At 37.7% G+C, this 133,580-nt stretch overlaps 1 protein-coding gene across 12 annotated transcripts; it reads left to right on the forward strand.

The window, feature by feature from the left end:
- Positions 1-6,780: 6,780 nt before the first annotated feature.
- On the forward strand, positions 6,781-111,687 carry RNF38 (ring finger protein 38). 12 transcript variants are annotated; one of them, XM_016130298.2, is made up of 13 exons: positions 6,781-6,912; positions 48,946-49,016; positions 74,074-74,223; positions 78,312-78,505; positions 84,930-85,143; positions 93,567-93,734; positions 94,975-95,145; positions 97,455-97,616; positions 97,922-98,028; positions 99,305-99,389; positions 102,917-103,038; positions 106,144-106,243; positions 107,687-111,687. In XM_016130298.2, exons 4-13 carry the CDS (start codon positions 78,399-78,401, stop codon positions 107,747-107,749), a joined length of 1,299 nt encoding a protein of 432 aa, XP_015985784.1. In that variant the 5' UTR covers positions 6,781-6,912; positions 48,946-49,016; positions 74,074-74,223; positions 78,312-78,398; the 3' UTR covers positions 107,750-111,687. The 12 variants fall into 12 exon arrangements, with proteins under 12 accessions (XP_015985784.1, XP_036094281.1, XP_036094282.1 ...); XM_036238388.1 differs by having other exon boundaries at positions 74,074-74,136; XM_036238389.1 differs by having other exon boundaries at positions 74,074-74,121.
- The last annotated feature ends 21,893 nt before the right edge of the window (positions 111,688-133,580 follow it).

Genomic DNA, 133,580 nt, shown 5'->3' on the forward strand with positions numbered 1-133,580 from the left:
CCCTAAACTTTGGGTTATAGGAGCTAATAAATTATACATTTCTTAAAGTGACCTGTGTTATGTCCAATTCAAAACGTTTAGTAAAAGATATATTAGAAACTCTTTAACTGATTAACCAAAGCTTTCCATTCTCTAAGTAAAATATATAGCTTTATACCTTCCTATACTGAACAGTCACAGTTAATAGGTTGCTTTTTGGTACTTTGTTCCCCAACCTTTTTATGTTAGCTGTATTTATTACTATAATTACATTATTTTATGAATTAAATAAACCATAGAAGCACAAGTACAAAAGAAAAGATAGTTCCTGTTTTATAAAAACTAAGTTAAATGCTTTTGAAAGATTTGATAAAACATGAGTATTTCAAAATTGCTCTTGGGTGAAATATGGATACATAACAAAGTTAAAAACGAAGCAATGAAAACATGGGTGGATTTTATACTCAGCTTTGGTAGGGTCTTTAATTTTTTTCCTCTCTAAAGAAACCAGTGCTAGAAATAGTGGTTGATGCACATTGGATGAGAAAGAGACCATTGTCTCATAAGAAGTCTTGTAGCTTCTACCTGGGACACCTGGAACATTTATTTGCTCTGGAGGAAGCTGGACAATATGTAAAAAGTCTATCTATCCTGAGACTATCATGCTTTTAGGAAGCCAAAGCTGGCTGCACTGAGAGAAATAACTCCTAGCTATTCCAGCCATCTCAGCTTAGGTACCAGACAAGTAAGTGAGGAAGCCCTGTTGGATATCTAGCCCAGATGAGCTTTTCAGAGGACTCCAGCCACCATTGGACTGGCTGCATTATAAGAGATTCTGAGTGAAGAACACCCAAGTGAGCCCAGCCTACCCATGGAATCATGAGAAATAATAATAAATGATTGTTCAAAGCCACTTAATAATAGGTTGGTTTGCTATACCACAAAAGATAAACCAGTCTTTTATGGATGAGAGGAGAGTTACAGGAAAAGGGAGGTGGCCTCTAATGTCAAATATCATAAAGAGATCATGGAAGATGAGAAAAAGCTATTATTTTTTTGCAATTGAGAAGTCACCATTGTTCTTCAAACATTGCAGTTTCAATAGAATAGTGGGAGCAGAAGGCAAATTGGAAGTGTTCTTAGGGCAAGTGAGTGGTAGGAAATAGATACAATGGTAGATTGGTCTTTTTTCTTTCTTTCTAAATAATTTAATATTCAGTGATAATCCTTGCTTGAATCAATTATCTCATTGGAGATTGCAAAATGGTGATTTTCTATCAGTCCTTCTACATTTATTAGCTGACATTCTTCTATAAAGAAGAGTTCCCTCTTATCAATTGGGGATAAACCTAATTTCTTCCTAAAATGGCAGGTTTAAATGCTTCATTCTTTCTCTTTAATAACCAATCTCCTGACAAAGGAGTTAGTGTCATAGTATTTCCATTGCTGGCAAATGAGTTTTTTCCTCCTTTCTCTCTCTCTCTTTCTTTGAGTATCATTATGGACTCATGTGTGGACTCATGTATCATTTTTATTCAACGTGTTACAATCAATTACAGGCTAAAGTAGTCATTAAAGAAGCAGTGCAGGACAGGGCTAAGGATGTGATCAGAAAATTACTGGAAGAATACAGTGGTTAAATAAATACAAGCACACATACATATTTATCCTTATCAGTAATCAAAAAATGGAAATCAAAACTATCTAAAAGAGGAAAAAAACTTTAAAACACCCAATTCTGCTACTGGATATATAACCCAAAGTAAGTCTCACACAGGTCCCCTAAGGGGCGAGTATGAAGATATTCACAGCAGTGTTGTTTTTGGTTGAGGGAGTTGGAGATAATTTGGGTATCCATAATTGAAGAAGTCCTCAGGCAAAATGTGGTAGATGGAGTACTATGCAGTAGTTAGAAACAATGGACCAAATCTTAAAAACATTTTGCTGCAAGGAAGAAAAAAAGTTATGTATCTTACAGTACTATTCACATAAGAAAAAATACACGCATCTAAAACAATAATAGGTATTTAAAATGAATACCTACAAACAAAAGGATATACACTAAACACACTGGAATGATTTCCTATGGTGGGAGAGGGAAATAAGATTTGAGAATGTGAATAAAAGAGAACGGTAAATAAATAAACAAACAAACAAATAAAACCGAAGTGACGAATAGGACAAAGTCAATCACATATATTTAAATAAAAGTAAACACATGATTAAATAAATAAATTATTATAATCTTTCTGGAAAGTAAAAATATTAACCTAGAAATTTTACTTTCAGGAATCTAGCCTAAGGAAAGAGAAACTCGTGTTTATTAGCATTACAACCGCACTACAACAGTGAGAAAAATGGTCAGCATGTGCTCTTTTGCACTCATGTTCCCTGCAATACATGTTCCCAGTTGTTCCAGGGAAACCTCAGAGGTGTTTCACAGGTGTTTGTGATGTGCTTGTGAACGAGTGTAGTCACGTGGTATTATTGGTGGTTAAATTCAGCATCTGCTGCTCTACTCCCTTCTATTTGGCATTGCTATTTCCACTGCCTTTGCTGGGCATGGTTACGGCTGTCATTGAGTTACACCTCATCTGGAGTCCTTCAGTTGCTAAGGCTGCAGAGTGTTATTCTGTGGTATAGCCAAGACTATCTTGTTCTTCTTTTGGTTTTACATTCTATTATAAGTCTATTATGTTACAGTTTTTCTGGAAATAACTGTTTCAGTATTTTTAAAAAATAATCTTCCTCCTCTACTCACTCTTCTCTTCTACCTCCCCCTACCAAAAAAATTGCAAACCAAACTGTAAGACAAATACAAGTAATAGATATTGCAGGGCTTGAAAGTGAAATGGGAAATGCAAATCAAAACCACAATGCAATACCACTTCACATCCATTAGGATGGTTAATATAAAAAAAGAAAGAAAGAAGTTGATGAGGATGTGGAGAAATTGGAACCTTTGTACATTCATTGCTGGTGGGAATGCAAAACGGTGTAGCCGGTATGGAAAATGTTTGGTGTTTCCTCTAAGAGTTAAGCACAGAATTACCATATGATACAGCAATTCCACTCGTAGGTGGAATTCAAAAGAATTGAAAGCAGGGACTCAAGCAGATACTTGCACATCAATGTTCATAGCAATATTATACACAATAGCCAAAATGTGGAAGCAACATCAAAATCCATTGATGGATGGATAACCAAAATGTGGTGTGTATAATACACACACACACACACACACACACACACACACACACAGAGGAATGTTATTCAGCTTTAAAAAGGACTGAAATTCTGATACATGCTACAACATAGTTAGGCCTTGAAAATATTACACTCAATAAAATAAGCCAGGCACAAAGAGACAAATATTTCATAATTCCATTTATAGGAGGTACCTATAACAGGTAAATTCACAGAGACAGAAAGTAAGATATAGGTACCAGGGACTTGGGGGAGGGGAGAATGGGAGAGTTATTATTTAATAGGTACAGTGCGTTTTTGTTTGGGATGATGAAAAATTTCTGGAAATAAATGGTGGTGATGATCGAATAACATTGTGAATGTAATTGCTATAGACTGAATTCTGTGCTCCCCCAACCATTTCATATGTTGAAGCCCTAATCTCCAGTGTGATAATATTTGGAGATGGAGCCCTTGTGGGAAAATTAGGTTTTGAGGTCATGAATGTGGGGTCCTTAGGATGAGATTAGTGCCCTTATAACAAGAGACACCAGAGAGTTTGCTCTTTTTCTCCCTACCACGTAAGGACACAGTGAGAAATCAGCCATCCTACAAGCCAGGAAGAGAGCTCTCAGCAGAAACAGACTATATTGGCACCTTGAACTTGAACTTCTAGCCTCTAGAACTGTGAGAAAATACATTTCTGTCACTTAAGCCACCAGCCTATGATATTTTGCTATGACAGCCTGAGCTAACACAGTAGTTAATGTCACTGAATTATATACTTGCCAATGATTAAAATGATAAAATTATATTATGTATGTTTTACTGCAATTAAAAAAAAAGGAAACAAATGTTAAATTGGCAGTTCTGCTATCTTGCCTCTCACTTGCAAATCTCTAGGTGCCAATCTCAGAAGGACATTAGTCATTGTATATTAGTGACTCTAGTCCAGCTCCCTCAACTCATCTGTTTTATATGGATGAGTGTGAGGGTCATAGAAATGAACTGATTTAAACAGGGTCATAGTTCTCTGTTCCTCCTCAGGAATGATACTACTATCACCCAGTTGCCCTAGCCAAAAATGTTTTCATCCTTGATTCTGTCATCTTCCTCAATAGCTATGTCTTGGTGGGAAAGGAAAATGAGATTGGAGTTAGATATTTTGGGTTAGATATGGATGCATAAAGAGTTAAAAATTAAGTAGCTAAAAAACATGGCTCTCTCTCTATTCTTACCATCTCTACCTCAATTCCTTGCCTAATAGCTTTTTAGCTGGTTTTATTATTTCTCTTCTTGTTCGCCTCCAATCTATTTTCAATATAGCAGCCAGAGTCTTTCCAAAAAGCCAATCTGATCATGTCATTCTCTCACTAAACCCTTCAATAGCTTCCTTTAGTGACTCAGGTTAAGTTCAAATGCCTCAGTATGGCATTCAAGACTCTTCATGGTCTTCTGCTCTCCTCTCTACTCTTCAGTCTGATCTCTTCTATCACCCAGGCTGTGCTCCAGCTCTACTAAACTTGTGGTTTCCTAAACACATCATGTTCACCTCTTCCTGATCATTGCTAGAGGATGGATATTTAGAGATAAAGGTCATAGCACACATAGATATGATCTTTTCTTTTGTACCCCTTAACTGGTAAGGTGAGGTGGCCCAGGGGCTGGCCTGGCTCTCTCTCTTGTTTCTTCCTGGCCTACAAGGCAACCTCAGTGGGCTCCTTTGGTTATTGAGTTAAACTGTGTGCTTGGAGTTATAAAAGCTGAGACTAGGGTTTGGGCTTTGGGGTAGAAATAGAATCAATTATGTTCAAGGCTGCTGAGACTATCAAAGGAGAGAAAAAAATACCATAGTTTGTGGGCATTCTACAGTGGATATTGGGACCAAAGCCCCTGCTAGTAATATGTTGCTTCCTCCTTTGTGACCAGAAAGTCAAGGGTGGGTTTCAGGAGATATTAGGTCTCTTGGCCAATTATTATTTTAATGTCTTACCAATCCATTTCTCCCCAACCTGTTCTAGCTCAGAAAGTCTTACTCATCCTTAAGTTCTTAACTTCTAAGAATATATCTCACCATCCTTCAAGGAGATTGTAAACTCTTTGAAAGCCTTGACTGTATCTTCATCATTGTATTCCCAGTGCCTAGCATTGCTGAGGACTGTAAGATCATGCACCTACTGTCAGGGTAGAATTTGAAATGTCTGTTGCCGAAGATTCATCCACACTTCTCTCTCATGGGGCCAGCCTACCACTGTAGCACACTGTGCCTTGTCAACTGGTAGCTTTTCTCTCTTCCTGCTCAGGCCCCAGCTGGTGGCTGCATGTAGAGAGAGGCTGAGGATAATACTTTATTGAAACGATCTAGTCAGCAGTTTAGCTGCACCCTTACACACGTGGCTATACTTAGAGGCACTTCTAGCACATGGTTGAGGGGTTAGGGTTTTTTGCTCTAGGGCTTTGATATGAATCAGAAAAACATGAAAAGGAAATGGGTTCGGTGACCAACATCACATCTAAGGAGAGGAGGGAGGCCAAGGGGGTCATGAATCTGCAGAATTCTCTCATAGGAAAACTGTCAGCACAGCTCAAAAGCTTTTCCTCACCCCACAGCCTCTCTCTCTTTTGAGAGTAGGCCCAGCTGGATTCGATAGTTTCCTGTAAGTCTTTTAACAACAAGGGCGTTTAAAGTAAGAAAGAGGAAGAGAAAGAGAAAGGGGCGAGGGACCAGGGCTGAGCCAGGCTGGCCTCTGTTCATAATTCAGGATGGGTTTCTAGACTCAGAAGGCAGAATATCTCCATTCGTTCGGTTTTCCTCAGCTATCCTCTCTGGGTCCGCAAGGACTGATTTATATTGAGACACAGACTAAGAGGGAAAGAGAGTTTCTCTTCTAAGAACCTGAAAGGGAAAAACTTTGAGGAAACAGCCAAGTGACGGAGAAAAGACTGTGCCTATAGTGTGGGGCGGAGGAGAGGCCGAGGCGGCACAGTGCGTGGAATGGGAGGCCGGGGGGCGGGCGCGCAACTACCCGTGCCGAGTCCCTGGTAAACTCACGGGCGCGAACACCGGTCCTGGGGCAGCATCGCAGCGGAGCCGCAGGCACAGCCGGGCCTGGGTCGCGCGACGCCTGGCCCGGGAGAGCCGCTATCCCGGGGCGGATAGGAGGCGTAGCAGCCCCGGAGCCAGGATCTCGCAGCCGACTGCCCTCAGCTTCCCCGCCTCCGCGAGCGGCCGCAGCAAGGATGCCCCACGGCGCCGCCCGCCCAGCCCGGGAGCCACTGCGGAGGAGCCCGCCACCCATTGGCGGCGGCTGCGCGGCGTCCCCGCCCCCTCCGTGTCCCCGCCCCCTCCGCCGCCGCTTCCCGGCTCCGCCTCCTCCTCCTCCGGGAGCCGCCTCCGTCGCCGCCACCGTCGCTGCTGCTGCCGGCCCGGGCCCAGCCAGCGCCCGCCGCGCCGGAGTCGAGTCGCAGCCGGAGCCGCTGCCCGCGGCCCCGCCATGAGCGGAAGCGCCGCTGCCGCGGTCGCCGCTGCCGCAGCCTCAGCAGCCGCGGCCGCCGCGCACTTCCAGCCTCAGTCGTCGTCCCCCAGGCCGGGCCCCACGGAGCTCGGGCCCCCGCGCCGCCCGCGCCCCCCACCGCCGCCGCCCCGGCCCGAGCCCGCCGCCGCCGGCCGCCTCAGCCCTCCGGGCCACGGGCCTCTCCGGGCGGGCGCTCAGGGTGGCGGCGCCTGCGGCCGAGCGCCAGGAGCAGGTACGGGGTCCAGCAGCGGGCCAGGCGGGAGGGGCGTGGGTTGGTCCCGGGGGCGAGGGCCCCAAAGGCGTGTGGTCCAGCCGCGGAGTGGGTGGAGCGTGGTCCGAGTCAGCTTTGTCCGGCCGCGGAACCCCTGTGAGCCCTGCGTCCCTGCCGCGCCGAGCGGCTCACAAAGCATTTTCCCACCCGGTGTGGAGCCCCCACCCCTAGTGTGGCCAAGGCAGCACCTCTCCAAGTCTCCGCTTGGCGGAGGAGGAAACTGAGGCTTACAGAGGGAAGTGACTTGCCCAAGGTCACATAGCTGCTGAGAGTCGTAGTCTGGCTGGGTCACAGGGCCACCCTGGGCCGCCGCGGGCCCCAAGCGGGGGGTGGGGGGCGGCCTGGGAGGAGGAAGAGCTCCCAGCTACAGAGAACCGAGAGAGATTGATCCGGGAGGTGGGGGCGCTAGGCCCTGTCCCAGGCACGCCCACCCAACGCTTATGGGGCTGGCTTAGGAAAACCGATCTCTTGCGAGGTGGGACGGAGAAACAGGGGCCGCTTTGGGGGCTTGGTGGTTCCCTGGGGAGCTGCTTTGGGGAGCCACAGGAGGAGAGACTCCTGCGAGTGGTGTGCTCGCGGAGAAGAGGGCTTCTTGAGTGAGTGGGTCAGAGCTTAGCAAACTTCTTATCACAGGGACCGTTTGGTCTCTGCCAGGCCACCTTCCCTACCACTGCACGGACTAAACCAATCCAGCTGGAATTAATAGGAGGGAGGCCTGCCTGCTTTTGTGGAGACTCCCGTAAGGTGTCTTTTCCGCGAAATGGTCCGAGTTTCGTTCATGTTCCAAGCAGAAGTGCACATATAGCCCTAATAAAGGCATTTCTGCCACAAAGGCCGAATGAGTTTTTCCCCGGTGGTCTAGACCTGTCAAACTTGGAGAATCCCCCTGAGAAAGAACAGCTATCTCAGGCCCGAAGGGGGAAGGAAGCTGGGAGGATTGGGACCAGTCACCCGCTTGCCTGGCATGTAACACAGGGCCGTGTACTGCATGGGATTCCCGTTTTCTTTGGGGTAGGTGATTGGGTGGATTGTTTTTACTGTGGGTGTATCTTGGAAAGTGAAGGAGAGGACTTGGAGTTCTGGAGGAGAGGGGGAGAGAGCGCGCAATGAAGAGGGTCCTGTGGAGCTAGGAAATAGAAGCTGTAGAATGAGGGAAAAGGAGACGAAATCTAGTCGTTATGGGGGAAGGGAAATGAAAGAGTTGCTGAAGGGAGGAGACAGTGTCTAGTCTAGAGGAAAATATTGGGATGTTTCAAATAGGGAGCCAAACCTGATGAGTTTGAAAGGTGTCTGTTAGAGGTGGATGGTATTTTACAAGGTCGAGTAATAGGTACTGTCTGTAATCACATCATTTTCTTTGAGTTAAGACAGTTGTAGTACTTTTATATAAATGTTTTGGCAAAACATTTTGCCATCCTCTCTCCTGTTTTAAGGCTGCAGGCCCATAGTAGTGTCTTGGAAGACTTGACAAAAGGGGGAGGGGAGGACTAATTAGCAAATGCATTAATTAGGGTCCTTTGTCCGAGATGATTCCTTGTTTAAGTCAGCTGTTTTCTTGCTGCCCTACTGCACCTCAGCTTTCCAGCTGTGGTGGCTGTTTTCAGGGTGCTTTGGAAAGAACTGCCTCGATCCAGACAAGATGAGTTAGATTTTTCTAAAAAAACTCTGAGAAACATATTTGACAGATGTATATAAAAGCATGAAAATTTACTTGTCAAAGACTTATAGGGAAATACAAATTGAAATACAAATTGATGCCATTTCAGATTGGCAAAAATGAAGCACTGTGGTAACCAAGTGTTAGTAGGATTGTGAGGAAATCAACTTTTTATACTGCTAGTGGGAATGAAAATGGACACAACCACCTTGGAAAGTAGTGTAGTGAAGTCTAGCCAAAGGTGGGCAAACATACTTATATACCCAAAATATCCATTTCTGAGAAATCCTTGCACACTTACTTGTCCAAGAAAATAAGTACAAAAGTACAGGAATCCTCATTGCAGGTTAAAGATCTACCAACAGTGGAACACAAATTGTTAGTCTCACACAATTGAATGTTATAGCACTGTGAAAAATAAACTAGCCACATGCATGAAAATGGTTGAATCTCATGAACATAATATGGGGTAAGGGAGCAAGTAACAAGAATTCTTACAGAATATTTCCACTTGCATAAAGTCTGAAAACATGCAAAACAATATTTGTGGCTATGTACATTTGTAGTAAAAATATAAAAACATTCATGTTTACAACTACCACCAAATTCAGAGTAGTGATTATCTCTTGGAAGAGAAGATGAGAAATGGGGTACAGGGGTACAGCTTTATATCTGTAATCCGCAAATTAAGTTTTGTTTTTCTTGTGAGTACAGATATTCATTAATATTATTTTAAATACTTTCAGATATTTGAAATACTTCTCACATGCAAAAAATATTATTTATAGAGCACAAGGTTTTTACCTCATAATAATGAAACTAGCTACAGGCTTCAGTCTTGCACAGCCTATTAGAATGCAGGCAGGTAATCCTTTTCTCACCCCTTTCTGACCTGTAAAACCTAGTTTGGCGATGGATGGCTTTTATTTTGGAACTGCTGATAGGCGTGGAGGATTTCCCAGTGTTTCTGAACTTTCTATTGGACCTAGGTCAGCAGTTTGAGCTTTGTCAAAATATAAGTGCTCTAGGACATCCTGATTTACCAGATTGGTGGCTGGGGGGCTGGGAGGGTGGCAGAAAAAGTTTGCCAGTAGATTTTGATGCCCACTAAAGTTTGAGTCACTGCCTTAGGCTCCTTTCGATCCTGGGTTGTGCTTCTCAGCTTTGCCCCAGCCTAGCCCCCGGGCTGCCTTCTGCTGCTCCTATTGCATAGACTGGGACTAATTTGCACTCATGTGATACTTAGCTCTTTTGTAGGGCAGAAAAGAATGATAGAGTTGAAAGCCATTGAATGTTAAGCCCTTCATAATCCAGGTTGTCTATTCCTCTTATTTTCATGCAGGTAGCTAAGGGGCCCACCACCCACCAGCACTATTAAAGCAGGTTTTACAAACTTTAACCACGTGTGTCACAACATGTGGTTTTATAGTTAGGAGTAAAAAAGGGTTTAACAGAAGGAAAACTAGCAGATTTGGCAAAAGGAAAATTTTTACCCCCAGAGGTAAATGTATGAGATCGTGACTTTCTCTGCAGATGACAGTAATGGTTTGAGTGTTTTGTTTTAGTTCATGACATGCACTCGAAGTTCAGTTATTTGAACCTGCAGTCAAAAATTAGGGGCTTTAGGACACAGCTGATTATCCCTCAAGATGAAAGAGTTTCCTTTCTCCCAAATTTGCTAGTTTTTCTTCTCTGCTAGACCCTTTTTGCTCTAGTCCCGATATGTTTAGGAATTAATTTATTTAACAAACGCGAGGATTTCTGGTAATGAAATTTGCGAAATACCCATTTGATGAGGTTCTTCTTTCTGGAAACCTCCTTTGGAGGTGCAGCATTGCGTACACTTTTGCAGGGCTGCTGCGCAGGCTTATGTAGATTGTGCCTAGCCCAAGGGCACCTGTTTCGGTGGCAGGTGGGATAGTAAATCACCAATATGAGCACCTCCTGTGGAACTGTGTTCCCTCAGAGAGGGGGCACCCTTTTCTAAATCTCACAAAGGTGCTTTATGACCTGGCATGGCCCTGCAACTTTGGAACTGGTGATGGAGCAGTTACTGTGCCATCCATGCTTATCATGCATGGGCTTTGCAAAGGGACCTGGTCAATGCTGGGTCTGAGGCTCCAAGTTTTCTCCAGGCAAAGTTTTCATGAGAAGGGACCCACAGGATCCTGGCTTTTCATCACCATGCTCAGCTGAACCAAAGTTTAATGTAACGTTGTAAAATTTGTTACTTGGCTGGAGAAATATGTACAGAATAAACTATTTAAAAAATACCATAAATTATAGAAAAGAATGAGAGAAAAAAAAAGAATGAAAAAGAAATCATTAAAAAGATAAAAATATCTGGTAAGTGAAGGAAAGTAGCTATGGACAACTTTTGCTCTTGCATTCTTCCAGTGCTCACTTAGAGAAGGAAATACAATTTTATTTTTCTCTTCCTATTCCCCGTACACTAGCATTTCTGAATTTCTTAAGACCTGAGGCTTGTTAGCCAATTTTGAAAATATTTACCCATTTGTATTTTCCATTAGCGATTGTTTATGCTTCCTGCTGTTTCATTTTTTCTTGGAGAGAGGAGGGGGGAGTGCTGAACCAAGGACAAGACTGGACTGCCTACTGCTTTTGCAAATAATGGCAGTGTGTTTTTCAGAACAGTTGTCATGGAAGAGTGCTGTTCTGCGGGCTCAAGGGAGAGGTATATTTGAAGTGGTTTCTGTTGTCTTTTTTATTATTATTTTAAAACATGATTGAGGGTGATGGATCGAGAGTTCCATTGTGCTTTTCCTGCTGTCTTAAAGAAACTTTTATAAAGAAAATGTATGTAAATGAAACAAAAAAGGTTTAACAAAAATAGTCTTATGCCTACACAAGGAGGATAAATAGTTTTCACCTATAGGCCTTACCTAAAGCAGTTTCATTTTCTTTTTTTCCTGTTCTACTTAAATGGATATTAGTGCTATTCTAGGGACTGCTTAGGATAGTTAACTGGAGCAATGTTGGCAGGTGGAGAGGGAGAATGATGGGGTTATGTTAGGGTTTGTTAGCAGTTCCCTCCAGTAATGATATGGATGAAAAGCTGTCACTGCTTTGTCTGCTTTTGTGATAAAATATGTGTCGAAATAAGAGATTGTGAGTTTTGACATATATATATATATGAATATATATAACATTTATGTATATGGTTATACACACACACATAAAATCATTTGACCCTTTTGAAAGAAAAAAAGAGGGAAGAAGTAGTAAGAGGAAGTAGTACAAATAAGAGAATAGCAAGCAATTAAGCAGTAGATGTTTTGTCGTGCTTTTGAGATGAAAGTTCCCTGTCTGTATCCGTTCTGATTCAGTGTCTGCTGATGGTGCTCATTGGTCTTCAGTTGAACCCTGTTTTATTGTCACAGAGCTAGAAAGTGAGCATTTTTGAAGACTAGACCGAAGTAGTAGGGTAAGCTAAAACAAGTATTCATTTCATAATCCCTTTTGCAAATGGGAATTGGTGCTCTCATAATTAAAGTATTTTTCATTTGGGTTTGAGGCTATCTTATTTGAAACATTTTTTGATTGAATTGTCTTTCTTTGTAGATTTTTGTTGCCACCTCAACATATTTGAGCACCTACTGGGTGCTAGTAATACTGATAGGAACCACTGATTCACTGGGGTGATAGCCTTCATTGTCAGAGACTTCATTACCTGAGGTACTGAGGACGAGCACTGATGCGAGAGCTTCAGCTGCTGCTCTTTCTCCCTATTTCATGCTTCCTTCTCCTTGGCCTTCTGGGCTTGGTGATGATATACCCATCTGTCAGGACAGGCCCCATCCCCTGCTCCCCCTCATTGGGAGGAATACAGAAATTTCACAAAGCATTTTGGCTGGACACCACAAGTAAAAACCCCCAATATGGTTCCAGCTCCTCTTCCTTCATTGCTGCCTGTGTTGCCACCACTCACCCTTTGCTGTGGAGCCTGAAAGGCACCCCCCTCACCCCCAATCATACAAAGAGGCTTTGTGCTCTGAGGATGTTCTAAAGGCAGGATCACTGTAATTATAATTCCCTAAGCACAACCAAGTAATGGGGGCAGGCAGGGTAAAGATGGTATCCAAGTACTTGTTGGTAGGGAGAAGTCAGGCGGGGATTAAAAATCATCTGGAGACAGTACCAAAATGGATAATAGAGTGTTGTTGATAATGCTGACGGAAATGTGTTTAAGTGAATACATTTCAGGGTTTTAAATTCTAATACTTCCAAGATACTTGAATCTTTAAAAAGCACAAGACAGCCAAAACTTTTTTTTTTTTTTTAATCTTAAATTGTGTAGTTACTTCCAGAAGTACTATAGAAGAAGGGACGTAGAAATCTGGGCCTGTTTTGCTTTATGTTTGTGTTGCCAGAATGATTGATTACCCAAGAAAGCCACATATATAACTTATTATCCAGAGGTGCTCTTACTAATCCTTTTTTTTTTTTTTTTTTTTTTTAAGTTTCTAAAAGTAAGCACTAACTGACATTTTTGGGAAGCTAATTTCCTCTAACTACCACTAGGAAAAAATTAATCTAGGGATATGTGCTTAAGAAACTCTTATATCAATCATCCTATATCATGTTATGCTTCCAAGGTCTGTTGGCAGTCTTTTAGTGAACACTGTTTTTCTTACTATGCTAAAGTTAACTATTAGTATATTACTTTTACTGGTGTCTCAAACAAATATTTTTTTGTGAAGAAGTGCACCAAAAAATTGACTGCTAAAGTTATCTTTAGATGTTAGGTTAGTGGAATTCAGTTGTCCTTACTCAAGGTGAGAGTAAAGGGGTCCTTTTTGTAGGAATTAGCAGTGACGTCCGTGGTGAGTGAAGCAGCCATGAAGTATACTTCACAGAAATCTATAGCTACTGTGAGCTGGCCCTTCCTCTGATTCCTCTGATTACTTGCTGGAATCAAGTCAGGGGTTGGACTTTTATTTTTATTGTCTAGCATGATTTTGAGGAAATATACCTGATGATTTGAGATACACACACACACACACACACACACACACACACACACACATTGTGAAATGATTACTACCATCAGGGTAATACATCCATCACCTTACATAGTTATCTTTTTTTTGGTGAGAATGCTTAAGATCTACTTTTACCAAATTTAACATGTACAGTACAATATTATTAAACTGTAGTCACCAAGCTGTATATTAGATCATCATAACTTTTTCATCTTATAACTGAAAGCTTGTGCCCTTTGACCAACATCTCCCCATTTCCTCCTGGTAACCACCATTCTCTTCTCTGTTTCTATGAGTTTGACATTTTACCTTAAAAAATTTTTTTTGAGATTCCACATATAAGTGAGATCATACATTATTTGTCTTTCTCTGGCTTATTTCACTTAGCATAATGTCCTTCAGTTTCATTCATGTCACAAATGGCAGGATTTTCTTTTCTCATGGATGAATAATATTTCATTGTATGTTTATACACCTTCATCCATTCATCAGTCAGACACTTAAGTTGTTTCCTTGTCTTAGCTATTATGAATAATGCTGTTAACGTGGGAATATAAATATCTTGAGATGCTTTAAATTTATCTTCATATAAGGCTACTGGGCAGTCCATTCCAAAGCTTTACCCAAATAATCTTTTGAAAAGATTACCAATTTGAGAGCTAATTTTTATGAGATTTAAAAATACACAAGGATCCATTTTATCTGCTTCTAATGAAAAGTAATGTTGATCCCCACCCACCCACCTCACTGTATTAAGCAGGTATATTCATCAGCAGTGACTTCTATTTTAGCTTAATTATAAATTGTTATTTGGCTTCTTCTTTGCTTCATATATATCTCCTTTGGGAAGATTAACCTCTGTTTACTTCACCGCTCTCTAGTGGCCATTGAAAGTAATGATAAAACATTTATTGAATGCCTGCTATGTACCAGGCACAGTGAGGATTTCAGATATGATTCAGATATGCAGCAGTTAAGCAATAGATTCTGACAGTGTGTTAGCAGAACAAATGTACTTTGGGGCCTGCCAACCCTTAATAAGAGGGCAAACAATGTCAAAATTGCATTAATAGTAGTGATATGATTTGACCTTCATAATTAACATTGCTAAAGCACAGATCTAATCAGATCCAAAATTTAAGTGGCTGCCTTCTAAGTAAAAGAAATATTATTTGGTCTGGCATTCAAGGCCAGCACTATTCGGTCTTCATTATTTCAGTCTCTACTATTCTTTCTCATGAATATTATTCTCCAGGGAAATGGAATGATCTGTCGTCCAACTACATGCCACTTTTTCACCTCCTTTCCTTTGCTTGTTAATTCAGCTCGGAATTCCTGTCCTTCAGTTTTTCCAAATCCTACTTATTTTTTAAATATCTCAATTAATTGTAGTCACTTATTATGTGCTTATTGTGCACAAGGTTCTTTTCTAAGTGCTTTACCTGGATTTATTTAATTTTCACCACAGTCCTCTAAGGTTAATGCTATTATTATTCTTATTGTGCAGATGAAGCAACTGGAGCATAAGGAGGCTAAATAAGTTGCTAGAGATAATGTAGCTCTTAAGAGTGTTATCTGGGATATGAACTCAAGCTATCTTGTTCCAGAATCTGTATTTTTAGCCATCATGCTTTACCACATCTCACTTTTATAGATAGCCTAAGCAAATTTAGCAGTTACGTTTGGTAACAAAAGATTGAATATAAGCAAAGGCAATCACTGTTTTAGCCATTAAAGAGAATTTTATTTCTTTTTTAAATTTATTTTTTATTAAGTTTATTAAAGAGAATTTTCAATCTGTAATTTTCCCTTTCCTTCTCCTGAGAAATATGCTCCTCCCTCCCCCTTTTTAAAAAAGTTCTGAATTATCGTGTTAGGATTATTTAGTTGATTTGTGTTGTGTGTGTGTTTGTGTATCATTCACTACTTTTTCACATAATAGGAGTACCTGTATTAGATCAGATATATTTAAATTGCTTCTTAGAAAATCTCCCATGTTCTGTTATTCTGAACATTAGGGTCTTAACTGAGTGCTTGTTTGAGCACTTAAGCAGATACAAAACTTTATAACAAAAAATTTGATCCTACCCAGAGGAACTTCTGAATCACACTTTGTTCGAATATGGGTGGGCACCTCTCCCTTGCCAAAATCAGCCCTAGAGTAGACAGCAGACTTCTTTTTAGCTTTAATTTGTACAATAAACTCTAATTTGTCACAATTTAAAACATAAACATATCTCTTTATTCAGTAGCATAGAATATGGTATTTTAAGCAGCAATTGGAGAGCCTGATATTAGGTTGATGCTGTCTGAGACAGTGGATTATTTGAGAAAGATAATGTAGCATAGTAGTTCCTAAATAAAGTGCTTCAAAATTGGTTGGCATGCTTGTTAAAAATTCTCTATCTTTAGGTGGCCCAAAGTTGGAATCATGCAATCGAGTAAATTGTTCCATAAGCAATTATAGATGGTGTTTCTAATATTATTTCATCTATATTGTGGTCTTAATAGGCATTGATGGGTCATCCATTTAGAAAATGTTCTATGGCAAAATGAGATTCTAAGGTCAAAACAGTATTTATAGACTTTTGGAACATGGCCTGTTTTTGAGTCGAGCCTGCCAATTCAGTCTCTTTCTCCTGCTTTGCTTATGGATACCTAGAAAGGAAAAAGGAATTCTCCGCCTTTCAAATTACTAAGCAACATGGAATCAATTCATAGGTAGTAGATATTCTTTTGTTTAGATAGGATAAAGATGTTTAGATACTTGAGGAATTTCTGCCCGTTTACTGGTTTGAGTTTCTTTAAGAACCTTGGGCCTCAGAACATATCTAAAGTTATAGTATGCTTTTGGGCTCCAATGGAAGACATTGTTGACTGTCTTCCCTATATATCAACAATATGAGTTATGAACTCTTTGATCTAATTATTTAATGTTTCTATTAAAAAGTGCGCATATTGTTGAAAACAAATTACTATTTCATGTTTTTGAGCTTTAACTGTAAATAAAAGCTACCATTGCTGCTTTAAGAAAATTAACCCCCCAAAACAACAAAGGCAACAAATCAAAAGATTTGCCTTAAAATGAATTTGTGTGCAACTCATGAAGTTAATTTCTATGTTGAGATCAAAACTAAAGTCAGAATTTGACTCTAGAAGGCTTAAATAATACTGTACATATTTTGAGCCTAATTTTTGGTAGAACAGAATCTTTTAAAAAAAGAACTGTCTCCATTGACAAGTAATTTTAACATAAATAATTCTATGAGGGCGGGGATAGAAATCAAATGAGTTTTACCTTACCAAAAATTTTTTATAGCACATTTGAGATGCAGACATATTTCCTTTCAAAATAAAATTGTTTGATAGGATAGTTAAATTACTTTTCCTGATGCTATGTAATTAAAAATCCAGGGCCCCAATTTTTTTCGACTTGATTAAAACCCTTTGTTTCTATGGGAAAAGAAGTTATCAGATTGAAAAAGGCCTTTAGAAATTTCAATTCCAAGATTGCTTTAAGAGGGGAGAGGCAAGTTAAATTGCGTATGAGCCCCCATGGACTTGACCTTGCTACTTCCTGGGTCTGGAAAGCTCAGAGACGGGGGCTGTGTTGCATTGGGGCGGGGCATAAGCCTGGTAGGAACTAGAAGTGAAACTGGAAGTGCCTTAAAAAAGCAGATCGTTGTATTAGGCCGAGTCAGGCTGGGTTGAGCAGTGAGACTGTATGATCCTCAGGCACAGATGTGTATGTCGTTCCCATGGCAAGCTTCCTGAGAAAGTCAACATATTTGCAGTTGGCTCAGGACAGACCTGAGACTCAGTGGAAGAAAATGAAAGAGCAAAAGGGAGAGGCTGAGGCAGTTGCCTTAGGGTGCAGGTTTTGAAAGAAAATTTCTGAGCCTTTGAGGGAGGGAACAGGAAGTTAAAGGTGAAATTCTTGGGGACATTTCCCCTCCCCACAAGCTGTGGGGAGGTGGGAGCTGCCACGTGGAAGTGGAAGGTAGACACACTTGTAGATATTGGTAAAGATGTCCTTGTTAGAACAAAAACGGTATAATATCCCTGTAGTTTGTTTTAAAATGATGAGTTCTCACTATAATAGTGATGCAAACGAAGGTTAGCTAGTCATAAGTAATTTTATTATATCTTGGGTAAAGTGGAAATTCATTTATTTTAAAAGAAAAATGAGAACACTGACACCTAAAAGTAAAAAATTTTCAGAGTGGTTTAATGGTAGTTATGTGCTATCTGTCACGCACCAAAGATAACACTGTTAACATACTTTGCCTAACTAGGTCATGCAGTGCTGAAGTTTTTCCCACAGGAGTGATAGATTCAAATTCAAAGATTAAAAACCACTGGCCTTACTGCTGGTCTCCTCTCTTCCCAGCCCCAGAAACCACTCATAGGTACTGTGTGTGGATGGGTGCTGGTAATATGGATTGGAGTTAGGTTTACCTGCTCACACTTTGATTTACTTATGCATCACCTGGGGATCTTGTTAAAATGCAGATTTCTAGCTGGGCACTGGTGGTGGTGGAGTAGTGGTTCTCATAATAGTCAGGTCTTGAGGACTACTTAAAAGGAAGATTACTGGGCCACCTGCTGAGCTTTTGATTTATTTCACTAGGGTGGGGCCTGATATTTGGTATTTTAAACAAATTCCTAGGTGATGCTAATGCAGCAGGCGGGGCTGGAGAGGCATATTTTAAGAGCTACTGAACTATGGTATAAATAACCCAGAGGAGAATCAAACCAGCCATATTGGCTTCTTGAGCAGTATTTTACAACTGAACTGAAAATACGTTGAAAAAAAGTTTGCAGAAAGTAATAGAGTAGTGCTATTCATGTTAAGCAAATAAAATAACACCTCATAAAACAATTCTACGTGTTTTATTGTGGTATGTGTCTCTTCGTGTAGAAGAAAATCAACAACAAACCCCACCAAAATGATGATAAGAAAAATGATTACTTCAGGAGAAAAGATCCAGGATTATGGAGGGTAGAATTTTAGTTTTCTGTGTAAAGTTTTAATTTTTAATGAAGAGGTTGTACTCCTACTTACATAATTGATTTTATAGAAAGGTAAAAGAAATCTGGGTTAGATATTCTTCATTTACTTCTCCAAATCTATCCAACCTTTTCTACCCGACTCTGCCCCAGGGAAAGTGTTCCCAGCGCCTTTGGCTTCTTGTGGTGTTCAGCCTTAAGAGGAGATTGAAGGGCAGGAGGAGAATGTCAGAATATTTATCCCTTTTTCTCTCAGGGGAGCCTGGATTCTATTACCTGGGTTCTGGTAACCTCTGTCTCCTGTCTTTTGGGGAGGCCAGAGTGATAACTGTTTTGCTATTTCTAGTCCTAGTTTATTTTCCATCTCTTTTAGCATCTGTAGATAGACCTCACCTTCCAATTTTGTAATTTCTTTTATAAATAAACCCTCCTTCAGATTATTCTAATATGAGTTCGCCATTATTGGGACCCTGACTGATGGACTGTCTATTCTTATTTCTCTCTATTGTAATCCCAGGGATACTGACAATACTATTTTGATATGGTGTATCCTTCCAGACATTTTCTATACATAGAGTGGCTCTCAAATAAATGTATATAATTAATATACAAGGGGTCATAATTTTTAACATCATTCTGTATAGTGACCATCTCTACATCAATGTAATCTACCTTATTCTTAATAGCTGTGCAGTGTTCCATGGTATTTGATATGGATGTACCAAAATTTACTTCCTTATGTAGTTAATATGGCATTTTAAATCATATACTGAATTTCTAGTAATACTTAGATCTATTTCTATACTCTGTTCTGTTCATCTTTCTATTCTTGCACCATTACATGTTTTACTTACTGTAGTTTTATACAGACAATTGCTTGGTAGGGCAAATCCTTATTATTCTTATTGGGAAAAGACATGGCTTTTATTACATACTTTTTTTTCCCCCTCTAGATATTTTTTTTTAAATTTTTGTCAGGATTACCAAAAAATGCATTAAATTTGTTGAGTTGGAAATAATCCCTTCACACTGAGTCTTTTCATGTATTAACTCTTTTTGTGTGCCATAGTATGTGCCTTAGTGAAGTTTGTGGTTTAATTCAAATTTGCCAATTCTGTAGTATTTTACATTCTCTTAATTTTGACAATGGATTTTTAAAGTCATACTTTCTGAGTTTTGCTGATGCTAGGAAAAGTCGTTGATTTTTACATATTTAATTTACAAACCTGCCCATTTCCTGAGCGCTTTTAGTCATTTAAATAATTTTTCATAGGTTTTTCTTGAGTATTCCAATTGGACAACTTTATTATTGCCAAGTTTTGTTAGTATATACTCCTTTTCAGCACTTTCCTCTGATATTTTTCTTACTTCATTGGCTAGACTATGACATCCAGAAAAATATCATATACTTGATTTCAGTCTAATGAAGCTGCCTCAGTTCACTGTTCATTGTGGGGTTGACTGGGTCTGAAACTTAACAAGTTAAATAAGTATTTTTGTTTCTTAAGCATTTTCTTAGAACAAGTAAGTTTGTCCTATGTCTTTCAACTAGGTTATCTACCCTTAAAGATTGGTTTTTTTGTTTTTGTTTTTTTTTAACCTATTTATATGCTGAATTATATGAATCCGTTTTCAGTATGGAATTATCCCTAATTTCTGGAATAAATCTCATAGTCCTGGATTGATTTGTTAGTATTGTTAGGGCTTTGGTATATATTCATAAGAGGGAAGGCTTGTAATTTTACTTCCTTTTGCCATCCTTAATATCAGGATTTTGGTAGCATGGAAAAATAGTATTTTGGGGAGATGGGGCAGTAACCATTTCTATTTTGTTTTTTACTTTATTCTGTATCATTTTCTTCATCTTTTTGGGGGGAAGAGTGAGTAGTCAACTTTGGTGAATTAGATTTTTTTTTTTTTAAAAAAAAACCTTTTCTATTTTTTAAAATGTATGAGTGAATTCACTGTTTGTGTTCTTTTACTTTTTAAGTTTTTCTCTGTAAATATAATATTATCAGCCTTCCTAATTTTAATAAGCTGTAGTTTGTTTTATTTTAATTAGAGTAAAATCTGTCCTTGCCTATTTCCTCTTTGTAAAATAGGTGTGACAAAAATGAGTCGATGGATGTGCTTACTACATAGTAAGCAATTAAATGGTAGTTACTATAATTTTTTTAAATGATCGTCTTTTATTCTTGGATTTATTATTTCCCTCTTTCTGTATACCGGTCCAAGAATTTCTTCTCTCATCTTTATTAAATTCTTTCTATGTGGTGCCATAAAAGCTTTTAAAGAACGTGTACAATTATTGTGTTCTCATTACAAAAATACACATTGCAAAAAAATCTCCACATTACAGCGATATATATTACAGAAAATGAAAGTCCCTTTATTTAAATTTGTACGAAATCATTGAGAACAGGTTGGTGTGTATACTTGTGTGTGTCTTTTTTATTATGCACATATGTATGTGTATAAATTTATAAAAAGTGGGACCATACTATATGTTGTTTTGAAACTTGCTTTTTCCCCACTGTACATCTTGGATCTCTTCCCAAGTCAGTATTTATAGATCTAGTAATTCTTTCTTAAAACCTTTATTTGACATGTGATATACGTATAGAAACATGCACATCTTGTAAGTTTGCAGCTCAGTGAATTATCACAGTGTGAACATACTTGTGTAACCAATAGTCAAGTCAAGAAATATAATATTACAAGTACCCTAGAAGCCTCCTATTGTGACCCCTACCTCATTAAAAAAAATTTTAACAACTTTATTGAAATATAACTCATATCATACAGTTCACTCATACAAAATGTTTAGTTCAGTGGCTTTTGGTATTTTGGTATATTCACAGTTGTGCAACTGTCACAACTACCTAATTCCTTCCAGAGTCTTTTCATCACCCCCAAAAGAAACATTGTACCCATTGATAGTGACTCTTCATTTTCTCCCACCCCAACCCTAAGCAACATGATTTACTTTCTGTCACTATGGATTTGCATATTCTGGACCTTTTATGTAAGTACAATCTTATACAGTCTTTTATGATTGGCTTCTTTCACTTAGCAAAATGTTTTCAGGTTCATCCATGTTGTAACAAATATTAGTACTTCTTTCCTTTTTATGGTCAAATAATATCGTATGGATATACTGCATTTTATTTATCCATCAATTAATGGACAGTTGTGTCGCATCCACTTTTTGACTATTAAGAATAATGCTGCTATGAACATTTGTGTGCTAGATTTTATGTGGATGTATATTTACATTTTTTCATAGGTGTGCGTGTACACACACACACACACACACACACACACGAATTATTGAGGAACTGCCAAACTGTTTTCTAAGGTGGTTGTACCATTTCAGTTTACATTTCCACCAGCAGTGAACAGAGTCCTAATTTCTTTACATTCTCATTACTACTTGTTATCTGTCTTTTTGATTATAGCTATTCTATTGGGGGTGCACTGGTAGTTAATTATGGTTTCGATGTGCATTGTGCTAATGTTATTGAGCATCTTTTCATCTGTTATTAGTTCATGTAGATTTTAAAAAGACTTAAAGTTTCTCTAATTGTCAGAGGCAGAGCTAAATAGTATCTTTTGTGTACTCTTTGAATACATCTATATTTCTTCACTTTCTTTACTTTTTTCTTCATAAATATAATCTGGAGTTTTATTTATGTTATTTTTATGTATTATATATCTTCTTTTGAGAATGATTTTTTAAAACATCATGCAGTTATGTAGATGTATTTGTATTTCATATTGTTTTGCTGAGTACTGCAGTTTCCAAGATCTATGTTTCCACAGGTTCTGTATAGGAGGACATGAGAAGATGATCTGTATGACTGATAAACATGACTCAGACATTTCAAAGGTATGATTAAGGTTTGCATTTCATTGACATAATCCAGAGCTTTGTTTGCTCTTAACTCCTCAGGAGTTTCGAGGTAATATTTTTTAGTCTCTTACCCTTCTAAGGAGAACAGCCTAAGGTAGGGAGTTTGCAGAGAAAAATGACGTAGCCTGTTTCGTGGTGATCAGAGGATGAATAGGAAAACCAGATGGACAGACTGGAGAGTATGGTTCCATTATTTGGAAGAATCACTTAATCCCAGAGCATTGTACCTACTTGCCTTTGTTCAAATATTATAGGTACATATCTTCATATTTTTGTGATTCATCAGTACCACTGTTACTTCCATGATTCCTTCTCTGAATTATTACAGATAATTTTTGTCCAGTGTACTTTGCTTTACCCAAAAGGTAAATAGTTCTTATTGAAAGCTGAATGGAAATACTCCTTGAGTCTACAGGGGATGACCTACAGGATATTATTGTGAGTTTTGCAAAGCCTAGGAGCTAGTACTTAATTTCATGGGCCCAGAAACTGGGCTTTTATTGCATGTCTACATGCAAGGTAATCATATTCGAAAAAACAGAAGACTTGTATCCAAACTGAAAGTACCCGTTTAGTAATTTATAATGAGAAGAGCCTTTTTAATGACTTAAATGCAACAAATAAATGAGTATCTGCTGTGTACCAGGCCTACTTGGTAAGCAGTAATAACAAAAACAGGTAAAAACCTGCTTTCATGAAGCAGGTAATGTGAGACAGACAATAACTAATAAATCCGTAATATGTATAAAGATAATAAGTGCAAAGTAGATAAATAGGGTAGGGTAAAGAAGGATAAGCAAAGAATGAAAGGAGTGGATGCTGTTAAATTCATTGGCTAAAGAAGGCCTTTTTGGTGTGGTGATGTTTGAGCTGAGACCTGTGCAAGTACAAAAAGCCCCAAGGCTGTATTCAAGAAGAAGGAGGGAATTCCAAGTGGCTAGTGAGGTCATGTAGAGTGGCAGGATGTAGGAGGATGGTGACCTTCTAGGCCATTATAAAGACTTTTTTTTGACTCTTGATCTGAGATGATGTCACTGAGCAGAGGAGTGATGATACGGTGTGATTCCCCTTCCCACAGTAGGATCATGATGGCTTCTGTGTTGAGAATGGGTTGTGGAAGGCTAAAGGTCGAAGTAGGAAAAGTGGTTAGGAGGCTGTTTGGATAGAGCAGGAGATGAAAAGAAAGAAAAGAAAAGGTTAGAAGCTAAGTCAGAAACAGGTTGTTTGGTGTACAGTCATCCACCAGCCCTGGTCAGCTTGACCCTTCTACTTCCCGAGACTACTCTTGCCAAGATCATCAATGATAGTGAGTTGCCAAACCAATGGATACTCAGGCCACATCTCACTGCATATCTTACCATAATTCTCCATAGAATTCACCCTCTTTCTTGAATCCTTGTCTCTTGACTTCTGTAATCTCATAATCCCGGTTTCCTCTCACCTTTGTACATTTTGTTTGTTAGCCCCTTCTCCCAGTCACTATAGTTCTGAGTTGCTCAGGGCTTGGTACTGTACTCTTATCGTTTTTACGTGTTCTCTTGTTGATGTCAATTTCCCCAAGGATTTTAAATATCATTTATATGCTGAGAATTCTCAGATTGATGTTCTACATATCAAAAACTAAAATTATCCAGCCAAAACTGGGAGTAACTCCCCCATTTTTCCCATCAGATAATGACATCCGATTATCTGATGCTTAATCCTGGAACCTAGGAGTCATTTTTGTTACCTTCATTTTTTTCTCCCACATCTCTTCCCCAACATCCTTCACCAAGTCCTTTCCAACTCAGCTCTGGAATGTACCTTGTATCCTTCTATTTCATTGCATTGAAGCCATCTTGTCTCTCCCCCTGAGTTATCACTATAGCCTTTCAGCTGGTCCTCACACTTCTCTGGTGTCCCTCCCATTTTCTCTGCATAGCAGTGAGAGGCCTTTTAAGAGAATGGGTCACCAAAAACTCCTCCAAAACATTCATTGGCTTTTTAAAACCATTCATTAACTTCCTGTGGCACTTGAACTTACCTAGTTTTTCCATTCTCTCTCAAAGCTGTTGTCTTTGCATGGACTACTCACTCTCCCCTTTTAGTGCTTAGCTCCTACTCATCCATTAACTCTCAGCTTTCCTCTAAGGCTTTTCTTGGCTACCCTGTCTAAAGGAGGTTCTGTCTCTCTGCTTCCTCATTGTACTCTGTTTTTTCCTATGTAGCACTTAACCACAATTTATAGTTATTCATGAATTTACATATGTGGTCCAGACACTTGTCCCTCTAGGTCTGAAAGGACAGATGAGTTTACCTTTTGCCAGAAAAGCTTGGTTTTGATTGTAACTGATCACAAAGAAAGTGCATTCAGAGAGACTGCAAATAATTTTTCACTTTGTCTTGGGTGAGTTCCCAGAAGCCCATTCTCCTTCGATCTTTTTTCTTCTTTTTCTTTATTCCTTCCCTTTCTATTATGATAACCTTCCTTTTGCCCAAGACTGGGAACATCTTTGACAACTTGTGTTCAAGCTTGGGTTGACTTGTACCTGGCTCCATCCAGTAAGGTAGTTTTGGATCATCATATTCTTCAAACCGAATATTTACAGGACATATCAAAACCTCTCTCTTACTTGGCTGTCTCTCCTAATATAATTTTGGTGTTATCCTAACATACCTTCTTCTGACCATGAATTTGGCACTTGGAAGAACAGAGGGAATGAAGGGGACTGAAGATCCCCTGTCCTACTCTCCCTTTGAAACTGTTTTCTCTACTAGACTATAAGTATCATGAGGTGATAATCTGTTTCCTGTGTTTGTCATCATGATTTGCCTGGCACTTAGTAGCTGCTCAGTACATATGCATGAAATGGAATTGGAGCAAAAAAAGCAGGTAGGTCTCCTGAGAATTTCATCTAGGTCATGCTGGGGGAAGGGCTGGATGACAAAGCTCTTTCTCTCAGCTGTAAAGGCCTCTAATATCCAGATATTTGTGTGACTTACCCTCCCACCTCCACCCCACTGTCTTTCTTCTGGGCAGAGCTAGACGTGACCAAAGTTTGATCTCAAAACCTGTTGCTCATTACTGATCGCCCCCTTCAGGTGGCCCTTTATATGTGTTTATGTCACTGGTAAGTTAGCAGCTTCTTCCAGTCCAGTAAGTAAGTGTTCCTGGGCTTGGGGAAAACCTTTTTCCTACCACTGTGTTTCGATTTACTTCACTCTCTGGATCAACCCTGTTCTTGTTGTTTAAATTTTGGATTAGGTCAGTTTCCTCCTTTTAATGGCCACTTACACTAGAGAAGTAAACCATCAGTTTTGTAAACTGAGAAAACCCTATTTTTAATACTCTACAACCTTTTTTGTTTGGTAGACACCTATGTGAAGTTGCGAAGGCGTGTGGATAATTAACTCTGTGTACTTTTATCAAATAGTTATACTGTACCTTTAAATGCGAGAATTGGAATTTTAGTATATTTATGGGTCATTACTGTTTTTAATCTTTAGCATCATCTCATAGATATTTGATTATGATTTTAAGAAACCACAAAAAATGTTTTTTTAATAACATTTGTGATCTCTAATTGGAAGTGCTGATTTTGGTCCTAAGTATCGTTTTCAGATATTAAGAAGTGTAGTTTCGGTGAATGGATTTAATTCTCTGCCTTTCGAGATAAAATTTTTTTTGTTTTTCATTAAGTTAAAAAATTTCCCCTAAAGTGTTGGATAGCAATAGCTTGAAAATACATAGGTGTAAAACAGCATTTGTGCCAGTGTTACCAATCACTGTGAAGAATCTCGTGTTCACAGATTTCCTGACTGAATAATCCTCCATTTTCTTTTGGAAAAATGCTAAAATCTGTTCAAATTTATTCTTAGCATTGTACATCGCAGAAGATGAATATGAATAAAAATTTCTAAAATCCAAAAATCTCTAATGCGAGCAGTTAATAGTAAATGGTGGTAGAAGAAAAGGATTTCCGCGTAAGCAGCATCCAGTATTTAGAGTCAATGTTTCATGTGATCTGTATGTGATGGGTGGTATACAACACACGCACAGTCTCACTTTCTTTTTCTTTCTCATGCATCCATGGTGTTAAATATAAGAATTTTTTTTTTCTCAGAAAACATTAAGGGGATTTGTGATCAAAAGTTATAAAGCCATGGTAATGGATTTATTATAAAAATATTAAATACTCAAAGTACCAAAATGAGGGCAATACTGATACTGCATCTCTGATGTTTGACAGAGAGGTTTTCTTTTTGGTTACATAAAAAGAGTTAATGCCTTAACACAAGTTAGTAACGTTTAACCTTAAGAGAGGGTGTAGTGCTAATAGAGATAAAGTATTTTTATGGAGGGTGTTGCTAGTTCACAGATGCTGGAAGGCCCTTCACCTCAGGGACTACCTCATCACATCTCTTCTCTTCCCCGCTATCTTTTTAATGTGTGGCCATGGAGGGCAATCTTGCTTTCTTATAAAATATCTTGATGCTTTATTGTTAGAAGAACAAGTGTGAAGATATGTTGGTTGGAAGATATAGTGGACTTAGTACATATAATAGACTTGTCTCCCAGTCTTGTGACCAGGGAGGGAACTTAACGGTCTTTCGGGATTACGACTGTATTGAGGTTCTGCATCCCAGAGGGTTTGGTGTGTGTGAAGAGAGTAAACCCATGACCTTTGTTGTTAAGCATACTGCAGCGAGCAATGAATTGCCTTGTTTCCACAGCCTGAAAACTGTTTTACTGAAAGCAGTGATTCTGATCTGGTAAAGCTGTAGGCCTTCTCTTCTAACATATGCATGTATGCACATACATGCAGAATTCTGTGTAATTTTAGTGAGTTCACAGGCCTCCTAAAGTTCATTGGTAAACTTTTTTAGTGCTTACAGTCTTCAGTTTGAAAACCTGTGTCTTAAAGATTGACATCATTAACTTGTACATAAGGGCTTTGAAGTTATTTTGAACAAGGACTTTAAAATTATTTAGGTAACTTCATGTCTGTGCCCATTTGCAGACTTTCAAAATCTCATAGTGTGAGCAGAGTTCTTTTAATAGTATGGATGCATGTCATTCTCTTATAACTCAGTAGAAAAGAGTTAAAAATTAATAGATCAATTGCCAATTAAATGGTTTAAATTCAGTCAGAGAGAGTCTGTTTAAATCATGTCCTGTTTTAAACTGTTACCTGCATGCTATGTGTGGTTTTGCAGGATAGTTTTAGGTTTGATTTAAATGCGATTGATTCCTATGAGTTCAGTGCCTCCATGTTCTGGAAGAAAGCAAGCACCTGTAATAAACTAATCCTACCTTAATACAAGTTCATCTAAGAGAAATTAGATTTTAGGGTTTCATTGTCTTATTCCTGGAAGGATCAGTGTCCATGAATTTAAAGAATTTGGGTAAAAATTGGCTCTCAGTGGTTTTATCAGCTTGTATGATAATCTGTATGATAATCTTGCAGGATGTGAGTGTTGATATAAGTAATGCAAAAAGCATTTGGATTAGAAATCAGCAGTTCTGACTATTAATATCTTTTCTGCCTGTAATCTTGAATGGGTCACTTAATCTTCCTAGAACAGTTGTCAATACAATGTACTGTGTTGGTCTTCATACCTGGCACAATGTAGGACACAGCAATTCTAGAACCAAAGAAGGTGGGGTATTTGAGCTAGCTAAGAACAGAGAAGCAGTGGGCATTCGTTAGAATCAGTGAGTCCAGTAGTCAGAGAACTGAATTGCAGGAAGAGGCCAAGAGAAACTCCCAGCCCAGGAGGGGAGGCAATTTCACTGCCAAAGCCAAAGCCTAGGGTAGATCATTAAAGAGAAAAATCAAGAACCTGGCATTCTAGAAAGCAAACATCTCTATCTTCTTGATTCTATAGCAGCAAGCATCAGGTTCGATAATTGATGTTAATGATGATTACGTATCATGAAAATTATTAAATTACGTTGGATTTAATGTTTTGTGAAGCATCGAAGTGCATATTATATTTTGGAATAATATCAGTAAAGGTGGTTGAAATAAAACGTTTGTCAGATCGGCTGTTATCAAGAAAATTCATCTGGGTGAACCTTCTTACTGATGCTAGGAGAATTTTAAATTACTGTGCTAACTTTCCTGCAGTCTTGTCAATGGCAATTTATGAAAGGAAAAAGAAAGGATTAAAGAAAACAAGGGCAGTTTTAAAGTGACTTATTTGCCCCTTAGCTTCCTTCTACTGGAAATAGTTGAGAGTTGACTCCTTTGTATAGTCGTGCTTACTATTAAAGAAACAAAACCTTCTTAGATAAAGTACAATACTTCATTTGTAGTTACTGTATGAATTTATTTCTGCATACATGTGGGAGTTGAATACTGATAAATTCGATTCTTCACATTTGTTACGAATGAGGTTTTGTTGGATACAACACAAAGTTTTTAAGTAGCATACATATGTGTTCTTGAAAATCCACCCAGTTTCAGGGTTTAAAATTAATGTATAATTGATACTTTTATTAGGCATAAAATGTTTTCTCATGTTTTAAAAAAAGCCTGAAGAAATACAGGATTTGTGCAGTAACATATTTTGTTTTCTAGAGTTTAAAAGTGTATAAACTCTATATATGGTATTTATAATGTAGGCACACTTTCAATATTTGTTATGGAGAATTTCAAATGTACAGATGTAGAGGGACCAGTATAATGAACCCCTATACCTGTCACCCAGGTTCTTCAGTTAGCAGACTATGACAATTTTTATTTCATCTGTACTTCCACTTCCCCCATACCTACCTTGGTTTATTTTGAAACAGTTCCCAGTCTTGGGCAGTCATGACACGCTCTTGCCACCTGGTGGCAGCATACTATAGTTCGAAAGTTACTAAGTCCTTTGAGAATGTAATTATAAAAAATAAAAGACTGGAGGAATAGGGAGTTATTGCTTAATGGTTACAGAGTTTCTGTTTGGGGTAATGTAAAAGTTTTAGAAAGTAGTCATGATGGTTGCAGAACATTGTGAATGTAGTTAATGCCACTGAGTTACACACTTAAAAATAGTTAAAATGATGAGTTTTATGTCATGTATAGTTTACTGCAATAAAAAAAAATACACACACAAAAAGGACAACCTCTTGACAGTATTTGGTAGCATATAAATACATGAGGAGATTTAGTAGTATGGTTTTTGTGAAAAGAACAAATATATATTTGTCATACTGTCTTTTGGAGGGAGGATGAAAGACGTAGACCAGCCTTTAAATCAGTGAGCTTCCAAAATTAATTTTGAACAGAAAAACCATGATAAATAAAACATTAAATTGGAACTTGATGGATGTAGCCGTGGATCTAGAAAGTGTCTTCTAGTTGAAGAACCTCTCCTACTTCCAGCCTCTTGTAGGGGCCCTAAATGTTTTAAACCATGACGAATCTCTGAGCAGTTCCTTCCTAACCAAAAAAGGCATTAGTTATCAGAGTTATAAATTGTTTTAGAAGAGATCCAGGTATCAGTTGGGTATTATAACTGGTTTATTGTTCAGGTATGTTTCATATACTCAGACCTTTTTTAGGGGGGAAATATAGGCATTTTCTGGAGAACATTACAAATTATAAGAAAGACTGCTTGGTATTCTAGATGCTCTGTGAGTTTCATTACTTAGTTCCACATCTTTTGAGTTCCAGAGAGGTTACTTGAATGACACCACACAGCTAGTCAGTGGTAGAGCTGGGCTCTTTGTGCTGTGCCACCTATAGCAAAGGTCTATCAAAAAGAAAATGGCTTTCTGTGTATATCTGGGGATAGGACTGGTATTCATTCTGCTTTTTCCCTCTTTCATGTTCTTTTACCTTATGATTGTGAGGTTCAGTTATCAAAACCAACCTTTGGCAACCAGAAAATGAAATCAACTAGAATATGCAGTTCTGAGAAAAGCACTTTAGGAAAGTTTTGATCTTTTTAATTTGCATTCACACTTGGATAATACTTTGATATAGTTGATTACAATGAACACACATTTAGTAGCTGCAGGGAGATGGTTTGGAGTAGTGGATCACTGGCCTCGGTCTTTAGACCTGTTTTGCCCATGTTCCGCCCTTAACTTTCTGTAGGCCCTGGGACAGATCACTTCCTCTTAGTCGACCTCAATTTTATGCTCAGTATAAACTGACGTAGATTTGATGAGTGTTAGAGGTTCCTTTCAGCACTGCTATCCTGAGCTGAAAAGCTGTGTGGAGGCTTCAGTATTCCAGTGAAGAATCACTGTCTTCCATTCTTGTAGTTAAAAAGAATTCACTGGGCAGAAGCTGCTGTTTTGGGTTGCCCGTGACAGTAGTTAAGCACATAGCGAAAACCTAATTTACAGAGTTCTTGTGAGTGAATTTTTATTTAGGTTTTCTTAATACAGTTAATAAATTTTTTGAGTGTTGAAATCTCAGGCTTCCTCTTGGCCTGGATCCTAAGGTCATTGGATTTGAAAAGAAAATAGAAAGCAAATGGTAGTTGGCAAGGCCTTTCCTTTCTGTTTATTTCAGTAGTTTTTTTGAAGACTTAAGTATGCTGAGAAGGCTCAAGAATTCAGAGTCTGTAAAAAAATCTGTGTTTTCTTTGCATCTTTAGGGGCTTGTTCCTTTCTTCCATTATCTCTTTTAGCAGGTTATTTGTTACTAGCATCACATTAACAAATATTCAGACATCTAGACTTGAGAAGTATACCTCTTTGTTGTTAATTTGGAATCCTTAAGAGATAGAAGAATTTTACTTAAAAATTTGTCTCCTGAATTCATAAATATCATAACTTTACATTTAGAAATATTAATTATTTAGTACCCACTGTATTCTCAGTGCTGTGCTGGGCTTGGTATATCAAAACATGTAAGTCATGGCTTCTGCTCTCAAGCAACGCTTATTCTAGGAAAAGCAAAGCATTGTGTGATGTGACATGTTACACAGAGGGCTATGGCAGCACATCATGCTGTTTAGTCACAGGGATGAGACTCGAGTTGAAATTTCTATCTACACTTAACAAGAGCTTAATCAGTCTTACTTGACATGTATTTAAACTTAGTAAACAGTCCATTTTTAGATTTCATTTTTATTTTAATACAAAGAAATAAACAATTGTTTCTAAACCGTTTTCTTATCCCAGATTTCTTTCTGTGACTCACAGGGGAGAAAAAAAGCATTTTGTGTAAATTGTTTTATTCATATTGTCTTCAACTCTTAGAGATTGTTGGGGAAATCCTCACTGTGTATATGAACTCTTTATATTAACCCCTTTCCCTCAAACTCCAGGAACAGAAAATAACCCTCCATGTGATAAAAATCAATGTGACATTGCCAGAGTTTGTACTTGAAGGCCCAGAAGTCCTGCCTGGAGGCTGTTAGCAGTTAGGACTTTGGCAGGGGTAGCCCACAAAGTCCCTGTCGCGAGCAGAGGTCCAGTTGTGCATGTGGACCACACTGAACAGCATGAGAGTTCCTAGCACCACAAAGATTGGTAGGCTTTCCTGTGCAAGAGCCAAAACTTTGCGGGGAAGGGAAGAAGGAAGACAAGGACTAGATTAGAGCAAACTTTAAGTCCTAAATGTTGCATTATGTGGGCTGCTTTTTGTGTTCCTCCTCAAGGTGAAGTGTTTCAAGTCTGGATAAGAGTTGAAAAGGAAAATTTCAGTACATCTTTTCCTAGGCTGTCATTTCAAGTGACGTGTCGAAGCTGAGAGTTGTTTTTGTAAAGGGAAGTGTTCACTGGCTTTTTTCGTTTTTGACACTCCTTGAGATCAGCTGGCACTGTGAAGTACTAAGTTGAACCTGGATTAAGGAGTTGTAGCCTAGCTTTCAGAGAGCCATGGCCTCCTTAAGGAAAGTCATCAGCTAATTGTCTGTCTCTCACCCTCCGCCTCTCATCCCAACTCCATAATTTACTTGTAAGTGTCTCTGTACCAGTGTTTTAGGTTCTGTTGCTTTGATACATATGTCAACCAGTTTATCTAATCTCAAATTGTGTGCAAAGTCTGACAAAGGATTTTTTTTTTAACTTGTATAACTATTAATATGAAAAAGAGTAGAACAAATGATAATTAAGTCTGTTTAATATGTAGTTAACAAATACCCACTATTAAAAGGAAAAAAAATTACATGAAAACATATTGTCTCAAAACTGGGGACACATGGCCATGAAATCTCCTTCGTATGTCTAGTGTCTGTATCCCTAACCATGTTCAATTTCTCTACCATGTTCAAATTTTCTCAGCGTTTCATGATCAACTTCTTCCCACCAGAAATTTTTTCTATTCCTAGTTTCTGGTACTTGATATTTCTTGTCAATAAGTTGTCTTTAAGTGTTCGCTAAGTCATATCCTTTGCGTGTACCCTCTTTGTCATTCTAGGGTGAAAGCATCATGTCATAACATGCTGTTGCATGGTAAGAAAGAGTGAGGTGGTCCACTCTTGTGGATGCTGATTACTAGTGGGGCACCATGTGTCTTGAGTTTGCTGGTGTATGCAGAATTTCCTGGAGTCTGGGGGTAATGGATTAACCAGAGTGTATCCAGAGATGGCTGTGAAAAGAAAGGAAAATGGTTATTAAAATGCAGCATGAAATTATGCTAAGTTTCATAAGGATTCATAAAGACCACTAACAGCATTGGTAGGTGGGATGTTCCTCTGTTTATTCAGATTTTACTCTCTAACTTTTTTCTTCTGAAAACCTGAACTTTTCAGAATTTATATTTTTAAAGCTAGGGCTATATAGATAATTTTATTAGTTTAGCAAGATTTTGTGAACTACAGGTTCCTTGAGCTCTCAGAAATGGCAGTTTACTTAAATATTTTGCCTAAGTAGCTGCCTGCTTACTGTCCCTTTATTCCGTTTGGGCACTTTTCAGTCTTGAATTTTAGTTGAACTTCCCGTTTATCACTGTTGATGAAATCCTTTACCCTTGGCTGCAGTGACCTGTTCTGTCTTGATCATTCATTATCTTTTTTATATTCTTTTTCAGGTGCTTTGTTCATGTGTTAAATTAGCAATGGCACATTAGCAACGTGTGTGTCAAACCTGGTTTGCGGACATTTTTGACCCTCAAAGTGTTTGAAAATGTTTATAGCAATTGCCAGTATGTTAAGAATCTGAATGTATGCCTTTTTTGGGGAAAAAAGGGCCTGACTGCACTGAGTGGCTGTTCCTCTGTGGCAGTGATCCTTGGAACTGCTCCTCTGGGAGAGGTACATGCCTACTTCAGTTGGCTTGGGGCCATCCAGTGTGCTTCGCTCATTCGTTAATCACCTAGGCTCTGTACGTTGAGTTTGTAATCCCTGTCTTCCATGTTATATTCTTTAGGTTCTTATCTGTGATCTCTTCTTTTCTCTCCACATACTCTGAGAACCACTGCCCCCATTAGTTGTGGAAGCTAGATGGATGAGTCTGTTTGCCATCTTAATTTTTTTCAGCTCAGTGGTCAAATACTTGCCTTTCAGTGTTTGAGTTCATTTCCTCATTGCATTTTAATCACATTTCTTTTGTTGCTTTCTGGTCTGTAAGGTTTGATAGCTTGATATAATTTTCCAGCAATGTATATTAAGACTTTTTATCTGCTCATAGTGAGTCCCAATTATTATTTGAGTCTTCTGCTTCCTAACAACTGAGTGGTGGTTGTATTATGTATATGAATGACATAAAGATTGAATTGCTTTGTTTTCACTTTTTAATGTAAGTATATGTAGCAACATTGGCAGTTTTCTCACTCTTGCAACTTTCATACCTTTGCCTATCACCTTTGTGTTAAAACCTGTCTTTGAGGTTTATTACCATACTACCCATTACCCCTCTTTATGGTCATCTACTAAAACTAATGCACAGACACTTCTCTTATCCTGCTCTCCTCAATTCATGGGAGATTTTGTCATCTGGTTCATAGTGTTGGTGTCCTCACTGTAAGTCTTGCCACTACTATGCCTGTGGATAAGTCATTTAATATGCCACCTTCTAGCTTAAAATCTACTTGGAGATAACATAGTAAAAACCATAAGAGACTTAAATAAAAATAACATTTTAAGGCATCTGTAGATAAAGTGGCATAGGCCTATGTTTGATAAATTGCTAATCAAATTATATATGTAGTTATTTGAAGGGTGGTAACCTCTGTTAGCCTAGATTTATATTTCCATACAGAGGGACATTAATTAATTCCCTTGGCCTCTCTTTGTCTTAGGGGAGGAGTGACTGATCTTATTAAAGAATTTGGGCAAAGAATTAGTCAAGGCCTACTACTCAGTTCCTTTCTTACCTGGGGAGTCAGCCCCATGTAGCCCGTTTCCCCAAGCTTTGAGTTTTCCAGAGCAGACCTCCATGTGGGGAGACCTGTGGTTTCCATCTGTGACTACGATTGGGTGCGTGATTTGTCTCAGTTCTACGATGAGGTTTTAGGAAGCCCAGTGTTGCTATGCCTTTAAGTTACATTTTTAAAATATAGGCTTGATCTGTAATAAAGCTGACAGTTTAATCTACACCTATTTGATTTTTTGTCAGATTTCTTAGTTATTCCAGAAGTGGGTAGGTATGTAGCTGGGAGAGGGAGGGATTTTATACAGTGATCCCCTAAACCCCAGGAGTAATCATTGCTAAAAACATCATAGGGAGATGATCCTTTCTAGCTTTTTTGAAATTCGAGTTGGGTATTGAGATATGGCAGAATTTCAGGAGGATTTTAAAGGTGTATTGACTCAAGAAAATCTGGGCAGATAAAGGTGAGTTCAAAGAACAAGAAGTCAGTAGCTAGCTTGAGCAAAGGCTTTGGTAAATGTTGGTAGTGATGAGCCAGAAGATTGGCCAACAGTTCCTATGTAGGGGAACAAGTGATGTATTAGGAAAGAGTTTTATGAATTGATTTTTTAATATAGTAAATACATAAAAAAATGTTATCGTTAGTGTCTAAGGACAGGCTACAATTCAATGGTAACAGCTAATAGACTATAATCTAATGTTCACTGTAAGTCAGTTTGGAAGTACAGTAATTTAATATACTAGGAAATAATCTTTCTTAAAAGTAGTCAGTCCTTAAGTAGCTGATTTCTTTGAACAGAAGGCTGCTTTCCAGGCTAAGTTAGATGGACTTGCAGTCATCCTTGAGAAGCATGGGTTTTAACATACTAAAGCAAGCCTTTTTGAAGGAGGTGCACAAGTTTCTTATTGAAGAGTGTGTTTATAAATGTATATTAGACTCTTTGTAGTATCTGGCAAAATAAAATAGGAAGAAAAAAATGGTTTTTGAATCCATCCTAGGCAATGTTGTCCAATATTAAGAAAGATTTGGCAAAGTAACTTAGTAACCCTGAACAGGTAAAAAGCCTGCAAAATGAAATTATGTAAATTTTATTTTTACTTATCAGCTGACATTCATGGAGAGGTTGGCTGTAGTGCATATATATTGCTGAGACACAATAGATGCCTACCAGTATGGGCAAAGACCATTTTGTAACCTCAGTAGTACAGTGCAAAATAGAGAAAAGTGCTCTATTCTTTCACTGAACCTTCCTTTTTTCATCATTTCTTCTACCACCTTCTCATATCCACACCAGTACTGTTCCCCACCTTTGAGCCACTCTTGTGGTTAAAGGAGCCATGCCCAGCTTTGCCTTGGCTGGGTTAGATTGACTGGCAGATGAAACTAAAAATAAGTCTGCTCGTGGCATTTTTCAGACTGTCAGGCCAAGAGCTACTTCAGGGGAAAAAAAAGGAGTTTTGGATAGGAAAGTTAAATCAGTAGCTAATGTTATCTAAGTGCTTTGTATGAGTAATTTAATTTGAATTGTACAAGTAATACCTTTTTCCTTTGGTTATTAGTTTTTAATTATACACTTTAGTGCTTGTAATTATAGAAGAGGCAAACAGTACAAAATGTATAAACATATCTCTAGTGCCATTGTCCTCAAGGATAATTACTGTTAACAGTATATTTCCAGATAAACTGGACCTTATTGTATTTATTTATTGTTATGCAGCTGACTTTTTTTCACATAACAGTATCCTTGGTAGCCGTCTCATGTCATTAACTTTCAGGAGGGCTGCATAATACGTAGATCATAGGAAGGAATAACAATTTAACCACTTTCCTATAGATGGGTATCAATAAGATTTTCCCAGTTACACTCTATGCCAGACAATGTTTGGAGGTCTGGAGAAAGGTTAGTAAGTACTGTTAATTTTAATTTTTTTTTCCTTTAAAAAATTTTTTTTCAATTACAGTTGACATCCAATTTTATATTAGTTTCAGGTATACATTATAGTAGTTAGACATTCATGTAACTTACAAAGTGATCCCTCCCAGTAAGTCTAGTACCCACCTGACACCATACATAGATATGGCAATGTTATTGACTCTATTCCCTATGCCATTCTGTTAACTTTTTCTATTGTCATGTTATAAGAATAAGCACTTATAGTGCTAAATTCTTTACCTACATCAGATATACTTGGCAACAACCTATGTCATAGGTCTTATACTCCTTCCCAGGTAAGGAAAAAATTGAGTCTCGCTTGCTGAAGGTCTCACAGCTCGTGTGGAAGAACAAGGATTGAAACTCATGCCTGTCTTATCACAAAATCTTATTTCTTTTCTTATCTCTAAGTCTAAATATATTATAAGCAAGTAAATGTTTTTTCTATCAGTGTTGTTGTTAGAATTAGCTTGAATATAATTTTCGTGTTCTATTTAAAATTCAGTCCTTGTCGATTGGTAGTCTGTGGTAGTCATTGTCTGTCCTGTCTCCCCCACTTTGCTTTACATGCATAGTTCTCTTTGAGTAGGTTTGACATATGGCAGTTTGAAGTGCCCCTGTGGCTCATTTTACCTCCTATTTCTTCTAGTGTGTGGGTTAGAGAGTATTTGAAATAAATGTCTGTGTAGCTATGTTCAAGACTGAGAAAAATGTCTGATAATAATTCATAAGCTTCTATTGGCTGTGTTGTAAAAGTTTTTACCTCGTGTATTGCTTTGCTCTCCTTCAAGCCTATGGCACTCTAAGGTAGTAACAGCAGGAGAGAGGGCATCTCCACTCAGTCAGGGGAAGATGCCAGGCCTCTTACCTAGCCTGTTGGGTGAGGGGGAGATTTTATTCTTCCACTTGGGAGTGGCTTTCCATACCCTGCCCCTTATTTACCTCTTTGGCTTCCTGGAAGTAAATGTATCCAAGAATGAGTGTGCTTTCCCTCTAGGCCTTTTGCTCAGCTCAGTGAAAGCTCTACTCTGGACTGAAACTTCCTGAATGTTCTGAAACTCTTCTTGCTTTGTAAGTGTGTATCGAAATGAGATATGGAGGAAGGAATCTCGAACATTTTGTTGGAAAGTATTGAATTTTAACTTTTTAAGAATCCTGGACTACTTCCAGGATCTGTTAAAAACCATTCATCTGGATTGCCTTTACACTTAGAGTCTGAAGTAAGCCATCTTGACATGTTATTTCAGGGTTCTCTGATAGTTAGGCTTTGTTTCCTTCCATAGGTTGAAAGCTCCCTAAAGATTGGGACCATGTTTTTGCTGCTTTTGTCCTTCTAACACCTAGCCCAGTCTGTCAGCCAGTAGAATTGATTGGCTTATCACTCATCAGGTGATAAGTGAACACTGGTTTTTAGAGTGTTTCCCTTAGAAAGCTTTGAGCTTAAGTGGAAAGGATTGTTACCTAGATGGAGCATAAACATCTAGCAACTAAGGATGTGTGAATAATTTTAGGCAAGATACCATCATCACAGCAACTGACCACGCTTAGGTATTTATACTGGTATTTATATTTGGTATTTATACTGGTATTTATATTTGCATATAGATAACCAAGAGTTGATAAAATAATATATTTTAATTGTAAGATTTGTTGAGAAAAAAATATATACATATATATCTCCATCTGATGCTGGCTGAGGAGTGGTGCATGAAGTCTCTCACTTTTCCTGCCTTGCTCAGTTGAAATGCCAGGAGAGGAAGGGGGGAAGGGCTGGCCACCTGCCACTGCAGCCTGAGTGGCCTTGCTAAGTAGCCAGTCCTGTCCTATCTGCTTCCTCAAATGTTTTATCTTTGAGCCGGGAGTAGTGGGGCATGGGGAGCGGAGAGCGTTTTGCTTCTCTGATGGTAGAAAACTGCTTTCTCAGAACTAGCAAGAAAGAAACTTCAGAGATTACTGGCCCAGGTTACCATGGCAGGACTAAAAGATGGATGATTATCCATGTTATATTATTTATTCATAAGTTCCCGTTCTTTAGTGCTAATCTTATTGTGACTGTTTCCTGCTATTGATTATGTTTCTGTAAATTAGAGTATTTTCCACATAGAAGGAAAAAAATGGATATAAATGAATCCAGTGATAATCCAGAATATGCTATGTAGGTCTGTCATTACTATTTTAATAATGAGCAGTCATCTTTCAGAAAAGGAACTAAGTGGTTTAGGGCTTTCCAAATTGCATTGTGATCTCTTTTCCTTTGGATTATCAGTTTAATGTCAGCTTTCCCATCGAGATCATTTGCTTCCTCAGGTGCTTTACAATGTAATTTACCAATATTCTCCTTTTTTACCTACTCTTCACATTTTTGACACCTCATTAAAACAAAACAAAACATCCTGCCACCACTTAGGAGTGATAAAAGCCTAATTTCAATGGAAGACTTGTCTACAAAGCTTTATTACACAATTATGAATGTACACGCAAAGGCTATCCTTAGCATTAGAAGCTGACAACATCATGCAGGATGCTTAACATTAAAACGAATTGTTTTGCTGTTTTAAAACAAATGGATAGTTTTTAGGAAATAAAAATCTACGAGTCTTGGTAGATAAGAAAACAGAATTGCAAAGAACTAGGTTATATTTGCTACCTAGGAAACTCCTCTCAGAAAGGCTAAGGCATCAACAATTGTCTTTGAACATTTAAGAACCAGAACTGAGCTTTAATTATTGTTTATCATTCAAATTCAGTTTCTCCCTCTACATGATGGTCTGTTATCAAAGTAAACTACATAGACTTCACAGAATAATATAAATCGTTAGATTTTATTCCACTCCTTACTTTTGTTTTGGAAAACAAACAATTCTTAGGTACAAGTCACATCCCACTTAAAAATTATGACTTTGGTATTTGCCTCACTCTTTTAACTTGCTAACCTAAAGTGTGTTTTAAAAGTCTGCCTCATTTTACAGCCACTATAGAGTAGCACTGATCTCTTTCTAAAATTTATTTTTTTGAATAGGTAATATATTCACATGGTTCAAAACTCAAAAAATTTTAAAAAGCATATAGTGAAAAGCCTTCGAAACCTGTCCTCCAGCCTCCTATTTCTTTCTACACCTAGAGACAGTCAGTATCATCAGTTTCTATACATCTATACCACCCCAGCCCCATCATTTTTACACAGTAGTGGCCCACTGCACTGTTCACACAGTGTGTTTCTCCCTGAAGAGTATATAGCGTAGCTCATTCTTTATCAGTACACACAAAAAAAGTCCTCTTTTTCCTCTTACAGTTACAGTGTTCCTTTATTGATGGACATTTAAACTCTTAAAATCTTGGCTTTTACTCCTTCTGTTGACCAACTGTTTATTGAGTACCTGCTATATGCCAGACATTGTTCTTTCCACCCAGGATAACAGTGTCTAAAGCAGAGGGAATTTCTTACCCTTATGGAGCCAGTTCTAACCTTGGGGACATGCAGTAAAATATGACACATAATTTGTACACTTATCAATTTGTCTGAGTGCCAGTATGCTTGTAAAATGAACTCAGAATTGGAATATGTGATTTAAAGGGTATGTATTTTTTCATTGGGATAGTTAACCGCCAAATTGCTCTTTGATGTACTAGTTTACATATCTACTACTAGCAATGTTTGAATGCCCGTTTTTTCATACCGTTCCAACATAATGTGTTATCATACTTTTTTATTTTTACCAATATGATAGGTCAGAAGGGTATGTCAGTGTAATGTTCATTTGTGTGTTTTTTTTTTTTTTTTAAAAAAAGCTTACCATTTGTATGTTTTGAAAACCATTTATATTTTCTGAGACTGCTCTTATTCTTTGCTTTTTTTGTTGAGTTTTTCATTTCTTATTTTTAGAGGTTCTTTAAAGGTTACTGATCCTTAAATATTTTTATTAAATAATTCATTCATTTTAGACCCTGGAAATGTGAGCATTTTTCTCTTATCAAGCCTTTTCATATCGTTGAATGTAATGTTACACGTGAATATCATTGTTGTGTCTTTACTAGAAATTACAACAGTAATTTAACTTCTCGTTTATCATTTAGGGAAGATGTTACAGATTTTTAAGTACTTTAGCCTAAAGATTTGAATTTATAAGAACTAAAGTATAAAATAAGTATATTATGTTTCTATGTTTGGTTATCATAAATAGTAGTTAGATGATCACCCATGCTTAACATATAGGTGTACCTGACATTTTCTCCTGAATTGCTGAAATAGCATTTGTCAGTTTTCATCTTTATCCCTTGTAAAATTGGAGGTAATGAATGGATGAGAAAATCAATACTTAGACTAATTTAAAGCTGAGGGGGAAGAACACCTAGAAATCACCAGTTAGGTTACTTATTTTAAAACTCAAGAAATGGATCCCATTCAGGGCATATTTTTGTTTGGATTCAATTTCTGCCTTCTCTTTATCTCTCCTCACCGAGAATAAGGAGAGGCTCTGGAAATTGCCCTCCCCCCATCAGAGTCCTCATATTTCCACTCAAAGAAAAGAGTACAGCCATTCCCTTTACCACTAGCCTCTTGTTACTACTCAGCAAAATCGATCAAATTAGTCACTTCCTCATTGCTTCTCCCAGTCTCCAAACATATTACCTTGTCTTTATTATCTTTTGTCTCCTTCTCTTTCTTTATCTCCTTTATTAACTACTTGCCCCCATTCCCTAAAACTAAAGCTCAGAACATTGAGGCCATCTGCTTTACTCGGGCTGTAACTTCTCCTTAGGAGATCTTATTCGTTTCTGAAATTTCAGTGGCCATCATTTCGATACAAACATAAAATGTGACATAATTATGTTGAAGGACTAGATGAGAAGTAAAACAGGGATGGAAGAGTTTAGTCCTCTGATTAGAGAAGTAAAATAGAGATGGAAGAGTTTAGTCCTCTGATTAAGTAGCATAGCAGAAATGTAGTAAATCATAAAATTTGATAACCAAGAAATAGTCATATAAGCATGTTACTTTAAAAAATTGAGGCCAGTACTGGAGGAAATGCCTAGAAGATTTGAGGATACTTAATGCCTCTGGAAAGGTAGACTGGAGATAGGGAGGGGAATAGTGGAATTCTTTTTTCATCTGAAACAATTTCATTCTCTTACTTTTTAAACTTATGTACACATTATACTTTTACATGCTGGTATTTTACAGAATTATGGACTGGGAAATGCATCTTTGTAGAATTGGTTAAAATGTAAGATAAATGAAGGACAGACACCTTGTCTTATTTATTTGCGTGTTCCTAGTGCCTAGGATAGACCTGGTATATAGTAGGGATTTGATAAATATTTACTAAATGAATGAAGCAGTTGCAGAGATGAAATTTCTGGAGAAGGAGTGAGATTTAGAACCTTTGGGATAGAAGGCAAACTGTTCATACACTAGAGTATTATTTAGTTGTAAAAAGGAATGAATGGATACATGCTATAACCTTGCAGATATTATCCTAGGTGAAAGAAGTTAGTTACAAAGACCACATATTTTATGATTCCATTTGTCCAAAATGTCCAGTATAGGCAAATATTCAAATTAGATTAGCAATCGTCAGGAGCTCATGAAAGGAGAAAACGAGGTAATGGCCTCAGGATTTCTTTTTAGGGTAATGACAACGTACAACTTTGTGAATATACTTAAAACTTTTAATTTTATACTTTAAATGGATGAATTATATGGTATGTGTATTGTATCTTAATTAAATTTTTTTAAAAACAAAACAACCCAAGTCTCTGAAATGAAATTTTCTTTTCTAAGCTAGAAGTATCATTAAGATCTGTTGTAACAATAAATAAGTAACTGATCCTTACTTATAAAGTAAGATTGGCTTTTTCCTCACATGTTACTTACCAACATATACCTAACATTAATAATGTCTTAAAGTGTATGATCTAATAAAGCCAGTAGCTTGCCTTGTAAATTTCAAGTAAGATTTCTGAAAACAGTGTAGCCTATTTTGTTGTAAGTTCATTTGGAGAAAGCTTAAAACATGAAGACTGGATGGGTAAATAAAGTTGGATTTTACCGATTGGATGATAACTTGAATCTTTAGAGCAAAAATATGGAAATTGTTAGTTGGTTAAGTCTCAGAACTTTCTTATTAGCATATTTTTTTGCAGCTGTACCATAGACTCTGGTATCCCGGGAGCGGTTTTAGAGGCTGCTACTGCAAGTGATGTGATTAAAACCCAAAGAGGTCATGTTCAAGAATTTTGCAACCTGTGGGTCAAGTATTAGATAAGGCTCAATATGTTTTCATGTCTTGCTGTAAAGTCAAGCACTTAAAAACTCTTTCTGCTAGAGTGAGAGGAATAGAGCCCTGAAAGGACAGTAAATGGGAGCAGAACCAAGTAGGTTTAAGTGTCGAGTGTCTCTTAGACAGTAATTGCAGTGACGGTTACTTAAAGAGTACAGGTAAGGTTTCTGGGACTGGATTTTTTTTAAAAAACTACCTGTTGCTCTTAGTGTAGAATAAAAAATGTAGCTGTTTAGTTTTTTTATGTTATTGAGTTCAAATACTATTTAGCATCTGTATCCATTATTCTTCTATACCTTCTTTTTAAAGGTAACATTTCATTTTAGTAAATTTTTATCTAATTTTATCTTATTCAAATTTCTCCAATTTTCTCCCAAATATCCTTTTCAACTGGTTTATTGAAATGAGTATACACTCTGGTGTGTGCGTTATATTTGATTTATTTATTTAAATCAAATTTACTGGTGTAGCATTGGTTAATAACGTTATATAAGACATTGTATGTGATTATTTTCTTTTAAGTCTCTCTTAATCTAGCATAGTTCCTATCTTTTTTCATTTGAAAGAATAATAACACTGACTTATTGAGAACCTGAGCCAGTTATTCCTCAGAACAACTTTTGGATGAGGTGATTGTTTCCTTGTGATGTCATTTATTCAGCTATTTCCTATATTTCCTATAAGCTAGAAATAGTATTCAGTAGTTTGATGTATCCAAGTGAAGTATTTTTTGCTTGAATGCCAAACAGGTTATGTCTGAATTTCATAATGTATCAATCACATCAGAAATCATATCTGGACCACTGTTGATAATGTTAAGATTGTTCATTGGATTAAGATGATGGGAGTATATAAGATGCAGTTAGATTCTCCCTGCACCTTATGAATATCCTATGTAATGTCGCTTTGGCACTTTACAAATCACCATCAGCCATTCAACTAGTGATTTTAACTTAATTGATAACTCTTACCTGAATCCACAGTTTTATGGGGTTTTCAAAATGATATTTTCTAATTCTGAAATTCCTTCTACATGTATTAGCTAGCATTCTTCTGTAATGAAAAACTAGGTAGAACTAGGGCTATTTGGTTACTCTAAAAAGTAAAATAAATGCATAATTTTTTGGTTTTAATTGCCAATTTTTTGAAGTTTGAAGTTGTTTTAATAGACACCTAACTTCCCAGGATGTCGTACGCCTGTTTTCCCTTACAATGCTTATGATTTAGTTTGTTCCTCTGGTCCCAGCATCTTCTGCTAGCTAAAGTGATTTTGTAACCATTTGTGGTGTGTGTCATAGACTCCACTGTTACTCAGATGAAGTTTATAGGCCCCCTTTCCAGGAGAATATTTTTAATTGCATTAAATAAAATACAAGAGATTACAAAGGAAATCAATTATACTGGAATGTAGTTATCAAAATATTAAAAACTAATTTGTGATAAAATATATTTGCATCTTTATTAATGCATTAAATAACACATTCTAGCAGGCCTAATAACTATTATAAATTCATAGTAGTGATAAGTGTAAATGATATTTCATTATACCTGCAACAACTGTATTACATGAAAATATATGGTTTTTATTAGTAACAAAGTCACAGGTACTGTCAGTACTACTGTATTTCCATAACAGTATGTTTTTACATTTTAGTTTTAAGTTAATGAAAATAAAGATACAATTTTATTCCCATGTAAATCTTGGGTTCCAGGTTAAGAACCTAGAGTGAGAACTGTGATGCTGGTATAACAGACCACTGAACGCTGGTCTCCAGGTAGAAGAACAAACCTTGTCTACATGGAAGCGTGCTGCCACTTTGGCCCCTTGGCACTTACCAGGCAGCATTCATCATGGGGAAAGGATTCAGACATGAATTTTATGCCTTTAGTAGAGTGCCATTTAGGTTCTTGACCAGGAACAGTAACTTTATAAAATGTATCTGGAAAAAAATCAGAAAACTTGTAAATACTGTCATTTAATGTAATATTTTTGGCTGTCCTCTACTAGATTCAAGTTTCAAAAATTGGCCCCTCTGTCTAGTATAGGTTTCTTCTTTTGTTGCGGGTGCTTCATTCTCTAATTAGCTTATCCAAAACTGCCTTAAGACCTGTGTTTCATTCTTCAGGAGTTCTGTTTGAGCAATCTCTCTATATGCTTTGTTCTATGGGGCAAGGACCAATAGAGAGGGAGGCTGGCGCTTGTGTGCATTCATTCATTCACCTCTAGGATACTTCTGCATTGTTTTCCAGGAAGGGGCCCTTCACTTAGCAAAGGAGTGAGTTCAGATACTCAGGGCAAAAGGTCAGAGAAAAACCTTCCCCATTTTAAAATTATATTATGTTGTTTTCTTTCCGTTGAATTTTAAGAGTTTTTTCAATATTTTTGGATACAGTTCTTTATCAAATATACATTTTACAAATATTTTCTACCAATCTGTGGCTTTGTCTTTTCATTAACAGGGTCTTTCACAGAGCAGAAGTTTTAAATTTTAACGAAGTCCATTTTACCAATTTTCTTTCTTTCATAGGTTATGTTTTTGGTGTTGCATCTGAAAACTCATTGTCAAGCCCAAGATCACTTAGGTATCTTATGTGTTATCTAAAGTTTTGCAGTTTTGCGTTTTACATTCAGGTCTATGATCCATTTGAGGTAATTTTTGTGAAAAGTGTAAGGGTAGTGTCCAGGTTCATTTTTTTTTTTTTTTGTATGTGGCTGTGTTTTCATTTATTTTTAATACTTTTTCAGAAGAGGTTTTTAAGTTGCTAAATAATGTATCTCAACCTTATCTTTCCAGCTCTTATGGAGTCTGTTTTTGGCAATGGTCCCAAGTAATGATCTCCCCCACAGTCATTAGATGGTATTACGTGAACTGTTTCCAGCACAATTTCATCTTTTCTTAAACTGTGTTTAATACAAACACATATGCTATGATACATTAAATATAAGGGTTTTGTTTGAGAAAAAAAATGTTTGTTTTAGTACCTCTTTAAAGTTGTATCTAATTTATACTTATAATCATCAATTCTTAGGATTCTTTTCACCAGTATAACTTTAACATTACATGGTACTAGATTAATTGGAGACTGAAGTATAATTTTTACCAGTTCCTCCTTGAAACACATCTACCACATTTTTTTTTAAGTTTATTGGGGTAACATTGATTAATACAATTATATAATTTTGGGGTGTACATTATAATTTGACGTCTATATATTCTATTGTGTAATTACCACCCAGAGTCCAGTTTCCTTCAGCTACCATATATTCGATCCCCTTTACCCACTTCACCCTCCCCCTACCCCCCTATATTTGACTCCCGTTACCCCGTCTACCTTCCCTCCTCCCCTACCTCCTACCCTCTGGTAACCACTAGTCCATTGTCCATGTTCCTGAATCTCCGTTTGTCCTGTCCATTTGTTGCTTTTAGGTTTATATCCCACATAGAAGTAATATTATGTGATTTTAAACTTTTTCAGTTTGGCTTATTTCGCTTAGCATGATTATCTTGAGGTCCGTCGATGTTGTCGCAAATGGCAGTATTCCACCTCTTCTTATGGGTGGGTAATATCCCATTGTATATATGTCCCATAGCTTCTTTAGCCAGTCATCTATCTTATGACACTTCGGTTGCTTCCACATTCTGGCCACTGTGAATAATGCTGCTATGAACATAGGTGTGCAAATATGTTTTCGGATATGAGTTTTCAAGTCTTTAGGGTAAATACCCAGCAGAGGGGTTGCTGGATCATATGGTAACATCTACCATATTTTTGATGCAGTAGTTAAGGTTGTGATTTGATTTGTCATTATTTGTCCCAGAAGATTTTAACATTTGGGACTTTATTAGATCTTAAATAATGTTAACAGATACCAGTATCAGAGGGAACTCTTTGGTTTATATTATTAATAATTGTACCTTTCAGGCAATTGTATCTCCCCCCACCTCATCCTTCCCAGAATTGTCATCCAGTGGCAAAAATTTGTTAAACATATTAATAAGGTTATTTCTGAAAAAATAGAAATTGATAATAAATGCTAACAAATGTTTTCTCAGCATCTGTTATGTGATCAAACTTTTATAAATTATTTTTTACCCTAATTCTTTGTTGATAGATTCTCTTTTATTGACTCAAGTAAGGAATCAGGCTTTCCTTAGGTAAACATGAGTAGATTATGGTGATACATTATATTACGTATGTTGTCCCTGTGCTGTATATACACTGTATACTTCATTTTTATTTAAGCATTTTTATTCCTGTGTTTGAGATCAATTTGTTTTATTATTGTAATCCTTTTTATATTTTATAATTGATGTCATGTAACATGAGTTGGGAGACAATAATGTATACTGAGTATGTTAGGAATAGTCCCTTGTCACTGGAATTATTGAATCTGTACATTTAAAGAAATAAAACTAGTAAAAAATCTAGTAAGGAATTTTTATCCTTTGTAGTTCTTAAATAATTTTTTCATTTTCTCTGTATTGCCAGTATAATTTTATTTTTATGAATACAGAAGGATAATATATGATAAAAATCAACCTTTAAGTTGTAATGAAGTTATTTCAATAAGCGAAGTAAAAACTTTTAGTATTAAGACAGATGTCAAAGTTTATTTGGCAACATTCTTTCTCAATGGCATATGGAATAAATAGACATCCAAATCTGTGGCATCGTAAATTTACAAAATATGGTATTTGTCAATGTAATCTCCATGAGGTGGTAGGGGGATGTTCTTAGTTCCATATAAACATTTACACATTCAGACTGGTAAGACTACCATAGGTTTCATTTGGCACCATTTTATTCAGAAGGATACAGGGCATAAACTGTAACTTGTCAGTATTACAGTGGGAGTCCTCGCAGCAGTCCATGTAGCAGTTCATACTTTCTGAAATACTCTTCTCACAGCTCTGGTTTCAAGAGATGATATCCACATGGTGGATAGAATTCCATAGGCATAATTTCCAATATCCTCTGCAAGGGACTACCTAATTACATGTCACCACTCTCAGAGAAGCTCAAAAATGTGGCTTTCTACTAAGTATCTGTTGTATTTCCAGTCCAGATGCAATTTACTAATTTTGTAATTTCTGGCATAAGCAATATTGCCAAGTAACATGGTGGCATGCTGTCTTATCAGGTTAGCAGGGATTAACCTAAGGTTAAATTCCCATACATAAAGAGAAGGAGGAGCTTTGCTCATCTTTAGTCCACAGTCATTGGTGTTTTTTTCATTTGTGGCTTCTTGTTTTAGAATTTTCTTCATGTTTTTCTTAACTCCAAGATTATTTTTAAAAGTCTACATTTTAAAAACTGGTTTCATTTTTTACATTTACATACATGATCTTTGAGCCACCATTTTTCTGTATGATGTGAAGTAGGAACCAAAAGTTTTTTCAAATGACTAATTAGTTCTAATCATTTATCAAATAATCATTTGTTTTCTAATTGGTTAGAATTGTCACTATTATTATAGAGCAATTATTGCTAAGAGATAGTCCTTCAAACTAACAAATGGTTGAGTATGTTCAAAATGTAATAAAACCCTTTTTATAATCTTATGATTGTGTATTGTGTTATTTATCTGGTGAGGATTTATAGAGTCAGTTTTTCTTTTCAAAGAAGGTATGTGTAATCTGAAGGCTGTTGTGCTTATTTAGGTGGCCTTACTTTGAAAGCTAACCACTCACTATAGTAGAAGGTGTCGAATTAGGGTTTTGAACAACAGGTCTAGTGTTAGGTCTGCCACTTTACTAACTGCTGCTTTGTGCAAGTCAGCATCTCTATGTATGGTTTTGCTCAGTTAAACTGTATGATTAATAATCCCCCTTCTGCCTACTTCTGAGTATTGTTGAAATTAGGTGGGATAATAGATTTAAAAACACTTTCAATTGAGAAAGCAGTTTAAATGTAAGGAATGATTGAATCTTAACTTTTTCTCCCTTTCTCTTGTAGGTAGTGTTGGTGCTTCTCTTCAGTGCCAGTCCATCCATCACGACCACATTTGTCATGACGACACTGACAAGGTGAGGTTCATGTTGATGTTTACCATGATGAAAATGCATTCCCTTATATTGCTGGATTCATTTGTGTAACTCAGGACATAGAGGGCCAGGAGGGTGTTACTTGAAGGGCACAATATTGACATGCTCCAGAAAACTTGGGATAATTCTCAAGAGGTGGGCTGGATTCTTGGTAAGCTCTCCATTTCCCTACTCCCATCTTTGTCACCATGCTTCCTCTTTTCTTGCACAGCCTGAATGGATTATCTTAATATATGAACAAGAGCTCCCCAAACTGATAACTTCTAAGCATTGTGTATCTGTTTCCAATTAGAAATATCCTAGACATTCCAATTTGGTTTATTTTTATAGTTGATCATGTTAGATTATAGTTTCTTATACTTGTGTTTTTTTTTTTTTTTTTTTTGGCTCTATTTCTGAAGCCCAATTTAAATGTCGAGGACTGAGAATGGAATCTGTCTGATTAATGCAAAAGAAACCTACTTTGGGCTTGATTTTTTGTTTGTTTTATATCTAGTCCAAACTTTTGGTGGGTTCGTTTCATTTTGGTATTTTGCTTCTGTTCTTTTTATCTCTAAAGAAACTTGATCTTTGAGGGCTTTGTAGTCATCAGGGTTCTTGATCGTCCAGCCTTTGTAGTAGATGCTAATGTGGGCTTGGTGTTTGGAACATCTGGCTGCTGATGTTGGATGGGCTTACATTTAGTCTTTCTTACCATTAGTCTCTAGTGGCTTCCCTCCCATTTCCTGTGTCTTGTATGCAGGAATGTACCACTCCCTTGGTAGTTTCCCCTTGCAGACCAATCCAAGTGATCTTTTTCTCTGTTGTTTTAATCAAGATCCTCCTCCCTCATCCTGTTGGAGCTAGATCAAGAAGTTGGTTGATCATTGGGATTTTCCAAATGGTTTTCTGTATTCTGTGTGCTGCTCTGTCTGTCTTTGTGAGCTTTGTTTAGACAGATTTCATTCTGTCGACAGAGACAGAGGTATGCTTTTAGCATTCCAGAATCTCTTTTATTATTACAGTAATCCAGAGGCATGGGTTTAACTTCTTTTAGAAGCAAGCCACTGAAAGAGACTTCTAGATGGTATATAGTTGGTTCCATAAACTTCAGTATACCACAGATTTTAGAAATAAGCATTTGAAATTAAGAATGATGACAGGCCTTTGAGCCACACTTCTCTTGCTCAGGCCCACTTACATGTCTGGAAGTGTACTTTCCCTTTTAATAAAACTTTTCTGCTGTTAAAAAAAAAAAAGAATGATGACAGAAGGTAAGGGCGAAATCACTTTAGGTCAGTAATATGCAAACAATTGCGTTTCCTAATTTTAAAGATATTTTGGGGCTAAATTTTCTTTCTCCTGCTAAACATAATATGTTTCTATTCATTTGTTCATTTATAGTGAGGGAGTCAATCTGCACTCTGTTCTGTCTCCTGGCTGAGAGTCTGGAGATGAAATTTCTGTCCGCCTCTGCAAGATGAGATTTCTATCCACCTCTGTATCTTTCTGCTTTAAAATGGTTTTCCTCCTAATTTCTGAATCTTTGTATGACTGAGTTTGTGCTTTTAGGAGATGGAATTTTTCCTGAAACACATGGAGAGGGGAAGGGAAGTTTAAGGAATTTCGTCACTTAATCAGTAGATAAAGAACTTTCAGAAACTGCCTTCTCTCTCTCCTGCTTACCATTTGTATTCTTATGATTGTTTCCCAGAGGGAAATGGAGAGAATGGATTAGGATATCTTGACTAAATTTATAATTTATTTAACTGATTCAGTCAATACTATTTATCGATTGGTAGCTATGTGTCTAGGCTCTTAAGGAACGAATCAAGATACAAAACAAAGATTGCTTTTTTTCATGAGTGTACAGTCTAACTAGAGGAGGCAGACAATAAAAATAACCATAATACATAAATTATATAGTATGTTACAATAAGCATAGTGGGTTAAAGAAAGTGTAGAGCAGAATATGTGGGATGAGGACCACCAAGAGTTGGATGGTACAGATGGCTTTGAACAGGATCATCAGGCATTATTCTGGGGAAGAGGGTGATGGATACCACGTTTAAAAATCAGATCTCTGTGTTTGCAACTCCTTCTGACTTATTTCTTTTGATAACAAATGGGTATTGGTTTTGCAAAAACAAAAATGAACTTGCTGCCTGATACATACTGTTTGGATGTGTGTGTGTTCTTGTTTCTCTCTCTTTTTCTCTTACACACACATATGCAGAGAGAAAGAGGGAGAGAGGTGCGAAAGGGAGGGGGCAAAGAGAGAGAGAGTTGAAGGGGTTATAGAGCACAGCTATTTTTATTTTTAAAATAAAATTGGAAGCTGGGACCCCAGTGGGAGAAATGACTTGCTCAGGAGTCACCCTACAGTGCTTGTGCTAGATCAGATCTTCTCTCCCCGATACAAGTCATATAAAAATAATTACTTAGCTGTTCTGAACAAATTGTTAAAACACATATTGATTCTTTGCTATTATCTTCACTTAATTTTCATGCATTGTTCATTTCTCAGATTTGGGGATAAAAGGTAAATTTTTTAAAAAAGTTGCCTCAGTTTTAACTAATCCATGTGTGACTGGGGTGGAACCAGAGGTCAGGCAGGGAGAAAGAGGGATAGTCCATTTGTTGGGCCTCCCTTTTATAGTTTTGGAAGTGGTGGCAAGTCCCCAAATTTATGGCTTAGCCTGTTTTCCAACTTAAGTTTCTCTGCTGATGTGCATTGGCTTGTACTCTGTAGTGCTAGAAGGAGCCAATTCCAGCTCTGAGGTTTATTATTAAGTACTGCAAGTTGCAAACTCTCATATTTATCAGTTTGTATTAGGCACAGCAATTCACACAAGCCCTCCAGCAATATTTTCATATTCATTCATAGTGCCACAATTTTCAAGTGGTGAACACTTCGTTATTTATTATATATTTGAGTTATCTACTATATATCAAGCAAGTGTTCTAGGCATTGGGAGCAGTGCATTGAACAAAACATGGTTCTTACTCTTTTGGAGCTTACTTTCTATAAGTGGGTTAGGGAGATGATGAGACAATAAATAAAAGGATTCTTAATTGGTCATTCGTGCTATAGAGACTAATGAGGGAAGAGTTACAGGAGAATTGAGTGAAGGTTGCCTTCTAAAACAGGGTAGTCATACCACTTTTTGAAGTAAGGGTTGTTTAATCCTAACTTGTACGTAAGGAATGGGAGACATAAATTAATTTGCCCAAAGTTACCCAGTTAGTAATTAGTAAAATGGGATTCAGATCCAAGTTGCCTGTCTCCAGAATCTGTATTCTACCACCTGAAGAAATCCATTCCTAATTTAGCTCACACACTCAGCTATGATTTGCTCAGAGGAAAATATATCTGCAAGTGTGGAATGCCCTCAAGAATCACTGTGTAACCAAGTCAATTGGCAGGCAATCTTTGCTTGTCAGTTTTTTCTTGCCCAGCTCCTTTTGGCCTTTGTTGTGATCCATCACTATATGCTATTCCAGGCTCCCCTAACCCTATAGCTCTGCATACTCAGAATTCTGTGCTTCTTTATAAGAAACATTATGTTGTATGTTGCTGCATTGCAGTGATCAAATGTAGCAGTACTGTAAAAGTATAAAGTATAACACAAAAATGTGATTGTGATAGCTTATTTAGGTGTCACATAGATATTGAAATATTAACTCAGCGAATGTCAACTTAGGAATAGTCACTTCTTCATGGTGAGGACAAGCTTGTCATGGGGAATTGGTCTCTCCTGAAGATGAGATAAAATATTGAACATTTTGATAAAAGGAGACTGTTCTTTCAAGTGAAGTGAATCGATTTGTGGCCTCAGTGGTACACTTTTCCAGAGTGGCCCAGTACACTTCAGGATGGCCGGCCATTTGACAGAGAAATAGGAGCAGTTTTTCTTAACTGTGCGTGTATGAATGGCTACTCAGAGCATAAGACTTTTTTGGATAAAATTTCCTTATGCTAGCCTTAGGTCCATTTGTCATGGAAGAAGGCATTAATCCAGTTTGTGTACAGGTAATCCTATGCAGTCTGTTTTCAGGGAATGTGAGAAATGTGCTACTGGTTTTTCTCCTGTGACTGTATTATCCTTTTATCTTGATCTTCCAAATTTTTTAGGTTTTTTTTTTTCAAACTACCAGTTGAATGTAAAAAGATATGCAGCACTTTTTTTTAATCTTTATTCCCTCTCTCCAGGAGTAACTATTAAAATTTTAGTATTAACAAGAATTTTTAAAGTTTTATTTGTATAAAGTATTTTTCATCTTTGCAGTCAGTATTTTCTGAACAGGAAATGTGTATGTACAAAGCACATACTCAGAAATCACAAATATGTAAACACTTTTGACTTTAAATTCTCTAAAATGGATAACTTAAGTCTTGGGAGATATGAGACCATGCCAAAATGGGAAAACAAGATCCCTAAGAAACTATGCCTCAGTCACACACCTTATCCTGTGAAGTGTCTTTAGGTAGCAGCATGGAAAGAGTATGTGCTTTGGAGTCAGAGATCCAAGTTCTAATCACCACTTGGCTTTATGCAAGTTCTTCAAGCCTCATTTTCTTCATCTGTAAAATAGGGCTAATAACCTATGCTATTGTGATTGTAAAAGATTAGCAATTGATATTGAGCTCTTGACTATGTTCCTGGTACTCCTGTAAGCGTTCTGCATGAAATCATTTATGAAGCGGGCACTATTACTATCCACATTTAAAGGTGAGGAGGAAACTAATAGACCATTTAAATGATTTGGGAACAGTCACATACAGGCAAGTGGTTGTGCTGAGATTTGAACTCAGGCAGCTTGACTCCACAGTCTACCCTTAGATATATAAAGTCTCGTAGTGCCTGGCCCGTTGACAGGACTTAATAATTGATAGTTGTTATTAATGTTGACATTTTTATTCAGAACACAAAAAATAGAGAGTTTAATAAAAAATATAGTGACTCACTTAACAGCTTTCAGATTCACATCTCTCTCTCTTTTTTTCCCCAGCCAATTGTCTTAAAACTCAGTTTCTTTTATTTTTTTTTTGAATGAGATTTTTTACTCTGTTTAAATTTCTTCCTTTCAGGCTTTGTCACTCTTACCATTTTTAAAAAGTAGTATTTGAATATACTAGGAAGCAAGGTTGATGCAGTCAAATGTAGCTTCTAATGTAATGTTTGACAGAAGCCACAGGTCTTTTTTGGTCCTGACAATTCATTTTTACATTTAGAAGTGGGGTGGGAGGGGGGATAGTAGGGGCTGTTGGACCAGAACAAGGATAATAGATATGTTGCATACGGGTTTCTATTTTTCCCTTCTACCCTCTAGTCATGACCAACAGATTGAGGTGGTATTTGAGAAAAACTGTTATCTTTGGATTAGATTGTTTCTAAAGTTTATTCCTGGTCTCCCTATGATTCCATATTGAGGGGATAATAAGCTTCTGATAGTATTTAGACTCTGAAGCCTTAAACAGCCCAAAAGGGTGTTAGTAAAGAAACAACAACAAAAAGTTAGACACATGGAAGATTGTTTTACACACAGTTTCTTAGGAACATGAGTATATACTTAAGTCCTTCATTTATACCATGATAGAAAAGGAGATAGAGAAAGATCATGTAGCCTGATATGGGAATCAGAATTAAAAAAAAAAAAAAAAAAAAAACTAAAAAACTAAACATTGTTTATCCAATTAAAAATTAGTGAAAATAGGACTAATTCATAAAATTGTTTTATTCTTGGTATTTATGTTCACTTTTAGTGGAATACCACTAAGGTGTATAATTTTAAATCAAAAGAAGAAAAATAAAAAGCATAAAACTTGATTTATTAATGAAAAAGAAAGGTTTTAATGAAAGCTTTTGGAAACATTTAGAAAATGAGTAAGGATAAACTACAAAATAATATGGCAAAGTGAATTATCTATTTGGCTATTAAGTGATAGACTGGGTTAAAAAAGCAAATTGTAACTATATACTTTATATAAGAGACCTACCTAAAACAAAATGACACCGAAAGGTAAAAGTAAAAGATAAAGCGAAGATAATATCAAGCATATGCAAATAGAAAGAAAGCAGAAGTGACATTTTTAATAGAATTCAAAGCAAGGGTTATTAATTTGATAGAACAGTCATGAACCATCACACTTTAAATATTTAATCCAAAGCTCATAGTATAATAAGAAATGACAAAATCACAATTGTAGAGGCATAGGATGCTGTGGAATTAGAAATACCAGTTAAGAGGTTAGTGTGTTGACAGTAGGTATATTAGTTTTCTGTTGCTGTGTAACAAGTTACTATAAATGTAGCAATTTACAACACATTTATTGTCTCATGCTTTAAGTGAGCCAGAAGTTGAGGCAAGGCTAAGCTATCTCCTCTGCTCAGAGTCTCATAGAACTGTAGTCAAGGTGTCAGCTGGGCCTTACTCTTGTCTGGAGTCTCAACTAGGGAGAGAATCTGCTTCTTCTTGGTTAATTCAGATTGTTGGCAGAATTCATTTCTGTGAGGCTATATGACTGAGGACCCCAGCTACTTACTGGCTATTGGTTGGAAGACAACCACAGGTCCTAGAGGCTGTCCATAGTTCTCTGCCATGTGATCCTCTCCATATGCAGATTACAACATGGCTGTTTGCTTCTTCTAGGCTAGAAAGGGAATATTTCCAATTGGTTGAGATAGTGAAACATAATCACAGGAGTGACATCCTTTCACCTTTGCCATATTCTTTTGGTTAGAAGCAAGTCAAAGGTTTTGGGAGATTACACAAGGTCATGACTCATTAATGGTCACCTTAGGATATGTCCATCACAGGAAGCAAAAAAAAAAAAAAAAAAAGGATAATTTGAATAACATAATTAGCAGGCTGATTTAATAGTTCCAATAACATAAAACATGCTTTAAATTTTTTGATCTTAAAAAATTTTATTAGCTTTATTGAGGTATCACAGAATTCACTGCTTTGAAGTATATATTTCAGTGATTTTTAGTATATTCAAAGAGTTGAACAACTATCTCCACCATCTAATTTTAGAACATTTTTATCCCCTCAAAAACCAAAAGCAATTAGTATTTATTAAGTGCCTATTATGTGCCAGGCACTCTTGAGTCGCCAGAGTACAGTGGTGAAAAGACAAAGAAGATCCATGTTTTTCTAGTACTTAATTTTTGTGGAAGGGACAGAAAATGAACTGTTTATACCAGTAAATTAAACCAGTAAATAATCAGATACAAGTGCTGTGCAAGTAATTGGACAGATGGCTCCACTAGATTAGGTGTTAGGTAAGGCCTTTAAGAAGGTGACTTTTAGGCTAAGATCTGAATGATAGCGATGAACAAGTTCTAGGGAGGAGAAACTGCTGTGTAGGGGTCCTAAGGCTAGAAAGAGTGTGTAAACAGAAAGAAGGCTGATATACACAAGCAAGGTGAGTGAGGGTGGAAGTGGTATGAGATGAAGCTGAAGAGGTAGGCACAGGCCAGATTATGTAGCTCTTTATAAACCAGGCAAAGAACTTCAGATTTTATTCTACTGGTTATGGAAAACCTTTGGAAGGTTTTAAGCAAAGGAGTGACATGATCTGGTTTATATTTCAAAATACCCCCTTTGCTGCTGTTATGAGATTTTCTTCATAGTTGTGGTAAAATACACCTAACATAAAATTTACCATCCTAACCATTTTTAAGTGTGCAGTTCAATAGTGTTAAATATATTCACATTGTTGTACCATATCCAGAAATTTTTCATCTTGTAAAACAGAAACCCCATATCCATTAAACAATAACTCCTCATTCTCTCCATCCAGCCCCTGGCAACCACCATTCTCCTTTCTGTCTCTATGAATTGGAGTGCTCTGTGTACCTCATATAAGTAAAGTCATACAGTATTCGTTTTCTTGTGACTGGCTAATTCCACTTAGCATTATTTTGTAGCATATGTCAGAATTTCCTTTCTATTCAAGTCTGAATTAATATTCCACTGTATGTATATAACACATTTTGGCTATTGTGAATAATGCTGCTAGGAACATTGGTGTACAAATATCTCTGAGATCTTGTTTTTAATTCTTTTGGGGAGATACACACACACACATCTGGAAGTGGAATTGCTGGATCATTTCTATTTTAATGTTTCAAAGAACTATACTGTTTTTCCATACCATTTTACATTCCCATGAACAAGTTAAACAGGATCCAGTTTTTTCATATTCTTACCAATATTTATTGTTGTCATTTTTTTAATAACAACTATTTTCCTGTGAGATAATATCTCATTGTGGTTTTGATTTGTAGTTCCCAACTGATTAATGATGTTGAGCATCTTTTCATGTGCTTATTGTCCATTTGTTAATCTTCTGTAGAGAAATGTCTATTCAAGTCCTTTGCACATTTTTAAAATCAGGTTTTATATTTTGTTGTTCACTTGTAGGAATTCTTTATATATTTTGGATATTAATCCCTTAGCAGACATTCGATTTGTGAATATTTTCTCCTATTCTGTAGGTTGCCTTTTCACTCCATTGATTGTGTCCTTTGCACTGAAGTTTTTATTTTGAAATAATCCAATTTACGTATTTTTTCTTTTGTTGCCTGTCCTTTTGGTGTCATATCCAAGAAATCATTGCCAAATCCAACGTCACAAAGCTTTTCTCGTATATTTTTTCCTAAAAGTTCTATAGTTTTAGCTCTTATGTTTAGATCTTTGACTCATTTTGAGTTAATTTTTATACATAGTGTAAACTAAGGGTCTGTCTTTATTGTTTTGCATATGGGTATCCAGTTTTCCCAACACCATTGTTGAAAGGACTGTTCTTTTCCCATTGAATGGTCTTGGAAACCCTTGTCTATATTGGTTGACCATATTTGTAAGGGTTTTGTTTCTGAGCTTTCTATTCCATTGGTCTGTGTGCCAGTGTTACAGTATTTTAATTACTGTAGTTTTGTAATAAGTTTTTTACTTAAAATTATTGGGGTGACATTGGTTAATAAAATCAAATAGGTTTCAAGAATATAATTCAATAATATGTAATATCTATATTACATTGTATGTTCACCACCTGAAGTTATATTTCCTTCTGCCACCAAATACTTGACCCTGTTTACCCCTATCTATCTTCACCGTCCGCTCCCCCGCTTCCCTCTGGTTACCACTGATCCACTGTCTGTGTCCATGAGTCTCTGTAATAAGTTTTGAATGATCTGTTTCTTGAGCGTAGATTACTAGAGTAGAATTGAATCAGAGGATATGAGCATCACAAAGGATTATTTGTGAATATGATTGATGATAAATGGTGTCTAATTGTTTTAATGTGTATATATATATTTTTTTATAACTCCTGAGGTTATATAGTTTTGTCATGTAGCTTTTTATATATTTGTTCATAAGTCATTTGCATTCCTTTTTGAAAAATTGCCTTTTGCACATTTTTCTCTTCTTTGGGGATATTCCTGTATTCCTATTCACTTTGTATGGGGACATTAATCATTCAACATACTTGCAAAAAATTCGTCAGCTTTTAATTTTTAATGAATTTATTTTTCTCATTCAGAAATTTAAAATTATTTTAGCAGCATATCTATTGGTGTAGTTATTTGAAATGTATTTCGTTGCTTTTATGTTTAAGAAACCTGTCTCTATATAATTTATCTACATTTACTTAAACATTTGTTAATTTTATATGTACTTTCTGAGCTATATGGGATTGTATGACCCAATGTGTTTTTAAATAGATTCTCTTTTTGCCTTGTTGTGAAATACTATGTAATGATATGTGTTTTGAAATACTATGTAATGATAGGTGTTTTGAGATTATTATTAATTTGGTGTCCTATTTTTGAAATACCATTGCCTGTTAAATTTATTTTGTTTTTATTTATTATACTGTTGTAATAGGAACAGGCAAGCAGATGAGGGGATAAATAAACTTCCTGTGAAAGTTTAAATCTTACGAGTTGCTCTACAAAGAGTCGTCATACTTTAAGGGTTTTTATTTATTTAAAGTTATTTCTGTTTTATGGGATTCTTCTCAGATGATACACTTCCTTCTTTAACTTAGGTAAAATCTGGAAAGGCCTGTTGAGTGTGGCATGGGCATAAGGATGCAGAGTTTGTAGAGATGTGCCATGTATCACAGTGTCTGTGCAAAACCACAGGGTTCCATAAGTGTGTCATCAATACAAGCCATCAAAAGGACACTAATCATTTCAGAGAACTGATCACATTTCAAGAATGCAAGATTTTAGATTTCTGTAGCCAAGAGAACACCAGGAACAGGTTATCAACTATGAGGTCAGATGAGATCCACCATCCCTAGAAGAAGATCTGTTTCTTATTAAATTAAACATGGTGGAAGTTATAAGATGTTCATGTGGTCTGATCCACTTAGAAAGCATTTTCATGTTTCTTGCATCTCAAACATTTTAAGATCACCTCTCATTTCCATGTCCCTTTTTAGGAATGCTTTTTCATTGTCCACCCCAAAGTGAAGGAGCTAGTTGTCTGTGCTTCTGTGTTTCTTAATCAGTGCTTGTACCATCAATTATTTATTTTCTTGAAGCTCTTATATAAGTATAGTCCATGTTCACTGGCTTTTCAGGTCATGGTTTTCCTTTAGTGCCCAATTCTTCATGACTTGAGCCCTTGTTCCTTTTTAACTGCAGTTGTCCAGCCTAGCTGGCTTTCCTCCCCAGCTGTTTCTGGGACTCTCTGAAAGGTCGCTTGCTTTCCCAGCTAGCCCTTTGACCCAGGGCCTGTTAGTCACCAGCTTTCCTAAGTGCTGCTGTTCTCACTGATGTCATTTTGGCTCCAGTTTGGGCCAGGTTCCTATGCTATTACATTTAACAAGACTATAATACAGTCCCAGGGATTTAACAGGAGGGAATTATAATAGAACTTAAAGATGGATATTGAAATATGGCTGCACTCAGAGCACCTTGGCCCAGGTTTCTTTTTCAGAGCTTCTCTCTCCCTAGTCTTTGGCCTACTGTTGTAGATGGGGGTCAGTCTATTTTCCCTCAGGTGAATGCTCTTAAACACTGCTGTTTCTCCTCCAGAGTTTACTCCCAACTATTTTCATTTACTGATGTATGGTGTAAAAATTGTCACTACTTTTTAGGAGGCAGCTAGTAGCATTTCTCAAAATTAAAAAAGGCACATATCCTTTGAAGCAGGAGTTGTACTATTTACCTTTATGGATATATTTCCTAATATATGCTCAAAAATATTCATTATATCTTTATAATATCAAAACACTTAAGACAATCTAAATGTAAGACATGATTTTAGAAATAAGAGATGGTTTATCCCTAACAATGAAATAACGGATTTTGTTGAAAAGAATAACCTAGATCTGTGTAGTTGACTCTTTTCTTTGCCTGTGGCTGTCCAGTGGATTTGGTAAAACTGTAGAATTAGAGTGTGATTTGCCCTGAGATTAAGCTGCTGAAGCAATTTAAAGAGAGTCATAGCAACTAGAATTGCTCCTAAGATGGTACCTTGTTCACCAGAACAGAGTGAGCAAAGGAGCCTTTGAGATCTTATCTTCAAAGATACATGTTAAGGCAGATCATGCCTCAGAGTAAGCCCTTTCCTATTTACCCTGATCTAGAGGTAGAACATGCTATGATGTACACAGTGTGCTTTATATACACCCTTGCCTCTTCATGTCTAGTTTGATGTCTTTAATTTTTCTGTTTCTGACTCAGCTTACCCTAGACACTCAGGTTTATTTACTCATCTCTCTTGAACTTCCTGGCTTATGACTTTTTACCCTAGATCACTTTAGTTTCTTCTCACCTTCTCTACCCTACATTTAGTGCCTGGCATCTCTCACATACACTGTTGGAACAGCAAGTGGTCTGACCACTCTCCCATCCCAAAGCTTATATGGCTATATCATGAGTGGCTTTCAGTGGCCTTGGGTTTGGGTGCAACTTTGCTACCCCTTTCTCATCTTTAGCAATGATAGCTGTCAGCTGCTGGTAATTAACTTTTACATTATGATGGGGTAACGTGGGTGAAAGTGCTTATGCTGCTTGTTTTGCATTAGATTGAATTTTGTCATGCATGTAGATACTGCATGGCCTAAACGATTATGGCCAATACACCTTTCCCCTGTGCAGCTTCATCTTATTAGGTCCTTTTAGCTGATTTTGGTGGAAGGAGGGGAACTTTTAGGGAGGAGGGTGAGCGAGAAATTTTGAAATTTATTTTTTGTGTTCTTGTACCCATTCTGTTTCTGTGCCCTATTTCTCCCTGGGAATTTACCTATTGAGAAAAATATTAGAAATACCACTGCTGTGAAATATTTACTGACTTGAAATAAATTGAACTCTTTGAGCATTTGCCATGTGCTAAACCCCTTACCGGAACCAGTGAGGCTTAGTCCATAGCTTCAAGAAGTTTGCTGTCTAATGGTCAAAAGAGTCGAGTAAATACATATTTGCAAGACAAGACAATTATTGCTATGTTAGAACACAGAGTAGAGGCCACTGCCTCAGCAGTAGTGGACGGGGTTGGAGTGAGGTTACAATCAGGAGACGTGGCAGTGGATATGATGGCAGCACAGTCCTATTTCTGATCGTGTTAACAGTGAGAAACTGCTTCCTCATTATAGAAGTCACAGACTTCTAGAAGGAGTGCCATTCTCTACCCAGCACCTTCTTTGGCAAGGCCTGAAAGTGTGTAGCTTTTTTTTTTTCCCATGATATTTTTCTTCCACGTATATGGTTCTTCGGCATCTGGACAAATGCTTCTTTATCTGTATAGCTCTTTAATCATGCCTTTCTATATATTAAAATATATTTTCCTTTTGTGTGTATTTTCTATCAGCCAACATCAGTAATATACAAACAAAAGAGAAATGAGACCTGCCTTGGAGGAACTTATTATAGTTTAACAGGGGAAACAGACATTTAATAAATACTGTAATTTGTCATTGATGTGTATAGAGAGACAGGAAAGCCTAGAGCCTCATAGTCCCCTCTTTTGTATAAAGATCCTTCAGATAACCATTATTTAGATATTCTTCAAAGTCTAGAAATGCAAGATTGAACACAAAACCAACTTTTATATTTACTGTTTGGCAGACTGTTAAATATCACTTATGTAAAATTTATTTATGATTCTTATGCAGGGTACTTGAAAATGTATTTCCAGCACATAGTACCCTTCAGATGCATAAGATTGCAAAATAGTTTTCTAGAAACAGATTGTGAATTTTAGAATGAGATCTTCCTTATATATATCCTGAGATTTTAGTTGTTCCTTTGTTGGAAATAAGCAAAAGACAGAAAATCTCACAAGAAATCCATAAGTACTAAAGAACTTTAATTCCAAGTTTAGTTGACTAATTAGCAAATTCTACCAAACATTTAAAGAAGGCATAACACCAATTTTACAGAAACTCTCCTAGTCAATGGCAAAAGAGTGAACACTTGCCAATTTCATTTTCTGTCGCTGGCATAATCTTTGAAACAAAACCTGACAAGGACATTACAAAAGTGTAAAATGACAACTAATCTCACTCAAGAACACAGATGTAAAAATCCTAAACAAACTAATAGCAAACCAAATCGAACAATATATAAAAAAGGTAATACAAGAAGACATGGTTTTATTAGGAATGTATAATTGGTTTAATATTCAAAAACCAACAATGTAATTCACACATTAACAGGAAAATCATAAGATTATCTCATAGATGCGAAAACATTTGATAAAATTAAACACCCATTTATGATAAACTTTTAACAAAGTAGAAATAAAAGACGATTTGCTAAAGGTATCTACAGAAATCCTACAGCAAGCATCATACTTAATGGTGAAATGTTGAAAGTTTTTCAGTTTTGAAATAAGTCAAATGCGTGCTCTCACCGTGTCTGTTTAGTATTGTACTAGAGGTCCTAGCCAGTGGAGTAAGACAAAGAAGGAAAATGTGTGTTGGAAAGAAATTGAATAGTTATTATTTTCTGCTTACAGGATTGTATACATAGTTTGTATATATATTATATATAGAACTAATAATTACATATAAAACCTAGAATAAACCTAAGAACAAAAATGGGCAAGACCTCTATGAAAACTATGAAGCATTATTGAAAAAAATTAATGACTCAGGCAATATAAGGATGCATTTGATCATAGATTAAAAGTCATTATTGTAAAGATTCAGTACCCCTAATTCATCTCTAGATCTAGTACAACTCAATCAAAACCTAAGCTATTATTCTCATATATTAGAATGATAAAGAATCCCAACGACCAGAGACACACTTGAAGGAACTTCACAGTATTTTCCTATTTGGTAAGCGGCGTATTGGTATATAGGTTTCTTCCACTTATCTGAAAGTAAACCATTCCTACGAAACCTTTCGTAAGCCAAAATGGCATAAAGTGTTCAAGCAACTACCTTAGGACACATCTTGCTAATGGATGCACAGAATAAATCAAGATAAAGCAGAGATCTTTTTAGACAATTTAGAGCTGTGGCAGCTTGATGCTGAGAGTAGTTGCCAGGGTAAGCTTGGCAGTGCCACTTTTGCTGTTTGGGGTGCATTGCCTCTATAATGGCTGCTCAACGCTATTCACTTTTCTCCTTTTTCAAAAGCGAAAATCCTCTTCAGATTTCTTTCAGTTAACGAAATGGGTACTAATGTAGGTCTTTCATAATAGTGAAGTTGTGTAAAGCAGACTTTTGAAAAGTGGGGGGATACCTGTATTTTTATTTTCCGAGTAGACTTAAATGACTTGGGTACCTCAGGAAGAGGTTTTTAGTAGTCAGTTGTCACTTTTGTTGTGAAAACCTGTTTGAAAGCATAATCTTTCATTCAGAATTCTTAAGACATTGTTATCACAAGCAACTATTTACGGAAGTGCAATTTTGTCCCCTAGCCCCATGTGGCAGTTTAAACTGATCCTGGTCAGTTCATTAGTTGTACTAGCTCCATTTCGAGTGCTCAGTAGCCACATGTTGCTACCCGTGGATGATGCCCATGTCAAACATTTCCATCATTGCAGAAAGTTTTATTGAACACCTCTCCAATAAGGCTTCCCATTTTTTGGACACTTAATAAAATTATAGGTGGACTGGAATTGAGCAACTGCTCTGGTACAAGTGGCCCACTTTAAAGCTTATCATTGGGTGTTTATAAGCAGGGTACCAGATTTTCTGGTTAAGGAAATCAGAGAAGAAATAGCAGTACAAATTTTAAACTATCCAACTGTGAGGTGTGGGAGCATTGTTTACATCTTAACCATTTGAGAAGGATCTCAAGGAGTTTGCATCACAAAGGATTGGCTGAAGCCCAGGGGGATTCACATAAATTTAAGGGTTAGGAATCCTGAAGGACTGTAGTATATTTTTGCTACTGAGATTTAGCACTTGGGGAATCTGACTTTTATGATTGGACAGCTCCCTAATAGTAATTTCCCTCCCCTTCCCTAATCCACCTCTTTTACCCTTTCATCATATAGCCCATATCTAAGTATAAATGCAAAGCTGTTTTAGGGTGATATTATGTAAAGAAGCTTGGATAGCTGAGCTTCTGCTGGAAGATCTGTAATGCTAGGTCAATCCACAGCAGTAGAGAGGAAGTCGTGAAGGATTCAGAGGTTAGGAACAGATTACATTGGATGCATCTAAAGATTTGGCTGGGTTTTATGACTCTGTACCATGAATTGGGGGAAAATCGTAAAAATTTTATGTAATCATCTCCAAATTGGCTGCTTTGGAAGACTGGTAGAGAGTGTTTTAGGAGAAGAGTCAGCTATATAATTGAGCTTCATGATAGTGGTGTGGAAGAACTAGGGGAGGAGTTGCGTTCATAGGAACCTGTTATCTCATTCTAGCTTTTCTTTGCCCAGGAATTGTAAAAGCCTATGATGTTATTGCTGGAACTTAGATTGAACAGTTGCTAAGCACCTGCTGTTGTGTTTCAGGCTGTAGCTTTGGACCTTGGTGTTAGTCAAAACAGAGTCCCAGCGCTCAGTCTGATATGAAAGATGAATAATTACCATATAGTATTATTCATACATAGAGGTTCAGAGGGTCCTGGAACATTATTTTAGTCTAATTTCCTAATTTTCTACCGGAAGCAGCTGAGTCTAGAGCAAGAAGGAGGGTGGTTTAAGTAATGCCAAAAGAACTAGAACCTGGGGTTTTTGCTGATTGCATCACTGTAAAATCCTATTACTATCCTTGAATATGTCATCTAATTCCTGTCTGCGTAAGCACACTTCTTCCATAATGTCCCCTTGGCTGACTTCCTGTCATCCGATACCACTTAACTGTCCTTTTTATTTATTGTACTTTTACGAAAGGTCTTACTTTTCCTCTTCTAGATCTTGAACGTGACCAGGTCACCAAGCTGGCATAGGTTTTCGTACCTATCTCATTTCCCATCTTCAGCACGGTGTGAATAACTGTCACTTTGAATTCAGCCTTGCAGTCAGACAGTTGGGTTTGAACCTACCTGCTTCATTGTGAAGATTCTTGGACTGATCACCTTCCTCTACATCAGTAAAAATTTCTCGGGTCATATAAATACATATTATGAACTTGAGTGAGGTCAGTTACTGTTTGATTGCCGAGTTTTGGAGATGGGAGGCACGGACCAGTAACAATTAAGTGAGAGAAGTGTACCAATTGGGAGACGCGGCCCCGCCCGCTGTCCAGCGTCAGGGTGCGGGGAGGCGGCGCTGGATGGGCTGTGCTGGGTGCGGCGCAGTGAGCTCTGTGAGCTCTGTTGCCGGAACTAGTCTGAGTTGCGCGTACCACGCAGCCCAGCTCCGCCCCGCCCCTTCTCCAGTGGGGTGGAAACAAAGGGGGCTCCCCAAGCGCGGAGCTGAGCCAAGGGGGAAAGAGGCGGAGCGTCGGGCGGTCTGGTGCGCTGGGTTCACTAGGTTTGTTTCGGCTAGGAGGCGGGGCGGGGGCGACACAGAACCAAGAAGTGGGAGGGCCCCCTGCTGGCGCATCTTGCGGCCTAGCAGCGAGGGGCGTCGCCTGCGCGCGCAGCGGAGGGTAGTGCGCAGGCGTTCGGCAAGCCTGGTCCGTGAGCACCGAGGCTGGGTGCAGTGGGGCGGGGTCCCGCGTGCAGTGTTGAGGGGTGGTGTGGCGCAGCGACCCCGGCAGTTGGGGCGCGGGGGCAGAGAGGATGGAGCCACCGAGGCGTTAGCCGACTGTGTCAGCTCTGGGCGTGCAGCTGTCGTTTCCTGGCGCGGCCCGTGTGATGGTGCTGGGAGGAAGGAAACGCCGTGACAGCGCCTCAGTCGGAGCCCGGGTTCCGGGGGTGAGGAGCCCCGGGGACAAGGGATCTGGCGAGCTAGCCACTGGCTGGGCGAGCAGTCACAATAGGAGGCGGTGGCCCAGCGAGGAGCCGTGGGAGCAGCCCTGCAGGGCGGAGCCTTCCCTTGCAGGTAGTGGCAGCAGCAGCCGTTGGTTCCCGCGCAAGGGTGGGACAGGCCGAGCCGCAGGCAGGCCGTTGCGCCGGCTGGGTCGTGCCTGGCAACCAGGCCAGAGGTTTGGCTGTCCGGTGCTTGGAGGGGCGCGGCCTGGTCTCCCGCCGCTCTTTGTTCCTGGGGCGGCAGTGAGGAGGTGCGGGAGCAGCTAGCAGGAGCGCCAGCCCGCTGCCGTCTGGCAGATGGCCTGGCTCTCTGGCTCCCTCCCTTTTTGCCGAGGCGCAGGTGAAATGATGTCACCCAGGAGAACGCGGAACCAGTTCGGAAGGGTCCTCTCTTGCGTCCTTCTATCGCGGCGGGTTTCTGGACAGGCTGTGTTTTGTTCTCAGAGGATAGAAGTTCTTCCTTTCAGGGCTGAAGAATGAGAGAGGTTGGTTTTGAACTGTTGAGTTTTTCAAATTATTGAGGGCCAAAGAATAAAGTTTTCATTTCCGTGTGTAGGACTTGTAAGAGACTTCGCTTTTTCTTTGTGCTTCAAAAATGATGTATGCTGTTACTAAGTTGGGTATGTTAATTATTCCATCGTAAACAGAAACACAAAAACATGTAATCATTGCTGGCATCATATGAATTGCCTTTTTTCTTAATGAGACGCACTTAATGTACAGAAATTTAAGTGTATGCAACTCATACACAATTGTTACCTTAGAATTGCAAGCATGTTTAGATTCTGTTTGGCTGCGATTCCAGGTACTATTAACATATTTGCCATAAAATTTCTTTAAATAGCAAGGAATAGCCCTAGTAACTTAAATTTAAAAAGGAAAAATCCATTCACACAGTTTTTATGAAATCAGAATAATAAGTATCTAGGGACAGTTGGCATCAAACCGAAATTGTACCTGCCTTTGGTGAACACAGTCTAATGGAAGAAATTGGACTTCTGTAGAAATTGGACTTCTGTAGAAGAAACAATACAAGACTAAATATAGGTGTCAAATCAGTCGCAATGAAGCTGGGATGTACTGGCAATCAAAAAATGAAATCATTAACTGGATTTTCAAGTGAGAATTGTATCATTTCACATATCCTGTACCCCAGTTCTTGCTGGTTTATAAATATATTGGTGTAGTATATTTCACTTTTTAGAAGCCTGTTAAGCCTTAAGTCTATTACAGGCATTCAACTTTAAGTTGATTTCTATAATTTTCTAAAAGACTCATTTCTGAGAGAATTCGCAGCCTTTTAAAAGCTATACTTGAGTCAAGTTTTGCCACAGTCTAGCCATGTGGGCCTCAGGCCCTTATTTGTAAAATATGAGAGTTGGATTTAAATGATCTCTGTTTAGCCTCTGCTTCGATGTCTTCTCTGATTCTAAAAGGTAGTTTGTGTTTCTGTACTTGTTGAGGCTTATGTACCCACCCCGTTTTTATAGCTAAACTAACTTGGCAAGTATTAATCTGGGTAAGTATTGGGAATTTACTAGAGCAGCTTGATTTTTGATGAAGGATGGACAGGATGGCATAGTCAGACATACCAGACTCTGTTAGCATCATAATGTAGAGTGTAGATCTATTGTCTCTGCCAACAGCTTTAGATGAGTCTTTTAGTTATATCACCAGACTGTTTTTATTTGTACTCATTTTTTACTATTTTTTCCTAGGCCGTGGGTGGGACAAATGGGTGAGAAATCCTTAGCTAAAAATCTGTGAAATTATTACTATGAAAAGATTATTGGTTAAGATTATCTTTGTCTTCTATTTCCAGTCTGTTCCATCTATTTCTCTGTTTGTGCTGCCCCAGTTTTGTTTAGGCCACCACCATTTTGTAATGCATTTTGCTGGAAAGGTAGTTCTTGATTAGTCCTGCAATGGTTCTGTGATATTTGCTAGTTTTCTGGTTGTTTTCTTATTAATCACATATATCAGACATTCATTTTTAGTTCTGTTCTACTTTGGTTAACTCATGGCTTGCTTTATCTTTCCCTGGAGAGAGCATACAGATTGTAAACACACGTTTGAACCCTATAGTTCTAGTCTAGTTCATTCAACAAATGTAAATTCCTAATGTGACATTATCTGGAGGAGATCAAGCAGATATTTGAACTCTGCGTAGTAACTTAACAAGTGAGAAATTTGAGCACATATGCTCATAGTCTTTCCCTGCACTCATACCTTTTCATGTTCCTTTTTTATGGATTTGAACACCTTACCGTTGCCCCTTGTTTGGACACCTTACATCTAACCCCTCTGGTAGGGGGCCCTATTGTCCTCATTTAGTTTCTGTTGAAGTGCCTGCCCCTCACTAGACTGACTCTCTTTGAGGGCAAGGACAATTTCTTTTTTCCCATCTTATTCACAGCATCTAGCACATGATAGATAGACATACAATAAATTTGAATTGTGATTTTTAATAAGAATCATAAAGAGCTCAGTCACACTTCCTCTTTACATATGCATATATGTGTGCGTGTTTATAATTTTTGTGTTGATTTCGACTGGTCATGGTGTAGATATTTTCCATGTTCATGTGATTCTTAGAGAGAAATCTTGATGAAATACTTTAGAGCAATCTACTAGGAGGTTATGAGCCTAAGTAAAATGATTTTAGACATTTTCTTAAAGAATTCTTCTGTAGGCGCATCTTGATTGTGGAAGGGAAGGAAAGAAACTATTTATTAAAAGAATGTGTAACTTATTTCTCCTAATCTTTATGTCCACCTTCTCAACACATGTAATGGTTAGAGACCACCTTAGTTGCACCCTTCTCCCTTTCTTGCCATTAATTATGGGTGGGGAAAGGGTGGAACCTTTCGGCAACTTTCACCAATCCTAGCTCCACTCTGCTTCCAGAAAGATACAGGCCTATCAATGGGAGTAATAGTGAATTTGAAAAATGATTGCCTCCATGCTGGACAGTAATGATCTTCACCTGGTAGGTAGTACAGTCTAGTTTAAGGACTACCAGGCACAGATAACCATAATCTTACTTAGCAAATACTTGTTAAACATTTAGGTTCCTTTTAGTTCTCTTTTTTTAAGTTCTCTTTTAAATTGCTGCTATTACTGTGCTGTGATGAACACATTTGTACATATAGCTTTTCCCATATTTGGGAGTATAACCTGAGAATTTATCAAAAGAAACATTACTGATTCAAACTGTTTTAAGTTGTTAATAAAATCTATCTGATTACTTTCTAGGTGATTAACACTTGCCATCATGGAAGCAGTGAGACTATGTAGATTTTTAGATAATTTGGATTTGACCTCTTCGTTTTTAGGTACCCAGACTCCGACCCAGAGAAATAAGAGATTGGTTGGAGTCAACACTAAGCACTGACTCTTCATCTTTTGTTTCACTTTTCCCTTCTATTAGGTTATAATTTGAGTGCTGTTGACCAATTGGTATTACTAGCAAGTAACAGTGAACTCTTTTTTTTTTTTTTTCCTGGAGAGTAATGTGGCTATTTTGGAGAAGACTGGGCCTTTGAGCAATTTATTTTGTAGAAAGTACATTACTTAATACTAGCTTAGATGTCACATACCTGCACATCTTCTGCCTCACCTTTATGAGATAAATGTAAATGAATTAAGAAGAAAGCTGTAATTAGAAGTGATTTTGGAGGAGGCAAGTTCTGGCACAATACTTTGACCTAAGTCCTATGTTATTTTTAGCACAATAACTGATAAATACTACACTCTCCAAGACAAAGGTTAAATTCTTGGTTATATTTTGGTTACCAAGATAGGGAAAGGCCACATTAAACAAAAGATGCCCTAAAATAGTGTAATGTATTGGTTAAATAGTTTAAAAGGTTAAATAGTTTTCTGTAACTTTAGTTTTAATGAACAGTGCTTTTCTCAATTATGCTGTTGTGGATTAGTCATACAGTTATATGTAAATAAACATTAAAAATAAGAAATGTGTGAGTTGAAGATTTAATCTCATTTTAGGGATGTTTTCTTGGCATGATTTTCTGAGTATAAGTAGCATCCTGAGAGAAGGCTGAAGTTACCATGTCTTTGTAATTCTCAAAGGTTGCCAGGTTAGAGAAAAACAGAATTGCATCAATTTACAGATATAGTATAACCTCAGTAATTTTAACAGGGAGAATTAGGGAAGTAGTGGAAATTTATGCCAGAAACAATTTAAAAGGAAACAAATTTATTTTGTAATACTTAAAATATCTTTAATTAGGCCTTGTAGAATAGTTGTTAGTTATTAATAACAACTAAATTGTAAAGAAGAATGTTACTTTTAAAATTCTTAACCTACAAGGTGGTTTAGTGGATGGAGTATGAACCTTAGAGCCAGACAGACTTGGCTTCAAATTATGGCTCTGGTATTTATGAGATGTGTGGCTTTAAGCACGCCAGATTAACTAACTTGCAGTATATAAAGATCAGAGAGCCTAGTTCAGTTCCTGGCATGAAGTTAGCTATTACCAGATTAAGTTTTAAAAACAGCTATATTTGCTTAGGTTAAAATGTCTTATATCTTTCAAAAATTAACAGAGCTAAAATTCTAGGTAAATTCTAGATAAAATTTGAGTGTGGTACAATAACTTTTTATTCTATTATATACATAGTGTTAGTTTTCGATTGTGTATAACAAATTACTACAAATGTGAAAGCTTAAAACACAAATCTTTTATCTAAACATTTTCCGTGGATCAGGAGTCCTGGTATGGGTTAGCTGTAGGGTTCTTTGTTCAAGGTCTTACCTGATGTGAGCTGTGATTTCATTAGAGACTTGAAGTCCTTTTTCAAGATTACTGGTCATTGGTATGATATGGTTCTTGTGATTGTAGGACTGAAGGTCCCCCATTTTCTTGCTGTCAACTGGTGACCATTCTCAGTGCCTAGAGTGCCATCAGGTCTCTCTCACATGGTCCCTTAATATGCCTTCTCACATATCAGCTTAGCCTGCAGGGCAGACAGGAAAATCTCTTCAGGAAGGGCTCAGCTCCTCTTTTGAGAGCTTTCTCTGATTAAGTCAGGCCTAACCAGGGTAATCTCTTTGATTAATTTAAAACCAACTGATTTGGGATTTAATTACATCTGAAAATCCCTTCACCTCTGTGAAGGGGTTTGTATAATTTAGGTCAAATAATTTAACCTAATCAGAGGAATACCGTTCACTGTATTTACAGTCCTGCCTACACACCAGGGAAGGGATGGATTATACAGCAGATGCACACCAGAGGTGGGAATCTTGGAAGCCATCTTAGATTCTATCCCCCCATACACACACAAAATGATTGCGTATGGGTTTGTTTTGTGGGGGGGCATCTGGTTTTGCTCAAACGCATCTATCTTTTCGACCCAGATCTGTATTAACTAATTAACTATAGGATTTGAATACAGCTTTTCTTCTTTGTATGGTTAGTCTTCCCTTTATATATGCAAATGGAGCTTCTGACCAAAGGAAATTGTGGGTAGGAAAGGAATAGGCCTCAAAATTATTAACTTGTGATCACAGAGGCCAGGGTTTGCCAGTTTTTTACTTAATATGTTACTGAAATCTTAAGTTTTCAAAGGAACAAAGAATTAAGAGAGGAAACCTGTCCCTCTGATTCTGTTTTCCCAGCTAACTACTTGTACTAGCAGTTTTTAAGAGTGCTACTCATGCAGACTGCTTTAGGTATGATAGTTGAAGGCAGATGGCCTTATTAAAACATTGTCCAAAGGTACTTACTGTGCAAATTATGAGCTTAAGAATACTGCAAAAAAACTATGAAATCTACATAAAGGAACAGACCATTTTGAGGAGAGAATTGCTTAAGTGGTAAAAGCACTCTTTAGATTGAATGAGTCAAGAATATGAAGTACACTTTTTCCTATGAATTTTTTTCTTACTGTTATCAAATAAATCCAAGACTTCTACCTCTAATTTTTACCTCTGTTATGGCATTTAAAATATCCTATAATTGGCTGCTTGCATCTCTTTTTAATTAGGATAAACTTTTTTGAGGATGGGATCTGTTCTTTCCTAGTGTAACTCTTCGCTTATAGGAGGCAGTCAGTAAATATTCCTTGATTTAGCAATTCATACTTCATCACAGTGGTAAAGCAGAGGTCCCCAGCCTGTGGGCCGTGGAGTAAATGGGTTCATGGTCTGTTAGGTACTGGGTGGCAAGCACATCAGGAGGCGAGTGGCAGGCAAGCCGTCAAAGCTTCAGCTGTATTTGTAGTCACTCCCCAGTGCTACTAGCATCACTCATTGCCTTTACTCCATCTCAGATCATCAGGCATTAGTCTCACAGGAGCCACTGGTCCCTGGTGCCGAAAAGGTTGGGGACCGCTGTGGTAAAGGATATTAGCACATTCGTGTTTGTAGTAGAGAGATAGGCTTTAGTTCTTGTCCAGAACATTTTGCATAGCAATACTGAGTTCTAAAGTTATTGCCCTCAGGTGTTTTGCTTTTAGCCCTAGGAAGGTCTTTGAAAGTAATCTTACTCTTACCAACAGACATGGGTTTAATATGTTTACCAGGCTCAAAGCAAACCAGAAACAAATTTGTAAAGGGGCTAAGGAAGTTTATATAGCAGGGTGGTTAATATAAGTAGCATGCCACTTCATGATCTGTTTTTACCTTTGGCTATATCCTTACTGAGCAGCCATACTGAATATTTCTCAGTTTTCTGACTAGTCTGCTGTCTCTTGCCAGGTACCTCTCCATAGCACCCAGTATGTACCATTATCATAGATGATGCTCTTTATATTGTACAGATTTCTTTTTGTTTATTTTTTATAGCATCTACTTCTTGAAGGTAAGGAACCATGCCTATCTTTTTGGTTTAGGCTGTCACAGAATAGACATTGCATGTGAGGGAATGAATGTGGCAATGAAACTAAAACGAAGACAGCCTTAAAGCACATGATCTTCAGTGTAGAGACAAGCAGGTTCATAAACTTTAACCCCCAAGGGCAGTTCACTCCACAGCACAGTGGAACAGGTGATGTCCAGTTTGATGTCCATGATTTAAAATGCTACAGACTGAGTATATTTACAGATGAATTTAAAGGGATTAGTCAAGTCATGCATTTAAAACATACGGTTATTTACTTTGGGGCTTATGATCTTGTCTTTTATTTCTTAGGAAGGTTGCTAGGTTTGTGTTGAATAGAACTGAGATCTCCATAGGCTTGTTTTTTATACCTATGATCTCTAAAAGTTTTGCCACAAATGTTTTGAAATCTCTTATCCTCCTTTGCACAATCATTTGGAAGATCAACAAAAAAAATGGAATGAGAAAAAGTATTAATCTTAGTCCAAGCAGACACTTATCTTTTAGTGCTTAAGATATATATTTTTTACCTAAGGTTTTCTTAGCATGAAGTCTTGTCTGTATTCTTGAGGATTTCAGAATTAATACCAACAGAAAAGATATCAATAGATATTACATGAGAAACATGAAGGAGTTGGCATTCTTGAGTAGTGCTGCTTTGCTTTAACTTTTTGTTAGCGATCCATTGCCAGAGGCAATCTTTGCCATCCTCATATTTGTTTTGATGTTTAAGATTAATTTTTAATTTCTTTCCAGTCTCTGCTAACAAAATCAAATACCTAGAAAATCCAGACTGTCCTTCATAGGCATGATTCTCCACATTGGTGCGCTAGCCATGAACTATCCTTTTCTTCTCCCTCTTTTTCCCAGATATCTCCCGGGGCCAATTCAGCACCTCTACCTGGCCATCCTAACAAGGTGATTTGTGAAAGGGTGAGACTTCAGAGCCTGTTCCCTCTCCTCCCAAGTGATCAGAACACTACCGTTCAAGAGGATGCTCACTTCAAAGCTTTCTTCCAGGTTCTTATATATTTACCCTTTCCCTACACAGGGCTGAAAGTCACAGATACGTTCTAAGTTGTTCCTAGGAAGGCTTGAAACAAAATTCTCAATATCTTCTTTCTTCTTGTTTTCTGTTGTATGTGGGAATAAATATTCTTCTTAGAGGACTTCTTTAATAAAACTTTTTCAGCCAGCTTTTCTGAAGAATGTTTGTCTTCTCTTGAGCTGCTGTTTATTATTTGACCACTTAATATTCTTGTTTTTGATCTGTAGACTGAAAGGGTAGATTTTACTGTATGTTAATTACACCTTAATTTTAAATTTTTAAAAATTATAGGAGGCACTTTGATTCTAATTTTAAATATGGCTTATTTTTATGGAGGTACAAGTATGTCACTTTTGTAGGAAAACCCCGAGCAATAAATTCATAAAGCTACCACTTTCCCAGAAACATTAAAATACCAACTAAGTGTACTTCAGGAAACATACAAAAATATTCAGGGCAGCACTGCTTGAAATAAAAGCAAAAAACTGGAAACTGCCCAAATGTTCATCAAAAAGAGAGAGGATAGTCTATAGGTATATTCACATAATAAGTAGAATACTAAAGGAAAGAATCATCTACACGGCCATATGCATCAATATAGATGAATCTCAAAATGACAAAATATACACAAAACGTGATACCGTTTATATTAAGTTCAGAAACTAAACAGTGTAGTATTGAGGAGTACCGTATGTGGTTAGATCACAGAAAAGCAAAGGGATACTAAGCACTGATTCAGAGGTTTAACCCAAGGTGCACGTATGGGACAGCAGGTGGATATGATATGAAAGGCCATGCGGAGACTTCAGAAGTTTTGGTAATAGTTGATTTCTAAACTGGATAGGTTCTTTAAAATTACACATGTCTGCCTTATACTTTATAACTCGAATATATGAAGTATTTTAAAAATTAGAAAAGCATGCACAATTTGAAAGATTTTGGCCACGAGTAGTACAGTGTAAAACAAATAAAAAAGCAAAGTGCAAATCTTTAATAAATAAGGACAGTGACAAAATTGATAAATAGTGGAGATGAATGACCAAAAGGTCAAAAACAGGATGAGCTTTTTGTTCAAAGATTAGTAGTTGGAAACATGGGTCCAGAAGAATAGGAACACTTTCTCCTCTATGACTATCCCACTTATGTCTAGATGTTTATATTAGGATTTTCACATTTAGTCTATGATTTTGTCACAACAGAAATCTTTATTGTTACTTTGTATCAAAGTTTACAGTACTTATATTCTATAACTACAGTAGTGACCTTTCATGCTTCGTACTCTGTCGATTATAGTGATTGAAAACCAGTGAACATTCTTCATAATGTTAGGAGTATCTATTAGTTATTACAGAACCAAGTAGCATTCTTAGCATGTGGGGGAGTAGATGTAATCTTCTGACTACCTATTCAACTCAAAGAATGCTTTAGGTGACCAAATTATATGGATGTTTTCATCTTTGTTTTTCCTAGACCCTGATTGCCTTTTATAGTTCTTATGACAAGCGAGCCATGTGCTTAAATTTTATTAAGAACTTCCAAATTCTTGGTCATACTGTTCTTCAATCCACGTTATTTAGGGTATTTTTCTCAGAGTCCTCTGACTTGTTCTAATTCAGAATGATTGCCTTTTGGACCGTCCTGTACTGCCATCATCCTGGGATTTCTTTTCATTGCACTTCTGGGATTTCTTTTCATTTCTTCTAGTGTTTATTGGATCCTGTATTTATATGTAATTCCTCAGGTGAAAGAAAGAGCACGCTCACACACAGCACTTACACATAAAATCAAATAACTTCCTCTGAATAGATATGTGAGAAGCAACTTTGAATCTATCTGTATACATCTGGCAAGGTCTTTGTTTTTGCCTTCACACTTGATTGGTTGGTTGAAGTATAAAACTCTAGGTTCAGTATTATTTTCCTTTAGAGCACTTTTAGTTTATTTTGTTTTCTGTGGGAAGTCTAATGGCTAATCTTATTCTTTGTGAGTTACTCCCTCTTTGTTGGAAACAGGATTTTTTTGGAGTTCTTGTTAGGGTGCTAAAATTGATAAGAAATATGATGAAACTATGTTGCATGTAGTAAAACTTTTAAATAATTCACTGTCTTTAAGTATTCATTGTCATTTCCTATTTGAGTAAGAAAGTAAGACTTATTAGCACAGTACTGACGAAGTGTTTACTTCCCTTCACCTGTTGTCTCTCCTTTTATTCACTAATGTGAACCTATAACAGTATGGAGAGATGGGTAACTTTCTCCATCACCTTTATTTCTACTCTTAATAGCAATGCATATATTGTAAAATAATAATATTAACCCACAATTTGAACATCAGTGAAAATATGTAAAGGTTTATAGCCGAAGTGTTTTTTTCAGGTCGTTTTTGTGGACTTACCAGCATTCCTCCTCCATTTTGGGCAGCAAATTTTTAAAATTCAAAGTTCCATATCTTAGTTTGCATTAAGATTTGCAGTATAGTATGTAGTACATGCATATGAAAGCTAATGATCATGTTTGGTTACTAGCCTTTTGTACTTAAAAAAAAAGTCAGTGTAAAATCTGTTTTACTAACTGGAGATCACTTATTTCTTATGCTTATGTTCAGTTCATGTATGAGTTTGTCGATTTTTGATTGTTTGCCATTTCATTTTGTTTTAATCAGAATATCTAAATTTCAGTGGTTATTTTTTTTCTACTTAGTTTTAGGATTATCATAACATAACTCATTTTCTTATTAAAATCAAGGAGTAAGAACAAGCATTACTTTTCATAGCACCATTAACTCTAGGGAGAAAATAAGGTTAGTTTGGTGAAGAGGATTACAAAGTATTTGTATATGGTTCTGAAAACTATTTCCTATTTTAGTTATGACAAATTTGAGTTATAATATTCTTAAATATAGAAGGAAAATGGCATGGTTTTTGGAGTACCTCTGTTAAAATAATTTGAAATGTTCAGAAGTAACCATTTAGCAGTTTGTTTCTTTCCTATCAGTTTAGTCAGTTCTGTTTTATATTATCTCTTAAAATCTAATGTTGTAGTATATACTCTTACTACTGTAGTATGACTCTTACTATATACTCTTTAGCTACTGTTCTAACATGATTTTTGTGTTAGCAAGTACCAATTATTTTGCAATCAAAAGTGCTGTAATACCCAGATAATTAAAACTTGTCAGGAGTAGACTGGAGATAGGAGATGCTCTTAGAAAACTCACAGTCCACATCAAATTTTGAGTTAATTTGTAATTTTGACAGTTTTGGTGAGACTCAATTGAGAAGTTGAGTTGTGTGGGGACTCCTGGAGAGTTAATTCAGTTAAGTAATTCATACCAATTTTATAGCTAGTAAGCAGTGCCATGACCCTTGAAAACTTGAGACTATGCCTCAGCATGTAACAGGTATGTTTTGAATTATCTGCCATTCCTACAATCTACCCAAAACTCCCATGTCTTTCTCAAAATGCTGTGACATTCTAGTTAAGTAAGAAGTGATCTAGATCAGTTGACTATTTTTCAAATCATTTTTATATAAATCTTACTTTATCCAGGTAACTTCTATTAAAGAAAATGAATGTAATAGCCTTAAACAACAGGAATGAGGATGCAGAGGAGTGATTTAGAATCAAGTTAAGGGCCTACTGAAATTATACCCTCTCCTAAATTGATCTCACAGCTGTGAATTGATGCCTTAAAGAGTAACTGTTATCTGATGGGGGAGAATAGTGGAATTTCTCACCCAAGTTGGGATTTTAAAGAGAGGGGCAAGTACCATACAACTGCTTATTGCTCTACTGTGTACCTTGTATATTGTTGCCTGATGAGTTTTGTAGTGATTTTTAAGAAACAGTTCACTTTTCATTTGATATTACTTACTTTGCATCCCTGTTCCTCCTCCGTGACCTAGCATCTTTCTCTTTAATGGTTTTTAATTTGGGTTGATAGCATATTTTTTTTTTCTCCTTTATACTTTAGCGTAAACATCTAAATACCTGTACATAAACAGTAATGTAAAATCCTTAAAAGATCTTATTCAGTTGATTGATTTTTGTTGCATTGGCAGAGTGAAGATAGTCCAAGTCCCAAGAGACAGCGCCTCTCTCATTCAGTCTTTGATTATACATCAGCATCACCAGCTCCCTCACCACCAATGCGACCATGGGAGATGACATCAAATAGGCAGCCCCCTTCAGTTCGACCAAGCCAACATCACTTCTCAGGGGAACGATGCAACACACCTGCACGCAACAGAAGAAGGTTAGTTGATTACAATTTATTTCTTAAATTTTAAATTTTCTTCTACTGGTAGATTGGAGAGGGATTTTTGTTGTTGTTGTTTTTGTTTTGTTTTGTTTTGTTTTTGTTTTTAAACCTCAGAAAGCATTTTTTCTCCAGTTTTATAAACATCAACACATATGTACTGATATACTCATACATAAAAATCATTACAAGTTGTTTAGACTCCTACACTACATTGTGAGAGTTCATTTAGCTTGTGATCAGCAGATGAAGAAATTAAAAGAGATTAACGTGATTTACGTGAAATCAACCCATACCATTATATATGAGTTCAGCTACCTTATGGTTTAAGACTTTGCAGGTTTTCTTGCAATTCTGACAATGGAAAAATGTGTTTTATAGTTCACAACAGTAAGGAAATAAAGAGATCCTAGAAATAAGCTACCTCTTCTCCAGTCTATTCCTATTCCTTCTGTATCTTCTAAGGCAATTGGGATCTTAATTAGGTATCTTTTGAAGTTGTGAAGTCTGTGGTATGAAGAGTAATTGAGGTTCAGTTCAGTTCTCAGCCTTCTTTTTCTTGGGACTTGGTTTTTGCCTTTCCTTCCCAGGGAAATGCATTTCTTCCTGAGCTACTTCCTTTGGTTTTTGTCTGAGGTCATACATTTCTTATTCCAGGGAAGTAGTGTATCTTGGGGTGAGACAACTGTTTTCCTATGCAGGTTGTTGATAATCTAAGAAATAGTGATAACCTTGAATTAGGAATGTTTTATATACAGGAAGATTTTATTGTCTCCTCACAAGCCATATATTGATGCCCCAACCCCCAGCATGTCTGTATTTGGAGATGGGACCTCTAAGGAAGTAATTATGGTTGAATGAAATCAGAGGGATGGGGCCCTGATCCATGAGAATTGTTGTCCTTATTAGAAGAGACACCAGAGAGCTCAGTTTCTTTGGCATGAGGACACAATGAGAAGGTGGCCATTTGCAAGTCAGAAAGAGAGCTCTTGCCAGAAACCAACAATGCTGGTACCTTGATTTTGGATGTTTAGGCTTCAGAACTGTGAGACAATATATTTCTGTTTAAGCCTCCAAGTCTGTGATATATTGTTATGGGAACCCTAGGAAAATTAATTCTGGAGGGATCTTAAAACCACCATTCTTTGTTCCAAATGAGACAAATAAACTTGTTACTGAGCTATATTCTGTAGAGACACTAGATTTTTATATTACCCAGTGCATTATTACTCACTTATATATTTAAGTAAAATAATGTTATATCAAGCAGGTAAAATATTTTATAGCTGTTAAATATATTAAGTATGAGGAAATATGATTGTTTTTTTTTCTTTGCAAGGTTATAGCCTGAGCACCTGCTATAATTTTTCCTATTATTTTAATAGTGAAATACATCATAAATTCAGAAGAACATGTACAACAAATACACGCTTAAAAGGACTACACACAAGTGTACCCAAATAGAACATTAATACCTCAAAAAGCACCCCTTCATTCTTCCTAGAGAATAAACCCTATCCTGTGATTTGTCATAATTCTCTTATTATACCTTTTAATAACTGTGGATGTATTATAACACAATATAATTTGGGGGTTTTTTTTTTTGCCTGTTTTACTTTCATTTATATATATTCTTTGACTTTGTTTACTAAGCATTTTGTTTTTAGTATGGGCAGCAGTAGTTCATTTTACTGTGATATAATCTTTTGTTATCATAATTTATGTACCCATGTACTGTCGGGCATTGGTTATACCCAGTTTTTTACTATTATAAAGAGTGCTATTTTAGGGGCCTTAATACACACCTTCTGGTGTTCACATGCAAACATTTCATTAGGATATAAGCCTAGGCTATATTGCTGAGTCATAGGAAAAGCTCTGGACCAGAAAGGGAGCATCAGAAGTGTCCGTTTCCACATGGTAGGAGTAATTAACTATGGGTTCTTAAATTGAAGAGAAGCATCACTCTCTGTGTTCATGGTAACACAAAGAAGGGATAGGGGGAGCACTTACCTAGAAAATAGCTAGTCTTATTCTGCCCAACAGAGTATGATATTCCTTACTTCATTCTCCCTTAAGTACTTCATTGTAGGCTAGCTATAAGCTTAGCTGTCAGATTTCCTTCTAAAAGCAAGCTCTGCAAGCAGGTGTAATACTCAACAGCAGTCTGTCATAATTTCATATACAAAGATGAGCACATAACCAGGAAATTACCAAACATCTGAAGAAAACCAAAGTGAAAGAAGGGCACTAAGCCCAATGAAATAAAGAACTTGAAGAAACAGGACAGATAAAATAGAATTTTAGAATAAATGTAACATAAAAGAGATGCAAGAAGAAATTGATTATATTCATAAAAATGAACTAGAAATTTCAGTTGATAAAATTAAAAACTCAATAAATGAAAGATCAATAGAGGAATTTTCCCAGAATGTAGTGTAAAAGGGCAAAATGGAAAGTGGGAATAGAAAGTTTTAATATTGGCACAGATCCATTAGTTCTAAATAGGTTTAGTATTATCAGATGCAGACATTAGAGGGAAGAATTTTTTTTAAATCATACAAAATCATCTTCCAGAATTGAAGAAAGGCTGCATGCTGGACAGGACTTGAAATTTCAGAATGTACACCAAGGATAAATAAAAAATCACAAACAATCCCAAGACAGAAAACTTGAGTTCTATCAGCTGATTAATCATTTAAGTGTAAAGCCTAAGTGTAAAAGCATTTCAAACAAAGAAAGCTGACCAGTAAGGTCCTCCCTGAAAGAATTATTAGTACTCTATCCAGGAAGCAAGAAGTAGGATTCAAAATCCTTATTTAAAAAAAGAGAAAAAAAATAGGGAAAAGATCTGAATATGACATGGGGACAGAACAGAGAGAAGTAGAAGTGTCACATTTCGATTTTTCCCCCTACTAATGCTGAGTTAATCTAGATCTTTTTAGAAAAGTGGAAGTAGGTGTTTAAAAATTTAAGGGTAATCATTGGAATAGAACCAGAATGTTTAACTTCCACACAATGAAACAAAAACAACATAAATAGAAAACTCAGTCCAACGAAAGGCATTTACAAGTGATACGCCTAAAACAAAGTGACAAAACACGTATCTGTCACTAGTATAAAGTCAACTAAAAGAAATGCTTATACGTCTTTTATCACTATTTCTTATTTCTAAATGTACCACAGAGAGAGGCACACACAACAGAGATTTAATGAGAGGCAATACAGGAAAGAAAGCCACCAAAATTGTAAAGGGACTTCCATGTCAGCACAAGGACTTAGATCTAATTTGTGTTTAGTTTGAAAGCAGTTGAAATTATTGAGTAGGGAAGTGAGAGCATCTGGCAACAAGAGAATAAAAATTTTAAAAGGGCCCTGAAAGTTAGTGGGCAGGTTGAGTACTTTTTCAGGAGATGAGTAATATGAGCGCGCGCGCGCGCGCACACACACACACACACACACACACACACACTACTTTGAATTTAAGGGGCACAGTTTTTTAAATCTTAACATTAAATGAAGACTTAAATAAAATTGGTGGTATATCATGGTTTATTGGTACTATTTTCCTTCTTTTTAGTGATAACATAAAACGGTTCTTTAAAATGTTTGTACAGGGAGTGCCCTTCTAGTTGTTTTGTGGGGACGCTGCCAGATTTATGAATTGCTTAATTAAAGCCAATTAGATATTAAAAAAAAACTTTCATACAGATGTAAAAATATGTGCAAATACATGAATTATATACATAGATACTTTGTCTTGTTCTGTCCTCTTAAACTAGAAACAGCGACTTCCATATAACAGTCAACACACCTGGCTTCTAAATACCATTCTACAATTAAAGGATCCAGGGCTCTTTGGAGAACTGATTAATTCCAGAACTGGTGTAGGGAAAATACAAGATGAGCCTGTAACAAATTGTGGTGCCACATATTAAGGAACTTTTCAAAAGGATGGGGACATACTGAAAGGGCACAGAAGCCACACTGAGAGTGCTCACATTCTACAGAATTGAAATTGTTTGAACAACTAAATAAAACAATAGTGTAGATTATAACCTAAAGAATAAAATAAATGTCCATGAGCACATACTGGTTATAAATAACTGAGTAAAAAAATGGAAGAGAAGTGATCACGTTTCCTTATAGAATTCCAGTAAATACATGTAGAAGAAATGAAGGGAATAAGAAAATAACTGTTCGAGTACTACAGTAGTGATGACTAAAGATTCATTCAAGCATGCTAAAATTGTTGGCAAAACTTTCAGTATAAGCAAAATATTTGCATGGTCTCAAAGTATCTCCCCCCAAATATTTGGTAATTACAAAGGAGAGAATGGTGGTTTTATAGTAGAAGGTGTTGGCAGACAGCAGTTTAACCAAGTGATCAGTGATATATTAAGTGTGTAGTGGCGATGCATATCAATGTCCTGTGCCCCCGGTATGATACATTGAAAGGGCATATCACCTCTGTATCCTTTCCAGTAACGAATAACCTCAGGCAGATTACAAGAAAACATCAGACAACCCCAGATTGAGGGACATTCTTCAGAGTAACTGACTATGTCGTCAGAGGTATCAAGGTCATGAAAAAAAGCAAGGAAAGATTGAGGAACCGTCACAGAATGGAGATGATTAAGGAGATAAGACAACTATATGCAGTAATGGGATTCTGCACTGGATTCTGACACAGCGGACATTGGTAGAAAAACTGGTCAAATCTCAGTACCTTCTGTTTAATCGATAACTTGATACCAAGATTTATTTCTTAATTTTGACAATTTTTCTATGCTAATGGAAGATAATAGCATGAAGAAAAGCTGGGTAAGGAGTATACAGAAACTATACTAAAATTATCTGAAAATGAAACGTAAAAAAAGTGAGTTCAAGTTGGATGACATCTTAAATTCAATGAAGTACAATACGTAGATTTTGAAGCAAAAGTACAAAAAAGATACTCTAAAAATAAAGATAGAGGAATTAGTGGAGCAAGAACTTGAGGGATGGTATCATGAGCATTAATGAGGAGTTAATGTCACAGAGGAGTGCCCTTTGTTCTCTTTAAGATTGGGCAGTTGGGAATGAAGAAACAGATTAGGGGTGCAAAGGGGGACTATTGAGAGAAAGCTGATCTGACTTCAGTAAAGATTGTTAAGGTAACTGTGTCTAGAACAAGGCTGTTTAGCCTCTTTTGCCCAATGTGGAGTACATTTTAATGAGGACTGCTGCTTTTTTGAATTGTATTGGTGCTGAGGCATTGCAAAAAGCCTCATACGCCTAATGGGCATATGAATTGTGGAATTGTAGGAAAGTAGAAAGTTAAAGTTACTCAATCACAACTTACTAAAATTCATGTTAAACTATGTAGATGACTAGTGCATGGGGAGTAAGTGTGGTTTCCATCAATAACCAGATTCTAACTAAAAATTCTGTATATTAATGGAATGTTTATGCTGACACTACTTCTCAGTCATTTTCATTCTCAACATTTACTCAGCTACTTTTATATTTGCAATTGTCAGCAAATTAAATGTTCTTTAATTATTTCATGTAATTTCTACTTGTTTTAAAAAAATTATCATTTAGGGCATATAGGAACTATGACTTTGTGTTTTAGCCAAATAAACATACGTCTATTAGGCATATGTGGAATACTGGCAAGATATATGCGGTTAAATTTTGTTTAAAATTTTTTTTTAATTAAAAATTTTTAAAAAATATTTTTAAAGTTATTTTGTAATCTTTATAAAATAAGAGAATAATAATAGGTTAAGCCAAATGAAATTGCTTATATTTGACTGCTTTTTTGCCTATAAAAAAGACAGTTTCATACACTTAAACTAAAATAATGATGGTGGTGATTGGCTGTTGATTTCTAAATACTTTCAGAGCTGAATACCAGTTTTGGGGGGTTTTTGTTGTTGTTGTTTTGTAAAAAATGTATACATTCTAATGTATATGTAATATAATGTAACAAGCATATGGTTACCAGAGGGGAAGGGAGTAGGATGAAGGGTGAAAAAGGTGAAGGGGGGAATAAGAGGTACAGATTTCAAGTTATAAAATCAGTAAGTCACAGAGATATAATATGCAGCAAGTGGAATATAGTCATAATATTGTAATAACATTGTACAGTGTCAGATGGTTACTAGACTTATGGTTATCACTTCGTTAGGTATTTAAATGTTGAGTAACTTGTGTACCCAAAACTAATGTATATTAACTATATTTTAATTAAAAATAATTATTTTTAAATTTGTAAGTTTTTAGAGCTGATGGGGAACTAAATAGCAATTATTTACTATTCAAGCTTACCTTAGCATAAACTACTGCTAGGTTGCAAAGAGAGGTAATACAGAATCCTGATGCATCAGAACAGTAAGCATTAGAATGACCTTTTTGACATTTGTTTATGTTTTAGTCCTCCTGTCAGGCGCCAGAGAGGAAGAAGGGATCGTCTGTCTCGACATAATTCCATTAGTCAAGATGAAAACTATCACCATCTCCCTTATGCACAGCAGCAAGCAATAGAGGAACCTCGAGCCTTCCACCCTCCGAATGTATCTCCTCGTCTATTACACCCTGCTGCTCATCCACCCCAGCAGAATGCAGTAATGGTTGACATACATGATCAGGTAAAGTAATAGATTGTCCAAGAAATTCAGATGCTAAAAGTTGGTGGCAGTTTATTAAGATTTGTTTTTCTTGTAAATTTCTTTTAATTTTACATAAAAGGAAACAATTTTGCCTAATATAAAGCATTTTAGTTAAGTTCATCATTCTTCATAAGGATTGAACTGTAAGTTCTACACAACTTCTTTAGAAGAAAGTTGAACTTTGGTTATAAAAGCTTGGAATGACTTCATGTAATTGATTTGACATAAGTATTTGGTTCAAAATGACTGATACAGAATTAATAGGATATATCATTCATATGTGGTTTGAGTACATATTCCTATTTCTCCAGTTTCTTCTAGAATAATTCCACAGGCAAGACAGTTGGATGCATCTTTGCTTATAAGTTTCTATAGGTCTCCAAGATGACAATTACAAAGCTTCATTTCTACTAGTAACTGAAGGACTAGCTGAGGAGAGGGCTTGCCAGACTTCAGAGCCTGAGATCTTCCCGTAGAGTTTCTAAGGTCAAAAGAGACAAATCTAGACACATTCCTATAAAGTCACTGGATTTTAAGGATAAGGAAAAAATCTCGCAAGTTTATAGACAGAAATTGCAAAAGAAGAAGACAGGCTATCATCTAAATTTTCATATGCTCTAGATGATAGAAACAGTGAAAATACTGTATACTGACAATTGAAAGGAAATAGGATCCCTCTCACATGCCATTTTTCTGTCAGACATGTTCTCCCTTATGTTCAAAAACACTTTAAAAAATTGATTTTCCAGACCACATTCTTTATGGTTTTAATCTGATAAAACTATAAATCAAATATTTTTAAAAACTGATTTAAAAACAATGACACTGAAATATTTGAGGCAAGATTATAATTAAAAGGACAAATCTTCATAGCAAAATCAGTGGGACACTCCTAAAGGAGTTAGTTAATTTCATAAACCTGAAAAAATTTCATAAACCTGCATTACTTATTTTAGAAATCTAAAATTTTAAATTTCAACTAATTGCTTGAGTAATTAGGGGGGAAATAGCAGAGTAAACCAAAAGAAATTGAGAAGAATAAATTACTAGGAAAAACAACTAAAATTAATGATATAGAAATCTATTTTTAAGAGAAGTAATTCAAAGAAAACCCAATCCTGGTGCTTCGAGAACTTGATAAGAATGGCACAGCTTGTGACTTTGGTTAAGAAGAAAAGGACAAATATGAAGAAGAATAGGAATGATAAAAAGAAATGCACACATATGGGAAACATTGAAAGAATTTTTTTCAGTTGTAAAATGAAAATAGCACTTGTTTCATAAGGAATGTTGGAAGAATTAAGAGTTAATCCATTTTGAGCACTTTCTCTAGTACAAATGGTAAGTGCTTGAGTATATTACTTCATCATTAACTATTATAATGAAATTTCTATATATAACACTGGGAAGACAAAAAAAACTTAAAGGAAGTTCAGAAATTGATCCAAGAACAATAGGAAAATTTGAATTACCACAGGAGTATGAAAGCTAATTAGAGATTTACCATCGAAGGGCACAGTGACCAGATGGCATCACAGCTGTTTTTTTCTAACCTTCAAGTACCCTGGTTTTAATAATATACAAGTGATTCTAGGCTTTTTTTTCCTTGAGACAAATTTTCTAATTATTTTATGAAGCCAGCATAATTTTAATAACTAAAAACAAACAAAAATGTTAATCCCAAAAAAAACTATAGGAAAAAAACTCTCAAATTCATAGGAAGACTTTCTAAATTGATGTTCAGAATATACAGTCTAGCAATATGGCAAAAGAATAACCTACGACCAAATAAGATTTATTCTAAGTAAGATAGGCTAGTTTAACATGAAAGTGCTCATATTACATTAAATAATAGAAGGAAAACCACATGTGATTATATCAAAGGATGTTGAAAAGTCAGTTAAAATTTAATAAAAACTAATAGAATGAGAAGAAAATTACTTAGAGAAATAAAACTAACAGCAAGTATCCTAATCGGTGAGAGACAAATCAACTAGAGAGATACTTACTCTGTTCATTTTTATTTAATGTTATATTAGTTGTACCAAATACAATAAAATAATGTAGTGATTGGTATAAAAAATTATATCTTTCTCCCCTCATTATATAATTGTAGTAGGAAAAAACACAGATTCTAGCTTAAAAGAATTTGATATGGTGCCTAAATGTAAATTAAGTGTATAGAAAGCAGTAACTTATGTCTGTTAGCTGATGGATAGATACAATATGGTATATCCATACAATGGAATATTACTCAAAAGGTAATGAAGCACTAATTCATGCTACACCATGGTTTAACCTTGAAAACATGCTAAGTAAAAGAAGCCAGTCAGTAAAAGCCACAAATTGTATGATTCCATTCACATGATATGTCTAGAATAGGCAAGTTTATAGAAACACAAAGTAGGGATAAATAGCGAATGTTTATCATTAGAATAGTAGACTCAATATGCTAGATTTGTGTCTAGATTTGTGTCTCTTTTGACCTTCATACCATGGAACATAACTATTACAAAGAATTGATTAGAATTATGCCAGGAATGTGAGCAATATCTGCAAGATCCTATTAAGCAAGAAAAGCATAATTGAGGGAAGCGTAATGTCCCATTCTGTGAAGCATGATGATTAAATACATGTGTGTACATTGAACTACATGAACACAAAGAAAAATATGGAGAAATGTATACTAGACTTGGGGGGATAGGGGTTATCCTAAAATGAAGGGAAGAGGAAGATGGTTAAGGATGGAACCAAAGAAAGGAAAAGGAAAGACTGCATTTCAGAAGTGGTGAGGTTTCAGTTAAGTAAAATAATGTGTTTTATCTACATATTAAAAAGTGAAACATTTACATTTATAAATACCAGAACAGCCCAAGATATAGAAATAATGAACACCAATACTCATGGCAGAAATTGAAGGCATGATAAAAAACCTGCCTTTAGAAATTATATCTGAATTATCTAATCTGTCAAGAACTGATCATTCCAATTTAAAGTATTCCAGATCATAGTAAAAGAAAGCTTCTAGGTATTTATTTTGAAGCTTGCATAACCTTAATAATGAAATCTCATACACAATAAAACAAAACTCACCTATTTTCTCTTTTGAATACAGATGCAGATGTTTTAAGTAATCATAGCTAGCGATGTAGTAAAAGAATCTGTTAGAATAATTGCAAGACTTATGAATTTATTCTGGAAATGGCAGGATAAGTTTAACATTAGGAACGTCAAGATGATTAGTTCCGTCATAAAGGCAAAATGTTTTATTTTGTTAATAAATGCAAAAAATAAAAATAAAATGTAGCCATCATTTCTAATAAAATGGAAAAAGTACTTATATTTTCTAGAACTGGTAGGCAAGGTTATTGAAAGCATTCCCCTCTGAGGACAGCCGAGTATGCTAGATAAAATATTAGTGATATTCTAAAAGCATCAAAAGAGCTCACAGATCAGGAGAAATTACCAGGTCAAAATCTAAGGAAGAGAGTAGAGATGCTAGTTCTGTCCTGAGGGTAATTTGCTCATTTGTGCAGAGTTGAACTTCAATTTTAAGTCTATCAGATGGCAAACGGGACAAATTAAATACTACTTAAGTTTGAGGAGTCCCCTGTAGATAGGAGACTATCCCTACACAGAGTATATCCTCAGGATAAGAGTGACCAGAAGCAAATGTAATTTATAGCCAAATTCACAACAGTTTGTGAAATTAAAGTGTTTGGGACCACAGGGGCCTAGAAAACATGCGGATTCTCTTTGGAGTAAGGAATCTTCATTCTGGTTCTCAAAGAATTTCCCTAAATAATTGTTTAAGGACAATAAGCATTAAACTTAACCAAGTACATGAAGGACTAGAAATGAAAACCAGCAGAAACAGACCTACAGTGAGTTCAGATAACCTATTTCATGCAACAGGATATTTAACAGTGAAACTTTGAGTGCTCTCCTGCTGATACCTGGAATAAGCCACAATGTTCACCATCACCACATCTATTCAGTATTGTTCTGGAGGCTAAGCCAGGATAGAAGACAAGAAAAAGAAAGCATGTAAAAATAAGAAGAGTACATAACACCATCAAAATTTGTGGATGAAATGATCATATAGATAGAAAATTCCAAAGCATCTTAGATAAATTATTAAAATTAAGAATTTAACTCTAAACAACCCAGTTTTTTCAACAGATAAGCTGTGATAAGGATGAGGAGGAGAGATGCCAAGTGGCAACCATAAATTTAAAGAGACATTCTAATTAATTGCAATATGCGAACCATTTTTGGATCCTAAGAAAAATATCTTTAAAATAATTTATGATATTGATGACATAATTGGAGTTTTGAACATTGACTTAATAAAATAAGGAACTTTTTCTTAAAATATGTCAATACTGTTGTGCTTATTTTAAGTGTTCTTATTTTTTAGAAATAGATATATTTATTGATGATGGGTTCCTGGGATTTGCTGTGACAAAATAACAGGAAAGGGGGAAGCTGATGGGGGTGGATTCGCTGTAGTTCAGTGGTTTCAGAGGCTGGGCTGGGTATGGGAGGTTCATTGTACTACTCTTGAGAATGTTTGAAATTCTCTATAATAAATATTCAAATAAAGTACCATTGAAAAATCAATATGAAGGGTTAATCTTAGTAAAAGACATTTACGACCTCTATATAGAACATTATAAAACTTTGTTGAGGCAATTTATAGAAAATCTGCCTAAATACTGAGAGATTCAGCTTGAACAATTCAGTTTTATAAAAACTGTTGTCAGAACTGACATAGAATATGTAGAATTAGTGTGATGCCAAGTAAATTTCCAGTAAGTTTTTTGCATAACTTGAGCTGATGCTACAATTTCTAAGGCATTTTAAAAGACATGGAATTGTCTAGAGCTGGGGAAAGCAAACTTCTGCTGGCTGATTTTTTTTTTGGAATACAATTTTGCCTCCCCCCCCCCCCCAATCTGTAGTCTATAGCTGTTTTATCTGAGACTAGTATGGCCCACAAGCCTAAAATAATTATTTTCCGGCCCTTTATGATATAGTTGGCTGACTGGCCCTCTGGTCTAGAGTCTCTAAGACCACGTGGTTCTCAGAGTATGTCCGGGATCAGCTGATCAGCAGTAGCAGCATCACCTAGACTTTTTAGATTCTCCGACTGTACACTAGACTTAATGAATCAGAAACTCTTGAGTCTGTTTTAACTCGAGTGATTCTAATATGCACCACAATTAAGAGAACCAGTGGTCTATAGTCCTAAAGAACAAGGTGTGTAGAGTAGCTTTTCCAATTACTAGGACTTATTACAAAGCTATAGAAATGAAGGCATTTATGCCAGAATAATTAAATAGGCTAATGAAATATAAAACCCAGAAATAAACCAACACATTTATGAACACTATGTATGATATTTGACTGTAGATGAGTTGGGAGAAGAAAGAATTTCAAATAAACTATTCTGGGACAATTGGGTATCTAACTGAAAACATGAAACTGGATCCTTTACCTCATACCATTCACAAAGTTCAGTCCAGATGGATTAAAGACAAAAAATGTTAATGGCAGAATTATAAACTTTTAAGAAAGTAACATAGGAAGAGAGCTTCAACCCTGTAAGAAAGGAAGGCTTTCTTAGATAAGATAGGAAAAGCACTACCTGTACAGAGAACTGTTAATAAATTAAACTTGAATTGTGCTAATTGTCGGAAATAGAGTTAAACATATATTGGTCACTTAATTTTTGGCAAAGGCACCAAGGAATTCAAGAAGGAAAAGGAAGGTCTTTTTTAGTAATGGTGCAGAAACAACTGGATATCCATGTGGATAAATTTAAACTTTGGCTCTTCATATCATTCATAAAAATAAAGATGGGCTCTAGATCTAAATGCAAAAGGTAAAAAAAATAAAATAAAGGAGATTGTCTTTATAAAGTAGGCACAGATTTCTTAAACAGAATATATGAAGCACTAGCCACTTAATAAAATACTAACATACTGGATTTCACTAAAATAAAAAATTTCTCCTAATCCAAAGACAATATTTAAAAAGTGAAAAGACAAACCACTGCCTGAAAGAAAATATTTGCAATACTATTTCTGAGAGAGGACAAAGATCTAGAACATAAAACATTTCCATTAAAATCAGATAGAAGATAGGTGCCTGTGAGCACCGTTTTCGAGGGTTATCGCTGAAGTCAAAAGAAATAATTGTGTTGAATCTTAGCAGATATAGTTGTATATATCAAAATATCAAAAAGATTCTAATTTTTAAAAAATATGTTTTCTTTGTAAAATAGCATAAACTTTGACACAAAGTAATAAAAAATCAGGATACCAGTGGGTTTTGAAACTATAAAATTATTTGAGGGTTTTTTTTTGATAGTTTTATTTTTTTAATTTTTTATATTCCTAAAAATTTTTCACTTACAGTTGACATTTAGTGTTATATTAGTTTCAGATGTACAGCATAGTGGTTAGACATTTATGTAACTTATGAAGTGATCCCCCTGATTAGTACCCACCTGACACCATACATAGTTATTATAATATTATTGACTATATTCCCTATACTGTGCTTTACATCCCCAGTGACTGTTTTATAACTACCAATTTGTACTTCTTAATCCCTTTACCTTTTTCACTCAGCCTCCCAGTCTCCCTCCCATCTGACAATCATCAGTTTATTCTGTGTATTATAGGAATTTATTTACATAGAGTGTGAATATGGCCAAAAAATAAAATGAAAGTATGGTAATGAGAAGACTTTGTCTTATTAGATATTAATTTTTCTAGTAAGATACTGTACAGTAATTGAAACAGCACAGATTTGGCATGAAGTAGATATATGTGTATGTGGGACATTATTGAATGGATAAAAGATAGTATTTCAGTTTAGAGGGAAAAAGATGGCTTAATAAATGGAACAAGTATAATTGCAAGGAAAAATTAGAGCTCTACTTCATACTATAAACAAAAAACAGATTTCAGTTGGAGTATATATTAAATATAAAAAAAAAGTTTTAGTCTAGGAGCCTATTTGTATAATCTCATAAAGGAAACCACAAAGCTACACTTTGACTACATTCAATAAATATAAGATCATAAAAAAATGTTTTCCATTAAAGTTTCTTATTTAAAGATAAAACAAAGACTGGGAAAATATTTTTGTTACACACGACAAGCAGTACATGCTTATTTCTAATTAAAAAACAAAACTATAAAGGACTGTGACAGACAGCTTACTAGAAAATGGGCAGTAAGCAAAGGATATGGATTATTTACAGAAAAAGAAATCTAAATGGTTAATAAACATATTAAAAAATGTTCAACCTCTCTAAGCAGAGAAATGCAAATTTAAAGCAAGCATGTTGATACTGTTGTTTTTATTCTCAGGTAAATATGCTTGTAATCCAAGTATGTCTACCTTGAGTGGAGGTACCAAGAAATGGGCCCTGTTGGGATTGTGACTTACTCCATCCAGCCTTTTGCAAAAGTTTAAAATACATTTATTCTTCTATCCAGTAATACCTCTGAAATAAATGAAACTACTAATATGTAAGGGTATATGATCAGTTATGTTTTTTTACAGTTTGTGTAAATATTGTTTAAAAAGTGAAAACAACTTGGATGTCCATTAGTATATGAATGATAGGGCTGTTAAGTGAGTGCCAGTTGAAATATCTGGTAGTATCAAAAAAGAATGATTCCTTTTAACTCACTTGAAGAGATCTCTATAATAATTGAAAAAGTAAGTTGCAGATCTCATTTCTGTTAAAACATTTCCGTTAGAAAAATAAAAACAAGCATGATAATTGTGGGCATAAAAAAAGGGGCATGTATATGTTTGTATGTTCATGGAAAAAGATGTGGAAGGATATGTTATTAACATGGTCTCAGGATATATAGGTTAGGAATAACACTGGTTGAAAGAGAAGGAAATTATTTAACTTTTTAAAATACTACTTTACATTGTTTCACTAGTTACAGTTAAATTTTTTTCTGTTGGTTGTGGGTCAGGTATTAGAAGATGCAAACTGTCATTTTCCCAAGTTTTCTCTTAAAAACGTTTTCTGTTTTTTAAATCAGGGTAGAAAAGTTAATATATCAGTTGGTTATTTTCCTAGACTTCTCAGGAAGTCCTTCGGGGAAAGAGATTAGTCCTAGTTCTATGGGCATCGTATATTACTACTCTTGAAACAGTCAGCTTTTTTTTTTTTTTTTTTTTTACAATGGCAAAGAATGTTCTAGTTAAAACTGTTAGAGAAGTACATTGTGAAAAATCTATATAGCTGAGGGGGGAATCAATAAATGCCCAGATTTTAATTTTTAATAGTTGAAGTTTCATCCAAACAGCAAAAGTTCTACCGTTCTGTTTTTCTTTCCTAACGTTCTGTTTTTCTTTCCTAATAGCTCCACCAGGGCACAGTCCCTGTTTCTTACACAGTAACAACAGTGGCACCACACGGGATTCCACTCTGCACAGGCCAGCACATCCCTGCTTGCAGTACACAGCAGGTCCCTGGATGCTCTGTGGTTTTCAGTGGACAGCACCTCCCTGTCTGTAGTGTGCCTCCTCCAGTAAGTCTGCACTCCCTCTTTAGAATGGCTTAAGTGCATTATATAAGCAAATAGAATTTAAGAGACTGCCTTCTATAGCTTTTCACTTTCAAGTAAAAAAGGCAACTTTATTGCAATGAAAATCTCAACAGCTTCCTTAGAGTAACAATTTAATAAAATTAGCTTTATAACTTGATATATTTTTACATTCATCAAATTATACATATTTGAATATCCTGAAGGTCAAAGCCTGTTCCCTCATATATTAGTACAGTGCATGATTAAATCTTGATAAAGTTTGGTCTTGAGGTATTAACATAGGATATTGGTAAAGTCTTAGAGACTTTAGTGATCAACAGCCATAGCCTCAGCACTTGGTTATAACAGACACTTTGAGTGCTTGGTCTATTTATTCCTCACTATAGGAAGCCTACGATGAAAATGGTCCCCCATTTTCTGCATGATGAAATAAAAAATGACTTACTTAATGTCATAGAGACAATTAGTATGAGAGAACAGGAATTGACACCCACTTCTCTCTGCCTCTTAAACTTATGCTTTATCCTTTAATCCACCAACCCGCAATCCAGCCTCCTTATTTAACAAATAAGGTTGCTGAAATCCAGAGGATTTAAATGACTTGTCTAAGGCCAATAATGTCTTCAGAGTGAAACACTTCGCTAAATCTAAATATAATCCTGATACCTTTGTCTGATGTGAGATTAAAAAGAGCACACACATACAAATAACATTTCATTTAACAGGTGAGTTTACGTAAGCTTGGTTTCTCAGTAATAGATTCTAGAACCAGCGTGCTGACATTAGTGAACTTAAAATATCGAGAGACCATCAGGTACTTAGTTGTGAGTTAGGCGCCTATAAATATAAAAATCCTAGAAATAAAAGTTTTCTACGAGATTGAAAAGGAAAGCTTCTTAGAAAGCAGTATACCTGCTATATCTTAAACCAAGCAGAGAGAGATTTCTCTTCTGTGCAACACTTTCCTCCTGTTTCATAGGTGTTAAACAGGCTGAAGTTGACTGATTTTGTAATAACTATATAAAGTATAGGATAATTACTATTTACCAGTATTTTACTAATAGATGCAAAAATACAGTAGTATTTTATTGTTAATGTAGGTTCTTAAAACATTTTGGTTTGATTTGGGATGTGGCAATGACATTTAAATCTCACTATATAGTTTTTTTCCATTAATTATGTATTCTGATACTTTTAACAAAAATAACAATTTCTCTTACAGATGCTGCAAGCATGTTCAGTTCAGCACTTACCAGTACCATATGCTGCGTTCCCACCCCTTATTTCTAGTGATCCATTCCTTTTACATCCTCCTCACCTTTCTCCCCATCATCCTCCTCATTTGCCACCACCAGGCCAGTTTGTCCCTTTCCAAACACAGCAATCACGATCGGTAGGTATCTCTACTCTTATGTCTTTAATTTTCACAGAATGTTTACACCTAAAGGGCAAATTAGTAGGTAGATGTAAGTTGTAAGCATTTAAAAACTATAACTTAGGCATTTTTGGTTTATAAGAGAATTAAGGAATCCATAGACATACAGATTAATATAGATAAATTTACTTAGAGTTATCTTGATTTCTTAAATTTTTTAGTTATTTTTTGTCACTCGTCTAAATTTGTTCCTTCATGTCTGTAATCCTTCATGAAGTAAGTGTGAAGAAAGTTCAGTTTTTAATTTTTTTCTTTTATGCATTTCTAAAATGGAAAATAAAAATATTATAAAATTGTTTATACTTGTTAGAATAATATTTATATTCATTTAGGCAAGTAAAGTAACCCTCTGAGCCTCAATTGTTTGTTTGTTTTTTGAAGGCCTGTTTTTCCACTATGTTCTCATGAAAAGTAGATGATGAGATGATGCAGTATATTAACATAATTAATTCTGTCCTGGGACTGGAATATAGCTACCTGAGAGTCATGTTATTTTGGGGGGCTGGAAGAGTTAAGAACTATATAAATGTAAGGAAGGGCACAGGAAGAAGGCCTGTTGTTTTTTGGACAGACTTAATTTGCACATCTGACCATCAGGCATTAAGAGAGAACAAGAATGAGAACATATGGAAATGGTTAGAGTGGAAGATTTTAGCCTGTGAAAGGAGCTTGACAGTCTAGTCTAGCAGAGCCTAACCCTCCTTTACTAAGAGTTTATGCAGCATCCTGGGTTATAGGCAGAGGTGAGCTTACCTGGCTACTCTCCTAAAACTATAGAAGCTAATTATGACAAAAGTTTGATAATCCAAAAAAATTAAAACTACTTCTACAAGAAAGTCTTTTATTAGAATCAGGACAGGATTCATGCCAGGATGTTCCTTTAACTTCCAGTACCTGGGAATTCAAAGTTAAAACAATTTGGCCATCGCTTATATCCGAATTTGGAATCCTTTAAAAGGCCCAGTCACGTAGCCAAATCAGAATTGAGGTTCTCTTGTGTCGTCATAGTGTCAGCACTTGTGATTGCTCTCAAGCATATATAAGCTTCCAAATTAAAGTGTTATTAATTACTTACATTTGAGTAATGTATTGGTATAATATCTGATACATCGAATAATGTATTCTATAACTCTGGGAAGACATCAGGTTAACATTTAAGAATTCGTTGAAAACGTCAGTACAAAAATGTGTACACAAATGTTCATAGCAGCATTATGCCAAAAAGTGGAAACAGTCCAAATATCTGTCAACTGATGAATGGATAAAGTGTGGTGTATCTATGCAGTGAATTATTAGTCAACCATAAAAGGAGCTAAGTTTTTAAACATATTGCTACAACATGAATGAACTTTGAAAACATTAAGCTTAGTGAAAGAAGCCAAATACAAGAGCCACGATATTATGTGATTCTATATATATGAAATGTCCAAAATAGGCAAATCTATAGGAACATGATAGATTAGTAATTGTCCAGGGCTTGGGGAGGACTGAGGTAAAATGGGTAGTGGACTACTACTAATGGGCATGGGGTTTTTAGGACGAAGATGGGTTGAAAGTATTCTGGAATTTTTTTTTTAAGGGGATAATGATTGTACACTTCTTGTGAATATACTAAAATCCACTGAATCATACCCCTTACTTCTTAACAGGGTGAATTATATCTCAGTAAAGCTATTTTTAAAAAGCCCCACATGCTGTGTGCTTTGCATAGCACTGTGTGCTGTTTTTATATTGTCTCAGCGATCACAACACACTTGAAATAGGCTGTAAGCATTTCAGTTCTATAGATAACAATATTGAGGTTCAAATTAAGTAAGTTATATAAAAGTCACATAGCTGATTAGTGACAGTACCAAGAGCCTGTCTAATGCCCAAGCCCATAAGCTTTTCACTACTGCATAATGCTTACCCCTTTTGGCCCTTGTTCTGACTAAATATGCACTGTGTTTGATCTCTTATGTTAAGTGTGTGAAAATCCTATGAGTAGGTCGCTGTACACAACTAGAGAGTTGTTTTAGACATGTAATTGGATTAATGCTTTTTTTTTTTTGTCTTCCTTCTCTCATCTTAAGAGAAGCAAGAGAAATACATCCTTTAGTGAATAGTGGAAGTGTTTAATAAACGTCCGCATGTGTGAATTTAAATTGGTGTGAACATCAAGAAATTCATGATCATAAAGATATTCCCGGTGGGGGAGTGGTTTTTATCATTATAATACAACCTGCCTAAATACAAAGTACATTGGTTGGCTTTTTTTCCCTCTTCAGCCTCTGCAAAGGATAGAAAATGAAGTGGAACTCTTAGGAGAACATCTTCCCGTAGGAGGTTTTACTTACCCTCCATCAGCCCATCCCCCAACATTACCTCCATCAGCTCCTTTGCAGTTCTTAACACATGATCCTTTGCATCAAGAGGTGTCCTTTGGAGTAGTAAGTTTTCATTTATTGTTATTAATTTATTATCTGCTGTGATAACTTGTTTTGAGTCCTGTTTCAATGTGACTGCATGTTTAGAATTTTAAATGTACTGCCGAAATCATTTGGTTGAAAAACTTGCGTTTAGAAATATACTTAAGTGTATGTTGTTCCATCTATGTTAACATTTAAAAAATACTAAATACATTTGAAGAGGAAAGAACTGTCTAGAGTTTTACAAATGAAGGGACTTTATTCAACAGATTAAATAGTTGTAAAGGCAGAATGATCTTAGAGTGTTTCAACATTTTCTCCTACAGCCTTATCCTCCATTTATGCCTCGGAGACTCACAGGACGTAGCAGATACCGATCCCAACAGCCAATACCACCTCCCCCTTATCATCCCAGCTTACTACCATATGTGTTGTAAGTTTTTTATTACTTTAATGAGTTCTGAATTTTGATACCCGTGAGATTCTCTTTCCTTTATGAGTGTCTTCTGTGTAGTATATAATTTAGAGTGTGTTAGATATTTTTACTTGATGTTAAGGGGTTGGGATGGGGGAACCATTTAAGAGTGAAAGAAAGAAGAGCAAGGACAAGCAGAAGTGGGGGAAGAAGAAGTCTGTGAGCTAGAAAATAGGTTTATCAAATCATAAGGTAGAAAAGTTTAAAATTTTTGCTGCTTTTACATCTAGCATCACCTGCCTCCTTCTTTGATTATCTAGCTTTTGATGTTGCTGCTTCTCAAGGGAAGACGAGAGAAGTTATTTCTATGCCTTAGAAATTAAGTTTGTAATGGAAACACCCATGGGTTAAACATGATAGTTCTTTTTTTCTCTCTTATATAATGAAGTTCAGAAGTAGGCAATTCAAGAATGGTTTGTTAGCCCCATAACTCTGAGGGATAGTTCTACCATCCTCAGAATTTTATGGCTTCCTCTACATGATTTAATGTCTCCTCATGCTCTACATTCCAGAGAGCAAAAATGAAAATGGATCTCTCTGCCCACCTGTCTCCTCTCAGAGATACTTTCTAGAAGCTGTGTGTATTACTCCTGCCTACATTTCATTGGGCAATTTTAGTCTCATGTCTATAACTACCTTCTAGGAAAGCAGGAAATGTTGTCTTTATACCAGAGGGTCTTGTACCTATATCACTATTTTGATTGTTATAGCTTTATAAGTCTTAAAATCAGATAAATCTCCCAACTTTGTTCTTAAAATGATTTTATTTAAAGTCTTTTGTGTGAATCATAAATTTTAAAATCGGCACATCAGTTTCTACTTAAAAACTTGCTGAGATTTTGGTAGGGATTGCATAAAATCTATAGATAAATTTTGGAAGGAAATTGACATCTTAATTTTGAATGTTCTAATCTCCTTAAATGGTATATTACTCTATTTATTTATCTTTTTAAGTTTATCCTAGCAGTATTTTTAGGGTTTTTTATGCAAGTATTACACATGTTTTGGTAAATTTATCCCTAATATTTCATGTGATTTTATGCCATTGTGAGGGATATTTTTTTACTATCAGTTTTTAATTCTTTATTGTTGGTGAAGGCAGTTTTTTTAAAGGATTGCCACTGGTTAACCCTGACTGTTCTTTGTCCCTGTAGCACATGGCTTTGTTATTCCATCCTGTTCATTGAAGTAATATAGTAATGTATCAATGCTGCGTTGGTTATTTTTACTGCAGATCAATGCTTCCAGTGCCACCTGCAGTAGGCCCAACTTTCAGCTTTGAATTAGATGTGGAAGATGGAGAAGTAGAAAATTATGAGGTTAGTAAGTGAACTTTGGATTAATTTGGGGATTATTACGTGCATAAAAAGTATTATTCAACTCATTCTTCCTGTTAAACATTAGGCGAATCCTTTGTATATATCAAGAAATACAAATATGTCAAAAAAGTGTTGAGCATCCTTGAGGATGTTTTGTGATGTACCACACAGCTCTCATAGCAAGACAGATTTTGGTGCTCTATTAAAATTACTTATAATTCTTTTGAAGAAATGTAAATGAGAAAATAGTGAATTATGAATGAATGTTCTCAAAAGATTTTGTGGAAGCAGAAGTATTTGAGTCAGTTCTTGGAAGGATGGGAAAAGGTTTTCATGCATAAGACTGAGACAGGGAAATGCAGGATATTCTTGAGGAACTACATATAGTCTGCAGCTAAAGGGAAAGGAGGAGATTTGATTGAAAAGCTCGACTGGTTGTACTCGTGTCCTGCTAAAGACGACATAATTTTGAATATTGTGGTAGGAAGGAGCTGCTGAGTTTTTTGGTGCTTATGGCATCAGATCTGTACCTTTAAGAGTTAAAATTCTGCTAGTAGAAGGAGTAGGTGGACATGATTAAGAAGTTGGTGGTGGGGAAGTCTATTTACTAGGTCAGGTAATAAATTATAAAACCAAGGTCTGAATTATGGTAAGTGCATATAGAAAAGAGTATATCCTCAAAGACATTTTAACACTAGAATCAACAGTATTGGGTCACTGAATGATTTATAGCAGGGTGAGATATGAGTGGGAGGGTTACAAAAGAAGATGCTCTGCAAAAAGGAATGCAGTGGCCTGCAGAGAAGGCAGGAGATGACAGCAGGTCTGGTAAATGATACCATCTAATTTGGTTGATGCTGACATTGTATCGTTTGAGGTCGTAGTAGGAGTCGTAGTTTAGGGGTTGGAAGGCAAATTTGGATTCGGATATGTTGAATATGAGTGACTATATGACTTTGTTTTCATATTACCAACTATCTTATTCACACTGGCTTCACTAATCTCTACACAATATGAATACATATATATATTCCTTGACTTATGATGGGATTACATTCCAGTAAACCCATCATAAATTGAAAGCACCATAAGTTAAAATGCATTTAACCTACCAAACACCATAGCTTAGCGAGTTTCTATTGAATGTGTATCACTTTTGCACCATCATAAAGTGGAAAAATTCTAAGTTGAACCATCATTCTCATGACATCTTGTTGGAACAGGTTTTTTAAGGTGAATTGAACCTGGGGACAAGGAGTAGAGACTCATACACACAAACACAATTTTAAAGCACCTTTGGCTTTTTTTAATGTGTGAGGAAGAGATCAGGCCAAATGCTGTATTCTATGGTTTTGTTTCTACATTTTGTGTTAGTTTTGTACAGAGCAGAAAAAAAGTAGAGGTAAGAGTTGGTTATCCTTAGGCATTCTGTACTAAAGTTGTAATCATGTTGCTGAAAAGGAAAGCCCTTCATTAAACAGATTGTATACATACCAATGGAAAAAACAGTGATACTATCCCAGTAAGAAAAATATTATGTTTTCGACGTCGGAATCCCTTTCTGCACTGTTTTGGGTTGAATATGTTTGATCTTCTGCAAAGCCATACTTGTAATCAAATTTAAAAAGTCTTATTGGCTTTTCTGGTTTTGTCTCATAGTGTGCACACCTACAACACACCCTAGCCCAGAAAACTATGTTTTGAGTCTACCCTGTACATTCTTGCCTAAATGCTTTTACTCCCCTTGATCTTTCTGCCTAAGAACTTTTCCCCCTTCCTCTGTATTTCGAAACATAGCTGTCAAACTACCTCTGTGAAAGGCATTTCTAGTCCATTGTCAGATCTAAATGAGTCTCTCCCTCCTTTTTGTTCTCATAAAACCATACATACTAATCATGTCTTGCTTTCAGTTGTCTTGACTACATCATATATATTTGTTGAAAGCTTGATTATCTTTACATTTTTTTGTCCAATAAGGGCTTAATGAACATATTTTATTGACTATAATCACCATATTTGTATTAGTTGACATAAGTGTCCTATAGCATACACAGTAGCGGTATAAAAATATATCAGCTCTATCATAAATTTTATCTAAGTTTTATATGCTAATGTAATTAGCACCAATTAGATTTAACTATTTACTATCCTAGCATTTAGAAGGAGCATCTATGTTCAATAAGAGGGAGCAATTTATTTAGGTGATTCAGTTTTTGAAATAAAGCTGTACCAAAAGCAATGTTGTGACATCATCATATTAAAACATAGCTATCACAGCATTAATTACTGAAATTTTGAGAAATAAATTCTGTTCCTCTCATTGTCATCATTTCTTTGTTACCCATTCTCTTAACCCTGTAGTAGCCTATAAAGGGGAAAAGCAGCACACAAAAGGTTGCCTGATTGTAGGATAAAGCAAATGAATAATTAAATGAATAAGTAAGCAGAATAGGTGCAATATATTGAAATACATTAGCTATTTTAAAATCTATGAGTTCATAGTGATACTTCAGAAAATAAACTCATTGGTCTTACTTATCTTGCACTTTGTGTATAAATTATACTTCTGATTATAATTTAGTATGGGGAAGTTGCTCATTATAGAAGTATTTAATAAATGAAGAAAGAATGATAGAATGTTACCATTTTGCCATTTTTAATGAATTAGTGGATCCAGTGTTCCATCTGAGGCTACTAACAACTAGATGAGCTTTATTTTGGAAATGGTCAAATTTATCAATTTATAAGAAGTGCAGGGGAAAAGGAAACAAACTCAAGCAGGGTGGGGAGGTTCAGTCAGCAATATTCAAACTGGAAATTTCTACGGGCCATTGACTTGGTTTCTTCAACAAATATAAGCATAAAAGATACTTAAGACATATCAAGCAACAGTGATGTACGGATTTATTTGGATCCTGATTTGAACTATTTTTAAAAAGTGTTTTGAAAATAACTGAAACAAATCAGACGTTTGATATTAAGTCACTAATTTTTTAGGTGTGATGATATTTTGGTTATATTCTTTTAAAAAGTCTTATTTTTTAGAGTGATTCTCAACCTGGGGACAGTTTTATCCCCTAGAAGATAGTTAACAACATCTGGAAACATTTTTGGTTGCTACAACTGGGGCGGGAGGGGGGCAGAGTACTGACATCACATCTAGCAGAGGCCGAGGATGCTGCTAAACATCCTACAAAGCACAGAACTGCCCCCACAACAAAATTTTATCTAGCCCAAAATGTCAAAGTGCTGAAGTTGACCAACTTTTAAAGAAACAAAATTATTTTACTAATGAAATACTGTCTTTTAGCTTTGTTTGGAAATAATCTGGGTTTTAAGAATAGACAGTAATAGATGAAGAAAAATTAGCCAATTGTTGTGCCTGGATAATGGACATGTGGAAGTTTGTTATACTCATCTCTACTTTTGTATGTTTTTAAATTTTTACACACTAATGGTAGTTTAAAAAAATATTATAATAGAAAATGTAAAGAAAGATTAAAATATGTCTCCTTTTACGTCAACAGGCCCTTTTAAACCTGGCAGAGCGACTGGGAGAGGCTAAGCCTCGAGGACTGACTAAAGCAGATATTGAACAACTTCCTTCTTATCGGTTTAATCCTAACAACCACCAGTCAGAACAGACTTTGTAAGTACATTTTTCTGACATCGTTCCATGTTAAATTTCCTTTTCTGCCCTTATGAAATAAAAGCTTTAGAGTCAAAGATAACTTAATAAAGATAAGTAACCTGTATTTCTTATGCCTATGCTGTCCAGTTAGGTAGCTGCTAGTCACATGGGGCTATTTAAATTAAAGTTAAAATTTCTTAGTTGCACTAGCTAGTGTTGTTGTATTGGAAGATGTAGGTGTAGAACACTTCCGTCACTTCAGAAAGTTCTAGTGGACAGTGCTGTTCTGGATTTTTAGGTTGTGTAGAAATTTTATGGTTTCTAATTTAAACTCAGATATTTTATATACGATTAATAAGTCTCATATAAAGTTTGAGGTTTTTACCTAAAGCTTCTGTTTATAGTTTCTTCTTTATAGCAACCCTCTTGAGATATAATTCACATTAATAGTATACAATTCAGTGGTTTTTAGTATATTCTGAGTTTTATAACCATTATCACAAATCTATAGCATTTTCATCCCCCCCAAAAGGAACTCCTTACCCATTAGCAGCCACTTCCCATCTCTCCCAAACCCTCTCCACTCCAGCACAAACCACTTTTTATCTCTGTAGATTTACCTACTTTAGACATTTCACATAAATGGGATTATACAATATATGGTCTTTTGAGTCTGGTTTCTTTCACTTAGCTTGTTTTCAAAGCTCATCATGTAATAACTTGTATCAATACTTCATTTTTATGGCTAAATAATATTTAATTGTACCACATATTCTTTCCTCAGTTGATGGACATTTAAGTTGTTTACACATTTTGGGTAGTATTCATAATATTGCTGTGAACATTCATGTACAGATTTTCCTTGCTATCCGAAAGTAGAGTGTTCTCGTGAAACCTTTCATAAGCCAAAATGGCGTAAAGAAGCAATTACCATTAGTTTATCATGGAAAAATTTTTGAGCATTTCCAGAACCCCAAAGTAAACTATTAAATTATACTCAAAAACACATAAAACCTAAAAGAACACTAATATATAGTAAAAGCAAAAATGATATACACAGCCTGCATAAAGAAGAAATAATGTATGTCCAGTGTAGTTTAACCTAACAGAAATCGGGAAGGCTGAGAGGTGGTGATTGATAGTGGGGGGCTGAGTCGTCAGAGAGTAGGGAGGTGAGAGTTATAGGAGACTGTGGTGTAGTGTATGAGAGAAGAAGAGAGTCGTCTCTTAACAGGTCATCGTTGTCTGATTCCATCAGGGCAGGCATGTCACCAACATCCACACCTTTTTTTGCCTGTCTGCCTCAATGTTGAAGTTGGGGTTCATCATCTGCTGTGGCAGATGTGTGGAAGGCTTAAAATACCACAGTATGTTTGATTGCTTAGCCTCACAGATTTTTCTGTCATACAATTCTTCATAGGCACTCAAAACATCCTGCAAACTTGCCCTAAACCTCGGTGCCCTTTCAGAAGTCATACTTGTCTACAGTTGCTGCAGTCGTATTGAAAATCTCACACAAGTGCTTCATGTTCAGTTCCTGGATGACTTCACTTCTCAGGCCTTTCACTATTGGTTTAGTTTCAGTTCAAATCCTTTCCTCATGGCAGTTCCATCTTTTCAGACCAGTAGTAACTTCCACAGCTGCAGGATCCTTTCTGCACATAAATAATATGAATGGTGGATACACTAAAGTTCAGCACATGCATAATATCTATTTTGTCCACTCTGATCACTTACGTCCATTTATACTAAGCATCTTTATGAGTTCTCTTAGGCTTTTCTGATACTTTAGGATACATATTGCTAACACAAGTATACAAAATAAACTGAGATAAAGCACAGATGTTCAGAGACACAGTCAGAGCTATGGCTTGATCCTGAGATGCTGAGTGTAGTTCTCTGGGGAAGGGCTGTGCAGTGAGCGCCACTCTTGCTGCTTGGGACGCTTGCTGAAAAATGAACACTGAACGCTCTTTTTGCTTTTTGCCTTTTTTTGTGTGTAAAAGAGAAAATCCTCTTTGGATTTCTTTCAGTTAGCAAAAACAGGTACTAAATAGGTCTTTCGTAAAAGCAAAGTAGCATAATGCAAATTTTCAAAAATTAGGGGATGCTTGTGCAGAGTTTTTATGGATGTGATTTGATTTCTCTTGGGTAACTGGGTGTATTGGGTCTTATGGTAATTATCTGTTTAACCTTTGAGACCATCTAGTTTTTCTTAAGTGGCTGTACTATTTTACATTCCCACCAGCAGTGTATAAAGTTTAGTTTTTCTACATCCTTGCCAGTACTTTTCATTGTTGGTCCTTTAATTCTGGCCTTCCTCGTGGGAGTGAAGTGGTATCTCATTGATGTTTTGATTTCTATCTGACTAATAATTTTGAGTCTTTTACTGTACTTTATTGGCTCTTTATATATCTTTGAAGAAATGCCTTGTTACTTCCTCTGTCCATTTTTTAATTGGGCTTATTTCTAATTATTGAGTTGTAGAAGTTTTTTATATATTATACATACAAGTCCCTTACTGATTTTCAAAAATATCTCCCATTTCGTGAGTTGTCTTTTCACTTTCTTGATGGTGTCTTTTGAAGCACAGTTTAAAAAAATAATTTTGACAAAGTTCAGTTTATCCACTTTTTTGTTTCATGTGTTTTTAGTATTATCACTTAAGCCATTGCCTATATTGAGGTCACAAAGATTTACTTCTGTTTTCTTCTAAGAGTTTAATAGTTTTTAGCTCTTACACTTAGGACCTTGCTCCATTTTTAATTTTTGTATATTGTGTGAGGTGTAGGGGTCCAACTTTATTTCTTTGTATATGGATACCCAATCATTCTAGCACCATTTGTTGATTATAATATCTTCAGTATTAAGAATGTCTTGACATTATGATTTTTTTTCATCAGTTATTTTGTCTTCGAATTTAAATGACTTTTTTTTTTAAATTACGGTGACATTGGTTAACAAAATCCAGTAAGTTTTAGGTGTACGATTTAGCAGTAAGGCATATATATAGAATGACATTTTGATAAATGAAGTGGTAAGTGGTTTCATAGGCTTCAGTAGTTGTAACGAAATAGAAAACCACTTGGTTTTATGGTTAAATGATCTTTTTGCTTTTTTTAGGTGTGTAGTGTGCATGTGTGATTTTGAGTCAAGGCAGCTACTTAGAGTTTTACCCTGTAACCACGAGTTCCATGCCAAGTGTGTCGACAAATGGCTTAAGGTAAAGTGATGGCATCTCTGAAGAAAATAACGTTGCATTTTCTTTTTTACTGACCATAGTTTATGTAGAGTAAGTCCGTGGTTGGTGGAAGGTAGGTAAGGAGAAAAAATTGAAACGTAGCTTTCAGTATTTCTGCTAATGAAGAGAAAAGGCCAGTGAAAATTAACTACGATCATCATCATGAGAGTGATTCTGCAAAACCCGAAAATTGGTTATTTGTCCTTGATAATCATTGTGTCCTTGCTACAGAGGGGTGTGGGCCAAACTTGTTAGGCCAGTTTCCTCTAACAATTTAGAAGAGGACCTCACTGTGGAGCTCTTTTGTCAGATATTTACATGGGAAATAAACCTCCAGTGCTTTTATTTAATTCTGACCATATTCTCCTTTGCGGGGAGCCCAAAGGACACAAATTCTAATAGTTGTTATACCAGGATGAAATTATTTCAAGGCCTTTTTATTTTCTGTATTTTATAATAGTAGAAGAAAATGTGATGCAGTCAAATAATTTAAATAGCTTTGCGTTTCATGGGCTTTTTTTTATAAGAGTATTCTGATTAGGAGATAGTAATATGGGGTTAGATAACCTCACAGTTTGGTAAGGAAGACAAATGAGCCACAGACAAAGGGATCCAGTTTAGCTCAAACTGAATCTTGAAGGTGAACGAAGGAGTCTGAACTTTTCAGAAAAGGAAGGCATTATATACGCACAGCCCCGACATGTGAGAACAGAGAATAGGTGGGAAACCACAGGTTCCAGGTGGCTGATAGCTAGAATGTGAGGGAGAGTGGCAAGAGAAGAGACGTTCAGAGATATCACCAGTGACTGGTTTATTGTGAAGTCGCTGTGAAGTAAGAGGGAGTTTGGACTAGATCCTGAAAGCGATGTGAAAGGATATGGCTGACTTACGTTTTAGAAAGATCTCTGGCCACTGGTTGGAGAATGGGCTAGAAGAGATTATTTCTGAGAGACAGGGAGATGGAATAAGGATGTTCTGAGCCAGATGGAGAATGAATAGTGGCAATTAAATGAAAAGAAGAGCACTGATTTGAAAGCTGTTATAATATAGAAATGAGAGTATTTGATGAATAGTTGAAAGCAATAGAGCAGGTGATGCTTCCGTTGCTGTCTTTAGTAGCTAAACAAGTGGTGGTACCATTTGTTGAGATGGAGTTTTAAGCCAGTTATTAAATTTGTCTGAACTAGTAAGGAATAATCTTGTCTATATGGTAAAACTAACCTTTTAAAAAACTATCGATAGCCTGTTAAGTTTTTTGAGGTTCGTGGGGTATTTTTTTAAAGACAAGGTTAAATGATTGCTTTGTACCTTCTGAAAGGAACAAAGAACATAAAAACTCTGTGGGAAGTAAAAAGAGTTCCATCGCTTTTAAGATGTTTCATTGTGTTGTCACAATTCAGACAAGTTTTCTCTTTTGTGTTTTAGGCAAATCGTACTTGCCCAATTTGCCGAGCTGATGCTTCAGAAGTGCATCGGGATTCAGAATGACCAACCTAAGAGCACAAATTTCGTTTGGGTGTTCCTCATCACATGTATATACGGACTATCCATTGAACTTAATCTGTGTGGCTTCCAGCCCTCCCTTTACCAAAAGGGTCAATGGACCTTTCTTTGCACTGTGTGACTTAATCAACTATAAAAGCTTACAATTAGTCTTCATAATTATGGGATTGTTATACTAACCGTGTGATTGGAACTCCAAAGACTTTTTCTTTAGCTTAATTTCGTGTGTGCACTAACATTCCCTGGTTTTTGTGTGATCATTCCGAGTGTTGCTGCAAGATTACAGTGGACGTGATCTTTTAGCATGTGCTTTTATAAAAAGTGGTAGCTCCAGATGATATAGCAATCTACCTTATATAGAGCCTTCAGAAACTGTGAGTGGAAATGAATGCAATGTATGGCTGTTGGTGATAAATGTATCTGTATGTGTGTGAGAGTGTGTGCAACTACTGGTGTGAGGGCATGGTAGCTAATGTGTGTATGAGATCCTATATACCAGCATGTACCAAGAACGTGTGTGTAGTTTTAATTATGCTGCAATGTATAATCTGGTGTGTTATTTAAACAGCACTAGTACTGTACACTGGTTTTTTTCCCTTGTGTTTGCTGTTGCACACTGATTGCTAAGGGTGCGTCAATAATAAGCATTGAATACTCCATCCCCTTCCTTCCCAATGAATGGAATGAGAAGAGCCTTCTTCCTTTGCTTCAGGCAGCTGTCACCTTCTCTTCATTGGTGGTCCTGAGTGGGTCACTGTAGAAAAAAAGTGTAACAGATTCTCACTCCATGAACCTGATTTTTTGATTCTGTTGTGAAAAAGTTTTTAAACTCGAACTTGCTGTTTCCAAAAAGAAGGTGCAATATCATACATCATCAGTTAGCAATATTAGCATTTCAATCAATGATTTGAATGTTGATACTTTGTTTTTTCCTTTACATTTCTAGTAAGCTTCTTACAGGAAGTACTTGTGATTTTTTTAATGTTTAGATTTGTAGTCTATTCTGAAGATATTTGAGTAATATATTTCTAAGAATACCACTGGTCCCATGAAGTCTCACCTCCTTGACTTCCACCAAAACAAAATCTGTTAACTAACTCAGCTTGACTTCTGATGTGTGTTCTTTGTTCAGACTTCCATAGGCAACTAAATTGTTTTAAGAAAACTATTTGTTCATATTCACCTGCCAAGCTCCAATTCTGAAAGTTATCTGGTTCTTCAGTAAATGTGCTTCTCATCAAAACCCTTTTTTTCTGGATGGATCAAGTGCTGTGACAGCTCGAGTTCCTTAGATCTGATGTGCTTTGATGTTTTATTACTTTTCTTTTTATTTTGTTTGAGAAAAATTTAATATAATAGGAGTCCATAATACTTGCAGTATAAATGAAGATTTGATTTTTGTATAAAAAAATAATGCTGTAAAACAGGAATTGACCTTCATTTAGTTGCTCTGAAAATATTTCACTACATAGCCGTGTGGGTTTTTTAATAGGTTCATTGAGCATAATTCAGATTATTTAAAGTCAGTCTTATAGCAGTGTTTAGATTCTTGTCTCATTCTTTGTGTATTCAAGATTGTCTGCCTCTTCCTGCAGTTGATGTCATTGCTTTGTTTGCATTAGCACAAGCTGCATAATTCCAGTCAGGACTGTGATGACTTGCTGCCAGCCTCACTCAGCTTTCAGTTGGCTCTGTGTCGATTTTCTACTCAGACAGTGTTAACTACTTGTTACTGCCATGCTACTTGCCTTCCCTTGAGGTCTCTATAAGCTTATCACAGCTTAGAGTTCAGTAAAGTCAATTTATACAGAAGCACAATTTTACCCTTTTCCAGACACTGTTGCCTCTATCTAGTCATACAAATAGGATTTTGCATACTCCGTTTGCCCCTGTATTTGTCAGTGCATCAGAAATACATCTAAACAGTGGTAAAATGCACATGTTACTTTTAAATCATTAGGATATTACCCACCTATTCCTGATGAATAAAAAGTTTGTTAAAGACCAAAATTATTGGCATAATAATCAGCTACATTACAAATCACGTGTAGTTTAATCTTTATTTTTTTTAAAGTAAAAATCATGTTTAAAATGGCAAAAGCCCATCTTATACATACTCTTTTATATAGCTGCAAAAAGTTTATATCTGTACAGATCTAACATAACACTACTACACTCAGTATTCATTTTATTGAAGCATGCAAGTAAAGCACTTTTTCTAATTTATATAAGATACCTAATTAACAAGGCACATTGTACTAATGACTAGGAAAAGTAGCTCTTCCCTCCTTCTGATGAATTCTTGTCATAATATCCCTTTTCCAGTAAATTTTTAAGAGGCAGTTGGCAATTTAGGAGGCAGCAGGGTCTATTTTGGTAAAATCCTGAATTGTTGCACTCTTGTGACTGATCTCTCTTTGGGAATATCTTTTCTTTGCATGGGGCTCTTAGATGTGTGCAGACTTGCTTATTAAGTGGTTAGTGCCTATTAGGAGCATACATGCACGTGTTCTGAACCAGCTCAGGCTAGCTATAGTGAGCAGTTTTGTGGCTAGCAAAAGAGAACAGTTGATTCATGCCCAGCCGTTGTCACCTTGGGTGATGCCCCAGATAGCAGGCAGATGTCGGTTTGTTGCCTTCTTCCTCTTTCCTCCTAAAACAATATTGGCTTTACCATCTTAACTCTGCTGTGGGGTTTTATTTTTATTGTTTTTCCTTTTTGCATGAATTATTTTTGACTTTTTTTTTTTTTTTTGTCAGCCACCCCTGCCCCACCACCCCCCCCCCAAACAGAACAAAACAAAAAATAAGTCAAGTCCTCCAGGTATCAAGATCTCATTAGGATTTTTGGTCCTGAATCTTTTTAAGTAAAATCTGGGAAATGTGAAAGCATATTTAGATTTTATACACTCTCTCAAATGTGATTTGTTAAGATTCTTAAATTTGGGCCTCCTAAATTTTTTGAATGAGATTTATGAGACTATTTTTCACAGGTATCTTTCAGCTTTCATTAGGAAGCTATTTTTTCCCCCTGTGGGTACATTAGGTTACCTCATTTTTGCTGTTTGTTTCAGATTATGGAAGCTTACAGGGGTGTGGGGTTTTTTTGGGGTTTTTTTTTTTTTTTTTTTTTTTTTGGAATCATTTGCTGAGTCATTTCCTCAAATCATATTCCATTGTATCAGTTAACATATAGTTTTAAATGTACGTATTATAAATATCTGTAACCAAATCATTTGAAGGCTTGATAAATTTTTAACAAAGTTTGTACATTTTTTATGAAAGTTACTAGTAATGCTTTACTAAGTAGTGCAATGAATTTTTATTTTTAATCCCTGTGCCCAATTTTGGAGTTGAGAGGGTTGTTGGTAATAAATGTATGATGTACACTTAAAACATTTCGTTGTGTCATAGTACTGTTATGGAGCGATGGGGCTTGTGAGTGCTTGGAGGGACGGGTGTTGGAAGATTCCAGCAGGAAGATAGAGTTGTCAAGCTGCTGCTAGTGGCCATATTTAATTATCAGACCATAATTCAGATTTTGTTTCTGCATTTGTGCAAACATCTTAGAAACAAAAGCAACTAGCATTGTAACATCTGGTGCATATCTCTTTAAAAAGGCCAAAAAGATAGCTGAGTGTAGCCACACATGTGGCTTAAGCTTATTGAACGGTAGAGATAGAAAATTGGGTAGCAGTTTCTTTTGTAGATGTTAACCATAAGATGCAAGGATGCAAGAAGTAAGATTACAACAGATAATTGGGGAAATTTGGCCATATTAGCTACAGTTATGTCTAACTTACTGTCAACATAATATGGAAAGAGGAGCCTCTGCTTGTCATTTTTCATGTATGAAAATTGACATTTTATGTATGAAAATTTCTTCCTAAAAAAGGAAGAAAATAAAAAGCAATCTACTTATATGTATGCTGACTGTGTTACTTGAGAAGGAAAGTAGACAAAAAATACAAAAATTGAGGCTAAAAATAGATTCTGGCTCTCTTCCATCTTTCAGGAAGTAGTCATTCTTTAGCTTAAGGGAGGGTAGTGCCCTCTGGCTTCGGTACTGAACTGACAGAAGCATTCAGAAGTCCTGAATGTTTTCCTCATTCTTGCAGCAATGTACGTGTTGGACGTTGAATGTCTTTAGAAACCCAAACTTTGTACTGTCCTAAAGCAGGGGCATTTACAGCTTAGTAAATACCCCTGCACTCACCCACAACTCCTGTCCTACAATAAGGCGGGGAGGCCCATGCAGCTGGTTCTGGCCAAAGGCCTGTAAGTGTAGGACATGTGAGAGCATTTAAAAGCCAACTCTTTTCCTTTGCCATGTGATGGTCGCCCTGGGTCCTGAATCACTTAGCTGGAAGAGAGCTGTCCTAGAAAGCCACTGGACTCAGCAGATTTTCTGAATGATGGAGGTCCTTAAATGTGAAAAGTAGACTCAGGATTTATCTTTGCTATTTTATTTCCCCCTTTTAAATGTCTCCCATCTTATTCTTACTATACTTTGATTATACTAAAGCTCAAGCATACCAAATGTGCTAATTAAACATCACTGGCTACAATTATTTCTTAGATCACAAGACCAGATTTGTGCCAGAGGATAAAACTCTTAGGAATGTGTGTGGTCAGATACTGCCAAGTGTTTCAGATCTCTTGTGTGCTTCAGACTAATGAACTGTGTAGACGATGCTGTCCAATAGAAGTATAATTAGCCACATCACAAAGTAAAACAGTATATTCAACCTGCTATGCTAAATATCTCAATATGTCATCAGTATAAAAAATTGTTATTGTCTATTTTCTCATACCAAGTCTTTGAAAGCCAGTGTATAAATCACATTTACAGGACATCTCCATTTGGACTCACCACACTTCAAATGCTCCAATAGCTACTTGTGGCCGGGGACTACCGTGTTGGATGGGACAGCTCTAGACTGAGACTGCCAAGTTTTCTAATTTTCAAAGAATTGAACATTACTCTTGATACCCCCAAGACAATTTTGTCTTTACATTCCTTAATAAACTACAGTGTGGTTAGAAATATTTTGATGTATCTGAATAAAATGTATTACTATATTCAATGCATAAATAATACATAAAGTTCAGACTTAGTTGCTGTGAACATCATATATAGCTGCCCTTGTTAGAAAACTCCCTAATCAGGTATTTGGTTAGCTTCAGGATTCACAGCTATTTAAATGATTAACTTTCCAATCAGAAAACGACATATGAAGAATTGAGAGTCAGAAACTTTAAACCCACAGGGGGATGCTGGAGTGGATTCCTGTCGTGTTACTCTACCGTACTCATGCTTGTAACATTTGTTTGTCTCTGCCTCCCAAACTGACAGGAAATATAGGAATAAGGCAGATTGAATTAAAAAAAAAAAAAATGAAAGCCAGGTATACTGAGTGTCACATCTGAAAATATGCTGCAGAATCAGTATGGATGTTTCCCACTATAGAGAGGAAGTGAATTGTTCAGGAAGAAGGAACCCACATTCCCGTCAAACCTCTGGTCCTTAGTATGCACATGGAAGCAAAGCATAGTGGCTGGTTAATAAAGGGCCTATAATTTCATCTAACTTTGGTAGATACTCTAATAAAGAGTTCTGCAAACATATGCCAAGATACATTTTTGATGGTGCAAACATAATCCTAGTAATATTTCTGTAGTCAATGTAAGCAATATGGTATCCACATGTAGTTAGTTCTTTTTTCTCCCCTTCTGCTCTGGATATGTTAATACTGGACTTTGGCTAAATCCAAGGAATATAAGCTTGACTCTTGCCAAAATAAGGCCAGCCTTGCTAAGAAAAAAATGTGTCACAATGTGTCACTATGGCCATTCAGGCACAGTATGCTTGGTTTTGGTACCAGTAAGGATGGAAATTGCATTAATTCTAAAATATCTAAAAGAAACTTGGGCTATTTACTAATCCAAGCTACTAGGTTTTAGTTGGGAAAACAAAGGAAAAAGTGAGTTCCAAGTCAGTTAATTTCTGTTCCCCACAAAACGAGAGATTTGAGTCCTTCCTAAGTTCTCTGTTGCCCCATGCCGTGCTCCACAAGCTTTTACAGAGCACCAGCTTATGCCAGGCAGCTTCAGAATCAGGAGTTCAGGTGTCTAGTGTATCAATTTTCTAGGGCTCCCGTAATAAGTTACTGCAAATTTGGTGGCTTAGAACAAATTTATTCTTATAGTTATGGAGGCCAGAAATCCAAAATCAAGGTGTTGGTTTTCTCTGGATGCTTAGAGAGAATCTGTTCTAGTCCTCTCTCCTTGGAGTTCTTTGGCTTGTACATGCGTAACTCCAATCTCTGCCTCTGTCTACACGTGTGTCTTCACATCTCCCCTGTGTCTGTGTCTTAACTGAATGGAACTGCATGGTCTACATAGAGGACAGCAAGACAGGTACCTTAGGAAAAGCCAGATTTGTCCCAGCTCGGTGAATCATTTCAATCTGTTCTAACAAGTGAGCTCAAAACTCCAGAATTTCTAATCAGAAAGCATGATCAAAATAATTTAGACCTAAAAACATGTTAAAGGGATTCATTTCTCCCATCTTCGGCTCATCCTGGATAAACCTCAGGCGTGCTCTCACAAACTATGAGATGTACCATCGGGTAAGGGAGCAATTAGCAAGGTTTTTAAAGGGAGATGAGTAATAGGAACAAGCCTGCAACCTGTGTCTCGGATACACAATTTGACCCATGATTGTTCCTTTGTTAAAATCTAATGAATTTTTTTTTTGGGGGGGGGGGTTGGGGGGAAACATGGTGAGTGAAAGAAGCCAGACAAAAGATCACATGTATGATTCCATGTATGTGAAATGTCAAAAGCAAATCCGTAGAGACAAAGTAGATTAGTGGTTGACCGGAGCTGAGAGGATGGGGGGTTGGTGGTGACAGCTAAGGGGTATGGAGTTTCTGAAATTGTGATGATGAATGCACAATTCTGAGTATATTGAAAACCATTGAATATACTGGCTTTGTATAGAGGGGATGAATTGTATGATATGTGAATTACATCTTAAAACTTTTTTAAAAGCATGACCTATATAATCACCAGAATGTAATTAAACAGGTTAGCACTACCATGTGTTGGTGAGGATATGAAGCAACTGGAATGCTCATACACTGTCGATGAGAATACAGATTGGAATGACCAATTTAGAAAACTGCTTGACATTATCTACTAAAGCTAAGTAGGCTCTATATACAGTAATTCCTAGGTAAATACCCAACAGAAACACATGCACAAAAGGCATTTACAAGAACGTTCATAGCAAACTATCAGCCCTGCTTGAAAAGAAATTTTTATCAACTATTAAATTGATAAATTATGGTTAAATTTTACAATAGTATTTCATACAACGAAGAGCAACAGGGATAAATCTCAACAACTATACTGAATAAGACACAAAAGATCATTCCAATTGTAGAAAATTCAACAGCAGCAAAACGGATCTCTACTCTCAGACGGCACGGTAGTGGGTGTTCTTGGCAGGCAGTGCAGGGACTGGAAGCAGAGGGCCCCAGGATGCCGTCCAGGCTGTCGGTGGCTTTACTGATCGATGTGCTTGATTATACAATGTGTGCAGTTTGAGAGCTTCATTCTGCTCTATACTTAGGATTTGTTCACGTCTCTGTGTATATAATTTTATCCATTTTTTAAAATAAAGAGTCCCCCTCTCTGATCCTGGCGGGGCTGCCAGACGTGACCGCTGTGTCCCCGCTGCTGCCCCGTAAATGTGCAAAATAAACCATTGTCACTAAAAAAAAAAAAAAATACAGCTATACAAAGCACGTGGACAAATGAATTTTTACCGTCGTAAATGAGCCATACCAGGTCCATCCACGTCCCCAATGTTGCATCGCAAAAAAACCTAAACCGTCTGTTCAAATCAAACACGTTCCCCTTTCCACAACTTCTGTGTTTTGAACTTGCTTTTTAAGTTAAAGAATGTGAGAGCAGCAATCACTTCTCTACAATACAGCCTCCATGCTAAGGAAAGGTAAGTCTTCATGACATACACACCAGGGGGCACTGTTGTACAAAACCAAGTTCCAGATAAAAGCCTTTTAATGTACAGATGGATTGATGTTATAAACTCCCCAAATGTGCTTTAATGTTGCTTTTATTTACAGAAAGCATACATAAAAAATCTGTTTCCCAGAGTAGTACAGGATCACTACAGCTCAGAGATACATTCCTTCCTAAGTAATGTGTTTATTCCATACCAAGTAGAACTTTTAACAGTTTAAAGGTTTTTCCTCCCTTCCTCTTTCCTACCTCCCTCCTTCCCTTCCTTCTTTCCTTTCTTCTTTCTTCTCTCTCTTTCTCCCACCCTCCCTCCTTCCCTCGATCCCTCCTTCCCTTTTTTCCTTTCTTTCTTTCAGTTGTTTTCTAAAATGCAGCTTGGTTTAGCTTTAAAATCAAGCTTTCTCTATACTGATAAAGACCAATTCCTGCATAGGAACCCAACTCCCATACTCCACAAACACTCAAGTGCAGTGAGATTCAGGCTACTGTATCTGCCAAGACCTTCCCTTACCAACCACAGGTTTCCCAGTGGCTACCTAAATGTCACCTTGAATGAACACCTTCCAGTCTTCGTCCTGCTGGACTTCCCCGTGGTATATGACACTGCTCATTTCTCTTCGTTTTGAAAGCTGCATGCCTTTGGCTTTCATGACATTCTTCTCAATCCTCCCTCTCTGTTTCTCTCTGAGTTTCCTTTCTTTGGCTTACCCCTTTAACATCAGGGCTCCCTGGGACACGTTCCTCAGCCTCTGGTCTTCCCATTCTGCGTACTCTCCCTTCTCCTGATTCAACTGTGTGATCAATTCTCATGACTCACAGATTCTTATATCCAGTCCCAACTTCCCACAGCGTCTGTCGGTGTTTCCAGCTTCTTGCTACACATTTTCCTCCAGAATTTTCCCTCCTGAACATCCCGTGTGCACTCACATTCGACACAGCCAGACGTGAGCTCATCGGACTTCCCCTAAACGTGTTACTCCTCCTGTCTTCTCTATTTCCGTCACTCGCCCCACTGTGCATCCCACTCCCTAGCCACAAACAGGGATGCCGTCCTTGACTCACACATCTTCTGGCTCCTCTGCACCTGATCAGTCGTTTCTTTGTCTCCCTTTCCTCCACAGCCCCAGTTCAGGTTTTTCATCTGCCTTTTCAAGGTCATGCTTCCAGCCTTGCCACACGTCCTTCCCCGATCTCATCCTCATACTTCAACCTTTCCATAGCCTCCAAAGTGAGTCATTCAAAATGCAAGTATGACTGGCTTCCCTCGTTGCCCACCCCCACCCACAGACCCAAAACCTTAAATGGCTTTTCATTGCCTACAGGACGAAGTGCAATCTCTTTGGCACGTCCCCCCTTCCACAACAGCCCTTCTCAGGCTGCTCCTGATCGCGGTTCCAGCCTCAACGCTGAAGACCCCTTGCCTTGTATTTTATCCTCTTGCAGCATCAACCTGCTTACGGTTCCCCAGACACACCGTGCTCTCTCTGTTTTCTCACGCAGACGCCTCTGCCTGGAAGCCCTCTGTCTCCACTCCTCTCTCGTCTCTCCTGACTCAACTCAGGTATCACCTCTTCCAGGAAATCTACCCTGACCCCTGCAATCTGAGTCAGACCCTCCGCACCTTCTCTGGGGACAACCTGGGCTCATGAGCCATTTCTGCTCCCTGGTGTGTAACCAGCACTCGTGCTCGTGGGTTTCCTGCTGGCCTGTGAGCATTTTGACCCGCACGGATGCGTGTCTTCACCTTTAGGGCCTGGCACAGAGTCTGACAGATGGCAGAGGGTTCAAGAAATGTTTCCTGAGAGAAGGGATGTAGAATAACTCCCCGGCTAGGATGGTGAGGTGGTTGCTGGGAACAATCAGCTAAAAAAATGAATCTTATAGGAAGAGCAGGTTTTGACAAAAGTGAGGGTGGGAGAGGAGAGTGTGCGTGAAAGATGGGGACCTGGCCTTCAGCACCCTGTGACGTGCACGCTCAAGGGCAGATGTCCACTACGCAGTTGCATGAGCAGGGCGGAGCTCCAGAGAGACGCCTAGGCTACTGGGTGTGAGGATCACTAATTATGTCACCTAAGACAAGGCTGACTTCAGGAGGCCTCAGAAGGAAATCTCTCAGGGCTGGCTGGGGGCCCAACTCTACCAGGAAGTGGATGGAGCACACTGATCTGGGCCAGGTTTCGCGTGGCTCTGAATAGTGGAGAAAAACATACTCCTTTGCTGAGACGCGCCAGAGAAAGGCTGCTGTGGCTGCACATGACTCCCAATTCTGAGTGAACTGCTCTTGCTGGATTTGTGTATTGGATGAGTGGGGTTCAGGTCACTGTCAACCCAGGCAGGGTCAGAGCTGTGCTCCATGCACTTGCCACACTCAAGGAGACCACAATCAGGGGCAAGCCCTGGCCTGCCCACAAAACACAAATGCCATTGACTCGACCTCTCAGGGTCCAGCAGGGCTGGTCACCCAGAAGGGGCCTTGCCAGTCCCCCTAAGGGCTGGTTTGCCATGACTTTTCCTAGGACTCCACCACCCAAACCCAACCTGGAACCAAAGGCCATGCTGGAAGAAATGCCCCAGACTTTAATTACATAGCAATATAGCAAGAAACTCTGAGATCCCAAGCAACTACTGCATTAAAGGTTGTCAGCCACTTTGTGCAATAAACAGCTACAGCATGCTTGGACACAATGCCCACGGAGAGACCAAGGGTAGGCGACTAGCAGAAGTTCTGGCTCAAAACTCCTTTCACAGCAATCCACCTGCTGAAAGTCCCTGATAGAGCACGCAGAGGTTTGCTCCCTGTTGCTGGTCTGCAAAGAAAACACTGCTTCTGAGTTATCCACTCGGCTCATCATGGCTTTATTTAGCTGACAGCTACTCAGAGTAGGGCCAGGGGAGCAGCCATATTGTACAATGTCACTCCCTGCTGTGCCAGTGGATGTGACTTCTCCAGGATTAGGGAATAGAAGGAGGAAAAAAGAAAAAAAAAAAAAAGAGAAAGGACAGTGATTTAAGTGGCCACTTTTTCTGCCTCAGGTTCTGGAGGAGCAGAGAAATTTTGTTTGCAGGAAGAGAGAAGGATGAGGCAGAAACGCAGAGAAGAGCAGACATGAAAGAGACTCACTGGCTCTTCAGTCCCTGGTTCTTGCCCCACCAGCATCTCAGCTCTCAGGCTCTGTGAGACACTTTGGATCCTGATGACAAATTTCCCGAGCTTTGACTCAGCTAACATGACTCGTTGAGAATCCTGATTAATACCAGGAAGGGGCTGTGTGCCTGTGGGTGATTTGCTTCACCTCTTTGGGCACAATTCCCTCATCTATCAACTGGAATAACAAGATACTTCACAGGATCAAAGGAGCTAAATTAAATAATTTAGTGCAAGTAAAAGCACTAACAATAGTACCACCCACATGGCAGTGTCTTAACTTATGCCTTTCCCATTTATTCCTTCCCTAAGAGACCAAAGGCACCCCCAAAAGGTCTAGAGAAGATTCTGGAATCATTCACATATTGGTGATGGGAGGTTGAAACCCAGAATTGAATGAAAAGTCAATTCTCTTTCTCTAAAGGAGGACTAGAGCATTCAGTGTCTTCTAAAACTAAAGATTCAGTATCTTTCTCTGGACTAGGTAGGCTCTTGGGTTTGCAGTTCTAGATATCTTGTCTCGTGAACATTTTTCACTGCCTACAGGGTATCCAGCTCCTCAATCCTTCTTCTTAACAGTCCTTAGTCATCCCTTCTCCAGGTACCTCATGTCTGTAGGAGGGAGTTGACTTCAGTCTGAGCTTCCGGGTGGTCCCTGGGGGGTTAAAGCCAGCGAGCACATTCCATTGTCCTGGGCACAGTCAGGGCTTTGACAAAACTACATGGCCTAAGCAGTGCAAGTTCAGGAGAATCTCCAGATTCTTACTTGGAATGTTGACTCAGAAATGCTCTCTGTCCCCCTGGATATACACATGTAAGTAAGCATCCCTCTTGGCTACTGACAGTTATTCCTACAGGTATGAGGGGATTAGCCTCAGGATGAAGCTGAGCACATGAAGGCAAAAAAGAGTTGGAAAGAAATGGTCCCCGATGTAAATGGCTACATTGAATAGTCACAGCATCCACACTCTTCCGACTTCTGACTGTGTGAGCCAGGAAACCCCCTGTTCAATTTGGCTTTTCTGTAACCAGCAAAATAGTATCCTAACTGATATAATCATACAAATGTCTTCTGGATTCATGATTTCATAAAGAGAGCCATTTGTTTAAATAGCGCCAGTGTTTAAACAGAAGTAACGCTAATATTTGAGATGGCGGATCATTTATTCATATCTTTCCCTACACGCTGGAGTTCTCAAACAATATTTTTATCCTAAGGCAACTCCTCCAATTATCAGGTTTTAGCTGTCACTCATTAATTACCTGAGCCTCTCAAGCATCTCAGAACTCAGCACATCCAGACCTGCACTTTTCCTTCCCAAACTTCTGAACTTCCAGTGTTCTAAGGTTTGGTCAATAGCTCCATCATCAGCCAAACCACACAAGCTGACCAAGTCAGACGAGTTCCCTGATGCCCTCCAGTTCCTCAGAGCTACCTCCCATTAGCCACCAAATCACAGTTCTGCCTCCTAAACATGTCTAATGCTCTGCCGCTTTTTCTCTACCTTTTTTCTCATTACCCTGGTTTAAACTCTCTTCCTTTCTCTCCTAATTACTAACCTATTGAATCATACTTATTGTTTTTTCTGATAGTTTTTTGTTTTTAACAGAAAATTGAGATCTTGCCGCAGGGGACAAGATTGTCCCACCCTTCATTAAATAGTCTTTGCAAAGGTGATTTTTAATAGTGGCATAATCATCTATTGTATGGGCTATTGAAATTCATTTAAACATTCCTCTACTATTGATCATTTAGATTGCTCCATTCTGGGCTATGAGAATCCTTAAAGATCCAATTATTTTTTCCTTTGACTCCACCCTCCATATGTCAAATCTTGACATGTCCCTCCTTTGTTGAAGCCCCATTCACAGCTCCCCCATCACCTAGATAGAGTCCAAGGTATTAGCATGGCCCCCAGGACCCTCCTGGATCGCCCTACCTTTCTCACCTTATTTCTTGCTACTCTCAATTTTACATTTCACGCTCTAGAAATGGAAACTATTTGTGACTGACTCCCTTACACACTCCATGTTGCTTCATGCTTAAAGGATTTTCCTTATGCATCCCCTTTCCCTGAATCACCTTCCCACCCTTCTTTGCCTGGAAAACTTCTACTGAGACTCGTTTAGGGGCCATTTTTCCCAGGAAGCACTCCACTCCCACCTCCAACGCAGTACTTTTTACAAAATAATGCTACTACCTCTGATTACATATTTTCTTCATCACTAACTATAAGTTGGTTTTTTAAGGTCAGGGATGATAATTTATCCATCTTTGAGCCTCCAATACCTAGCATTTAGTATATATTTAATAAAGTGTTTTTGTAAAAGCCAAACTGGACAGAGCAGCTTAAAATGACAAACATTTATTGTATCACATGGTTTCTGAGGGTCAGGCATCCAGGCGAGGCTTAGCTGGGTAGTTCTGGCTCAAAGTCTCTTAAGAGATTATGATCCAGCTGTCAGCTGGATCTGTAATCTTTGCAGACTTGACGGGGGCTGAAGGATCTGCTTCCAGGCTCACTCGTGTGGTCATTGGCAGCCCTGTTTCTTCACCTACAGGCCTCTCCATAGGGCTGCTGAACATGGTAGCTCACTTTTTCCAAAGCAAACGATCCAAGAAACTAAGAGCTCAAGTCTTTTATAACCTAATAACCTTATAATGTATTCTTGGAAGTGACATGCCATCCCTTTTGCCATATTCTGTTGGTCACGTGGACCATCCCAGTCCAGCGAGAGAAAGGACTACCTGAGGGTGTGGATACTGGGAGGCAGGGATCATTGAGAGGAAATGTATGACAGCAGTGTATTTCACGATGTCCCTAGGGGCACGATGTCCCTAGGGGCACAGGAGAAGGACATAGCAGAGCATCCCTAGGGGCGTGAGAATGACATAGGATAATATCTGTAGGGGGGACAGGAGAATGACTGTACATCTCCGGGAGGTCTGACACCAAAGTCCCGAGCAGCTCACTGCAGAGGGGACGTGTTCTTGGTGTCTCCCAATTCATCCTTCTTAGATTAAGAACTGAATAATTATGTTACATCAAGCTTTTTCACCCAAAATTTTAAGTCAACATGGTGCTCTTGTAGCCCCACGGCGTACATTGGGTATGTCCAGTGGTAAACTTCTCCCAGCTTGAGAAGCAGGGCAGGGGACCCTCGTCCATGACTGGTTGGATGGGCTGGGGAGGCCAAATGACAACTGTTTATAAGAATCAGCAGCTAGATTAACAGCTTGCCTAAGGGAGCTCACGTGTGCATGCACACACATACCCAGGAAACAGCCCATTGTCCATCACTGAAAGCTGATTTAATAAATGCGGCTGGACATTAAGATGGGATTCTTCCTGTCTCTGTTTCAGCTGAGACTCCAAAGGCGAAGAGTACATAATAGATGCTTAGTCCCCCCACATCCCAAGACAGGGGTAGACCACATATGCAGGACATGCCACGATATAATGAAACAAGCTTTGCTGGCATTAATGCTCACCTCATTCGGCCTACAAAAAGACAGAGGGCTGAAGAGCTATAGAGTCCTGATGCCTCCACCACCCACCATACCCGCCCGCAGTGGAATTAGGGCTCAAAAGAAGTGGGTAGGAACCTTCTGATGTGTTAATTTGAATACTTCTATATTACCCAAAATAAGCATATTTGTATGTTACCCTCCCCCCCCAAAAAAGGAAAATACATACAACAAATACATAATGACGGATTATTTGCTTTAGGGGGTAGTTCTAGGAAAACACTATTTTTATGGATTTCAAATTTTCATTTATGTTTGAATTTTTTACAATGAGTGTTTTATTTTTAGAAGCGAAAAGCTGTCCAAAGACAGTATTTAATAAGTGAATGAATGAATGAATGAATGAAAGCTACCAAAAGGACAAGCTTTGCATCCCTCTCTTCCTCCTCTTCCACGCAAACGCAGAATGCTGACTAGCTGGGCAGGGCTGCAGCTCACAGACTGCTCCTCTCTCTGCTGCAGGAGAGGGGTCAGAACCAGCTCACACTTGGGGGGCTCCAGCTAGGACTAAGAGTAGGTCTGTGTTCAGGACCAGTGATTAGTGAGACACCAGCACCTTGAGAGTCCCGTCTGTCCTGGCTCGGCCTCTGCCACCTGCTCAGAGCCACTGCTCCCTTGATTCTCCCTGTCTGAGCCCAGCTCCCAGGCCCCCGCCCACCTGCCTCCTTGCACTCAAGTTACCTATCCCTCCTCCCTCTTCCCCAGTCCAGTGGTTTTCAGCGGTTGTTAACTTGCTAACGGGGAAACTGAGACACACTAAGACAAGGGAGTTACCCAAGGTCAAGCTGGGGGTTAGAGGCAAGGCCAGGGCTGGGACCCAGGTTTCCATGGTACCATGTTCCTCCCATGAGTGGCTCATGGGGAACAGAGGGACTTTTTCTTCCTTCGCCCTCCCCAACCAGCAATATACCTATTTGCATTTCAGCAAGTAAATGGGGGCAGGGTCATTTTGTTTATTTTGAGTTTTTTTTTTTTTCACAGCTCTGGATTTCTAGGAAAAAATTAGAAAAGAACTCATTAGTTTGGCCCTATGTCAACCGCAGCTTTACCAGATGAGAAAGTCGGAGGCTCTGAAATTATCTTCCTACACCCTCCCCCCCCCCCTCCTCAATCTATACATTAGCTGGGATTTACTAGGGAACTATTGCTGGTACAGTAAATCTAGTGATAGAGCCCAAGAATGAGAGTTTGGCAATCCGCAGGGGCCAGTGCTTGGGCCGTCCATGCCAGTCCTAGGTAGCCAGCAGTCAGCAGAGCCTCTCCCCTCTGGTCCACACCCCTTCCTGTTGGCTCCTGGCCACGCCCTTCCACACCCCGGGATTGATTGTCCGGGGAGGGCAGAGTCAACATGTCCTTAACACATGGCCAGATTCTATAATAGTTTTCTTAATGAAACAGGGAAGCTGCAAAGTTCAAGTGGGTGTTTTTGTACTGAGCTTTTGGCTCGTACACTCCGTAATCAAATAGCAGTAGACTCATCAAACAAAGACCATAAAGTTCTTCTTGACCTTCTTGAGGAAAAGATCTTTGGGGTCTGGGAGTTTTTCAATAGGCAGGGCAGCTCCCCGGCAGGTGTTCTATGTTAGGACCCGGCTGGGAGTTTTGAGCAGATGGCTGCTGAATGTGTAAAGAGCCAACTGATGCTGTGGCAAGAGACACACCTAAGGGGCTGGTGTCTCCAAGCCTCTGCTGGTTCAGCTCTAATCTATGTGCTTACATTCGGATGTACAATGTGTCGGGGATGGGAGAGGGGAGCGTCAGCCCCTGACCTTCCTTTTCTTTGTGTCTCCGGGGCCCTCCACCCGTTCCTCTCCCACGTGTCCGTCCTGTTCTAAGTTGGCCCAGGGCAGCAAACACAAGAAACAAAGACCTTTGTGTCTTCCGAAAAGGATGTGGAAACGGAACTTCATATATTTTGTGTTATTAGAACCTCCCCTTTGCTGGCTACTGTTCTGAGTCCTTAGCCTCTCTGTAGGCCATGAACTCACTCCTTTGGCAGAACTGTGAAGCCTACAGACACTTCTCAAAATGACATTTCAAGTGCATAAAATAAGCACAAAGGACTGCATAGGGAACTGATCTTATTGAAATACAGTTATAAAAATACAAGCATATCAATATAGAAAAATAGACATGACTTTTTTAATACAGTAAGTGATAAGATCTAGCAGTAGGTCTAAAATGGCTGTGATTTCGAAGAACTGATAAATGTAAGTAAAATTTCGAGGCCTCTGTGACAATCATAAGGCAACATGAAAGCATTTCCGATTCCAGTAGTGACGAAGTCACAGGTTCTCTAATACACCACAGTTTTGTTGCCTATATTCTTGAATGAAGGAAAATCTAAATTGTAGTTGAGATTAGTAAAAAGCAGGGTGTAATTTTTTTCCTTACTAAGTTTACGAACCCTCTCGGTTCTGCCTGTGGACCTCTAACTGTGAGCCCCCAAATCAAGACTTCTGCCTGTGTCGCGGGCCAGAAAAGTGGCTACCAAAAGTAACGCCCTTGAATGCATTTGCGTCTTTCCACAGCGCCAGGCTTATAGAGTGGAACCTTCTCCGATAAGCTGTTAACCTGCCCACACAGGTTAACACACAGCACACAGGGAGGGGAGGCCAGAGCACATGACGGACAAAGGGATGAAAGTCCTTAGCATCTCCCAAGCGAGTTCTGATGACTGGCAGTGCAGAGAGCTGCCCTTTGGTCGCCAGCCAGTGGCAACGACGGGTCAGAAGGTCAGAGACTTCAGTTCTAGCTCCACCCCACCCCACCCTACCCTCCACCCCGCCCCATCTGTGATGCTTTTGGGTTAGGCTTGAGTATCACCTGTCTAAGGTGTTTGGCTTATATGGATCTTACAAGGTGGGGTCCTGAAGCTTATCGGCTCCTGCAGATGGGGGCTGCCATCTGTGGTTTTGGATGTTCTGGTCACACTACAAGGGGGGTTCCCTTATGTGCAAGTTGACGTCACTGACATGGCTCCCATGGAGTCTATTTTGTAAAGTTCAAACAGTCGTCATTTCTTTATACTCAATACAGCCTGCAAGAGGCCCTTTGCCTGGCAGTGCTGGCCCGGGTGTTACAGCGAGGCTTCCACCTTTACCTCACCTCCCGCTCCCTCTCTTTCCCCTCTTTTGGCCTCTCCCAAGTGTGATTCCTGCAGGCCTGAGGGTTGACATTTTCAGATTAAGACTGACTTGGCAAGAGTTGGGAATTGTATATAACTCCCCTAGTGACCCAGCTGGTAGACAAGTAGTGTAGACTCCAAACCCAGGCCTGTCAGGGTCCACTAGGGCTAGGGCTCTCCCAGTCATCAATGTGTATTTCCCCCAGAACAGCGTGCCTGTCCCTACCTCCCTCTAGCTCTAAAATGGGTTTACTTAAACCAAGAGCTGCTAGTCAGGCATGTGATAGGGGAACTTCCCAGCATTGCCAGCGCACAGTGGAGCCGCAGAGTGCTCATCCGGCCTTGACTGTCTGCTCTTTAGGGCTCTGGCCTGGTGTACCCCAATGTGAGGGGCTTCAAATATCATTTCAGCAAGGATTTAATAATGCCATCCCCTTGTCACAGGCACTATTAAAACTGGAGAACAGGATCTAACCCCAAACCTCTCCCTGCCATGGCCAGACACTTGCTTGTGTTTGTCTCTGTGTCCCATGGATATTAATCAGAAAGCCTCTTTGCACACAGGGGAAATAAAGTTCACACTGTCTCCTGCACACAGAGTTCCAAGGCTGAACAAAGGCCTGCCCACAAAAGGCTGATGTCTGCTTCTGCTTTCTTTGCAACAGATTTAAAAACCTGCCCATCAGACAGACCTCTTTCTGGATGGCTCATGTGGTCCTCCATCCTACACCTTGGTCAAAGGAAGCAGAAGCAGACATCTGCCTTTTTTGGCAGTACAAATTTCAGAAGGCAAGACAAATTGACTACCAAGTTACTACTTTGACTTACACCCAGGAAACAAATATACCAAAGATGGTTTATATAGTAAAGATTCTGGTGCTGTAGGAGGTATCAGGGCTATCACCTAGACATGACACTCCAGATCAAACAGATGCCTGAAATTGCAAAGGAGATGTTCAAAAAGTTAGGTGTTTTGTTTTGTTTTGTTTTAAAGTCACACATACCATGAACAAGGAGTCTGATTTTTTATTAGGATTTGATTACTGAGAGCCAGAGCAGCATTTACCCATCCACTCAGTCTTGAATTCGTTCATTCATTCAGCTAATGTTCCTTAAGCACCCCTTAAGGAGCTCGCTTTGTTGATGGAGATAGAAATGTAAAAAGCAAATAAAATCTATGTAAGGCAGAATGAACTACCTGAGAGAAGCACCGGTAAAGAATGATGAGAGCATCCAAAAGGAATAAGAATAACTAACTGCTACTGGGCACTCACTGTGTTCCAGTCATTTTCTAAATGCTTTACCTGTATTAACTTATTTAATCGTCACAAAACCCTGTGAGGTGAGCAGTAGTAGTCTCTCAAGATTTATACTAAAAAACTCGGGCACAGAATGGTTTTGTAACTTGTCAGCGATCACCAAACTAATAAGTGGATTCAGGCAGTGTGGTTCCACAGCCTACATCCATCATCTCACTAGAGCTGTTTAGAGGACAAGCAAGTGCCAAGGTAACTTCTGTCCGGAGGGATCAGGAAAGGCTTCGTGGAAGAGATGGCATTTGAGTTTGATCGGCCGGAGGAGACGAGAATGAGGGTGAAATTGAGCCAAAGCGAAGTATGAAACAGGCTTTATTAGGATCCGCGGGCGAGATTCACTGGTCCAGCAAAGGGGCCAGGGAAGTTGCCCGTGTCTGGAGTATAGGCGCGGTTTTTAAAGGTTTTGACCCAAGATGTCGGTGGGGTTACGGGGCGGGGACTTTTCCGTTTGGCTGATCTCGCCGCCCGGGAAGCCTCTGCTGTTACTTTGGTCATGAGCCGTCGACCATCTTAGATATTGAGCCACCTTCCCGCTGGCGCAATGGCGCCCTTGAGCAACCGAACAGAGTTAAGCCCTGAAGATAAAGGAAAAGAGCAGTCCAGATTGGAAGAACAGATACAGAAATGCAAAAATCACTGTTGTATTGAGGGTAAGCATCAAGCTGTTGTGGTGTGTTCAAATCTGAGACCCACGGAGCCAATTGAGATTAGTTATGAGCCTTTATTAGCCAGCCAGCGACTGACTCTCCCCACTAGAGAATCAGCCCCGAACTTCCAGAGGAGGCAGTTTATTAAGCCTAAAACTACATCAAACAAGCAAGCAGGTTTACAGAAGCAGAAGTTAGCCATTAGTATATCTTTGCACAGGACATCTCCTAGAACTACACCCTAGTTATACATTAAGCAGATTATAGAAGCAGAAGTTGGCTGTTATCGTCTCGTGCAAAAATGTTCTTTCTGGGGGACTCTTAAATCTTTTAGCAAACAGGGCCTGGTAAGCCAGTTCTGTTATCTGCATCCTGGTGGTGATGTTGTTTGCTTTTTTTTTTTCTTTCTTGGGAGGTGGTGCTTGAAGATATCACTGCTCCCGATCTTGCCCTAGTGATTAATTTACTGGAGAATTTTTCACTCTTACAAAGCATGGCAGGAGTAGGTAGACAGCATGGAGGAGAAGAGTGATTTCTTTGATAGGTTGTTCTCACGTTATTCTGAAGGTACTGGAAAGTTAACAAAGTTTTCTGAGCAGGGAACGACTCTATTGCAATACTGTCTATCTATCCCTTCAATCAATATTTATTTAATATCTAATAAATACCTGTTTAAATATCTAACTTAACATCTGTTAAATATTTAACAGCTAATATTGGGCGGCAGTAGAGGGGAATGGTTTCTGCTATCAAAGAAGTGCAACTTCACTGAACACATAAAAATAACACTTTTTATGCAAATTAAGAAAAATATGATACAGGGGTGTTCCAAAGTAGCATGTGATGATATGTTTAACAGATCATTTTATGAGGTTTTGCAAATTTCAGGGTATATTAATTTTCTCTTCAGCATGGGTCGAAGGTTCACAAGGGCAGGGTAGAAGAGTAGTCTGCGAAGCAGTTTGTGGAGGAAAACCTTAAATAATAGTGCTACTCATACAGCTAGGCCTTGGGCTACCAAATGCAGGAACAAAATGGTTAATGTTGGGACTGGCTGCCTGAGCAGCCTCTCCCTAATTCTCATCATGGCTCAGGGAAAGGAATTCCTGTAACCAGAGACCGGGAGTGAGGAACTGGCTATGATAGGGACCTGGACGTCTAGATCTAGGCTGTGCCAGGCCGACTTTGTGGTCTCATCATTCAGAGTGAGAAAATTCCAAGCACCATCCTAGACCACATCCTACAGGTATAGGTATCTTTGGGGAAAATTGTCCAAGGTGTGGAAAGGGGTAACAGATTATTTGGTTTTCTTTCAGTAGAATGCTTACCATTGCCTACTGGAATCTCTGATTTCCTGGTTCCATAGTCTGGTGCAATTTGACTGATTTCTTATTGATTAAGCTATTTTCCTTCTCTGTAGAAACTGAAGTAAACTTATAAAAAATTGATAGATGTAAATAATTCTTGTCCATAGCGATGTAAATGAATTTTGTCTGGTAAGGATGCAATTGATTTCTCCTCTGCAGAAGAGATAACTCCAAACATTACATTTTATTGCAATAGGATATTAACCAGTTTTGCATGTATAAGTAAAACCATTTTATCTTTCCTCATTGCCTCCATTCTTCAAATTCTCCTTGGACACACTCTTAACATCTTACTGATGCCCTCATTAATTAATGGGTGCCATAAGATGCCCATTAATTAATCTTTGACCTGTGTTAATTTATATTTGTGTGAAAGTCATATTTTTACATTTCTGAAAAATTATACTTTAGCACTGTTGATTCCTACAGGTTTTCTAGCATCTGGGTTGATAAGAAGAAAGGAAATGCCACAATTTCCATTAGTGGACCAAAAGTAGTTTCCAGAAATTCCAACTGTGGTGCTTGTTGGCAAACCTTTGAGAATTCTAAATGGAGTTTTAAACAGATGCTTTATGAGAATTTAGAAAGTGAGGGGGAGAAAAACATTTACTACATATATTGTCAATTACTGTGCTAGGTGATTTACATATATTATCTCACTTAATCCTCAGGAAATCTTTAAAATGGATATTACGCTTTGTCCTAATTTTGCAAGTGAACAGGCAGGAAACATTTGAGTAAGGATGGCAACACCCACCTGCGGATCAAGTCATACAGGTGGAAAATTACAGTAATGATTGACAAATCCTCATGGTTAAAGGTCACACCATAAATAGGGTGTAAAATCCGATAAAGACATTAGTGAAAGGACAGACCGCAAGATTAAAATCATAAACAAGAAAAACTGGTGCCAGTGCTTGGGCAGAGGCTCTTAATTACCTGGGTGCAGCTTGAAGTCTCTTTAGACTTCCTGTTTCTTTAGTTAACGATAGAGCTGCCCACGCATCCACCCTCGGCTTTCTGCCTCCCTTCGTGAGCAAGAGAGAAGTAATTTAGGGCCCACTTCAGTGCCTACCTTCCTACATAGAGACTTAAGCACCACGGCTCTCATGGGGACGTGTACTTCACCGCTGGAAGGCAGCCCCACTGCCCAGAAGCCAATGGAAATGAAGTAACCTCTCAGAAACAGAAAGAGTAGATCCCTCCACCGTACCTGTGATATTTACTCTCTCGACTCCAAGAGCTCATGCAAAATGGCAGAATGCTAAAATTTAAAAGCTGAGTTGTTATATAGTTCTCTATTCTTGCTTCCATGTTTTATTTTTTTTTTAAATGTTTATTGCAAAGAAAAAAAAAGAAGAGGAAAATCTGGAGGGAAAAAGATTTAAATTATCCTGTTTGATTTTGACCCACCCTCTAACAGCAGACAGATGTGAAGGCAAAGCGAAGGCAGAGAAGGTGCCAGGTGTTCTTAACACCCCTGGGGATCTGCTGCTGCCCCTGGGGCTCCCAGACCAGGAGCTCCTCATGGCAGTGTGTGGCCTCCCTGGGCAACGGCCCTCTTTTGTCTTCTACTTGATAGATAGATTCCTCCTTCTCTTGGCCACCGTCTCCTGGAAAATGCAGGACAGCTCATGGAGATGCTGCATACATAGGATCTGCTGGTGTTAGCCATGGAAGTCTCTTCTGGCCTCATTTCCTCCTCTGGCTCTCTGGTCTTGACTTCAGTGCTCATTCTGCCTTACCATTCGTATCTTCTACTCCTCTTCTCTGTGTGTGCATGCTTTATTATACAGTCTCATAAACACATGCCCCATCGAATACACACACACACACACACACACACACACACACACACACACACACACACACATTTCCAGACCCATGTGTTAGAGTTCTGAAACTTATTGACAAATATCTGTTGGTAATAAAGCAGAGCCTGCCTAGTTTTGCCCGATGCTGACCCATCCGCCGCCCTTTGCCTCTGTAAGCAATCGCTGGAATTGGGCAGACTGGGCTGCCCACCTGCTCTATTCCCTCGTTACCTGCTGGCAGATCTGCCCAAGTCCTTTGGGCTTCACATTCCAGCAGCACTTGGGTACGCTCTAGGAAAGCAGCTTCACATCTCCCTAGGGCCCCTGTTTTCTGAATAACAGAGAGCTTTCTATAGGATGCAGTCAGAACCACTAATGTTTAAAACAAGTTTTGCCACTGCTTGATAAAAGGACCACCTGTGAGGGCCTCCCCTCCCCTAGACAGCACTAGCAATCAATCTGGGCTGAGGAAGCCTAAAATAGCAGCAGGAACCAGTGCCTGCCAGGACTGTTCCCGGAGCTCCTCTCAGGCCTCAGTTTCCCCTCGACATCACCTGAGGAGCCTCGGGTCAGTACCAGGTCCTGCTTCCTCAGGAGCCCTTCATTTCCCCAGCTCCGTCCGTACATCTTTAGGGTACGTGGTTTTACTTTGCTCTCACCTGGCCCCCAGATCTCCTTCTCATTCTTAAATCTATTATGATAAGCTTTGATTGGCACCTCTTAGAAACTAGGTTCCTATCTTCACTTTGCCTGGCAGCAGACTAGTTAGCTTCCTGTTAATAGAAAGCAAGGCAACTGGTTTGCTATGTCTCATTTTTTATGAATCTCCTTGTTCTTTTGAACTGCCCGATTCCCAGGGATCACACTTCCTTTCTGAAACCCTGAGCCGTTCCCACTGGCCTTTCCAGAGGCCTTGTCACAAGGTTTTCAACATTTCTGTTTTTAGTTCTGGGCTCCGAGAGGGAATGAGAATGGAACCAAACACTGCAGCCTTTCTCTCTCTTGCAAAGGCTGAAGGTAAACGCCATGTTGAAGGGCAGAAGGCAGCACAAAGGGGCTGCTCTGAGAGAGGACAAACCCAGGCAGAGAGGCAAAGGGGCCAGAAAGCCGCCCTCTGCGTGTCCTCGCCCTGCGGGAGTGGGAGGAGAGGATGAGTCAGGAAAAGCCTTGAAAGGAGCCGCACAAGGCCACCTGGTGCCGGAGCCAAGGTTGGGTCAAGGTGCCATAGGCTGCAGAGGTGGATGAGGGTCGTGAGAAGGTGACTGCTGACTTTTAGGAGAGCAGTTTGGGGAGGATGTTGGGGCCTGACAAATTAAGGAATGAGTGGGTGGGTGGCAAGCGAAGACCCTAAGCATAACCCGTTCCCCCAATACGTAACAAAAGGAAGAGAAAAGAAGGCGCTGACATGCAAGGAATATGTAGTGGAGAGGAGTGCTGTGGGTTAGCCGTGTTTATTTTTGCCATGGAGGAACATGTTAGTGCAGAGAATGGAAGACCCTTAGAGAAAGGAAGAGACTGAAAAGGCAAAAAACAGAGGAGATAATTGGCAAAGCCGAGTCCCAGTGAGGGAAGAGCCTTGGAAAGTCCCACTAAAGGTGGGGGCTGTTGTATTGGCTGAAGCAGCGTGTGGCGCCCCAAAGCGCAAAGTCTAGCAGCAGTGATAAAGCTGGGTTGGAGCTCTTGGCTTAGCCTAAAGGCGACATCTCCTAAACGATCCCCAAATTTGAAGCTTGGCATCTTGCTCGCTCATGGACCTGGATGGAGCCCAAAGGGATGTTGCAAGAAGGGTGAGGAAAAGAAAAAGGAGTGAGTGTGGCTGGCTTGCCCAGTCGCTGTAGGCTTTGAGCCAACTTCCTCTCCTTTCATTGGAAAGAGGAAGTGAAGGGAGAGCACACACACACACACACATACACACATTCTCACACACACACTCACACTCACACACACTCACTCACACACACACTCACACACACACAGACACGCACACGCACACACACACTCACACACTCTGACCAAATCCACAGAACAGGCTTGAATCGATTTTTCTTTTAGTCACCTATAAAGAAGAATTAGATAGAAAGCAAGAACAAGATGCTGAGGCCCTAAAGTAGATTCTCCCACCCTCTCACTTCCCTCTCATTGCGTGAGGGCAAATGAAGAACAAAAGAAATCCTCCAGCCCAAGTCCTGGGATTTAGTGTACCCGGACTGGGCTCCTTGGTAAACACATAACAGAGCTTCCTAACCAGTGTGGCAAGTCATCAATCTTCTCAGTCCTAGGGATGGGCGGGGTCTGGGTCAGCTGCCTCAGCATGGGTGCTCAAGAGCCTAGAACCGTGCCAGGCTGTTCAAACTTAAAAAGGGACTCTAACACCTGCAGAATGAATGACTACCTGGATGTATTATAATGTATATTAGAAAAAAAAATCTATAACTAGCATGTTAATCCACTTTGGAGCATTAAAGGCACTCTAAATAGCTCTTGAGTGAGTGACTAAATTAATATACTGTACACTGGAAAAAAATATACAATTAGAAAGTTAAACCTATGATTTCATGAGTATTATGGGTTAGAACAAGGCTAAGTAAAAAATATATTTCAGGAAAAATATAAGTGAAATAGCATTACAAGAAGATAGAGCAGTCATCAGAATGATAAGCTGCCTGCCTCACTGCCCACATCACCCACGAGAGCCTGCGTCACCATCCTGTTCGGGTTGGAGAAGAGGAAATGGAACTCACTGAATGTCAGGTGCTGGGTGTATATTTTTCACAGGAGTCTCCTTCAATCTGGTTACAGCCCTCTGAATATTATCTCTC

This window comes from Rousettus aegyptiacus, unplaced genomic scaffold (assembly GCF_014176215.1).
Source record: "Rousettus aegyptiacus isolate mRouAeg1 unplaced genomic scaffold, mRouAeg1.p scaffold_m13_p_3, whole genome shotgun sequence".
NCBI lineage: Eukaryota > Metazoa > Chordata > Mammalia > Chiroptera > Pteropodidae > Rousettus > Rousettus aegyptiacus.

Coding starts and splice junctions, on each gene's coding strand:
- RNF38 (XM_036238390.1), top strand. Junction 97,617..97,921: donor AAGAGGTGTCCTTTGGAGTA/GTAAGTTTTCAT, acceptor TTTCTCCTACAG/CCTTATCCTCCATTTATGCC. Junction 106,244..107,686: donor GTGTCGACAAATGGCTTAAG/GTAAAGTGATGG, acceptor TTTGTGTTTTAG/GCAAATCGTACTTGCCCAAT.